This window comes from Sinohyriopsis cumingii, chromosome 10 (assembly GCF_028554795.1).
Source record: "Sinohyriopsis cumingii isolate HCF-2022 chromosome 10, ASM2855479v2, whole genome shotgun sequence".
NCBI lineage: Eukaryota > Metazoa > Mollusca > Bivalvia > Unionida > Unionidae > Sinohyriopsis > Sinohyriopsis cumingii.
The window spans coordinates 66866848-67011026 of record NC_142970.1 but is presented as its reverse complement, the minus strand read 5'-3'; the positions used below and the strand labels follow the sequence as shown (position 1 = coordinate 67011026).

Here is a 144179-nt window from a genome sequence, read left to right as displayed (position 1 = left end):
GTGGTATGGACTGGTGTCATATTTTTTTCCATCTATCCCACTGTTCTGCAGGTGAAATGTAGGATAAACGGAGAAAGAGGTTTGAAATAAGTTCTTACGTATTAGTTATATATTCGAACTATTTGAATAACGTTCTGTCACGCACGAGGAAGGTCAAAGGACTCTATTTTAAACAAGAAAAAAAAAAGAAAATAAATTATAAAATTTTCAGTCAGTGTTAAGCAGACGCCCCAACTTTTTAGTGATATGTGCGAGGTAGAGAGATATATGCTTACCTGTGTCAATAAATCTACAATTTCTTGTTCTCAACAACCAAATTTTAATATAAGCATTCGGTAGTCATCAAAGAAACACTTTTAATGCCTTCGGTTCAGCTGGTGTTAAACAGTTTAAATCGTTGTGAGGGAAATATTTTAACTTACTAAATACGTTCTTAAGAAACATAATAACTATCTCCGAATATCTAAAGAACAATTGTTCTTCAAAACACGACACCCAGTATGAACGTCCATTAATAAGACACTTGTACTTGTTGATACTGCACACTCAGCTACGAAGACCCGGATGTGTCATTTTCAAATGCGTCAGCAGATTAAGCTCTGCACTGTGAGAATTTATAGCTTTTGTTAAAGAGCACAACGCAGATTTTCATCTGCCGAAGCTTTATGTAACAGCAAATCCAGTAGACGTTGTACTATTTAGATGTTATCCTGACTGACTTCCAAATATAGTAATGCTTTTCACACTAACAGTTACTGGCCAGAAAGACATTATTAAAACACAATATTGGCATTTTTCTAGAATAATTTATTAAACAAAAAGCCAGTTTTCATTTGGAGATTTTATAACCACAGAACTGGCTTTTTTCTAGAATAATTTATTAAACATAAAGCTAGTTGTCATTTGGGGTTTTTATACCACAGAATAGATTTATAATAATATACACTGAGTACAAACTATGTATCTTACAGCACCAACAATTTCGCGCTGTTCGGAAGAGTAACTCTGTTGTGCGAAAATGTTTCTAAGTCTCTACTGTTCCGTTGAAAGTAACACATTTAAATGAGTAACAGCCTCTGTCTGCGAAAAATAAATGGTATATATATATATGGATAAAATGTACACTGTATCAATGATTTACCACGAAACCAGGCTGGTTGAAATTCCTTTTAATGAAAACTTTCTAAAACGAGTGGTGTATTATTTATACATCGCACATATTTTACATTCATTTTATTTATATCACATATAAATACAAATATTTGTCCTTTGAACGGAGTTAAGATCTACTACAGGCATGTGAGTATTGACCGAGTGAATGAATTCCTCGCACCCCTACTGAGTCTGCTACAAAATGTAGTTATGTGCCCTTTTATAACTATTCACCTTTGCATATTGATAGATTGATTGTTTTCTGCTTTTACGCTCTTTTCTTGTTCACATTGATTCAATCAATATAATACACACATATGATTTAAACATGAAAGATGGTTTTGATGATGACAGTAGACCACTACAAACACTTGGTTAGCTACGCCATTCACATGAACGCTTAACCATTCGAGTACCGGCGCATGGAAATGAATGTGGAATAGAAACTAAGCGAAATACCAAGCTAAAAGAGGTAATTAAAATATTTTAATATATTTACAATTGATCTAGGTCATTATTCTACTGTAGTAACATTACCACCGACCATAAAACTAAATCTCTCTCTCTCTCTCTCATCATTTGATCGGTTTGACTTAACTTTTACCATTATTCTTAAGTCTAGAGACATAGTGGGATGACACAAACGAAAATGTCCTACGCTCGTCATTTCATAGCTGTTAACCCTTATCTTGCAAGGATGGTCCAGAGAGAGAGAGAGAGAGAGAGAGAGAGAGAGAGAGAGAGAGACAGTTAGACAGAGAGAGAGAGAGAGACAGAGAGAGATCTTTGGATACTTTCATATTTGATTATCAATAATAGAATTTTAGAACATTATAATATGTTTAAGAAAAAAGAAACAACAGAACATTAATTACATCACAGTATGTGCACCACGTAACCGAGAAATTTACCGTATAATGTCGGCATAATTCGCAAACTTGCATCATTGATAAACAGGGTAGATAAATCCCAAGGAAACTTCTCACATATCGTTACGGAACCATATTCTTGGAAGTTTTAATTCAGCCCAAATTCCTTTTCTCTCTAACTCTACATTTCAGGGTAGTTGGTCAGTTAAGCGGGGGGGGGGGGGGGGGGGGGGCAGAAAGCAGAAAGGATTGCTATGAAAATATATACCATAGTAAATTCATTTAGAAAACGGGGATTATTAATACATTTTATAGTTTTTTTTATACGTCACTAATGATTAGTGCGTGGAAATTCATCATTGATCTAAATTCAACTGCACACGATCGCGATAATATTTGTATATACGTATTATTGTGGCATGGGTGGGTCACAGTATATCAAATTGGTTTATACCAACACTTTAAAATCCATTTTTATTAAATGTATGTGGCATATATATATATATATATATATATATATATATATATATATATATATATATATATATATATATATATATAGAAAGAAAGATAGATAGATATATGATCATTGGAGGGCTTCCCGACATATCTTAAGTCTGAAGTCCTTCCACTAGTTTCATACAGGTCTGAGTATACAATCTTAAGTCTGAAGTCCTTCACTAGTTTCATACAAGTGTGAGTATAAAATTTTAAGTCTGAAATCCTTCCACTAGTTTCATACAGGTCTGAGTATAAAATTTTAAGTCTGAAATCCTTCCACTAGTTTCATACAGGTCTGAGTATAAAAGCTTAAGTCTGAAATCCTTCCACTAGTTTCATACAAGTCTGAGTATAAAATCTTACGTCGTAAGCTCTACCTATGAAACATATAAAAAGTCTCTACAGGCCTGAGGTGGTTCTGCTAGTCATTTTGTTAGCATATTAAGACACCGTCGATTTGGATAATCATTGGTATTTCATTTTTATCGTTGTCGATAACTTTAATATTTATGCCCATCTATTGCTATCTGCTGTCACAGGCAAGAATAATTCCGATTGGGGGAATACAGACGAAGAATTCCAGTTTGGGGTAATGCAGACCTTATATACGATAGCATCGAGTCAATTGTGATTTATAGCGCTAGAAAAAGTATGTTGATGCGCTTTTTTGGGTACTCGTATCAAGAACACGATATATATATATATATATATATATATATATATATATATATATATATATATATATATATATATTTATATATATATATATATATATATATATATATATATATATATATATATATGTGTATATATATATATATATATATATATATATATATATATATATATATATATATATATATATATATATATATATATGTCCGTAAGGTCGTAATCGAAATGCGTATGCAATAATGTCCTAACGTATAACTGGTCGGTTGTAAAATCTAAGACGTTGTCATCTTCGTAGCGACTTACTGACTACATTTTAGCGAGAGTTCATCATTGTTTTATTCCTGATGCTGATAACACCATCTGTTCGAAAAAATTGACCATTATTATAGGTCGAAGAACGTCATCTTGAATATCCTCCACAAAACCATCATTGCTTTTTCACTCAGCAATTCCAAATACGCCACTCTTCCCCAAAACAACCGCCAGAGAAATGGTGAGAAGAATCGACTCTAGGAATTCAAAAATGATATCAGCAATAACTGACAAGTGATATAGTATTCAAATTTCTTTCCAAACAGCATGCCAACTTTTCAAGAAAGATATGTAGCGAAAACATTTCATCATGTGCAAATTGTCCATTGGTCCCAATGTTTACCAAAATTTCTCTGTTGGTTTATTGATATGAGATCCCATCATTTGATTAAATTCATATCGGTGGACATAGATCAATCTCTTAACAGAGTAATGGACATCCACTGGTTCAAGTGCAATGTCATGTTAGCAGGTGATCTTGTGTGGGATATATAGATTGCTACAGTTGTATGATAGCATCTTTCAGTGTATAATAACATAGCATTATCTTACCTCACACGTAACCGTTATCCTATCTTTTAGACTAATTTTGACCTTCTATTACGAACGAAATGCACCAATTGTAACGTCCCCAGTTCCATTATCACTTTAACATTCCGCCACATTAATCAAGATAAACATTAACTGCAACACATTTGCGTACAAGATGGATGAATGGTTGAGGTAAGTGTCCAGAAAACAGTCTGTTTTGGCACTTATCGGTCTAAGCCCATAAATCAGCCTCACACCTATTATTATATTGGCGGAGGATTTAGGAGTTGATATTGTCTATTCCTTTAAACCTTCAAAACTCTGCACACACTCTTTTCTTCATACATAGGTGCACATTATATACACTTACCGATAATTTTTGGCGTTTTTGAGCTACCGTCGGCAGAAGGGTTTGTTTGGCGATGTGTACATACTATTTCAGAATAAAATCCCATGTTTGGCGACTTGTAAATTAATGTGGAAAAATCCCTTGTCATGCGGTTATATTTAGTTTTATGCTACATATGGTTGTTACAAAATACCGGTAAGTATATAAACTGTTCACATGTGTTTTTTCGGAAAGATCTGCATGCATCATAATTGCCCATTTTAATAAACAGGTAACAACAGACCCATATATCGTCTAAAATGCGTTAAACGTCATTCAGATTTTACATGGAAGTTTGCATACTTTCCAGAATCGAAATTTTGAGTTCGACATTAAGGTAGAATTTTCCCATCATACACCGGTGCATCTTAAAGACTGTATGCATCTCACAAGGCTTTCTCGTGTCAGGAAAATATATTTCATATACTTAAGGAAGGAGAGAAAATAGTGTCTCTGATTTTGCAACTTTTCAGTTAGAAGAGAGCTCTAGAATTTTTTTTGTGTGTCTTATGGCTTTAAATGAGAGCAACTATGCATTGAATTTATTCCAGCCGCTAACTAGGAAAACAGTTTTTAAAACATTTGAACAAACGATTTAGTTTTCGTAATTATCTAAAGTTTCATAAAAAATGAGAAAATCAAAAGTTGCATTCAGTTTTAAAAACACCTCTTAAACAATTTCTTGCATTTAGTAACTAAAGATTTTTGTTATCCCCACAATGTAGTATGTAACTGGGATTTGAATTTATTTTTAATCTCATTAATGCTGATCCATAAGTTAGTCAGTTATTTAAATTATGAATAAGTTTTATTTATTTAATAACGTCATTTTAATTTTAATACAGTATATAAGGAGAGGGGATTGTTTCCTATAATTTGTAATATCTGACTACTGCCATTCCAGATGTTAAGTTAATATCCTATTCTTTTCAAGTGGTTGATGCCATCACACACCCGTCTTGCGAACGTTTTAATCAATGACGTCTAAATTTTAATTTGTGCCTAGTGTGAAGGAAAAAGAATAGACAAAATGATTTTGTTGTACAATTCTTACCTGCACCATTGGCTGTCTTAAAGGAGAGAAAGAAGAAATAACAGGTAAGATAAACCACATTCATCGTACTAGAAATATACTATATAGGCTGGTGCGTTATTTCCGACCATCAGTCCCACTGTTACATCAGTCGAATGCCGTTTTGTAGTAATTTTACATGAATTTGATGCCTCCGGGAACTAACTGAAATAACCACCGTCTTTGATGAGAACGTAGAGAGATCTCGAAATCTCCACAAAATATAACAACTAAAACTGATTAAAGATATTTTCAGCATTCGCATGATAAATGCCAAACTGCATTGATGTTTGTGTAGTTCGGTAAATAATAATCATTTACCGAAGACTTTTTATTATCAATAATCTAACAAATAGTATCGATTCATTGAAAAGGCACGATAAAAGTTCTTAGTTTTTCAACTCAGTTGACTTGTAAGTGGCCCAAAGTTTACTAGGTTACAAAGAGGATAATTATAGGCGCATCTTCACAGTCAATACCCTTCCAAACTCGACAATCGATATAGACGCCAATTAAAAAGGCGTACTGCACTGACTTTCTGATATTATGCACTCGCTTATTTGCTTTGTAGATTTTCTTTATAGAGAACAGCTAGCTGAAGAGTGGATATAAAAATGTCTAACCCAGCTATTTCACTCTACACCAGCTACCTAAAGAGTGGATATAAAAATGTCTAACCCAGCTATTTCACTCTACACCAGCTACCTGAAGAGTGTATATAGCCATGTCAAACCCAGCTATTTCACTCTACACCAGCTACCTAAAGAGTGGATATAAAAATGTCAAACCCAGCTATTTCACTCTACACCAGCTACCTAAAGAGTGGATATAAAAATGTCAAACCCAGCTATTTCACTCTACACCAGCCAGCTGAAGAGTTTGTATAGCTATGTCAAACCCAACTATTTCACTCTACACCAGCTACCTGAAAAGTTTATATAGCTATGTCAAACCCAGCTATTTCACTCTACACCAGCTAGCTGAAGAGTTTATATAGTAATGTCAAACTCAGCTATTTCACTCTACACCAGCGGCTATAATAGCTGACATGAACGATTAATATGGAAAGTGCTGGGTTAAAGCTACAGATGTCTTGAGGTGAACGTGTGTATATATATATATATATATATATATATATATATATATATATATATATATATATATATATATATATATATAATACATGGATAGTATGTTCACTGTATCGATGATATACCAAGAAATCAGGCTGGCTGAGTTTTCTTCTAATGAAAGCTTTATATTGGTATATCATTTATACAGATCACATACTTTACATTTCTTTTATTTATATCGCATATAGATGCATATATTTGTTCTCTGAACGGAGATAAGATTTACTACATGCATGCGTGTCATGACCGAGTGAATGAATTCCTCACATGCCCGAGCGAGTCTGCTACAAATGTAGTTTTGTGCCTTTGTTTGGCTATTAACAAACACCTTCGCGTATTGATACATTGATTGTTTTCTGTTTTTAGTTTCTTTATTTCTTCACATTGATTCAATCGATATAATACACGCTTTCGATTTAAATATGAATGATGGTTTTGATGATGAAAGTAGAGCACTACAAACACTTGGTTAGTTTTGCCAATCACATGAACGCTGATCCGGCGCGTGGAAATTAATGTGGAATAGAAACTAAGCGAAATACCAAGCCAATAAGAGGTAATTAAAATATTTTAATATAGTTACAATTGATCTAGGTCATTATATTGCTTTAGCAATAGTACCACCGAAGTAGTGAAAGGGGTGAGATTAGCGACAATGGGAATTAGCATTACAGACCCCCCCTGGGTAAGATTAGCGACAATGGAAATTTAACATTAAACACCCTGGGTAAGATTAGCGACAATGGAAATTTAACATGGGCAAAAAGTCCTGGGTAAGATTAGCGACAATGGAATTTCACATTGGAGAAAGGGAAAAAAAGGAAATATCCATTCTAGGGACAAAGGCATTCGAACAATGGAAACAAAAATATCGATTCTAGGGACAAAGGCAATTGAACATCGGGAATAGAGTTTGGGCCTGTATAGGGACAAGGGGAATTGAACATGGAATTTTTTTTAAAAAAAAAATTTTTAAAAAGGGGTAGGCAATGGAAAGTCAATCTCTTTTCGAGAAATGTGGGTGGCCCTGAAAAGGGCCTTTGGTTTCATCATCATCTTCTTCTTTTATTTCCTCCACTTCTGTAGCCATCTTCTAACTTTTGCCATCATTCCTTTCTTCTTCTTTTCTGTTTCCGGTATCCAGTCCGGGTGACCCATGGCTCGGAACTTCCGTTGGATTTTTATCCAGTTAGCGTTCAGTTTCTCTAGTTCTTCCTTTTTCTTTCTATTTTCTTCTTCTTTTCTATCTTTTGCCCACCTGTCCTTTATTTTCTCTACTTCTTCATCTATCACCTTTCTCATCTTTTCTTCCCCTTTTTTCAATCTTTCAACACTCCTTTTGACAAAGGGCCACTCTGACCTTTTTTCTATCTATTCCAAAAACCTTCTTACTTCTTCTACCTTCTCCAGGGCCTCTTTTAATGTTCCCACTCTGACATAAAGGGGATTTATTAGCCCTCTCAGTCTCTTCACTTCTTCTTCAATTAATCCTTCTATCGTCTCCCTGGCTAATTTTAGTTCGTTCACATAGTGCACACTGGTTCTTAACCTCCAATATCTTTCCATCCTTTCAACTCCATATTCACCATCCACGATCCAAAAATAAACATGCCTTAAATCATTGAACAGTTGGGACACTTCCATCTTCTTTTTTATTCTTTGTAGAATGGTTTGAACATCAAACCTTATGGGTTCTTATAGTGAAAGCGCGGACGTGAAGGAAAACATCCCCTACTTTTCTCATTTCATATAATATACTATCCACATAAGTGAAGCAACATTTAACAAACCCCAAATCTACTATTTACACACGCAAATCATTAAAACTAAATCTATAATCTACTCTCCACACAATCGTACGTGAGCGGTTACAAAACCCAAACTATACTCTCCACATACGCTAAGAAACAATAAACAAATCCATAATCTACTATCCACACAATCGTACGTGAGCGGTTACAAACACAAACAGAAACACACAAACACATACACTTACACTATGAAAAAAGAGTCAGTGTTTATATTCACACTACTCTACATACACACATTGGCAAATCGATTGTTATTTCTTTTCTAGAGTATTGGGTAGACCTGAAAAGGGCTGTTGGTTTTTAACTCCAGATGCACCTATCTAATGCTGGCACCTTCCTGACCTGGCGCCACACACACATCTTCTTTCCCAGTCTCTTTTCACTCTTTTTTGGGGGAGAGCAGAGGCGGGATATGTGGCTTCAGAATCCCAATTTTCTGTCTCTGGGATTCTGAAATTTCTTCTCTCCTTTTCCTCCTCTTCTTTTTTTCTTCTTTCCTCCTCCTCTCTCATCCTTCCCTCCTCGACAACGGCCTCCGCGGCCAGTTCGTTCAACAGGCGCCTGGCATATTCCAGGTGCATCTGGAGTTCTAGAAGCTTTACAATTCTGGTATTACTTCTCTTCATCAATCAACAAGGGTAGCTAGACTGCCCAGCGAGTTTCAATTTATACTGAAAGCGCGGACGTGATGGAAAACATCTCCCTAAAAACATAAAATTGATCTTACCTAGATCATGACCAAAACAACGCGCGGACCTAAAAGAAACACTCACTTTTTTGTACTACCCATCACTATTCTAAAAAAATTTCATTAATCACTTCAATATACTATCCACATACTCAAAGCAACCCAATCAAACCCCCAAATCTACTCTCCCCACACCTCAAACAGCCAAAAACATAATCTTAATCTACTATCCACACCAACGTACGTGAGCACTTACAAACACACAATCCTATACACAAACACACACCCTCTCACTATAAAAAAAGAGTTAGTGTTTATATTCACACTACTCTACATACACACATTGGCAAATCGATTATTATTTCTTTTCTAGAGTATTGGGGTAGCCCTGAAAAGGGCTGTTTTTGTGGGTTTTTTTTTTTTTGTTTGCTATGGCAATCTTTTAGTTTCTAAGAATGCGACGTCCTCTGAGGATAGACTTTCTGACGATAGGTCTGCTTCTTCGGAAAGAGAAGAAGAACTCTTTGGTGTCGATACGACAATCGACAAAGCCTCTCTCAGGTTCAGGTTCCTGCTGCTGCTGCTGCTGTTGTTGTTGCTGTTGCTGCTGTCTCTGAAGTCTGTACTTCTCTGTCCATTCTTCTTTCTCCCTGTTCACTTCTTCTCTGAAGAGCTCTTCTATCAGGTCTTCAGTGACTTTTAGCATTCTCACATTCTCTATCTCTTCTGGCTTCGGTATCAGACTGTGTCTGACCCTATGCAAATTCACGTAGGCTTCGTTGAGCTTAGCTAGTTTGGAGCACATCTTCGTAGGAGGATGAGTCGACAATGGATGGTTAGACTGGAAACTACCCCGGTTCTTAAAGTCAAAGCGCGGACGTGAAGGAAAACATCCCTCTACGGTTTTCGAGCCGCAACGTTCAATGAGTGTCATGAGAGGGATAGTCAAGAAGTCAAAGAGAATGAATCAACATTCTTATAGCCAAACAAAAGACAAAGGCATTTTTTTTTCAAAACACAACATTTTTTATTCAAAATCACTTAACACTAACCAACAACTCTAACATTTTTAACAATAATCCAACAATATAACATCAAACATTTTTTTTCAAATCACAAACATTTTTTTCAATTCACACTCTACTTTAAACAGGGTTGACAACGTTGTGAATGAAATTGTGATTTCCACTATTGGAAGTCATTAGGTCATTGATGGACACTACGTTTCCTAGCTTGAGAAAAAGATAAGCATAATGGTCACAAAACCATTGATCTACTTTCACATCGTTTCTTGAAGAAGAACGAGGATCAAAATGAGTCACTAAATGTTCTAAGGAATAGCCCAGGCTGCGATAATGCAGAAAATACACACAGTACTGTCCACACTCCAAGGAATCTGTGCCTTGTAATTTTACATTATTGAATCGGGTGGTCTGAGCATTTCTTCTCATAAAGTCAATGATATCGTCTTCCAAAGAGGGCAATCCATACGAATCGAAATATTCCACACATCCTTCTTGAGGAAAGTAGACGGCTACCCAGTGGGTTCCTGGGAGATGACTGTCGTCCATGTTGATGACATAAGCTAGATGGTCTTGAGGTTTGCGATGAGGGAGTTCATCTTTAGCACAGACGACAGGATTCCAAGAAGCCGTGTACGAACTGTGGTTCAAAAGGTAATAAAGTTCCCAGGTATCCATGTTTTTTTTTCTTCTTCACATGTAATAATAAGTCATCAATTTCATCCTGACATTTTGCTTGAAAATGTCTGACAAATAACCGTTTCTTCGTTTCGTCTCCCCACTCTGATTCAGGATAGCTTCGATACGATGAATCTCTTGAGTGGTTAATGGTGGACAAGAATGTTCACGCAAGTCTTTATACCACTGATGCAACACGACTTCGTCCGAGATGAGACTCCAAGCTTCGTCCAGATACTCATCCAATTTTTCTTCTTGACTCAGCATCAGGCATTTATCGTGTTGAATTTGACTGGGATGATCGTTTTGACATCCATAGCACTCTTTCTTGATCAATTCCGTCATTCTTTCGACCAAGTGTTTGGCAAAACAGGAGACTAAATGGGCTTCTTGTTCTGGCCATCTTGACTTCATCAAAACTTCATCGTCTTTGTCTTGGGATTCTCCTTCCACGGTCTCCTCACATTCCATCTCCAAAGTTTCTCCACTAGGTAAAGAGGGATAACAGTCTTCCATGGCTTCTAATAGTCTAGAATGACTTCTCTCAAACTGTTGATTTCAATAGTATTGTCGAATTCGGCATACAGGAGGACGTTCACCGTCTCTGTTAGATTTGCAGTAAACTGAATTTCCACACGAATCTGGCCAGATTTTATAGGGTAGAAATGTCCCTCGTCGCTGCCTTGGTCTGGAGTGAAATCAAAAGCCCACAAAGCGTAGCCTCCTGCGTAATCCTCGTACGTAATGTCGTGACTGGTGTTGGTTCCTAACTGACCAGTGACTTCGTACAGGGACAAGTACGACCTCAAGTAATTCTTCTTGTCAAAGTTAGGTTCGAAAGGTCGGGTACACAAGGTCTTGCCATCGCGACTGACTTCGATCTTGGACACGTCAAAGTGTTTAAAGTGGAAAGGATTTTTAGCCAAAGCTCCGTTGAAGGCTGCATTCTCGACGATACCATGGATCAAACATTTGGGTAACTGTCCTTGGAACAGATGATCTTCGATCATGGATCGCAGCCCCGTAGGAATGGTGAAGGTTTTCACTTCCACGCGTCGTATGGGATACTTGGCGGTCGTTCTGCTCAACGTCTGACTGATGTCGTTACCCACTTTAGGTAACACTTCCACGCGTCGTACGTAGAGCCTGGCTTCCTGGATGACCGTTTTGCAAGCACTAGTACCTATCAAATGGAAAGCGGCACTACTACGATTCAGTCTCAGGCGGAGATTCACTCCGTTCAGCAAATACTTTTCTTGTAACCACATGTCCAAATGCAAACGATCCATCAGTTCTAAACTATCTCCACTTTTGGTTTTGTGTCTTCTTTCTACACATCCCGCATTGTGTTCTTTGGTTGTATTAATTTCGAATTCTTCAAACTGGCCTGCATCGTCAGCTTCCCATACCACACAGGCATTGAGATGAGTGTTCTTGGCGTCTATTCCGTACGTCAAGAGATTTTCCAGGTACGCTCGATAAGGGTAAGTATCCATGCTGCTACTGACTAGTTTGTTATTCAAGTACAAGTCCACTCCACTGAACAAGGAATGCATGAAATTGTTGACGGGAGCTATTACCTCATCACCATCTAGGGGCGTATTATCCTCATCGACAACTTTGACTTTCAGGTACAAGTAACTACTATTCAGATCGATGTAATCTTCGGGCTGTCTTTTGATTTCAAACTCGATGGGAGCTGAGGCTGTCAAAGTGGAGACGGGGTGAAATTCCACCCACTGGGATTCTTGCATCGTCATCATGGTGGGGGGCATAGCAAACAGATTCAGTTCCGACTTGGAACAAGCGCAAGATTCTCGGTGCATCATTTTGTTCTTTCTCATTAATCGAAAACGTCTAAGTTTCGAACGGTTCTTCTTTTCTTTATCTTTCTAGCTTTAGACGTGTGAAGTCTGGTGAAAGGGTGTTTTCTTCGTCGTCTCTTTCTGCCTTGTCCTTGCTGAATGCCTGACGCGGTAGCGTCAGGGCATTTATAGGTGTTTCTCGTCGGCCCAAAAGGTCTTTGCCCGTTTGCAGCAAGACATTTTTGCCTGCCCTCATGAAGGCTTCTTTAGGGTTTTGTTTGTCGATGATGACATTTTGGAGAAATTCTTTGCCTTGTGTCAGTGCCGCATCTTTCAAGGCGTGCAATCCGCGTGTCACCATCGGTTTCAAGACTGGGGACACCGAACGAAAGGCCGATTTCAGCATATCTCCTAAACCGTGTCCTCGCTGTCGAGCAACCCCTCGGTACACTGGATACATGACTTACGAGTCATGAGAGAACCGTTTTCGAAAATGGAGTTTCGCCGTGATTTTTCCTTTGGTGAATGAAATATTTTGTCCCAGATCTCCTTTTATAGCAATGTTGACCGTGTCCAAATAAGGCTTACTGACAGGCAAATAGTGAGGATGGACAAATTCGCGGTGAACGTGGTAAGTGTTTCTACCTTCCTCGTCAGCGTTCGTGGCAGAATCCACTTTGAAAGGAATGACACGCAGTGACTGTACGGAGGTGTGTCTCACCACGTTGTACTCCACCACATCGGAGTACACAAACATCAAATTCAGTCCTTGGTTCAGTTCTACCGGGGCACGAAATAACTTGCTAAAAGACTCGTTGTCGTAAACGATTGGTAATTCGTTTTTCTTGATCATGGCCATTCTCATGTCCGTGTCCCCGCCCAACACGTCAAACAATTCAGGACAAAATAAAATGGACAGGATTTTACTCCCGTCAAATTTCATCAAGAAGCGACGAGCTGTTTTGTGGTATTCCATGGTGACACTTTTTTGACACTTTCCAAAGCTTTCAGAAACACGACATTAAACCTGGAGGTAATCGTGCTCACCAAATGTTGACCACTAAAATAATAGCCTGGGGGAATGAACAAGTGATAGGTGGTGTACTTTTGATTTCTTGTGCCAGGGGTTTTCTTGTCATATTTGCCATGGGTATCCAAGTACTGTTGCATTTGCTCTTCATAAACTTCCACATCAAAAAAGTTTTGATTGGGAAGGACATTGAGGACTTGGGTCGGGTGAATGATTTCCACTAAAGCCACTTCCCAATGGGCCTCGTAATCTCATGGGATGGCCTGAGGTAATTTGGCCGTGTAACAGCACAACGTGTTGTTCGGAAACACCTCCATGGAACTGTCACTGGGTAAGGTTAAGTAAAACTGGTTTTGGTGACTCATAATTCCAGAGTTCTGTGGCTGTCCGAGGGGTTACTGGACGTCAGAGGTGTGTCTCCGCCCAAAATGGGGTTCTGATTGTGGTTGTTATTGGAGTGGTGACTGCCACTGGCACTGGACACAAGGTTCCCGTGGTTCCCGTTCGAGGAGAATTTCAGGGAGGGATTGGGAAGCAGGTAACTGATGCAACTGCTCAATAAAATGGTCCACAATTGTTTGTCTCCTTGTTGCAAACTCAAATTGGTGATGGCTGCCCCGATGACACAATACACCACGAAGATTTGGCAGAAAAAGACGATTTGCGTTTTAGGCACACGTTCTCCACACCACATCCACAAGGGTTGTTTTTGTAAATCTTGCAGAGAAGAACTGGGTGAAGGAGTGGTCGACGTAGCTGCGTCTGTGTGAAAGGGCATGATGGTCACTTCTTTTTATAGTCGATGACTTGCGAAGCGTCGATCCAAGAATCAAAACTGGGTGGATATCCTTTCCAACGTACTTTGACTTCTTTGACACGTCGTTTGCCCACTTTACGGGTTCTGCGTTCGAGAATGCTTTCGATGTCGTACACGTCGTCTTCTTTTTTGGTGACACGTTGTAACTCGGGCAAATAAAACGTTCCTTTGAGCACTTCTCCGTTCATGTCTTCCAATTTATAGACGGCAGGATGACGGCCATGCACTCGTTCAGTGACACGAAACAATTCGGTCGTCCAGTTAGGTAAGTAACCTTTGTCGAAAGTGCGTTTGGTTTTGCCAATGCGCACCCAATCTCCTACGGTCAACTCTCCACTTTTCTTGGGGACAGCCCTCGTCGGGGACGTACCAAACAGCGCTCAAACACCAACACTTCGTTCTCGGGAGTCACCTCTTGCGGGGCACGTCCGATGCTTCGATGGTAAGATTGGTTGTACGCTTGCACCAGGTGGGGTAAAATGTCGATGTACTTCAGAGTGTGGTGATGCGTAAAATATTTCCACATGCGTTCTTTCAAAGTGCGTTGAAAACGTTCCACGATGCTGGCTTTGGTTTCAGGATTCTCGGTGGTAAAAATATGAATGTCACGTTTCTTTAATTCTTTTTGGAAAGCTTGGTTCAGAAATTCGGTGCCTTTGTCCGTTTGCCATCGAAGAGGGTGACGACCACTTTGTTTCAACACTCGTTGGAAAACTTGCGTCGAATGGGTTTGTGTAAAGTGTAGGATACTTGTTCTTGTAACCATCGTTGAAGTTGAGGTAAACGGAGACTTTTCAGTCGAGTTTTGGCAGCACGATACAATTTTTGAACTCCTGCGTAACCTGCAGGATGGGAGGGATCGTAGTAAATGCTGGCTAAGACTTTTTCCATTTTTTTGTGTTTGTATGTTAATAAGACACCCACTCTTGGAGGATGCTACTCTTTCTCTCGTGGGGTACTTTCTTGGATTGCAATGCTTTGCGTGTGCGACCGGCAATAGGTGTTGAAGAGGAGGATGTCTGAGCGGGGGATATCGGTTCTTGTTTCACTTCTGTCTTCACTTCTGTCTTCACTTTCTTTTTCTCTTGTGATGAAGAAGGGGTGGCCATCATCTTTTTAATCCATCCAATTCTGGAGGTAGGTGGTGTTGTTAGCTTGCGTACTTTTTCTGGTGGAGTTTAAAACCCTTCCTCTTCTTCTTCTCCTCTTTCTGTCTTGGTCACTGGTAGTGGTGGTACTGGTACTGGTGATGGTGCTGGACTTTTCATCAAGGTCTTAAAATCTTTCAGAGTGGGAAGAGCTGTTTCGTCTAAAGCTTTCTGGTGAAAGAGTTGCAGTCGTTGCAAGAGTTGACCGTACTTTTGCGATTTTTCTGTTTTGGACAAATCTTGGCGATCCATCAAGGACTGCAATTCGTGTTGTAACTGGGACATCTCGCTCAAATGGGGATTGGGAGGTAAATGCGGGGTGCGTTGTTCTTGCCAACGATGGTATTCTATCCATCGTTTGTAAGGCACTAAAGCTAGTTTTCGTCCTTCCATGGGGTTGTCAAGGGTCGATTCTGAGATCTTGGGACTTCCGAGGGCCTTTTTATCTTGCTCCCACCAGTCCTCCCAACATGGTTCCCAAGACTCTTTTCAGTAAGGGACCTAACAAGAGGGGTAAAATGCCTCCACGTTGGACCAACATCTTCTTCTTTTGACGAAGGGGAATTTTCTTCTGAACCATTTGGCGAAGAACGTACGATGTTTGCCTAAGAATTGTTTCTGGTGTTTGGACAAAGGGATCGTGCCTTTCAAAACGTTCAAACAACATTCGCACACGGTATCGATGACATCTTTGGAGGCTGATTGAATGAGTTTTTTAGCGTAGATGTGGAGAAGCTTTGGACAGGACAGATAACATGTCCCCATGTTTGACTAAACGTGGAGGTAATCCTTTTCTTTTCTTTCCTTGGGGCTGTTTAGAAGAGGGATGTTTTCTGGAGGGTGACATCTTTGAGTCTTCAGGAGCACCAAAAAGCACTGATACCCCGACTTGGTCACAGGCCTTTTTTATACTGGAACGCGTCGCCACTGATTGTCTTTACGTCGTATCAGTTTGAGGACAGGCATGACACGTTGTGCAGGGGTACGTAACGGACTAAATCGAGCCAGTTCTTGCTTGGACAAATCCAGTAAACTTTGTAACATGCCCGATCTTTCTTGAACTTTGATTTGATTGAATGTTGACCCCTCCTAGAGTACCGCTCCCTCCAGGTTTCAAAATGATTTGTTTCTTGGTTTGAGTGTCGATGCGGGGATCGGCCAGTTGGGTCAAAGCGACTTTGTTTCGATCAAAAAAGCGTTTGGTTTGATGAGGAATCTGAATGATTCCTTGGAGTAATTGACGTGCCGTCACCGTGAACCATCGTAAGACTTCTTTGAGACTAGCTTCTAAGACACGAGCTCGTGATTGTGGATTTTCTTCTCGACTGATGACATACAAGGCACGAATCAATTTGACGGGAAGATGCGACTGAAGGGACGTCATGTTCAAAATGTGTGTGAGACAGACGAAAAGGGTCTGAGGTTTTTATAGATTTTTTTGTGGAATGAAGTTAAGTCGAGGACGGAGACATGTACAGGACAGGCCCTCCGTCTTGGTCCCAGTGGTGAAACAAGTTTGTACGAAATCGCAAATCCTCGGGGGTCGTAGGTTTCAAATCGACGAGTAAATAGGCGTGTGGAGTTTGAGTGGCATCGCCGTACGCCTGAGTCAGCCAAGGTGTCCCTAACTGTTTGGCTAAGACTTGCACTTGCGATTTATCTCGAGGGCTTTTAAACAAGACCACGTAATGCGCATTGAGACTAATGGTGCGAAGGGCTTTGCTTTGTTGAAACAAATTTTGGGTGATGCAAACGACACTGGCATTATTGTGATGCCCTTTGCGCGTGAACCACAGTTTAATTTCTTCTTCGTCTTCTCCTAACATGTCGTCAAAAATGACCAAATGGGTTTGACAGGAGTCAGAGACAATGCCGTCGTCTTCTTTAGGAATGCCTTCCACAAACACGATGGAATCGCCTTGACTTTCTCGCAAGAGGCTGTACGCCGATTGCCACTCTTTGTAACACCACACGATCCGTTGAGGTGGTCGATCGATCAAATGATGTTTATGTTCGATCAAACGTTTGACGAATTCGGTTTTGCCTGAACCGCTAGGTCCGGCAATGAGCATGTTAAAGGGATGACGAAGATACAAAGCCTTCCAACTGGTACGATCTAAGTGTTCTTCGATGACTTTGACAGTGGAGGAAGAGGGAGCAGAGACAGCAGAGGTAGCCATAGTGTGAGGACTGTCATTTGTGACACAAAAACAAACAAGACGAGAGTTTATATACTTTTTTTCAGAACACGTTTATTGAATGTTTTAAACATGAATACGAAAGGCAAAAAATACATAAAAACCAAAGGCTTAAGTACAATGATAAAAGGCACATGATAACCATCAACGTGGAATAAACACAAGTGTCTGTACAACATGTTTTGGGTAATGTTCTGACCAGTTCTATAGGGGGTAAGGTCACACAAGTGTCCTCCCGAAAGGGTCTTTCAGGGATGTCCACGACAGTCCTGTCCTGGGTGACGGGTTCTTCTGGTACTGTCACTAACACAGGTTGAAAAGTCGCAATCGCATTCCACTTCAGAAGCCCCACACTTGAATTGTTCCTTTCTAAACTTGTTTTATGTTTCTCTGAAAGTATTCATCTTGTTCACTTGGTCTTGGTAGTCACAATGAACTATCGATCTTGCCTAGGGTTCCTTTTTATATACAGACCAATACCGACGTGTCCATACGGTAAGGTGAAATGATTGGGAAGTCGCACTCGCTTCTGGTACACGATTTGATAGACTTTTTCCAAGGGTCGACTGACGATGTGGTGAGTGGGTAAACGTACAATCTTGTTCGGTTGATAGGTGGTCACTTTAAAGTGTTCATCCTCTCCCGATTGCAAGGCTTCTTTCAATACCCCAAAGTTGACCACACGACTGGTACGATAATTCAGAGTCAATCCTTTCCTTTTGCACGTCGTGTGCACTTCTCCTTGTGGGTCCCGGTATTCGTAGCCGTAATTTTTTGGACCACAACTGACGAAACTTAGAATCTTGTCGTCGGGATGCTCGTCTGTCCAGGCTCCTAAACGATCTCCTTCGATGTCAGGGTGCTGTTGACTCGGGTGATGGATGTAAATGCAACTGTCCGTGTCAAAGTACAGGACACGTTCCTCTAACAGTTCTAAAGCTTCGTACAATTTTAAGCGAGCATGAGCTGTCACGTAAGCCGCAATTATGACATTTCCAAAGGGGTCGTCTTGTACAAAGTCTTGTACAAAGTCCAGATCTTCTTCATAATTGACCAAGATCAAATCCTCGCGAACGACGTCCACGTGTTTCATGTATTTGGTTTTGTCGTGAATCATCTGAAAGTAGCGGGAAGGTTCTGTCAAATATTCCGTCTTGGGTAAACACGGTCGTTGTGCCATTTTACCCCACAAGCAATTTAACATCACTTTGGCAAACGATCGCCTGCCTTCGTTTTTCTCGATGTGGTCTAAAGACATGCCTTCTTGTTCATAGTATTTCTCTTTGAATGTCTTTTCGTCTTCGAAAGTGTGACACCAGGACGGATAGCCACTGGCTTCTTGTTTCAGTTTCAAAAAGGCATCCACGTAGTCGGCGAAAATGCCTTTCTGACTGGGGTCACCCTTGTGGTATTGTTGTGTCTTGGGAAAGTGGCAAATTTCGTACACTTCTAACAGTTGGCATCCCATGTCCAGAGCTTTGAACAATTCCACGCTAACCCACGTCCCCGTCAAGGCCCGTTCGTCCTGGGTGTGCTGACAAGGTTGGTCTTGGTTGCACGTTTCGGCACAAGTACGGCACAAAGGAAACATCAGTTTGCCTTGGCAATGGTGAGGTAGCACGGGATGGTATAGGTTCGTGGGAGGCTAAACTTTACACTAGATCAAGCCTTCGTATTGTCGAATGTTTTTCAGGTCGATGTGTTTCGTCAGCAATTGCGGGTGCCCTGCAGGAAAGCGACAATATTTGCACACGTAGGGATACAGCGAACACACGTCCAAGTATTTGATTTCTTCTCCTTTCTCTTCGTCGGCTTGGTACAGCAAACAGGTGGCATTGGTCCTTCCTCCGTACAAACTATCCCTCGGGTTCAGGGGGTCCATCAGCTTGTAACTTTCCACGACACGTTTAAACTCGGGATCGGTTTTCATACGGTGATTGTACTCGTGTTCCCACATTTCCACCACTTGGTATCCTTCCTGTTCTAACTTTAGGCGTTGCTGACAAGTGTCCTGGTACAAGTCTTCCATGGTTCGTTGTAAAAACTGATTTTTAGTGCCACGGTCAGGGTAACAGACGGGACATCCGTGAAATAAGCAACCGTTAAACTCGTACACGATCTTGGGGTTTTCTAAGTCCCAGCCATCGACCGAATACGTTCCGATGGTCTTTTCACCCCCTCCGTTGCGGGCATGCTGAATCCATTTGTCTTCCTTGTCGCACAAGTAATGTAACCAACGTAGGGCTTTGACCGAGTACTGACGTTTGACATAGTGGGTCGTTTGAGGGCTGATGACAGCCACGGTGTTTTCAGGCATGAATCGTTGTCGATACACTAAGGAACACGCTTTGGCAATGGTGCAAGCTTCTTTCAAAGGATCGACCCCTCCGTGTTCCATGAACAGTTCTTGAAATTTTCCACAGCAACGTCGTAAAATGTCCACGTCGGAACGACAATACTTTAGCATTTCGTCCTGAAAGTCGAAAGGGTCCGAGGCGTGAGCCTGGTACCAAGCGTAGAAAGCTTCTCGTTGTTCGGTACGCATGTTGTCAGGGTCGTAATAGTGAGCCTCAGGCAAATGGGGTAGAACGGCGTGTTGATTGGCTTCCGTATTGAAAAAGTGTGGAAAATAACCTTTAGCCATTTCTGTCATTCCAAACGTTTTAGGCATTCGGCTCAAAGGCATGGCCAAATAGCTCATTGAATCTTTAAACTGCACTTGTCCCACTTGCATGAAAATGATTTTGGCTCCGTTCAAAGTGACTTTAGGACGTTCGGTGCCTTGTTCCGTATAGTATCTCAAAAGAAACTGTCCATCGTATCCGGAGAAATTGTGAGCCATCACTGTGGCATGACGATGACAATCTCCGTAACGTTCGATGTCCTCTTGGCTCCACGTCTTGTCGATGGGGTCTAAGACCCATTGGGCAAAATCGGCTAACGTGTTCGGTCCTCGAAAGATTTTTTCCCGTCCTCCGGGAATCTTGCTGCAGTGAGGGCAATGACTGAAGATAGGTTCCTGAATGCACTTCTCGCACGCTCGATGAGCCACGCAGAAATTAGGAATGTGAATGCCGGTCTTTTGCATGCATTCGAAATCGAAAAAGATGAAATTGCCTTTCTTCTTGTGACCTTCCTCTTTCTTTGGTGGGGGTTGGTATTTTTGCACGTAGCATTCGTGTTCCAAGTCCACCATGTGGTGACAAATGTGACATTTTTTCTTTCCTGAACATACGTGTGCCTTGGCATTATTGGTACGTAGGCCTTGTCCACACGTAGGGCACAATCGCAGCAGTTGACAAGCACATTTCTGCTGTGAACCTTGCGTCTTCAGATGTTGTTGGTAACAGGCAGGGCTGACAAACGTGCGCAGACAAGCAGGACAATGTACTCTTTCTTGTCCTTCGCTCAGACAGGGTGGAGAGGCCAAACATCCTGAGCATTTCCATCCGCAATGTTTGTGTTGCTCTCGATTGTTATAGCCATAGTCACATTTCTCACAGTAATATTTGTATCCCAGGAATCCAGTGATAGTGGTAATGGTATCGAAATGGTCATCGTGATAATAGACATTAATGTATTTTCCGTCCTTAAAGTCTTTCCCTCGAAACAACAGAGGTCCGCGCATTTCTTGAGGGTGCACTTTCAATGTGTAGAATGGAGCTAGGACATCTTGCAATTTTTGCATCTCAGGAATGCCACAGGGTGTGTCTTTGGAAAGTCCGGCTTGATGTAACAGGAGTTCTGCTTCGTTTCGTTGTTTGGCTCGGTCGGATCATTGAATAGTTTTCCAGGCTCTTTTCCATTCTACCGTGTCGTTCTTGTTGGCATAGGTTCGTCCCACAACGATGGCTCGGGCTAAACACATCTGGTCTTGAGAATTGTGAATTTGGACGAGACCCTTTTTGGTGTTGCGAAGGTCGTTCACGAATAACACCTTACTGCGTTGTCCGGTCCCTTGAGGAGGAGAGACGTGGGCCATTTTCAGTGTGGCTTTTCCATCGGTGATGTCAAACTGGTCATTAGATTGTTGTACGTGTTGAATCTTGTCCATGACATTGGAAGGGGTTAGTTCTGCGGGTCTGCTAAACTCGATCCAAACAGGGGATTTCAAACCGTCGTGATCTATGGATAGTTTCAAGCGTTCGTCTTCTTTGGGTTGACATTGTCGCTTGAGTGCGGTGAGCAAAGAATCCCACATCTCGGTGATAAACCCTTCTGCTTTCTCCAATGGTACGTCGGACTTGAAATCTTTAAACTTCACTGTGTAGGTGTAAGCCGTGGTTCTAAATTTTCTAGAGGAGCGCTTTTCCGTCTCTCGAATGGAATAGTACTTTTCAGGGTTGACTAAGGGTGGTGAACTTTGTTTAGAGGGTTCGGATTCTGGTTCACTCAAGTCCTCTTCAAAATCACTGGCATGAATTTGTGCCAAGACTTCAGCTCTGGTACGAGGCGATAGATCACGTTTCTGCCTCTTACTTTCTTCTTCTTTCTTCTCGAATGAATAGGATCGTTTCATCTTGAGTGCAGAACGTCAAATGACTCAAGTTTAAACACCATAGACTAATTTATAGTCATGGCAAACCAGCGTATATAAAAGGGTGTGTCTTGTCCTTTCACTATTCATTTCACTCTCAAACCGAGCACAACGATGGAAGAGACTACCCAGATGGAACGTTTCATAAGAGCTTTGCGAGGGGTCATTAGAAAATTCTCTTCAGACCAGCCCACGGACTACTCTCCTTCCTTTCGAGATAAAAGTGAAGATACTTGCTATATCTGTCAGAAGAAAGGGCATTGGTCTTCAGAGTGTCCAGACCGTAAAAAAAGAAAAAAAAAACAGGGGCTAGAAAAGACAAAAGTCAAGATACCTGTTATTATTGTCAAGAAAAAGGACATTGGTCTCCAGATTGAACAAAAAAGAAACAAGAGGAGTCAGAAGAAAAGAGGGATTCTTCAGAAGAAGAGAAAGAGGAAGAAAGCAGCCAGGTGAAGAAAAAGAAACAGGAAAAGAAAAGAAGAAGGGAAGAAAGTGAGGAGGAAAAGACTGTGACGGTGAAGAAATTAAAAAAAAAGAGAGAGTAAAAAAAAAAGAAACAGAAGAAGTGTATGAACTTTATAAAGTGTTCTGTTGTGAATTGTGAATTGGATTGTAACTATGGAGAAAAGAATACATTAATTATATAAGGTAATTGTCTTTGAGTTTTGATTTTAAATAAGAAGCTACACTCACGCACTCATACACAGACACGTACTATAAGGGTAAAATGGGTTTTTTTTGTTGATTTTTGAGTTATTGGCAAATTGAAATTGTATTTCTTTTCAAGAGAAGTGGGTAGCCCTGAAAAGGGCCTTTGGTTTTTTTTTGGTGTAGGGGGTGAGTTTAAGCAATCAACTTTAACTGCCTTAAGCCTTTGCCACGGCCGAGGCCTACTTCTGATGATGATGATTGGGTTGAAATCACTAAGGGTGGTACGATAGGCTTAGTCACAGGGTTGGCGTGTTTAGCTCGGGAAGGTCGTATTCTCTTCGGTCGTGATAAAGAAGTCTGATAGATTTGTTTCAGACTTCTTAACTCCGCTAAAATGTCCAACAGTACCGTAGCCGTTTGATTTTCACCCTCTTGTTTCTTTGTTGCTACTTCTTCTTGCTGTTGTTGCTGTTGTTTTTTCTTACCTCTTCTTGTTGCTGTTGCTGTTGCTGTAGGAGAAAAGCTTGTTCCGCTTCCTTTTGTCGTTGCATACATTTCTACAATTCTTCTTTCTGTCTCTGTCTAAAATTCTCCACTTGCGGTAATGAAGAATGAGGCGAAGGTTCCGGAACAAATTCTTGCGAGGTAAGAAAATCCACAAAATCCCAATGTACCTCTTCTGAAAGTAAGTCCGGGTTCCCTTGGGCGGTCTCCACTGCTGGTGCACCCCAGTGAATCGTTTTCTGAGTTTCCGTCATGTTAAATCACTGTCTCGCATCGATTGACTGCACACAGGCGCTAGCGAATCTATATAGACCACGTGACGTCACAGACTGCTCTCTTCGGATTGGATGCGGACTGACTGAATTTTGTCACGCGTGTTTGGATTGGTCAGTGAACTCAATCCGTTTCAATCCTTCCTCTCAGTTCAGCGCAATCACTCACCTGTCCTCGGAGCCTCAAGATGTGGACCGACGTTCAATCTTCCACCCTTGTGTCAACAATGATGTTCAGGACGGACATACCCATGTATGTCCGATCCAAGTGGACTGTTGTCGATAGGACAGATACTAGTCTATGGATGAGAAGAGTTTACATAGAAAGACAAGGATGCCTCAAGAGGGTACTTGTGTATGGACCTGCAGTTAGAAGGAGTTTAAGAAGAAGATGTGACAGATGCCGTCTATGTTAATATTAACATAAAACCAAAGGCCCTTTTCAGGGCCACTCCTATTTCTCGAAAAGAGACTGACTTTCCATTGCCTACCCCTTTTTTAAAAAATTTTTTTTTTAAAAAATCCCATGTTCAATTCCCCTTGTCCCTATACAGGCCCAAACTCTATTCCCCATGTTCAATTCCCCTTGTCCCTAGACAGACCCAAACTCTATTCCCCATGTTCAATTGCCTTTGTCCCTAGAATCGATATTTTTGTTTCCATTGTTCGAATGCCTTTGTCCCTAGAATGGATATTTCCTTTTTTTCCTTTCTCCAATATTAAATTCCATTGTCGCTAATCTTACCCAGGGTTTTTTGCCCATGTTAAATTTCCATTGTCGCTAATCTTACCCAGGGTGGTTAATGTTAAATTTCCATTGTCGCTAATCTTACCCAGGGGGGGTCTGTAATGCTAATTCCCATTGTCGCTAATCTCACCCCTTTCACTACTCACCGACCATAAAACTTAATCTATCTCTCTCTCCTCTCCTCTCTCTCTCTCTCTCTCTCTCTCTCTCTCTCTCTCTCTCTCATCCTTTGGTCGGTTTGACTTAACTTTTACCATCATTCATAAGTCCTGATACATAGTGGGATGACACAAACGAACATCCTCTTGTCTCCTCATGTTATTGATGTTAACCCTTATCTTGCTAGGATGGTCGAGAGAGAGAGAGAGAGAGAGAGAGAGAGAGAGAGAGAGAGAGAGAGAGAGAGAGTGGGGGATGGGGTGCGGCTTTTGATAATGTAATATTTAATTAATAATAATCGAAGTTTATAACAGTATGCTATGTTACAGAAACAACAATGACAGCAAAACATTAAATACATCACAGTATACCGTTAAATGTACTTTATAATGTCGGCATGATTAGCAAACCTTGTATCATTGATAAACAGTGTAGAAAAATCCCAAGGAAAGTGCTCATCTATCGTTACGACGAACCATACTCTCGTAGGTTTTAATCCAGTCCAAATTCCTTTTCTCTCTAACTCTACCTATCTGGGTTGTTGGTCCGTTAAGCATGCGGGGTGGGGGTGGGCGGCAGAAATCAGAAAGGATTTCGATGAAAATATGTACCATATTAAATTCATTATTCGTTATTTTTATACGTCACTCATTACTAATGTGTGGAAATTCATCACTGGTCTAAATTCAACTGCACACGATCGCGATAATGTTTGTATATTATATACGTATTTTTGCGCCACGGGCGGATCACAGTTTGATATAGCAATAGTATTGGTATATCAAATTGCTGTATAACATCCTTTTAAAATCCATTTTATTTAATACATATATATATATATATATATATATATATATATATATATATATATATATATATATATATATATATGAATGATCCTTGGAGGTCTTTCTGACATTTTAGTTCTCTTTTGCTTCTTAGACATTAGACTTCTTACTTGGATATCTGACTTGTAATAAACCCCAGGTGACTTGAGATGGAAGAGTTTAAATATGTAACTTGAGACTTTCGACCTCCAACTTTAGACTTGTAAGTCCAAAATATATTTTATATGTCGCAGTCTTATGCCTAAGTCAAGAACATGAAATTTAAAATCTAGTACGTTTGCACAAACCGGAAGTCTAATGTCCTTTCACTACAGGTCTGGTTTTACAATCATAAGTCTGAAGTCGTTCCATAGTTTCATACAAATCTGAGTATAAAATCTTAAGTCTAAGTCCTTCCACTAGTTTCATACAGGTCTGGGTATAAAATCTTAAGTCTGAAGTCCTTCCATAGTTTCATAAAGATCTGAGTATAAAATCTTAAGTACGCTAATTCGCTACTCTTCCCCAAACAATCGCCGGAGAAATGGTGTGAAGAAGCTACTCTAGGAATTCAAAAATGATATCAGCAATACCTGTAGGATCATCAAATCTCCATCAGAAACATTTTCAGAAGTTTAGAATTTGGCAAAAGACTGCGGTATCAAGCACGCTCTCTTTGAAATCTCTGACAAGTGATATACTATTCAAATTTATTTCCAAAGAGCATGCCAACTTTTCACGAAGCGTATTTAGCGAAATCATATGCAAATCGTCAATTGGACCCAACGTTTACCAAAATTTCCATATTAGTTTATTGATCTGAGATCCCATCATTTGATAAAATTCATGTCGGTGGACATACATCAATCTCTTAACAGAGTAATGGACATCCACTGGTTCAAAAGCAATGTCATGTTAGCAAGTGATCTTGTGTTGGATGTATACATTCATACATTTGCATGATAGCATTTTTCAGTGTATAATGACAGCTCTATCTTACCTCACGCGTAACCGTTATCCTAACTTTAGACTAATTTTGACCTTCTATTACGAACGTAATGCACAAATTGTAACGTCCCCAGTTCCATTATCACTCTAACATTCCGCCGCAATAATCAAGATAAACATTAAATGCAACACATTTGCGTACAAGATGGATGAATGGTTTTAGATACGTGTCCCGAAAACAGTCCGTTTGACACTTATCAATCTATTCCCATAAATCAGCCCCACACCTATAATTACATTAGCGGAGGATTATGGGGCTGATATCGTCTGTTACTAATTACATTGGCGGAGGATTTAGGAGCTGATATCGTATAACCCTTTAACCCTTCAAAACTCTGCACACACTCTTTTCTTCATATATAGGTGCACATTTTATTCACTTACCAATAATATTTGCGGATATTAAGCTACCGGCGGCAGAAGGGTTTGTTTGGCGATATGTACATACTATTTCATTTTAAAATCCTATGTTTGGCGACTTGTAAATCAATGTGGAACGACCAACTATCTTGTGGTCGTTTTCAATTTCAAAGCTAGATATGGTTGCTATCAAATATTGGTAAGTATCTGTTCACAGGTAGTTTTTTTTTTTTTTTTTTTTTTTGCAAGATCTGCATGCATCAGAATTGCACATTTTAATAGACAAGTAAAACAGACCCACATATCGCCTATCAGTATTAACAAATATTTGAGGGTTTGAATTATCGGATTACTATCAAACATGGAAATTGTAGAACTTCGATTTCAATTCGAGAAAACTGTTTCTGTAATTATTATTTTTCTGTTTAAGTTCATATTCTCATTTTCCTGTTTCAAAGCTGAATCTGAGAATATTTCATTATTTTTATGTATCTGGATTAACCTTGTGGCTAAAATCAGGCTATAATGTTTACCTGTTCAAAAACTGATGCAATTACTTTATCTTCCTGCAGTACATATTTCGGGTCCTTGAGTATTTGCTTTCAACCTTTTGAAGGCTAAAATGCGTCATTCAGAGTTTACATGGAAGTTTGCATACTTTCCAGAATCAATTTTTTTAGTTCGACATTAAGGTGGAATTTTCCCATCATACACCAGTGCATATTAAAGACTGTATGCATCTCACAAGGCTTTCTAGTGTGAGAAAACTTTATTTATGCATAGGGAAGGAATGAAAATAGTGTCTCTGATTTTGCAACTTTTCAGTTAGAAGAGAGCTCTAGAATTTTTTTTTTTGGTGTCTTATGACTTTAAATGAAAGCAACTATGCATTGAATTTATTCCAGCCGCTAACTAGGAAAACAGTTTTTAAAACATTTGAACAAACGATTTAGTTTTCGTAATTATCTAAAGTTTCATAAAAAAATGAGAAACCCAAAAGTTGCATTCAGTTTTAAAAACACCTCTTAAACAATTTCTTGTATTTAGTTACTAAAGATATTTGTTATCCCCACTATGTAACTGGGATTTGAATTTATTTTTAATCTCATTAATGCTGATCCAAGAGTTAGTCAGTTATTTAAATTATGAATAAGTTTTATTTATTTAGTAAAGTCATTTTAATTTTAATACAATATATAAGGAAAGGGGATTGTTTCCTAAAATTTGTAATATTTTACTACTGCTATTGCAGATGTTAAGTTTAATATCCAATTCTTTTCAAGTGGTTGATGTCATCACACACCCGTATTTCAAACTTTTTAATCAATGACGTCTAAAATTTAAATTTGTGTCTAGTGTGAAGGAAAAAGAATAAACAAAATGATATTGTTGTACAATTCTTACCTGCCCCATTGGCTGTCTTAAAGGAGAAAATGAAGAAAGAACAGGTAAGATAAACCACATTCATCATACTAGAAATATACGATATAGGCTGGTGCGTTGTTTCCGACCATCAGTCCCACTGTTACATCAGTCGAATGCCGTTTTGTAGTAATTTTACATGAATTTGATGCCTCCGGGAACTAACTGAAATAACCACCGTCTTTGATGAGAACGTAGAGAGATCTCGAAATCTCCAGAAAATATAACAACTAAAACTGATTAAAGATATTTTCAGCATTCGCATGATAAATGCCAAACTGCATTGATGTTTGTGTAGTTCGGTAAATAATAATCATTTACCGAAGACATTTTATTATCAATAATCTAACAAATAGTATCGATTCATTGAAAAGGCACGAAACAAGTTCTTAGTTTTTCAACTCAGTTGACTTATAAGTGGCCCAAAGTTTACTAGGTTACAAAGAGGATAATTATAGGCGAATCTTCACAGGCAATACCTTTCCAAACGCGAGAATTGATATAGACGCCCATTAAAAAGGCGTACTGCAATGACTTTCTGATATTATGCACTAGCTTACTTGTTGTGTAGATTTAACTTATAAAGAACAGCTAGCTGAAGAGTCTATATAGCCATGTCAGACCCATCTGTTTCGCTCTACACCAACCACTATAATAACTGACATCAAAGATTTAATATGGAAAGTGCTGGGTTAAAGCTATAGATGTCTTGAGGTGAACGCGCATATATATATATATATATATATATATATATATATATATATATATATATATATATATATATATATATATATATATATATAAATGCCTTTAAAAGTGTTGGTATTAAGCAATTTGATATACCAATACTATTGGTATATCAAATTGTTATCCGTGATCCGTGAGTAGCGCAATATTACCCATATATAAACATTCTTGAAATGGCACTCTTGCAACCGTGTGCTGTCCACTCATTAACCATTAGTGATGTATGTAAATAACGACACAAAGTGTTAATAAGCCCCGTTTTCTAAATGATATTTAATATGGTACACAATTTCATCGCAATCGTTTGTTATTTCCAATCCCCTCCCAGTCTCATGCATAAGGGTTAAGATACGCAGAAATCTGATATGAGAGAAAAAGAGAATTTGAGGTAGATGAAAACCTTGAAATTGAATTTGTACCATGTATCCTACAAGGAAATGGTTCATCGTAACGGTATTTGCGCACTTTCCTTGGGATTTATCTACAGTGTTTATATAATCAATGATACATGGTTACAAATCCTGTCGACATCATACATTGAATTTATCGATTACGTGGTGCACATACTGTGATGCGTTTATTGTTTTGTTGCTGTTGTTGTTGTTTCTTAAACCTATTATAATGTTCTAAAATTCGAATATTATTAACTAAACATAAAAATGTCCAAAGCTCCCCCCCCCCTTCTCTCTCTCTCTCTCTCTCTCTCTCTCTCTCTCTCTCTCTCTCTGGACCATCGAAGCATGATGGGGGCGAAAATACATGAAAAGACGAGCGTAGAGGAATTTTGCTTGCCATCCCACGATGTCTCTGGACTTATGAATGATGGTAAAAGTTAAGTCAAATCGACCGTTAAGAGAGAGAGAGAGAGAGAGAGAGAGAGAGAGAGAGAGAGGGAGGTATGGTCGGTGGTGCTGTTATTAAAGCAGAATAATGACAGATCAACTTTAAATATATTAAAATATTTTAATTTCCTCTTGTTGGGTCGTTATTTTGCTTAGTATCAATTCCACACTAATGTCCATGCGCCGGTATGCCAATGGCTGAGCGTTCATGTGAATGACGTTGCTAATCATGTGTTTGTAGTGCTCTACTTTCTTCATTAAAACCATCTTTCTTGTTTGAATCATAAGTGTCTTATATCAATTTAATCAATGTGAATAAAAATAGAAACTCTAAAAAGAAAACAATAAATTTACCAATATGCAAAGCTGATTATAAATAGCAACAAAAGGCACAGAACTATATTTTGTAGTGGACACACTCGGGATGTGGGGAGTTCATTCACTCAGTCAGTGATATACTACAAGATGTGTAAATGTTTTATTAAAAGGAAACGAGGCTTGCTGAGTTTTCTTTGAATGAAAACTTTGTATAAAGAGTGGTATATCATTGATAAAGCATACATACAATACAAATATCTTATTTAGATCACATGCAAATGCACAAATTGCCCTTGGAATAGAGTTAGGGTTGACTACTGGAAACTTTGTATTGACCAAGTGAATGAACTCCTCACATACCTCTGAATGTGTCCGCTGCAAAATGTAGTTCTATGCCTCTTGTTGCTATTTACAATAATCTTTACATATTGATAAGTTGATTCTTTTCTTTTCTGAGTTTCTGTTTTTCTTCAAATTGATTCAATTGATATAAGACACACTTTTGATTTTCACAATCACCTTTGCAAATTGATAAATTTATTGTTTGCTTCTTTGAGTTTCTTTTTTTTTTGTTCACATTTATTAAATCAACATTAGACTCACTTATGAATTAAACACGAATGATGGTTTTAAATAAGAAAGTAGGCACACCAAAACACAAGCTTAGCTTCATGAACACTAAACGTTCAGTCATTCATGTACGTGCGCCTGGAAGTAAGAGTGAAATAAAAAGTAAGCGAAATGACAAACCACCAAGAATACATTAAGACATCAAAACATTTTAATGTATTTAGAATTGATCTAAGTCATTATGCTGCTTTAATTAACATTACTACCGACCATAAAATGATCTCTCTCTCTCTCTTTCTCTCTCTCTCTCCTCTTTTCATTTGGTATATTTGACATAATTTTTACCATCATTCAGAGTCCAGAAAGTTTGTCGTTTATGAAAACAGTCACAAAGGCGAAAATCCCCTACGCTCGTCTTTTCAGAGATTTTTACCCGTATGTTACGATGAGAGTGAGAGAGAAATATATATATATATATATATATATATATATATATATATATATATATATAGAGAGAGAGAGAGAGAGAGAGAGAGAGAGACTTTGACATTTTCATATTTAATTAATGATAATAATCGATGTATATAGCATAATAATGGTATTACGAAACCACACCACAAGAACAACAACAAAGTATTAAATACATTACTGTATGTGTGCCTCGTAACCAGTAAATTTACCGTAGTGTCGACAGGCTATAGTAACATTGTATCATTGTTTATACAAACACTGAAAATAAATCCCAAGGAAAGTATACACAAGCCATTACGACGAACCATATTCTAGTAGGTTACTTGGTGTCAATTCAGTTACAAGGTGTTCATCCAGTCCAAATTCGTTTTCTTTCTCATTCCAGAATTTTGCGTATTTTGTCCCTTAAGTAAAATTATATATATATATATATATATATATATATATATATATATATATATATATATATATATATATATATATATATTGCAACTGCTATATAAATTAAGAGGCCTTTTACATTTCGAAATAATGTTCTTCAGATATATATTGTCTAAGCTGGAATACTTCACTGGGCAGTTTTTCACGTAAAAAAAAGACACAATAAGCAATCAAACAAATGAAAAGAATGAAAACTGAATTGTACCTGTTTTCAAATTTGATCCTTCAAAATGTTCTATAACATTATGTGTAACATTACATGCCTGAGGATTTAGTTAGCACTGATCATATCTATATAAATGTGGATTGACGTAATCGGATCTTTTCCGATTTGAGAGGTTTCAAATCTCACGGCATGTAATTTACACGTTAGATTGCTAAAGGATCACGTGTCTGTATAAATCGGCAAATATGCTTTTTCCATGATGAAGGGTACTTTTTTGGCGGTCTAACCCAATCTATTTTCTTTATTACCTGCCTAAATAGTTTAGTCCCACCTAACGGAAACTACATTGTCAGACATTTGTTTTATTGTGTAGTCTTTACTTCAACTCATATTTTAAATAGAAAATGTTTTACTTACATTATTCAGGTATCCAATGACAATAATATGGTCGATAGGTAATAACGCATTTCAGAACAACAAATCTTCCAGAGCCCTACATAATTCTAGAGGAACAAGAAAAACGAACACCTGTATTGTGACTCATTTTATTAAAACCCTCTACAAAGGCTGCTGTTAACCATATATATTCCCCAAGGACACAGTAAAGCAATATATTAGTATTTATCAAAAATAATTTATAAGAAAAAGTGTCTTCTTTTGTAGTGTTCAATACAAAGTAGAACGCTACAAATATTCACTGAGCACAAAATATAGCCATCACTTTAGCACAGTTCTATCGGTCGAATGACGGATCAAGAATATATGGGCTTGACATAATTTTCTTTGAATTTGTTATCGCTTTGATTTCACTGAATAACTCTCTGTCTTTTATGAACAAGTACAAAGGTCTCCAAATCACCTTAAAACGCACAACTAAAATTGATTATAGATCTTTTCAAATTTCGTGTGACAATTGCCAAACTACTATTATTTTTGTTTACTTACGTTAATAATAGTCAAGCTAACATTTTAGTACCAAAAATCTGTAAATAGTTATCTATGTCTTGACGAGACACGAGAAAGAGTTCTTATTTTTTAAAATTTAATTATATTGTAAATAGCGCAAGGCTTGTACGTTCTTATAAAATGTGAGCATTATCTCCAAATAATAAAAGGCCAAGAAACTTTCAAAACACGAAACACGACACCCATAAATAATAAGTACTGCTCTGAATTGCTGATAATATCTACTCACATGTAACGTTATTTGACTTTCAGATTTTATTTAAAGAGAACATCACATATGTTTATCTCTCTAATATTCTTTTGGTTTGTAGGGCAAGTCATACACATTACTGGCAATAATTGCGAACTAGGAACGTCTCCAATGGATACAAAGAGGTAGCCGCCTCAAATTGATATGGGCGGGTATTGAACCCGCGACCCTTGGATGACGAATCCGACGCTCTGCTAACTAAGCTGCTGCGCTAAGTTATGTATATATATATATATATATATATATATATATATATATATATATATATATATATATATAACATACATACATACATACATACATAGAAAGAAGGACAGATTCATTTGTGAGGAAGGGGTAAACAAAAGAAAAAGAATAAATACAGTTTTCATTTTTCTGATATTATTCATCACCATTATAACGTAATTTTGGGCATAATTACTTACCCGGTTGATTTGCATGAATATGCAACGTAAAGGGCAAATCAAACACAATTATTGCAATTTCCAAACAGAGGAATACTTATACTTCTGCGTGTTATCAAGTAGGCTTTGATTAACTTCCGCCTCGGATGCGGTATATCGCAGATTCGAACCCCGATCGAGTCATACCAAAGATTTATTAAAATGGTACAAAATAGTTGCCTCGCTAGGCGCTCAACATTAAGAGGTTAGTGTTAGGACTGGTCGGCCTGGTGTCAGGATAATGTGACTGGGTGGGACATCATGCAACATGTCTGTGGCATGATGCCCCGATGCTAGGCATCACTATAAACTGCCATACTGCAGACATCGCAGCGATATGACTGAAAATTTTTTAAAGCTACATTAAAAAGAGAAATCACACACACTGACTAGTTGGATATTGTTGTCGTCAACGACTTAAGAATGTAGACAGCGATGTTAAAAATTATTGTGCGCTCTGCTGAGAAGACAGCTGATTAATATGGAGAGAGCTTGTTAGAAATATAACTGTCTTGAAAGTAGGCAATAAGATTTTTAATTCATATTTTGTACAAACAAACCACTGACTAGTGGAATATAATGGAACAAAATTATAAAACAGACGTGAATGCGAATGGAGTATTTCTTTGGTCTGAAGGGCACGTTATACACATTGCTGGCTAATGTTGCGAACTAGGAACCTTTCCTACGGACACGTAGAGATAACTGACTCTGACTGATATGGGCGGGTACTGAACCCGCGACCCTTGGATGACGAGTCCGACGCTCTAGCAACTAAGTTACTGCGCCAACAATATAAAAATATACACATACAAAGGAAGACAGATACATTATAAAGATGGGGTAAACGAAATATTAGAGTAAAAAATAGAATTCAATATGACAGGAACAAAAAGACTTTTCGCCATACACAGTTGTCATTTTTATGAAATTATTCATCATCATTATAACGTAATTTTGGGCATAATTACTTACCCGGTTGATTTACATGAATATACAACGTAAAGGGCAAATCAAACACAATTACTGTAATTTCCAAACACAAGAATACTTACACTTCTGCATGTTATCAAATAGGCTTTCATTAACTTCCCAATTTGTCTGGATAATTTAAGACTTCGTGTAATAAATTTCGAGCAAAAAAGTAAAGACATTTTTTTCCTGCTGGAACACCTCATCGGACAGCTTTCCTGTGGAAAGATCATACTTTATCAATAAAAGACACAATAAACAGTCAAACGACGAAAGAATGAAAAGAAAGTTTATCAGGTATCAGACAGTGAACTGTTTCATGAAAGCAAACTGTTATATAATAAGGTATGTAAGATTAGAGTCCTTGGGATTTAGATGGCACCCATCATATCTAAAGAAATTTGTATTGGCAAAAGCGGCTTTTGCAAACTTGAGAGATTTTAAGTCCCGTTGCATATAATTTTCACATTAAACAGCTCCGATGATTTCTATCCTCACAAACCAGCAAATACATGTATCTCATACCATGGGATGCATTTTGGTGATCTGACCAAAACTATTTTTTTTCATTACCTGCCTAATAAGTATAGTTCCTCCAGACAAAAATTAAATTGTTGTACATTGATTTATTGTACAGCCTTTACTTTTACTCCTGTTTCAAAGGAAAACGTTTTGCTCACATTATTCAATTATCAGATTATCAAATGGCGAGTTTCATATTTGAGTATAAGCATGCTCACGTATCATCCTCGCGCCGACTTCTTAGAGCATCCGCCTTGGATGCGGGAGGTCGCGGGTTCAATCCCCGACCAAGTATCACCAAAGAATTATAAAAATGGTACTAACAGATGCCTCGCTAAGCGCTCAGCATGCAGAGGTCAGTGTTAGGACTGGCCCGCCTGATGTTACTATAATGTGACTGGGTGGGGACATCATGGTACGTGTCTGCGGCATGATGCCCCGGCGCTAGGCATCACTATAAACTGCCAAACTGCAGACAAAGTAGCGATATGACTGAAAAAGTGTTGAAAGCTACATTAAAAATCCAAATCACACACACACACACACACACACACACACACACACACACACACAAATACACACACAAATCGCGCCGACTTCAATTGCGAACGTAAAATGCAAGTTTATGCAATTAAACGGCCAATATATAAAAACGTATGTAATAATAATACATTTTCGAGTTCCCTATTTGATCCTAATGGAACATTATAAGCGGGCACTTGCATTGTTAATCATTTGATTTAAACGCTTTACGCAGACGACTACTGGTCTTATTTATACCTCAAAGATGCAACGCAAGCGCAAATATTAGCTTGTTTGATAATTTATTTAACAAAACGTAGGTTCCTTTGAAGTCTAAAATACAGAATAGGGCCACGAAGATAACATACAATGAACATAAAAGATTTATCTGAATAGCACCTAAAATAGACTGCTATTTTTATCGTTTTGAGACTATTTCGTGTAATTACAGGGCGTGCCTCTCCTTCCACAGTGTAGCGGCAAATTAGCAAAAGTATTGAGCCAGAGTTTATTTTATATACATTTTTCCATGAACAAAACGAACGTGTTTCAAAATGACCACGTGACGAATCAAAATGACCAAGTGACAAATCAAGGCACTCTGTAATCGTCAATAAGAATAATAACCAATGACGAGGTCACCCATTGTAAGTAAGATTAGTAACACATACTAAACTAGTAAACTGATCAACCAAATTAAGAACGCTCACGATATGATGGCGGGGAATGGGCTGAACTTCTTTACCTCTCACTTAGAAATGGTTTATTGACCCTTACGTTTTGTCGGAAATCAAGCATATATGAACTACTGCAGTTAGTCACACTGCAGGTTTGACAACTCTAAAATACCTAAATATATGTATCATGCATTCCAGGTGAGAGGATTTATGTGCACACAGGTTTTCATCGCCATTATTCATTCATTTATGCAACAGTGCATTGTATATGAATTATGTATTATACTGACTTTGTGGGGTTTTTTTTTTTGTTTTTTTGTTGTTTTGTTTTTTTGTTGTTTTTTTTATTTATTTTTTATCGCACACGTTGAATCAAGACAATTTGGTTCTCTTCTTCTCTAAAACGTTGTTAATTGGTACTTATAGAACCGTGCAAAATAGGGTGTATGGGGTGGGGGCCGGAAAGGTGGGATGGGGTACAGAAGGTAAAGAGGAGGTGTTTAATTAAATATTTAAGGCTTCCATTTTGAACAATATTAAACAATAAAAGTACGTTTTGGACTATTATCTACATCGGATACAATTTTCACTAAAACTTCATAGTCTCTAATTAATTGAATGTTCAACATGTAATATAAGTGTTTATGAAATATGTAATAATTACTGACATTAGACTGTTGATTTTACATGGGGGAAAAAATGTTCGAATCATACTCTGAAGTGTCCTTGGCGTATTGCTAAAAGATTTGGAATTACAATTATATTAGGCGGTTCTTGAAACAACAGTGATGCTTTCAATAATTGGCAGTAATTATGTAATTCTCTATAGCAGTTGTTCCGCCATTGACAGACTTCTGATACAGAAAGTGTAAATTGATAAAGGAATTCTCAATCACTTGTTTTTGTTATTTTTTTTAAGACTTATGTTCACACGTATGCAAAAGATTATAATTAATGGATTGTTTCAGTTTTTTCATCCTGGCATCATATAGGTACGTTTGATATGTGTCGCACTGAAATTTCAACAATTCCCTTCTCTTAGCTCATAATCCAAAATAACATACATACATACATGCATGCATACATACATACATACATACATACATATATACATACATACATAGATGCATCCATCCATACATACATACATACATACATACATACATACACACACACACATGCATGCATGCATGCATACATACATACATACACACACACATACATACATACATACATACATACATACATACATACATACATACATACATACATACATAAATACATACATACATACTCCGTTCATAGACTTAATTCAAGCATAATACTTCATATTGTCCCTCCAATTCTAATGGAAGCAATATATAATTGTTCCACCTACATAAATCAATATCATTAGAAGTACATTAATAAATTGTTTGGTTCAGATATTTATGTTTGTTCATATACGTAGCTATGGTTTGCAGATATTTCAAACGTTTTCAACCAGGAGTCGGATAAATTGGTTGAATGCTGTCGGTCCATCCATGTTGCGTTTTACCTTTTAGTACACATTTGTGAACTTTCTTGTGTGATCTTTTTTCCTGGAAATATGTGTGTGCTCATACAGAATTCTAGAATAAAGACATTTCGTAAAACTTTTATTTGGATTTCCAACACCTAAACACGTAAAATAAGATGTCTTAGACCCCAAATCAGGCGCCCATTCACTGTTAATTAATACGACATTGGACAGAATGTACATAATGGGAGACAGGAAATACATTTCAGGTATTAACAATAGATTTTCAGATCAAAGCTAGCAAAATATAATATGATTGTGATTAACATATCAGGACTTAAACATACTTAATTAATTAATTAATTAGTCCAGGTAAATGAGCAAACGGGCTTGAGCCATCGAGATTTCTGTTGCATATTTGCAGTTATCGTGGAACTGCAACACACAAGTTTGGTCTTCATTGTCCGCATCTGCTGCCAAAAATTATAATTAATTAAAATGCTGCAGCAAAAGTAAATACAAAGCCGTCAAGATGTAGGTTTCTCATCTACACACACTTCGTTTCTTCTTAGCCTACTTGAAATGTATATAGGCCTACATGGTAGCATTTGTTTGTTCCATGATAAATATTATTAGTCAGTTCAGCTAGAGTGATAGGCGCCATAGTTCAAACTAATTATATGACCTTCTCTGCCCCTTGTAGAGCATTAGACTCCTTACATAAACACATTTCCTCCATGAATTCAACGCATTGTATGAAAAGTAAACATCTCCTCTCTCACTAAGGCAAGCTGTTTATATTATAGCGGCCCCATCTTGGCATTAGTTTACTACCATGAACATTTGCAACAGGTTTTTATGGAGGTGCCATAAATTGTTTACATCTCTGCAAGCAAAGAAAATTCACATCAACGTAAATTATAACTTGATTTCAGGTATTGGTTAATGTCTGAAATGGAAATATTCTATACAGAATCCATATTGTGATGCTTTGGTACAACTTAATTATTTATTTCAGAATTTGATCCTGAAAGACGAGGTTCGATCCTCTGTTCAGTCATTCTTTATGGCCGCAGTTCGAAAATCAGTTAACCTTGTGATTTTTTCATCTAGTCTGCTAAATAAAGCTATGTTTTTTGTTTTTCTTACACGAACAAGCTATTTCGCAGGCAATCATAATATCGAGATAGAGAAATATATCGGTACTCGTTTTCCTGGCATTCAGGCGAAATAGCCTGCTTCACGATGCTTCTGAACCAAATCATAGGAACACGTTGATCAGATCTCGAGGAGATATAGGGTATATACGTTATTTTGAGTGGATATAAGGAGATATTTCACATGTGAAGTGGAAACATTGCATTGTTATTTGCCACTTGCGACAATACACCGTTTCTACTTCACTAGTGAGATAATTGCTTACCTATTCTCAAAAACATATATTTTATTTTTATGATATATTTAAAGCCAAAAACCTTCCATCTGCATCGATTTGCTTCCCCTTACCGTGCTAACTGCCTCATTAACATCGATAAAGCTCGGAGAGTTTAAAACACTTTTAGAACATGGACTTTTTACAAATTGTATTGTACATACAATGCTTCAAATTGTGTTTTGCGTGAAATTAATGACTATTTTCCTACGAAAATGAGAGATTTTTACTTTCGTTCACACATTTCGTGCGCGGATCGATGCAGTGGGCATTACTGGAGTCGGGGTACAGTACAAGCATGACAGAACGGTCCAACCGATTCCACAGCGTAAATTTAAAAACAAGAGTATAATGTATGTGACGTTATTAGGAGTATGCATTTAGTTACTGTTACATCAAACTCCTAACGGAGTGTCATACAATTATAAAATTTAATTTGTGTATCTTACTTGAGAAATAATAGTCACATAGTCACATTTATCTAAAGCAATTCTTATTAACCTATTTTGTGACTTGTAAATAGGAATGCAGAAGGAATCAAGTTAAGCAACATGAAGAGCTTTAAGCTTATACTTAAGCTTAAGCATTATACTTATTGTTACACTGCTCAAGTTACATACTAAACACATACGTACACATTGTTGTTGTTATTGTCGTTGTTGATAGCTTTAACGCCATTTTCCAGCACACGATAGGCTATGCATGGCGGCCAGTATTAATGGTGGAGGAAGAACACGGGAAAACACCGGAAAGAACCACCGACCCACGAGAAGCTACTGGCAAGCTTTCTCACATACCCACATTAGCCGAATTCTAGACTCGAACCCACGCAGAGGTGAGATGGCAGTGATCCGTAACGGAGAGCGCTTTAGACCACTCGGCCACTCGGGGCCCCCCGTATACCAGTATATATATATATATATATATATATATATATATATATATATATATATATATATATGTGTGTGTGTGTGTGTGTGTGTGTGTGTGTGTGTGTGCGTGTGTGTGTGTGTGTGTTTCTGCCTTTCCTTCTTGCAGTGATAGAGACGTGTTAATTTAGCTCTGTTGTATATTCTGATGTTATGACGATCCTTTATATGTGTTGCGAATTTATGTCATTGTTCACACTAATTGGTTTGTATATTAAAAACTTCAGTACATTACGGAAGTTAAAATATTTCCTGGATCATCACATAGTGCAAGCAGTTGAAAATGTGGAGCTTTTGTAACATTCACACTCTCACTCCATTCACGTGGTATATTATGTACAGTACAAATAGTCCACTGCCACAGTTTTAGGTCAGCTAAGGTCAACTCACACTGTATAGTCAGGCATTTCAGTTTATAAAATGCCTGCTCAGTTGTGATCACTAAAACACTGCGCAAATGTTGTTTTTTTTCAAATGAGGACATTGAATAATTTGACAAACGACTTTCCTTAAAAAGTTGACATAGAATCAATTAAGCAAATATTAGCTCATTGTTTCCGCATTAAATTTGACTCCGTCGTTAATTTGTAAATTTTAATTGGATTCCGTCATGACTACTAACCATACCATCCCAATCCATCGTTACTTCTGTTTCATTTCCTTTGTTTGAATTTTGGGGTTTGTAATACGCGAGTCTTCAAACGTAAACATGCACACGAGAACACATCAACTTTATTTATGGTCTTAGTCATGTTAGACACCTTTCATTATTCGTACCGTAATCATATTTAGACACCTTTCATTATTCGTAACTTTATCATATTTAGACACCTTTCATTATTCGTACCTTAATCATATTTAGACACCTTTCATTATTCGTACCTTGATCATATTTATACACGTCTCATTATTCATGCCTTAGTCATATTTAGATATGTTTCATTATTTATTCCATTAATCCTATTTAGACACGTTTTATTATTCATGCCTCAACCATACTTAAACACATTTCATTATTCGTGCCTTAATCATATTTAGCCACGTTTCATTATTCGTGGCTTAGTTATATTTAGACCCTTTTCATTATTTATGCCCTTAATCATGTGTAAACACGTTTCATTATTCGTGCCTTAAATATATTTAGACACGTTTCATAATTTATGTCCTTAATCATATTTACAACCTCTGTAATCCCGGTAAAAGATGAAGTTTCATTAAACACATGTATTTCAATAAAATCCACTCTTTTCTATAAATCGGCGGATACCTACATTGAAAATTCTGCTCAGCGAGGAAATGTTTTTGCGGGGCTTTGATGATTAGTAAACTTCAAACAGGCTCACTCTTTTATTTATCAAATCCGTTTACAAGGAAAATAAGATCAATCTGTGTATCTATATGTGTGTGCATACTATATATAATTACACTTGTCTGCAGGTGCAATTTTGTTTTCACGCTCTTTTGCGTTCTATGTAGCGGGTGATAATTACTATGAATTACTATCAATCGTCCAAAAACAACATTGCGCAAGGGCAAAATTGAGGTTTTTGTGGGAACCTCTAGTAACCGAATTATATGTAGAAAAGCCAGAAACGCTAAATGAATAGATCGATTTAGATAAAACTTTTGAATAGAAAAGCTAAGAAGAAAACTTAAATTTGTACCTTTTCCAATAAAAAACGAAATATACATGACACAGATGTTAGATCACAGAAATGAGCATTTGCTGATTAAATTAACAGTAGATATTTATAATTTCTGAAAACGAATGAAAATCTAACTAAAATGAAATCTTCTAACAGCGTCCATATTGGGATAACGAAGTTCAGATCTTTATCATATTGAAGATGGTGAACCATCAATAATGATAAGTCGGGTCTGCATTAAACGTGTAAACCAGGAATATAAGGAACGCAATGGCAAAAATATCAATCTTCCAAGTGCATTTGTCATGATGTTTTATATAACTGTCATAAAAATATAATTATCAGTAGCTCTGTCTCTATACTAGCAAATGTGAGACTACAGAATTATTTTATTACTTAGAGTTATGAGGCGCATCGACAGACAGAAGGATTGTAAGTGGGATTAGTACTCTGTTACAACATATACTAGAGTATCCACCAAATAGATCAAATATTCCCTGCCAATAAAAATAGTCATGTACATAAATACCCTAATAGTACTAAGTGCAAGGTTTCTTATGTGAGAACGTAACACGAGCGCCCTATTTAAACGAAAATAAAACACAAATGAAAGGAAGAACCGCAATAGATAAAGGAAGGAAAAGGTCAGAATAATGCATCGAACTAATAGAAAAAAAGAATTAAGTTGGTTTCTGCGCTCTAGCGTATATTACTCATTACACAAAAATATAGACACGTAACGAAGGAGAAAGCCTTAAAGTAACCTGCGCAATTGACATAACTCGATGCACGTTTGAAGAAGCATATTTTGAGAGAAATAAAAAAAAAATTATAGAATGAATGTGTCAAACTATACTTGTTAAGGAAAGTGTTACTTATACGAGTAATGAAATTACAGTGACATAAAACATTCAATGTGCAATTAGAGGGTATAGTCTATATTTCTAATTTTACAAACCTTTTGACAAATAAATTTCTTAAATAAATTAATTGCATATCAATAATAAAATGAATACAACATAAAATTTGAACATCGATTACATACTGCATGAACAATGTAGCAAAGCAAAACAGTACTGATAACTTGTAGGTTTTACTGTGTCACTGTCAATCTACAATAGCGTATATTCTGAGATTTGGCACGTTAAAGGAAGTATTGTGTCAGCTAACACATTCTAATTGTGCACAGGGTGTTCTTGGTAAAAATGATTTTGTCATGCATGAACACGCAGAATACGGGTACGCTACGGAACAGAATGCATCCTAGATAACTGCTTAAAATAAAACAGATGAAGGTGGAACATGCAGAAATATTCCTACACTGAGCCTTGTGAACTTTTTGATGCCGAAGTTTGTAACGTTTTTCCTGATTTTGACTTAGATGCAGTGTTCGATATCAATTCTACAGATCCCTTTCTCCGTTTGTCAAGCAATGTTATTGCTATTGCTGATATCAATCGGAACACTTTCTTTGTACATACGAAGCATAGACAAATGAACACGCCTTGCAAAGTGTTCAGAGAAATGAACACGTACCACAATGCCGGAATCTGCGCCATATTAGAAATGAATGCAAACACCCATGTCAATCCCATGATAAGTGATAGCTTAATGTAAATTAAAAATTTACACTTGCTGTTTTTCTTCTGTACCATTGCCGACTGTTTCCTAGCACGGTAAATATGAACGACTGTTGCTGAAAAGGCAACGATGTCAAACAATTTAAATATCAAAAGTGGCCCCATGAAAAATAGAATCATGGCTTCTCTGTTTCTGATCCAGCACACACCTGCACCGTAGTATGGCTGCCAATGTTGGAAACGAGGGTCAATGTTAGCAAAATTTACAGATACGGCCGCTATCACAATTAAAAGTGGAAGGGTCCAAGCATAAGCAGAGTAGAAGCAAAATCGTTTTGAAGATTTTACGTCGTTGTTAGTTACCGAAAATTGTCTGGAAAATGTCCACCAAAGGTCAAAGTCCATGATATTCATCCAGCAGAACGAGGCAAGAAATAAATAGTGCATGGCTATGGCGACAGCGATGCATAATTCACTCACCATTTCAAATGCTGCCGACATAAGAAAGAGTAAGTTCGCTATAAAAAGCGCGGCTATTAGGCTCATTAGCATCTTTCCAGGAATATTTCTTAATTGATGGAAGCAGGAATAAATTACAAAGTTAACCAGCAAGGAGGATAAAGATAAAATTCCACCAGCCAACGTGATAGTTACCTCTTCATAAGAAAACATGGGCATGTATCCAGTTCCTTGTTTAGATATATCAGCACATACAAAGGTTTGGTTTCCATCAATACGGTACTCTGTTTCCTTATAAATATGTCCGGTAGACAGAATCCTAATGTTCTTCCCCGAGAGAAATTCAAATGTCCCAGATTTCAATGGGACATAGAGGCATGTTTGATTTCCGAAAGGGAAAGTTGTATTGGACTTGATTTCAGGCCAATAATGTACTAAAATGCACTTTCCTGATTTGAAAACAAATGGTTCAAAGCAAAATACATTGCTGCATTTATTTTCAAACGGATCATATATTTCGTCCACAGAACATCTCGATCCATAGTCTACTAGAACACCGTCTTTCTCACCGACTCTGATATTTAAATCGACAAGAAGACGATAGCTGTAGAACTTTCTTAAACCCTTACCTGGCTTGGTAGTAGAAAACGTACGTTTTCTTGGTTTGCATTGTAAAGTACTTTTCTCAGCACCATTACACAAAGCGCAGTGGATGTTTTTGTAAGCATGCATTCCTTCATAAACTAAGGCATACCCTCCATTAGTACACATAGATACCACCGACGTATTGGCAACATTGTCGGCTGCACGACATGAGTCTATGATGTCATTTTGATGACAAGCTCGGTACGTAACGTTTGGGCCGGGTGGAAGAAATCGAAAAGCGCAGTCTTCTCTATTTCTTATACTAATATTGTCTGGATGAAAGTCTTCCTCGCACATCACTTCTGATTTCCAGAATAGATAATCCGTAACAGAATTGCACAAAGCACAATGCGTATTTCTGAAGTGTACACCTGTATAAATATCGGTCACAGAAATTCGTTCCATAAAACTGTATAGTATGGGAGATTCGCACATTTTCCGAACCTGCAAGTCATCCCAGTCCGATGGACATTTGTTCACAATAAGAAACGGAGAACCATACTTTATTTCCGGAATCTCTAGGCAAGAGAAAACATATTTTGGTGGCAAAGGCTGGGATGCAAAAGAGTCGGATTGATGTCGGTTGTCCCAGCAGCAATCTTCAAAATGGCGGCAAATTTCGTCACAAAAGCAGTTTCGGGGTAAAAATGAAACTTCTTTGCACGAATAGGACGAATTACACATTGAGGAACCAACTGCGTAGTCAGAAGTAGTCCTTGCAGTGGTAGAAATATCAAGCAATTTACTTGAAAACGTATATTTATTTCTGCTCCTAGATCCATAAAATGTGTCCGGAACGCAAGTTATTCGGCATATAAAAAGTTGCTCGATAAGCATGATATGCGTAAAAACTATTTGAACAGAGGAGCCTGTCATCGTACTTAGATGTTTTACACGTATTAAAAAAGATCAAAACCTGTCGAGCTCCGATGATACCGAAGTTTCCACGAGTATATAGTTTTTAGAACTATTTGATAAATGTCGCATTTAAGTACTCGATATTTCGCCATCAATCAGCTTCGTATTGATAGAAAAGTCTGTTATTTTCAGTAAAAGTACAATCTACTATTAGTGGTATGGATGTTGTATTCTACGTAAGTTACCAAAGAAATCTTGCACATATTTGTGTAAAGTGCTGAACTAATCCAGTTTCTTCCGGAAAAACATGAGTAGGCAGAAGGAAAATATATTGAAGACAGATTGTTTAAAACAGTTTGCTCTGCTTTAACTGTGGTGCAGGTTGTGCAACAGACTATGTTTTCTGGGAGTGAGAGAGAGTGGGATGTAAAGAGATAAATTTGCGCTTTTATATGAAGTCATCGATCGGAAAGAAAGTAGAAAAACAGAGTATACAACAAGTAATATTATATATTGCAGGTCACAGACGAAAAATGGAGAGGAAAGAGGAGACATAGAAAGGTATATGGCGGTTTATATATATATATATATATATATATATATATATATATATATATATATATATATATATATATATATATATATATGAATACATAACCGATTACGATTTGGCGCATTCTATTTGCAATTTGATATCTTATTTGTATGCGTGTAATCTTATATCATTTCAATTTTAGACTCTCCCTGCCTCCTCTCTCTCTCTCTCTCTCTCTCTCTCAAATGCTTCTCGCGATGAAGGATCTTCGACGATTAAGCATTAATTTGGACGTAAAGGTTTTAGAACATTGAACATTATCGATACATCAGATGATTTTGCTCATTTGATTCAATGACTGGTTTCTTTTCAAGGACACATGTTGTTTGTTTCTATTTTATTTTTATTACACGAACAAACTATTTCGCAGGCAATCATAATGTCGAGATGGAGAAAGATATCGGTACTCGTTTTCCTGGCATTCAGGCGAAATAGCCTGCTGTGGCAGTGGACTATTTGTACTGCTTGAGCATTGATAGAGACGTGTTCATTTAGCTCTGTTGTATATCCTGGTGTTATGACAATCCTTTATATATGTCTTGCGAATTTACGTCATTGTTCACACTAATTGGTTTGTATATTAAAAATTTCAGTACATTACGGAAGTTAAAATATTTCCCGGATCATCACGTAGTGCAAGCAGTAAAAATAGTCCACTGCCAATGTTTTAAGTCAACTAAGGTCATCTCAAACTCAATACTCAGGCATTTTAGTTTAATGAAATGCCTGCTCAGTTGTGATCACTAAAACAACACGCAAATGTTCTTTCAAATGAGGACATTGAATAACTTCATGAACGTCTTTCCTTAAAAAGTAGATATAGAATCAAGTAAGCAAATGTTAGCTCATTGTTTCCGCATTAAATGTGACTCCGTCGTTAATTTATAAATTTTATTTGGAGTCCTTCATGACTACTACCCATACCATCCCCATACATCGTTACTTCTGTTTCATTTCCTTTGTTTGAATGTTGGAGTCTGTATTACACGAGTAAACATGCAGACGAGAATACATCAACTTTATTTATGCTCTTAATCATATTTATACACCTTTCATTATTCGTACCGTAATCATATTTAGACACCTTTCATTATTCGTGCCTTAATCATATTTAGACACCTTTCATTATTCGTAACTTTATCATATTTAGACACCTTTCATTATTCGTACCTTAATCATATTTAGACATGTTGCATATTTATTCCATTAATCCTATTTAGACACGTTTTATTATTCATGCCTTAACCATATTTAGACATATTTCATTATTCGTGCCTTAATCATATTTAGAAACGTTTCGTTATATATGCCCTTAATCATATGTAAACACGTTCCTTGTTCGTGCCTTAAATATACTTAGACACGTTTCCTGATTTATGCCCTGAATCATATTTACAACCTCTGTAATCCTGGTAAAAGATAATGTTTCATCAAACACATGTTTTTCAATAAAATCCACTCTTTTCTATAAATCGCCGGATACCTACATTGAAAATTCTGCTCAGCGAGGAAATGTTTTTGCGGGGCTTTGATGATTAGTAAACCTCAAACAGGCTCACTCTTTTATTTATCACATCCGTTTACAAGGAAAATAAGATCAATCTGTGTATCTGTATGTGTGTGCATGCTATATATAATTACACTTGTCTGCAGGTGCAATTTTGTTTTCACGCTCTTTCGTGTTCTATGTAGCGGGTGATAATTACTATCAATTACTATCAATCGTCCAAAACAACACTGCGCTAGGGCAAAAGTGATGTTTTTGTGGGAACTTCTAGTAACCGAGTTATATTTAGAAAACTAGATGTATGCCAGAAACACTAAATGAATAGATCGATTTTAAAATATTCGATAACCTAATTCAAATCCCTGTTAATTCGTCAACCTTTGTGTCAACTATCCAAGAGATATATCTGCGTATTGCATTATTCAATGTCCAGTCAGTAGGATCACCGGACAAGTGCACAGAAATAGTTATCTTTATCAACGACCAGAATATTGACGTCTTTTTCCTGACAGAAACATGGCTAAAAACATCAGGCGATGAGCCCAAGTGTGCGGATCTAACACCCACCGTTTACTCCATCAAGTTGTTAACCCGTAATTCTCGCCGAGATGGAATTATTGTATTTACAAAGAACTCCATGATGAAACGTCTTAACCACACACCAACATTCAATTTCGACCACACATCGTTTGAACTAGTCCAAACCACACTCACATTGGAGCAAAGGTCAGTACATTATTTCTGCATATACCGCCCTCCTCCTAGTATAATAAACAAGCTGTCTGAATCTCTCTTTTTGGAGCAGTTTCCGAATCTCCTGGAGTATGGAAATTCGATAGGTGGCAACCTGATTATTCTTGGAGATTTCGTCTTTCACTTTGACTGTCCCGGAAACCCAAACACATACAAACTCATATATTCCATTAATCTTTTCAACCTCAAACAGTCAGTTAACCAACCCACCCATAAACATGGTCACGTTTTAGACTGAATTCTTCATAGACCTGATGATAACATTCTACGGTCCTCCCTGGTATCCCATGAACTTGCATCAGATCACCTCTGCATTATATGCCATCTTGACGTATCAGTCCCTAACCCCACACCTTCATCTGCTACTAACAGAAACCTCCGTATGATAAATAGAACCAAACTAATACACGAATTCCAAACTAACCCAACTATTTGCTTACCTCCTACAGCAGAACAAATCGATACCTGCCTGCGTTCATTGCTCGACAAACATGCCCCAGCTACCAAGTGCAGAGTATCAATTCAAAAGTGTTCTCCATGGTATAGCAGTGTTAGGGATCAGCTTGGCACTGCTAAAAGAGACCGCCGTAAAGCTGAGAGGCCTTGGTTTTCCACCAGACTCACTATTCATACGCAAATCTATGAAGCCACTAAGAAGAATATCACAGATATAGTCCATGCAGCAAAATCAGCACACTACATTACTAAGATCATGGAACGTTCCAGCTGCAAAGAGCTCTTCGAGATTACTAACAATCTAATGTCAAGGAACAAATCTACACCACTTCCAAATAACTTCTCTCCAGTCGAACTTCCGGACATGTTTGCAAATTTATTCTGTGACAAAGTACAAACCATTAGAGATAAGCTTTACACCACAGCATTTGAACCTGTCTCTGTCGATTTCTTCCTAATGAAGAGTACAGTAAAGTCATGTGAACTTGATCCAATTCCAACATCACTGCTGCTTGAGTGCTTATATCCAGTATTGCTTTAACTAACTGATGTCATCCGGGGAATTCCCATCATGTTTCAAAACTGCCATTGTAAAACCTCTGCTGAAGAGACCAACACTAGACCATAACGATTTAAAGAACTATCGCCCAGATTCTAATCTCCCATTCATATAAAAAATCTTAGAAAAGGTTGTTATATCTCAGCTTGTATCTCATCTGCATTCAAACAGCCTTTTTAGCAATGTACAATCTGCATATCGCCCTTGCCACAGTACTGAAACTACTCTTCTAAAAGTATTTAATGACATTCTCTCTGCGTTGGATAGCGGAAATATTACAGTCCTCACCCTCCTTGATTTGTCTGCAGCATTTGACACAATAGACCATGATATATTACTTCACCGTCTCCAACATGTATTTGGCATTAATGATACATCCTTACTGTGGTTCAAGTCCTACTTGGTCAACAGGACATTAATTGTATCTGCAAATGGAATACACTCCAGCCCAGTTGATCTATGTTGTGGTGTTCCACAGGGGTCTGTTCTTGGACCTGTTCTCTTCATTCTGTACACTCATTCGCTCTAGAGTGTCATAGATCATCATCCAGTGACTCGTCAATTGTACGCTGATGACATCCAAATCTAATATACAGATCTAGCCACCCAGCTGAAGTTGATGCTACCATCCAAGGTGTAGAGAGGTGCATTTATGATGTGAAATCAAGGATGACATGTAACAAGCTGCAGATGGATTATGATAGAACTAAGACCATTCTGATTACAGCACAAAGACTTTCTCATTCACATCATTTACCTCAAACAATAAATATCAGCAACACCAACATTAAATTCGCACAATCAGAACGAAACCTATGTGTTACTCTGGAGAGTACTCTCACATTGCACCAACATATCATGAACATATGCAAGGCTGCATATCTTGAGCTGAGACGCATCAGCTCCATTCGCAAATATCTTTCAGTTGATGCCACTAAAACACTTGTGTGTTCATGAGTACTTTCAAGACTGGACTATTGTAACTCAATTCTGTCTGGTTCATCTCAATATCTGCTCCAGAAACTTGAAAAAGTTCAAAACACAGCTGCTCGGATCATACTTAGAGTACCACGATCAGAGCACACCTCCCCGCTGCTCTGTACCCTACACTGGCTATCCATTCAATCCACAATCAAATACAAAATGTGTTCTCTGTGCTACGTTTCACTGTCGGACTCTAGTCCAACATACCTATCCGACCTCACCCATGTGCACACATCAGCAAGATACTTACGCTCCTCTTCTGACAATCGTATACTAATTATTCCCACTATGAAAACAAAGTAATATGGACAGCGTTCTTTTGCATACCAGGGCCCAGCAACGTGGAATGAATTGCCCACTGAACGTAGACACAAAGACACAGTGATCCCATTCAAGAGTGCTCTCAAAACTCACTTATTTCGACTGCAAGAACAAACGTAAAGACTTAATAATGTTTCCTTCCTACCTTAAATATTATCAGCATGGTGTTTTATGTTTTCTAATTTCATGCTGTTTATTTTTGTAATCATATCATTATATGTTTCTTTTTACCTATAGGTGTTGTCTAATGTTGTAAAGCGCTTAGAGCTTCTAAAGATTATACGCTATACAAAGTCCTCATTATTATTATTATTTAGATAAAACCTTAGAATAGAAAAGCTAAGAAGAAAACTTAAATATTTACCGTTTCCAATAAAAAACGAAATATACATGACACAGATGTTAGATCACAAAAATGAGCTGATTAAATTAACAGTATATATTTATAATTTCTGAAAACGAATGATAATCTGACTCAAATGAAATCTTCTAACAGCGTCCATATTGGGATAACGAATTTCAGATCTTTATCATATTGAAGATGGTGAACCATCAATAATTTTGTTGTTGTTGAGTTTAATTATAATGACGTGCGCATAATTGTGCATGTGCCACTTTTTTCTGACTGCACCGCAGCCTGTTAGTTGTCGACAGTTGGTCGGTACTGTTTGTAGCAGAATTTCATCCCGTGCTAAAATGATTGGACCGTAAAATATAACTATCAGTATTTGAAAATTTGAAAATAGCATTTGGGAAAGTAGCATGTTATTTGGTTCAACTTATAAAAATGTCAAATTTCAAACGTTGAGCTTCAACTGGGGTGAGACGCTGACTTTTGATACAAAACGAATAAAGTGTTCAAACTGTCTGTAGAATAGAACTGACTTGATAAAAGAGTTCTATATTTGAACTAGACTGCTAACAACGTTCTAGAATAGGTGTGTCGTGCTCAATACGTTCTAGAACAGGTGTGTCTTTCTCAGAACGTTCTAGAACTAGAGTGCTAACAACGTTCTAGAATAGGTGTGTCGTGCTCAATACGTTCTACAACAGGTGTGTATTTCTCAGAACGTTCTAGAATAAGAGTGCCGTGCTCAGAAAGCTAAAGATAAGCAGTGTCGTGCTCAAAATGTTCTAGAATAAGAGTCTCGTGCTCAAAACGTTCTAGAATAGGAGTGTTGTGCTCAAAAAGTGGAATATCAGGACAGTGTTGAGTACGGAAATGAGGTGCCAAGATGTTTATAGAATCGGAATTACGTAGTCAGAATATTTCTAGGACAGGAGTGTTCTGCTCCCAATATTTTTTGGATAGACATTTCGTGCTCACAATGCTTTTAGAATAGGAGGATCGTGCTCAAAATGTTTCTTCAAACGGGAGCATCGTGTTAATTGTCGTTTTCGGAATCTTTCCAGAATAGGAAGATCGTGCTACATTTGATTTTAGGACTGGAGTGTCGACCTCAAAACATTTATATGATATGGGCCAGGCCATTCATACTCAATCTTGAAAGTTGACATGTTAGACACTTTATAACTTTAATTACAATCAACCTAGAATTTCAAAACATTCCGGATGTTTGCTAATTTTGGTCTGCAACTGACATCCCTAATTTTTCTATGACAAACATGCTATCTGATTTGTTGTGGCTTTTTGGCTTAAGTATGAATTTCTGACTCGAAACATTTCCAGAAAAGATGACAGAGCAAGGAATCTTATTCAGACATGATTTCTGCGTTAGAGATAGCGAAGACATATGTGAAACCGTCTTAATATAAGCAACGTTACACTCTTACATTCCTACAAAAACGTGCTGGAAAAAAGTACCTCTCTGTCAAAGAGACACATTGACACACAACAATGTTCAAGAGTCTGCATCAAATGCTTTTGAACCTCCTAGAAGTATCCACACATTTCCAGATTCAGTATCCTGAGGGTCAGTTACAATATATTTAAGATCAAACATTGGGTTACTGTAACCTGAAATTAACTCAGACCCTTTCCCCAGTACGGAGTACGATATATACGTGCTGGCAACAGTAATTTTTCCTGAGTACTGAAAATTATATAATGGGGTCCGGGAGAGAAACGGGGTGAGGGGAGGGGGTTCGGGTGAGAAGACGGGGTTGTTGGCTTGAATTTGGCCCCATCCCAGCATGTACGGCTGGTTAGAGCATAGAAATGACACCCTGTTTTTCTAAAAGTGTATTTGGTGTGAGTTTTATTATCCCATGAAGTTAAAAGATGTACTTTCTTCCCTTTGTCCTCGCTGACAGTGGGCCTGATTTCCACCAGTTACTTCTCATTGGGGTTGTATTATTAACCCAAAGGTTAGTTACGGCTCTGGGTTAATTTCCTTCCCTTTTTAAAGTTATCTTGATTATTTGAAGTGACTTTGCCAGACTCTTTCTGTCCGTATTGTGTTATTTGTAATACATTTTTTTATGTATGTATGTATGTATGTATAATATTTTGTATGCTAAATGACCGGACAGGTTATCTAGTCCAAGCCTATAAGTTTTCTTCCTATCTACTATACCCACAAAAATAATAACAGTCTGAGATGTATTATTGTTGTGTATGCATGTAGTGTGTCTGTTATAGGAATATATGCCATAGCATATAGGGGTAGGGGTTTTAGGTATTGTTTCTTTGATTTCAATACAAGGGTTTCCCACACATGGTCTTGGGGGTCATTCATTTGCTTTAAGATTTTTTAGTTGTGCCATAGCACAAAAATTTCATTATCAATTGGAGATAGATGAATTCCTCCATACACTGTGTGTTGGGAGAATTTTCTGTTATTTTAAGTTTAAATTGAATGTACCGTCGCACATAATTGTTGTGTTTAAAGCTGAAGTTTCTATTGTGAGGATGTAATGAGGCGCATCGACAGACAAACGGACTGTAAGTGGGATTAGTACTCTGTTACAACATATACTAAAGTACCCACCAAATAGATAAAATATTCCCTGCCAATAAAAATAGGCATGTACATAAATATCCTAATAGTACGAAGTGCTAGGTTTCTTATGTGGGAACGTAACACGAGAGCCCTATTTAAACGAAAATAAAACACAAATTAAAGGAAGAACTGCGAATAGAAAAGGAAAGAAAAGGTCAGAATAACTCATCGAACTAACAGAAGAAAAAAAAAAGAATTACGTTGGTTTCTGCGCCCTAGCGTATATTACTCATTACACAAAAATAGACACATAACGAAGGAGAAAGCTTAAAGTAACCTGCGCAATTTACATAATTCGATGCACGTTTGAAGTAGAATATTTTGGGAGAAATAACAAAATGATAGGACGAATGTGGCAAACTATACTTGTTAAGGTAATTGTTACTTATACGAATAATGAAATTACAGTGACATATTCAATATGCAATTAGAGAGTATAGTCTGTATTTCTAATTTTACTAATCGTTTGACAAATAAATTTCTTAAATAAATTAATTGCATATCAATAATAAAATGAATACAACAAGTCATGAAATTTGAACATCGATTACACACTGCATGAACAATGTAGCAAATCAAAAGAGTATTGATAACTTGTAGGTTTTACTGTGTCACTGTCAATTTACAATAGCGTATATGTCTGCGATTTGGCACGTTAAAGGAAGTATTGTGTCAGCTAACACATTCTAATTGTGCACAGGGTGTTCTTGGTAAAAATGATGTTGGCATACATGAACGCGTAAAATACGGGTGTGCTACGGAACAGAAAGCAGCCTAGATAACTGCTTTAAATCAAACAGATGAAGGTGGAACATGTAGAAATATTTCTACACTGAGTCTTGTGAACTTTTTAATGCCGAAGTTTGTAGCGTTTTTCCTGATTTTGATTTAGATGCAGTGTTCGATATCAATTCTACAGATCCCTTTCTTCGTTTGTCAAGCAATGTTATTGCTATTGCTGATATCAATCGGAACACTTTCTTTGTACATACGAAGCATAGGCAAATGAACACGCCTTGCAAAGTGTTCAGAGAAATGAACACGTACCACAATGCCGGAATTTGCGCCATATTAAAAATGAATGCAAACACCCATGTCAATCCCATAATAAGTGATAGCTTAATGTAAATTAAAAATTTACACTTGCTGTTTTTCTTCTGTACCATTGCCGACTGTTTCCTAGCACGGTAAATATGAACGACCGTTGCAGAAAAGGCAACGATGTCAAACAATTTAAATATCAAAAGTGGCCCCATGAAAAACAGAATCATGGCTTCTCTGTTTCTGATCCAGCACACACCTGCACCGTAGTATGGCTGCCAACGTTGAAAATGAGGGTCAATATCAGCAAAATTTACAGATACAGCCGCTACCACAATTAAAAGTGGAAGGGTCCAAGCATAAGCAGAGTAGAAGCAAAATCGTTTTGAAGATTTTACGTCGTTGTTAGTTACCGAAAATTGTCTGGAAAATGTCCACCAAAGGTCAAAGTCCATGATATTCATCCAACAAAACGAGGCAAGAAAAAAATAGTGCATTGCTATGGCAACAGCGATGCACAATTCACTCACAATTTCGAATACTGCCGATAGAAGAAAGAGTAAGTTCGCTACAAAAATCGCGGCTATTAGGCTCATTAGCATCTTTCCAGGAATGTTTCGTAATTGATGGAAGCAGGAATAAATTACAAAGTTAACCAGCAAGGCAGATAAAGATAAAATTCCACCAACCAATGTGATAGATACCTCTTCATAAGAAAACATGGGCATGTATCCAGTTCCTTGTTTAGATATATCAGCACATATAAAGGTTTGGTTTCCATCGATACGGTATTCTGTTTCCTTATAAATTTGTCCGGTAGACAGAATCCTAATGTTCTTACCCAAGAAAATTTCAAATGCCCCAGATTTCAATGGGACATAGAGGCATGTTTGATTTCCGAAAGGGAAAGTTGTATTGGACTTGATTTCAGGCCAATAATGTACTAAAATGCACTTTCCTGATTTGAAAACAAATGGTTCAAAGCAAAATACATTGCTGCATTTATTTTCAAACGGAGTCGGATTGATGTCGGTTGTCCCAGCAGCAATCTTCAAAATGGCGGCAAATTTCGTCACAAAAGCAGTTTCGGGGTAAAAATGAAACTTCTTTGCACGAATAGGACGAATTACACATTGAGGAATCAATTGCGTAGTCAGAAGTAGTCTTTGCAGTGGTAGAAATATCAAGCAATTTACTTGAAAACGTATATTTATTTCTGCTCCTAGATCCATAAAATGTGTCCGGAACGCAAGTTATTCGGCATATAAAAAGTTGCTCGATAAGCGTGATATGCGTAAAAACTATTTGAACAGAAGAGCCTGTCATCGTACTTAGATGTTTTACACGTATTATAAAAGATCAAAACCTGTCGAGCTCCGATGATACCGAAGTTTCCACGAGTATATAGATTTTAGAACTATTTGATAAATGTCGCATTTAAGTACTCGATATTTCGCAATCAATCAGCTTCGTATTGATAGAAAAGTCTGTTATTTTCAGTAAAAGTACAATCTACTATTAGCGGTATGGATGTTGTAATCTACGTAAGTTACCAAAGAAATCTTGCACATATTTGTGTAAGGTGCTGAACTAATCCAGTTTATTCCGGTAAAACATGAGTAGGCAGAAGGAAAATATATTGAAGACAGATGGCTTAAAACAGTTTGCTCTGCTTTAACTGTAGTGCAGGTTGTGCAACAGACTATGTTTTCTGGGAGTGAGAGAGAGTGGGATGTAAAGAGATAAATTTGCGCTTTTATATGAAGTCATCGATCGGAAAGAAAGTAGAAAAACAGAGTATACAATAAGTAATATTATATATTGCAGGTCACAGACGAAAAATGGAGAGGAAAGAGGAGACATAGAAAGGTATATGGCGGTTTTTATATATATATATATATATATATATATATATATATATATATATATATATATATATATATATATATATATATTTATATATATATGAATACATAACCGATCACGATTTGGCGCATTCTATTTGCAGTTTAATATCTTATTTGTATGCGTGTAATCTTATATCATTTCAATTTTAGACTCTCCATCCCTCCCCACTCTCTCTCTCTCTCTCTCTCTCTCTCAAATGGTATAACGGTACCAATTGCGCAAGTCCAGGTGGGCGGAGCTTAAGGTGTATGGAACATTGTATTCAGAATTAAAGAACAAAACTAGCTGTGATTGGTGCATTATGTAAGACTTGTACTTTCTGTTTGGCTTAAAAAAAAGTTGAGCCTCTTGGCAACATGTGAGTTTGTGTTAATTTCTATCTAGATCATATTTTGTATTTTTTATGATTTTTTTAAAATATGGTACACATGACTGAAAATGTGCTTGTTGTGACTAGATAACTCTTACCCCTGTCTAGTTCCAGTAGAGTTATCTCTCTTAAATGCAATGGAGTACCTGGTTATGTCATTGTCAAATTGACAATCTAGCATTGTTCTATATGACAGCGTGTGACATGCATGCCCAAGTAGGACAGAAAGTATATTTATTTCACAAAACATTAGCATTGAGGTATATGGAAAAACAATTGGTACCGTGATACCTAAAGGAAAGAATAGCCTCACAGTGTTTCCATAGAAACGCATACATGTGGGCGGCATTTATGAACTATACTAGTTTGATGTAGGAAAACAAATGTATGCTGAACACTTTTGGTCAAATTTTGAAAGTTCTTTAAGAATAAAATGTATGAAATCTTTAGAAAATAGCACAAGATGGCTTTGGATGGGGACTTTTGATAACTATAGCTATGATAGATATAGACTTGTGTTACCTGATGCCTTTATGTATGTGCTGTTACCTCCTAGATTGGAATGCATGCAACAAAATAAGTTATGTAAACATAATATAGTTGATTTTGGCCAAATATTGGCTATTGTACCTGCAAAAGATGAAAAATCATGTGTACAAAAACAACTATCTTGTTCTTGTAAGGCATGCCATAAACCAGGATAGAGAACATTCTAAGTACACTTGTAGATAGATCACTTGTACCATGTGGGATGTTCTGGCATGAGTAATTTTTAGGTAATTTATTAAGGATTTGGTATTCCTTCCCATTTTGATTTGAATTGTCCTGCTCTAATTGTCCCTTTTTTTTTTACACTCTCCTGCTTTGAAATTGTTCATGTAGTTAGTTCAATTCTCTTGCATTCCCTTTTGTTGAAGTAGCAGTGAATACCAACAAACAAGAACAGTTTCCTTAAGTCAGCATTTCCCATTGGCACTTGTATAAGCCCAATTATAATCTACTACTGACTTTCAATTAATCCTATTTCTTTCTGTCAAGCTGCTCTTGTGGAATTTCCATGTTTGGTCCAACATTACAGAATGATAACCATTTTAGTCACACAGTGCGTATTCATTCCATTCAAATCCACACTGTTCTTGAAACTTTGCATCCCATCGCAAGAATCCAAATTGGCATGAGATGATATCTGCATGGTTATGGAAGGCTGCACTCTACATGCCGGCATTGTAGAAAATATGAACTATGTGATATGAAAGAGCTGCGTCATCTTAGAAATTAAAATTACATGACTCTTGAGGTCTCCACTAAACATAGGAGTCTAAATGTTAGGTTCTCACTTTGTCAGTAATGTATTTTGAGATAATTTAATTGCAATGAAGTTAATACAGGTTGTTGATGAACTCATCTATATTACATGGATAATGTATTCAAGGTTACCACACCTTATGTATATCATTCAGTTATCTCCCTTACACCAGTCATAACATTTCAAGGAAATAAAATCTCACATTTTCAGTGACTGATTATGAAAATAAAGAGAAGATTTGTGAAGTATTATATTAGCCCTCAATCTTGATGCAAATGTAAGTAGAAGCAATTTGATAATTTCTCACAGTAAAGTTTACAAGTTAAAAAACTGATAAGGTATGTTCTGCTTGGCTCTGAGATAAGTTTCTCTCTATCTTATACCAATTATTATTAAATTCTTATGTAGAAGAAATATACTTTATATGTATCTATATTATCTAAATTATTCACCCTTTTATATTAGATGGAAATGAACACAACTTCACTTGAAATTTGGGTCCTGTAAGGGATGTTATAGCACAGTTGCCTTTGGGCTGTCCTTGGACCTGTTGGGCCCTGCCCCATATATTTGTCCAAGGTAAGGTCATCAAACTTTCACTTCTCATTTTTCGCATTGCTGATTTTGCCACCTTTAATTCCTTTATCATAAGCTACCTCTCCCTTTTAGATAAACACTTTCCTCCTGTTTTTAACTCCATTTGATGTGCTATACTTAGTGTTTATATTTGGCATTTTTCTGTATTTTATTCCCCTAATTTCACCTCCCAATCCAAACATAACCACTTAGAAGCTGCGATTTACTATATTTGGTGACTGACTGGCTTATTGAAACAATTTTATTCACATTACAAAGGAGGAAAGCTTACTATTTGTGTTACAAAGAGGATGGGTAGGTGGACCTTTGTGTGAGGACTGGTGGTTAGTGACCTCTTGTATCTGTAGATAGTGTAAAGTGGTCAAAGCTTATACTTTATAATAAGATTGGGTCATGTCCACCTGTCTCTGATGTTAAGTTCTGCACCTACCAAACAAATATAAATTCCTTTCTTTTAGGTGAATTGTACATTTTGAAGTAGGACAGGTGCATGCTATTTGGTACATTGACCTTTGACCTAGTTATTACATAATATGATATAATGTGATTTATCCCATATCACCTATGTGAAGTTCAATAATTGCTGATATGAATAAGATACAACTCATAGTTGAAAGAATTCATTTTATTTCAAAAGATGATTTTGATGGTGAAGCAAAAGTATGAAAACAATAGCTCAAACAGCTCAATGACATTTCTATACACATTCATATAAGACATAGGTTAGTACCTCATCAAATTGTTTTTCACAAGTGAGACTAAGTATATTTGTTACTTATACAGTCCTGAACTATTTCACAGATTATTGGAAAAATTAAGGTTTGCTATAGGTATAACGGTACCAATTGCGCAAGTCCAGGTGGGCGGAGCTTAAGGTGTATGGAACATTGTATTCAGAATTAAAGAACAAAACTAGCTGTGATTGGTGCATTATGTAAGACTTGTACTTTCTGTTTGGCTTAAAAAAAAGTTGAGCCTCTTGGCAACATGTGAGTTTGTGTTAATTTCTATCTAGATCATATTTTGTATTTTTTATGATTTTTTTAAAATATGGTACACATGACTGAAAATGTGCTTGTTGTGACTAGATAACTCTTACCCCTGTCTAGTTCCAGTAGAGTTATCTCTCTTAAATGCAATGGAGTACCTGGTTATGTCATTGTCAAATTGACAATCTAGCATTGTTCTATATGACAGCGTGTGACATGCATGCCCAAGTAGGACAGAAAGTATATTTATTTCACAAAACATTAGCATTGAGGTATATGGAAAAACAATTGGTACCGTGATACCAAATGCTTCTCGCGATGAAGGATCTTCGACGATTAAGCATTAATTTGGACGTAAAGGTTTTAGAACATTGAACATTATCGATACATCAGATGATTTTGCTCATTTGATTCAATGACTGGTTTCTTTTCAAGGACACATGTTGTTTGTTTCTATTTTATTTTTATTACACGAACAAACTATTTCGCAGGCAATCATAATGTCGAGATGGAGAAAGATATCGGTACTCGTTTTCCTGGCATTCAGGCGAAATAGCCTGCTGTGGCAGTGGACTATTTGTACTGCTTGAGCATTGATAGAGACGTGTTCATTTAGCTCTGTTGTATATCCTGGTGTTATGACAATCCTTTATATATGTCTTGCGAATTTACGTCATTGTTCACACTAATTGGTTTGTATATTAAAAATTTCAGTACATTACGGAAGTTAAAATATTTCCCGGATCATCACGTAGTGCAAGCAGTAAAAATAGTCCACTGCCAATGTTTTAAGTCAACTAAGGTCATCTCAAACTCAATACTCAGGCATTTTAGTTTAATGAAATGCCTGCTCAGTTGTGATCACTAAAACAACACGCAAATGTTCTTTCAAATGAGGACATTGAATAACTTCATGAACGTCTTTCCTTAAAAAGTAGATATAGAATCAAGTAAGCAAATGTTAGCTCATTGTTTCCGCATTAAATGTGACTCCGTCGTTAATTTATAAATTTTATTTGGAGTCCTTCATGACTACTACCCATACCATCCCCATACATCGTTACTTCTGTTTCATTTCCTTTGTTTGAATGTTGGAGTCTGTATTACACGAGTAAACATGCAGACGAGAATACATCAACTTTATTTATGCTCTTAATCATATTTATACACCTTTCATTATTCGTACCGTAATCATATTTAGACACCTTTCATTATTCGTGCCTTAATCATATTTAGACACCTTTCATTATTCGTAACTTTATCATATTTAGACACCTTTCATTATTCGTACCTTAATCATATTTAGACATGTTGCATATTTATTCCATTAATCCTATTTAGACACGTTTTATTATTCATGCCTTAACCATATTTAGACATATTTCATTATTCGTGCCTTAATCATATTTAGAAACGTTTCGTTATATATGCCCTTAATCATATGTAAACACGTTCCTTGTTCGTGCCTTAAATATACTTAGACACGTTTCCTGATTTATGCCCTGAATCATATTTACAACCTCTGTAATCCTGGTAAAAGATAATGTTTCATCAAACACATGTTTTTCAATAAAATCCACTCTTTTCTATAAATCGCCGGATACCTACATTGAAAATTCTGCTCAGCGAGGAAATGTTTTTGCGGGGCTTTGATGATTAGTAAACCTCAAACAGGCTCACTCTTTTATTTATCACATCCGTTTACAAGGAAAATAAGATCAATCTGTGTATCTGTATGTGTGTGCATGCTATATATAATTACACTTGTCTGCAGGTGCAATTTTGTTTTCACGCTCTTTCGTGTTCTATGTAGCGGGTGATAATTACTATCAATTACTATCAATCGTCCAAAACAACACTGCGCTAGGGCAAAAGTGATGTTTTTGTGGGAACTTCTAGTAACCGAGTTATATTTAGAAAACTAGATGTATGCCAGAAACACTAAATGAATAGATCGATTTTAAAATATTCGATAACCTAATTCAAATCCCTGTTAATTCGTCAACCTTTGTGTCAACTATCCAAGAGATATATCTGCGTATTGCATTATTCAATGTCCAGTCAGTAGGATCACCGGACAAGTGCACAGAAATAGTTATCTTTATCAACGACCAGAATATTGACGTCTTTTTCCTGACAGAAACATGGCTAAAAACATCAGGCGATGAGCCCAAGTGTGCGGATCTAACACCCACCGTTTACTCCATCAAGTTGTTAACCCGTAATTCTCGCCGAGATGGAATTATTGTATTTACAAAGAACTCCATGATGAAACGTCTTAACCACACACCAACATTCAATTTCGACCACACATCGTTTGAACTAGTCCAAACCACACTCACACTGGAGCAAAGGTCAGTACATTATTTCTGCATATACCGCCCTCCTCCTAGTATAATAAACAAGCTGTCTGAATCTCTCTTTTTGGAGCAGTTTCCGAATCTCCTGGAGTATGGAAATTCGATAGGTGGCAACCTGATTATTCTTGGAGATTTCGTCTTTCACTTTGACTGTCCCGGAAACCCAAACACATACAAACTCATATATTCCATTAATCTTTTCAACCTCAAACAGTCAGTTAACCAACCCACCCATAAACATGGTCACGTTTTAGACTGAATTCTTCATAGACCTGATGATAACATTCTACGGTCCTCCCTGGTATCCCATGAACTTGCATCAGATCACCTCTGCATTATATGCCATCTTGACGTATCAGTCCCTAACCCCACACCTTCATCTGCTACTAACAGAAACCTCCGTATGATAAATAGAACCAAACTAATACACGAATTCCAAACTAACCCAACTATTTGCTTACCTCCTACAGCAGAACAAATCGATACCTGCCTGCGTTCATTGCTCGACAAACATGCCCCAGCTACCAAGTGCAGAGTATCAATTCAAAAGTGTTCTCCATGGTATAGCAGTGTTAGGGATCAGCTTGGCACTGCTAAAAGAGACCGCCGTAAAGCTGAGAGGCCTTGGTTTTCCACCAGACTCACTATTCATACGCAAATCTATGAAGCCACTGAGAAGAATATCACAGATATAGTCCATGCAGCAAAATCAGCACACTACATTACTAAGATCATGGAACGTTCCAGCTGCAAAGAGCTCTTCGAGATTACTAACAATCTAATGTCAAGGAACAAATCTACACCACTTCCAACTAACTTATCTCCAGTCGAACTTCCGGACATGTTTGCAAATTTATTCTGTGACAAAGTACAAACCATTAGAGATAAGCTTTACACCACAGCATTTGAACCTGTCTCTGTCGATTTCGTACGTACAATCCTAATGAAGAGTACACCAAAGTCATGTGAACTTGATCCAATTGCAACATCACTGCTGCTTTAGTGCTTATATCCAGCATTGCCTTAACTAACTGATGTCATCCGGGGAATTCCCATCATGTTTCAAAACTGCCATTGTAAAACCTCTGCTGAAGAGACCAACACTAGACCATAACGATTTAAAGAACTACCGCCCAGTTTCTAATCTCCCATTCATATGAAAAATCTTAGAAAAGGTTGTTATATCTCAGCTTGTATCTCATTTGAATTCAAACAGCCTTTTTAGCAATGTACAATCTGCATATCGCCCTTGCCACAGTACTGAAACTACTCTTCTAAAAGTATTTAATGACATTCTCTCTGCGTTGGATAGCGGAAATATTACAGTCCTCACCCTCCATGATTTGTCTGCAGCATTTGACACAATAGACCAAGATATATTACTTCACCGTCTCCAACATGTATTTGGCATTAATGATACATCCTTACTGTGGTTCAAGTCGAACTTGGTCAACAGGACACTAATTGTATCTGCAAATGGAATACACTCCAACCTAGTTGATCTATGTTGTGGTGTTCCACAGGGGTCTGTTCTTGGACCTGTTCTCTTCATTCTGTACACTCATTCGCTCTAGAGTGTCATAGATCATCATCCAGTGACTCGCCAATTGTACGCTGATGACACCCAAATCTAATATACAGATCTAGCCACCCAGCTGAAGTTGATGCTACCATCCAAGGTGTAGAGAGGTGCATTTATGATGTGAAATCAAGGATGACATGTAACAAGCTGCAGATGGATTATGATAGAACTAAGACCATTCTGATTACAGCACAAAGACTTTCTCATTCACATCATTTACCTCAAACAATAAATATCAGCAACACCAACATTAAATTCGCACAATCAGAACGAAACCTATGTGTTACTCTGGAGAGTACTCTCACATTGCACCAACATATCATGAACATATGCAAGGCTGCATATCTTGAGCTGAGACGCATCAGCTCCATTCGCAAATATCTTTCAGTTGATGCCACTAAAACACTTGTGTGTTCATGAGTACTTTCAAGACTGGACTATTGTAACTCAATTCTGTCTGGTTCATCTCAATATCTGCTCCAGAAACTTGAAAAAGTTCAAAACACAGCTGCTCGGATCATACTTAGAGTACCACGATCAGAGCACACCTCCCCGCTGCTCTGTACCCTACACTGGCTATCCATTCAATCCACAATCAAATACAAAATGTGTTCTCTGTGCTACGTTTCACTGTCGGACTCTAGTCCAACATACCTATCCGACCTCACCCATGTGCACACATCAGCAAGATACTTACGCTCCTCTTCTGACAATCGTATACTAATTATTCCCACTATGAAAACAAAGTAATATGGACAGCGTTCTTTTGCATACCAGGGCCCAGCAACGTGGAATGAATTGCCCACTGAACGTAGACACAAAGACACAGTGATCCCATTCAAGAGTGCTCTCAAAACTCACTTATTTCGACTGCAAGAACAAACGTAAAGACTTAATAATGTTTCCTTCCTACCTTAAATATTATCAGCATGGTGTTTTATGTTTTCTAATCTCATGCTGTTTATTTTTGTAATCATATCATTATATGTTTTTTTTTTTACCTATAGGTGTTGTCTAATGTTGTAAAGCGCTTAGAGCTTCTAAAGATTATACGCTATACAAAGTCCTCATTATTATTATTATTTACATAAAACCTTTGAATAGAAAAGCTAAGAAGAAAACTTAAATAATTACCTTTTCCAATAAAAAACGAAATATACATGACACAGATGTTAGATCACAAAAATGAGCTGATTAAATTAACAGTATATATTTATAATTTCTGAAAACGAATGATAATCTAACTCAAATGAAATCTTCTAACAGCGTCCATATTGGTATAACGAAGTTCAGATCTTTATCATATTGAAGATGGTGAACCATCAATAATTTTGTTGTTGTTGAGTTTAATTATAGTGACGTGCGCATAATTGTGCATGTGCCACTTTTTTCTGACTGCACCGCAGCCTGTTAGTTGTCGACAGTTGGTCGGTACTGTTTGTAGCAGAATTTCACCCCGTGCTAAAATGATTGGACCGTAGAATATAACTATCAGTATTTGAAAATTTGAAAATAGCATTTGGAAAAGTAGCATGTTATTTGGTTCAACTTATAAAAATGTCAAATTTCAAACGTTGAGCTTCAACTGGGGTGAGACGCTGACTTTTTCTACAAAACGAATAAAGTGCTCAAACTGTCTGTAGAATAGAACTGACTTGATAAAAGAGTTCTATATTTGAACTAGGCTGCTAACAACGTTCTAGAATAGGTGTGTCGTGCTCAATACGTTCTAGAACAGATGTGTCTTTCTCAGAACGTTCTAGAACTAGAGTGCTAACAACGTTCTAGAATAGGTGTGTCGTGCTCAATACGTTCTACAACAGGTGTGTATTTCTCAGAACGTTCTAGAATAAGAGTGCCGTGCTCAGAAAGCTAAAGATAAGCAGTGTCGTGCTCAAAATGTTCTAGAATAAGAGTCTCGTGCTCAAAACGTTCTAGAATAGGAGTGTTGTGCTCAAAAAGTGGAATATCAGGGCCGTGTTGAGTACGGAAATGAGGTGCCAAGATGTTTATAGAATCGGAATTACGTAGAATATTTCTAGGACAGGAGTGTTCTGCTCCCAATGTTTTTTGGATAGACATTTCGTGCTCACAATGCTTTTAGAATAGGAGGATCGTGCTCAAAATGTTTCTTCAAACGGGAGCATCGTGTTAATTGTCGTTTTCGGAATCTTTCCAGAATAGGAAGATCGTACTACATTTGTTTTTAGGACTGGAGTGTCGAGCTCAAAACATTTATATGATATGGGCCAGGCCATTCATACTCAATCTTGAAAGTTGACATGTTAGACACTTTATAACTTTAATTACAATCAACCTAGAATTTCAAAACATTCCGGATGTTTGCTAATTTCGGTCTGCAACTGACATCCCTAATTTTTCTATGACAAACATGCTATCTGATTTGTTGTGGCTTTTTGGCTTAAGTATGAATTTCTGACTCGAAACATTTCCAGAAAAGATGACAGAGCAAGGAATCTTATTCAGACATGATTTCTGCGTTAGAGATAGCGAAGACATATGTGAAACCGTCTTAATATAAGCAACGTTACACTCTTACATTCCTACAAAAACGTGCTGGAAAAAAGTACCTCTCTGTCAAAGAGACACATTGACACACAACAATGTTCAAGAGTCTGCATCAAATGCTTTTGAACCTCCTAGAAGTATCCACACATTTCCAGATTCAGTATCCTGAGGGTCAGTTACAATATATTTAAGATCAAACATTGGGTTACTGTAACCTGAAATTAACTCAGACCCTTTCCCCAGTACGGAGTAAGATATATACGTGCTGGCAACAGTATTTTTTCCTGAGTACTGAAAATTATATAATGGGGTGAGGGGAGAGGGTTCGGGTGAGAAGACGGGGTTGTTGGCTTGAATTTGGCCCCATCCCAGTATGTATGGCTGGTTAGAGCATAGAAACGACACCCTGTTTTTCTAAAAGTGTATTTGGTGTGAGTTTTATTATCGCATGAAGTTAAAAGATGTACTTTCTTCACTTTGTCCTCGCTGACAGTGGGCCTGATTTCCACCAGTTACTTCTCATTGGGGTTGTATTATTAACCCAAAGTTTAGTTACGGCTCTGGGTTAATTTCCTTCCCTTTTTAAAGTTATCTTGATTATTTGAAGTGACTTTGCCAGACTCTTTCTGTCCGTCTTGTGTTATTTGTAATACGTTTTTTGTATGTATGTATGTATGTATGTATGTATGTATGTATGTATGTATGTATAATATTTTGTATGCTAAATGACCGGACAGCTTATCTAGTCCAAGTCTATAAGTTTTCTTCCTATCTACTATACCCACAAAAATAATAACAGTCTGAGATGTATTATTGTTGTGTATGCATGTAGTGTGTCTGTTATAGGAATATATGCCATAGCATATAGGGGTAGGGGTTTTAGGTATTGTTTCTTTGATTTCAATACAAGGGTTTCCCACACATGGTCTTGGGGGTCATTCATTTGCTTTAAGATTTTTTAGTTGTGCCATAGCACAAAAATTTCATTATCAATTGGAGATAGATGAATTCCTCCATACACTGTGTGTTGGGAGAATTTTCTGTTATTTTAAGTTTAAATTGAATGTACCGTCGCACATAATTGTTGTGTTTAAAGCTGAAGTTTCTATTGTGAGGATGTAATGAGGCGCATCGACAGACAAACGGACTGTAAGTGGGATTAGTACTCTGTTACAACATATACTAAAGTACCCACCAAATAGATAAAATATTCCCTGCCAATAAAAATAGGCATGTACATAAATATCCTAATAGTACGAAGTGCTAGGTTTCTTATGTGGGAACGTAACACGAGAGCCCTATTTAAACGAAAATAAAACACAAATTAAAGGAAGAACTGCGAATAGAAAAGGAAAGAAAAGGTCAGAATAACTCATCGAACTAACAGAAAAAAAAAAAGAATTACGTTGGTTTCTGCGCCCTAGCGTATATTACTCATTACACAAAAATAGACACATAACGAAGGAGAAAGCTTAAAGTAACCTGCGCAATTTACATAATTCGATGCACGTTTGAAGTAGAATATTTTGGGAGAAATAACAAAATGATAGGACGAATGTGGCAAACTATACTTGTTAATGTAATTGTTACTTATACGAATAATGAAATTACATTGACATATTCAATATGCAATTAGAGAGTATAGTCTGTATTTCTAATTTTACTAATCGTTTGACAAATAAATTTCTTAAATAAATTAATTGCATATCAATAATAAAATGAATACAACAAGTCATGAAATCTGAACATCGATTACACACTGCATGAACAATGTAGCAAATCAAAAGAGTATTGATAACTTGTAGGTTTTACTGTGTCACTGTCAATTTACAATAGCGTATATGTCTGCGATTTGGCACGTTTGGCACGTTAAAGGAAGTATTGTGTCAGCTAACACATTCTAATTGTGCACAGGGTGTTCTTGGTAAAAATGATTTTGGCATACATGAACGCGTAAAATACGGGTGTGCTACGGAACAGAAAGCAGCCTAGATAATTGTTTTAAATCAAAAAGATGAAGGTGGAACTTGTAGAAATATTCCTACACTGAGTCTTGTGAACTTTTTAATGCCGAAGTTTGTAGCGTTTTTCCTGATTAGATTTAGATGCAGTGTTCGATATCAATTCTACAGATCCCTTTCTTCGTTTGTCAAGCAATGTTATTGCTATTGCTGATATCAATCGGAACACTTTCTTTGTACATACGAAGCATAGACAAATGAACACGCCTTGCAAAGTGTTCAGAGAAATGAACACGTACCACAATGCCGGAATTTGCGCCATATTAAAAATGAATGCAAACACCCATGTCAGTCCCATGATAAGTGATAGCTTAATGTAAATTAAAAATTTACACTTGCTGTTTTTCTTCTGTACCATTGCCGACTGTTTCCTAGCACGGTAAATATGAACGACCGTTGCAGAAAAGGCAACGATGTCAAACAATTTAAATATCAAAAGTGGCCCCATGAAAAACAGAATCATGGCTTCTCTGTTTCTGATCCAGCACACACCTGCACCGTAGTATGGCTGCCAACGTTGAAAATGAGGGTCAATATCAGCAAAATTTACAGATACAGCCGCTACCACAATTAAAAGTGGAAGGGTCCAAGCATAAGCAGAGTAGAAGCAAAATCGTTTTGAAGATTTTCCGTCGTTGTTAGTTACCGAAAATTGTCTGGAAAATGTCCACCAAAGGTCAAAGTCCATGATATTCATCCAACAAAACGAGGCAAGAAAACAATAGTGCATTGCTATGGCAACAGCGATGCACAATTTCACTCACAATTTCGAATACTGCCGATAGAAGAAAGAGTAAATTCACTACAAAAAGCGCGGCTATTAGGCTCATTAGCATCTTTCCAGGAATGTTTCGTAATTGATGGAAGCAGGAATAAATTACAAAGTTAACCAGCAAGGAGGATAAAGATAAAATTCCACCAACCAACGTGATAGTTACCTCTTCATAAGAAAACATCGGCATGTATCCAGTTCCTTGTTTAGATATATTAGCACATATAAAGGTTTGGTTTCCATCGATACGGTACTCTGTTTCCTTATAAATTTGTCCGGCAGACAGAATCCTAATGTTCTTACCCAAGAGAATTTCAAATGCCCCAGATTTCAATGAGACATAGAGGCATGTTTGATTTCCGAAAGGGAAAGTTGTATTGGACTTGATTTCAGGCCAACAATGTACTAAAATGCACTTTCCTGATTTGAAAACAAATGGTTCAAAGCAAAACACATTGCTGCATTTATTTTCAAACGGATCATTTATTTTGTCAACAGAACATCTCGATCCATAGTCTACTAGAACACCGTCTTTCTCACCGACTCTGATATTTAAATCGACAAGAAGACGATAGCTGTAGAACTTTCTTAAACTCTTACCTGGCTTGGTAGTAGAAAACGTGTTTTCTTGGTTCGCATTGTAAAGTACTTTTCTCAGCACCATTACACAAAGCGCAGTGGATGTTTTTGTAAGCATGCATTCCTTCATAAACTAAGGCATACCCTCCATTAGTACACATAGATACCACCGACGTATTGGCAACATTGTCGGCTGCACGACATGAGTCTATGATGTCATTTTGATGACAAGCTCGGTACGTGACGTTTGGGCCGGGTGGAAGAAATCGAAAAGCGCAGTCTTCTCTATTTCTTATACTAATATTGTCTGGATGAAAGTCTTCCTCGCACATCACTTCTGATTTCCAGAATAGATAATCCGTAACAGAATTGCACAAAGCACAATGCGTATTTCTGAAGTGTACACCTGTATAAATATCGGTCACAGAAATTCGTTCCACAAAATAGTATAGTCTGGGTGCTTCGCACATTTTCCGAACCTGCAAGTCATCCCAGTTCGATGGAAATTTGTTCACAATAAGAAACGGAGAACTATACTTTATTTCCTGAATCTCTAGGCAAGAGAAAACATATTTTGGTGGCAAAGGCTGTGATGTAAAAGAGTCGGATTGATGTCGGCTGTCCCAGCAGCAATCTTCAAAATGGCGGCAAATTTCGTCACAAAAGCAGTTTCGGGGTAAAAATGAAACTTCTTTGCACGAATTGGACGAATTACACAATGAGGAACGAACTGCGTAGTCAGAAGTAGTCCTTGCAGTGGTAGAAATATCAAGCAATTTACTTGAAAACGTATATTTATTTCTGCTCCTAGATCCATGAAATGTGTCCGGAACGCAAATTATTGGGCATATAAAAAGTTGCTCGATAAGCATGATATGCGTAAAAACTATTTGAACAGAAGAGCCTGTCATCGTACTTAGATGTTTTACACGTATTAAAAAAGATCAAAACCTGTCGAGCTCCGATGATACCGAAGTTTCCACGAGTATATAGTTTTTAAAACTATTTGATAAATGTCGCATTTAAGTACTCGATATTTCGCCATCAATCAGCTTCGTATTGATAGAAAAGTCTGTTATTTTCAGTAAAAGTACAATCTACTATTAGCGGTATGGATGTTGTATTCTACGTAAGTTACCAAAGAAACCTTGCACAGATTTGTGTAAAGTGCTGAACTAATCCAGTTTATTCCGGTAAAACATGAGTAGGCAGAAGGAAAATATATTGAAGACAGATTGTTTAAAACAGTTTGCTCTGCTTTAACTGTGGTGCAGGTTGTGCAACAGACTATGTTTTCTGGGAGTGAGAGAGAGGGAGGAGGTAAATAGATAAATTTGTGCTTTTGTATGAAGTCACCGATCGGAAAGAAAGTAGAAAAACAGAGTACACGATAAGTAATATATATTGAAGGTCACAGACGAAAAATGGAGAGGAAAGAGGAGACATAGAAAGGTATATGGCGGTTTACACACACACACACACATACACACACACACACACACACACACACACACACACACACACATATATATATATATATATATATATATATATATATATATATATATATATATATATGATTACATAACCGATTATCGATTTGGCGCATTCTATCTGAAATTTAATATCTTATTTGTATGCGTGTAATCTTATATCATTTCAATTTTAGACTCTCCATCACTCCCCACTCTCTCTCTCTCTCTCTCTCTCTCTCAAATGTTTCTCGCGATGAAGGATCTTCGACGATTTAGCATTAATTTGGACGTAAAGGTTTTAGAACATTGAACATTATCGATACATCAGATGATTTTGCTCATTTGATTCAATGACTGGGTTGTCTTCAAGGACGCATGAACAAGTCATAGGATATAACCTTTCGAGTCAATTATAATAAGCTACCTCATCCACATGAACATCGCAGTGCCCAAACTGGATTCGAACCCGCATCTTAATGGTCTCCATCGGTGCTGGCATTATCAGATTAATTAACAATTTGGTTACGTCTTTAATTTTCGTCGTGTGTGTGTGTGTGTGTGTGGCTTTAACAATTTTTCAGTAATATCTCTCCAACGTCTGCAGTGTAACAAATTATAGTGATGTCAATAATAATGTCCCACCCAGTTACATTATCCGGACAACAGGTCGACAAGACCTAACAGTAGTCCTAACACTAACCTCTTATTGCTGAGCTGTTTGTTTGTACCATTTATAAGTCTTTGGTATGACTCGGCCGGGTTTCGAAGCCTCGACCTTCCGCACTTGAGGAGACGGTGTAACCACTAGGCCGTCGGAGTGGTTGTTTCAAGATGAACTATCATAGATATGTGTCATACAGGCGCAATATTTCTATAAAATATTAACGAAACCAGTCAAATATCAGATTTGTCTTACATCTTCTTGATGTCTAGCATATGTAAATTAGGTTACAATCCACTAAGTCCACAATATATTGATAGAATACAGAATTCATGATACACTGACATATTTCAAAGTCATGCTTTCAGCGAGTACCACAAGCAGTCAATTCATCAAAATAAAAAATAGGTGAAAATCAAATACAGTTTGCGTTTGTTAATATTAAGCCGAGTATCACTTCGCTTAAATCCATAATGAGCTTCGAGTAATATTAAAATGCAAGGCCATACGAGACACGTGTACATACTCTGATAACACATTCGGATGTGAGCAGCTCCTCCGCTGATATGCGATGAAATAATGTCTTGATATATCTGCCTTAAAATAATGCCTTGACATATCTGCCATGAAATAATGCCTTGATATATCTGCCATGAAATAATGCCTTGGCATTGACATATCTGCCATGAATTAATGCCTTCATATTGACATATCTGCCATTAAAATGCAAGGCCATACGAGACGTGTGGACATACTTTGATAACACATCCCGATGTGAGCAGCTCCTCCGCTGATTTGCGATGAAATAATACCTTGATATATCTGCCTTAAAATAATGCCTTGACATATCTGCCATGAAATAATGCCTTGATATTGACATATCTGCCATGAATTAATAACTTGACATGGACATATCTGCCATGAATTAATGCCTTGACATACCTGCCATGAATTAATGCCTTGACATATCTGCCATGAAATAATACCTTGACATATCTGCCATGAGATAATGCCTTGACATATTTGCCATGAAATAATTGCTTAGCGTATCTGCCATGAGATAATGCCTTGACATATTTGCCATGAAATAATTGCTTAGCGTATCTGCCATGATGTAACGCCTAGGCAGATCTGATTTTACTCATTTTTCTCTCCCAAAATTCCAAGAGAACAGCATATACCGTTTTATCATCGACCCAGATGGATACTCGTCTGCCAATCGATGCACTAATTAACATCAAATACAGGTAAATTCTTTGCCGGAAGTATGACTATGTCCGTGAATACAAATACTGCATACAAATCATTGCTAAATATAAACGGTCATCTTGAAAAAATTAAACACTCTTTCTTTACCGAGATTTTAATGGTTTACCCAACATTAGAACTCGAACTTGTTTCTTGACAGATACAGACGTAAGAATGGCATTCACAGTGGTAAGTAATATATCAATTTGGAGTTCTTTTTCTTGGACGTAATTCCAGAGGCAGCGTACGATCGATATCCGAATTCATATGAAGGTTGACACATTAGATTATTTAGAACAAGAATATTCCGAGATCGGTATATACCATCGTATTATGCGGTATACCATAGCTGATCGTGATATATCCATCCGCATCTAAAGGTGATATATTAGTTCCATGTAGCTTGCCTATTCCTGCCATTTTGTTTTTCAGTATATTAGCTGATTAGCTACTGTATATGACGGTACATATGTATATGTCCGTGTTTTAGTGTCAAAACCTCAGAGTGCAACGTGTTATTACTAGATGATGATAAACAGTTCCATATCTCGATAACTATGCGTATCCAGAATGATTCTCTAAATCATTAAGCATCTGCAAGAATCTAACAAAGTTCAACACTATCTAACAGTTGAAGTGATATTTATTCAGCCCGTGAATACAGCCTTATGTGTTTTCATGTCTTGTTGGTACATAACTCAGGCTCGGACAAATGCGCTAAATTATGCGTTACTTAACAAATTTGGAAAAAGCGCTCTTTAGAGTAACCATTAGTAGCTTTTGATAGTTTTAAGTTTGAGCATTGTTTAATTTTAAGATTGTACTATTTTGAAGTAGAAATATAAGTAAATGGTAACGATTTCCGCGATGGTTTGTTTTCTTTAATTCGTTATGTTTATTGCATAAAAGTGAAGTTTTAACAATATTTTGTATTCGAGGGACGGGTAGGAATGGAGTTTGAATTTAGCATGGATAAACGTGGTGATAGTTCTCTCTTGCACGATGCATGATTTTAAAAGTACATCTTCAAATATAATTTAGAATGTCTGTCTTTGTCTTGGAAGGCATGCATTCCTCTAGCCACTTTATTTGTATACAAGATATGCATTTCTCTCGCCACTTTATATGTATTTATTAGGACAGCATTTTTTTAGTAAAAGTTATCAGATTGAAATGTTCTCTAAATTGAATTAAAAGTAAATTTTCATTAAATTATATTGAAAGCAAATTTCTCACTAAAATATATTGAGATTAATATTTTTTATTTCTGTATACCATGTATAAATCGCCGGTGAGAATTCTTCTTGCAGTAACACCCGAAATTCCCGACATGTCGAATGCATAATATACCTAGTCCAGCTCGAATATGAGCTACCTACAACCCAGGCTGAAATATATATATATATATATATATATATATATATATATATATATATATATATATATATATATATATATATATATATATATATATATATCCATGCTATAAACAGAGATGTCCATGTTGGACCAACAGCCAGGCCCCAAGTCAACGACAGCTGCCTTTCCAGTGATAGTCACTTGAACTTTTACGATTTGAACTCATTCTATATTACGGTCAATACGTGTATTGTTTACTATTTATTTAATATACAAATTTTTTCATAGGAATAATATTTCTGGACTGTGGTAATTCTCACATTTGCGTGTGTTTTACTATATGTTATTTTGTTTCTTGAAATACAAAATTACAGGTTTAGTGCATTTTGAATCGAACTATTTCCAAACACTGATCTTTCTATGCTGTATTAAATTTTTTATTTAGTAACAATAACTTTTTATATACCTACTGCAGCAACATTCATCGCGCTTGCTAAGGTTTCTACCATAGAGAGTGTGAATAAACCTACTGACTTTAACTTGCATTCCAATGACTAAGCTTTTACATCAAACCTGTTCGTACTGAAATTTGAAACCAGTGTACACATGTTTCGCTACCAATATATTTAACAATGTCTTACCGTAGTTACCTATCTTAAGGGAAATTGTAATTTCCGCCGAGCCGTCTCGAACCTATTGATGTAGATGTTCTTCATTTGTCAGCATGATGGGTTTTTCTCTGACATTTTCATATGAATCGTATGAATGTGCACCTCATGGTATTGTGTATGGAACGCCAGAGCTGTCTTAAGATGACATTTGCACTTATATGATGTGCAAACTTCTTTATATGATGCGCTTTTGTACTTATATGATGTGCAAACTTTTATATATGCTGTGCATTTGTACTTATATGATCTGCAAACTTTTTATATGCTGTGCATTTGTACTTACATGATGTGCAAACTTTTATATATGCTGTGCATTTGTACTTATATGATGTGCAAACTTTTATATATGCTGTGCTTTTGTACTTATATGATGTGCAAACTTCTTTGTATGCTGTGCTTTTGTATTTATATGATGTGCAAACTTTTATATATGCTGTGCTTTTGTACTTATATGATGTGCAAACTTTTTATATGCTGTGCTTTTGTACTTATATGATGTGTAAACCTTTTATACGCTGTGCTTTTGTACTTATATGATGTGCAAACTTTTTATATGCTGTGCATTTGTACTTACATGATGTGCAAACTTTTATATATGCTGTGCATTTGTACTTATATGATGTGCAAACTTTTATATATGCTGTGCTTTTGTACTTATATGATGTGCAAACTTCTTTGTATGCTGTGCTTTTGTATTTATATGATGTGCAAACTTTTATATATGCTGTGCTTTTGTACTTATATGATGTGCAAACTTTTTATATGCTGTGCTTTTGTACTTATATGATGTGTAAACCTTTTATACGCTGTGCTTTTGTACTTATATGATGTGCAAACTTTTTATATGCTGTGCTTTTGTACTTATATGATGTGTAACCTTTTTTATATGCTGTGCTTTTGTACTTATATAATGTGTAAACTATTTTATATGCTGTGCTTTTGTACTGATGTGATGTGCAAACTTTTTATATGCTGTGCTTTTGTACTTATATGATGTGTAAACTTTTTTATATGATGTGCTTTCGTACTTATATAATGTGTAAACTTTTTTATATGCTGTGCATTTGTACTTATATGATGTGCAAACGTCCTTATATGATGAGCAAACTTCTTTATATGCTGTGCGATTGTACTTTTATGATGTGCAAACGTCTTTATATACTGTACTTTTGTCTTAATATAATGTGCAAACTTCTTTGTATTCTGTGCATGTGTCATTATATGATGTCCAAACGTCAGTAGTATATAGGGGCGCTTTACGGACAATGGGAATTAGCATTAAAAACACCCTTGGGTCACTTTACGGACAATGGAAATTTAACATGGAGAAAAATCGTGGGTCACTTTACGGACAAGGGGAATTTAACATGGCAATAAATCGTGGGTCACTCTACGGACAAGGGGAATTTAACATGGGATTTTTTTTTTAAAAATTTAAAAAAAATTTTTTTTTAAAAAGGGGTAGGCAATGGAAAGGCTATCTCTTTTCGAGAAATATGGCTGGCCCTGAAAAGGGCCTTTGGGTTTTCTTCTTCTTCTTCTAATTTCTTCTTTTCCTCCACCAACTTCTTATTTTATCTCCAACACTCTTTCTCTTCTTTTTTTTCTCCTTCTCTTCTTTCTTCTCTTCCTCCTCTTCTTCTTTCTTCCTCTTCTCATTTTCCTCTTCTTTTTCAATTTTTTCGTTCCATGTTCTTATTCTTATCTTTTCCTCTTCATCCTCCTTCTCCTCCTTTATTTCCTTCATTACACCACTAATCTTGTCCTTTGCTTTTCTTAAATTGTTAATTTCCATCTTTACACGATGGGGACTATAGGAATAATGGTCTTCAACCAGTCTTATTAGCATCTGTTCCATTATTCCTAAGTTGTCTAAAACGTCTTGCAAGGTTTGCATCTTGTCCATTTGGTTTGACGCCATCTTCTTTTTATTCTTTGCAGAATGGTTTGAACGATGAATACTGTGGGTTCTTATACGAAAAGCGCGTACGTGAAGGAAAACATCCCCCTAAAACATAAAATGGATCTTACCTAGATCATGACCAAACATCGCGCGTACGTGAAGGAAAACATCCCCCTACTTTCTCATTTCATATAATATAACCCTAACTATACTCTCCACATTTTGCTAAGAAACCCATAATCTACTATTCACACAAACATACCTGAGCTCTTACAAACACACAAACACATACACTTCCACTATTAATAAAGAGTTAGTGTTTATTTTCACACTACTCTACCTACACACATTGGCAAATTAATAGTTATTTCTTTTCTAGACTATTGGGTAGCCCTGAAAAGGGCTGTTTTTTGAACTCCTGATGCACCTATCTAATGGCTGCACCTTCCTGGCCTGGCGCCGCACACGCATCTTCTTCCCCAGTCTTCTTTCACCTTTCTTTTGGGGAGCGCAGAGGGAGGATGATTCGCTTCAACACCCCAATCCTCTGTCTCGGGAATATTGAACGACATCCTCTCTTTTCTTTTCTTTTCCTCTTCTTCCCTCTCTCTTCTCTCCTTCTCTTCCTTCTTTACTCTTGCTTCTTCTACTATAGCCTCTGCTGATAGTTCGTTTACTATCCGCCTGGCATATTCCAGGTGCATCTGGAGTTCTAACAGTTTCACTATTCTACTAGTCATTCTTCTGGCTGTGTTGATCAATCAACAAGGGTAGCTGGACTGCCGAACGAGTTTCAATTTATACTGAAAGCGCGGACGTGAAGGAAAACATCCCCCTAAAAACATAAAATTCATCTTACCTAGATCATGACCAAAAAAACATCAACAACGCGCGGACCTAAAAGAAACACTCACTCACTTTTTATTCTACCCATCACTATTGTAAAATTTTTATAAATCACTTCAATAGACTATCCACATACGCAAAGCAATCCAATCTAACCCCAAATATACACCTCAAGCAGCCCAAAAAAAACAAACATCATTTTAATCTACTATCCACACCAACCTACTTTATCACTTACAAACACAATCACACAAACACATACCCTCACATTTTTTAAGAAAGAGTTAGTGTTTATTTTCACACTACTCTACCTACACACATTGGCAAATTAATAGTTATTTCTTTTCTAGAGTATTGGGTAGCCCTGAAAAGGGCTGTTTTTTTGTTTTGCTATGGCATTCTTTTTTAGTTTCTAAGAATGCGATGTCCTCTGAGGATAGACTTTCTGGCGATAGGTCTGCTTCTTCGGAAAGAGAAGAAGAATTCTTTGGTGTCGATACGACATTCGACAAAGCCTCTGTCAGCTTCAGGTTGCTGCTGCTGTTGCTGCTGTTGCTGCTGTCTCTGAAGTCTGTACTTCTCTGTCCATTCTTCTTTTTCCCTGTTCATTTCTTCTCGGAAGAGCTCTTCTATCAGGTCTTCAGTGATTTTTAACATTCTCACATTCTCTATTTCTTCTGGTTTCGGTATCAGACTGTGTCTGACCCTATGCAGATTCACGTAGGCTTCGTTGAGCTTAGCTAGTTTGGAGCACATCTTCTTAGGAGGATGAGTCGACAATGGATGGCTAGACTGGGAACAACCCGGTTCTTAAAGTTAAAGCGCGGACGTGAAGGAAAACATCCCCCACACGGTTTTCGAGCCGCAACGTTCATGAGAGGGATAGTAAGAAATGAAAGAGCATCAATCCAACATTCTTATAGCTAAACAAAAGACAAAGGCATTTTTTTCTAAACACAACATTTTTATTCAAAAATCACTTAACACTAAACAACAACATTTTTAACAATAATCCAACATGATAACATCAAACAATTTTTTCAAATAACAAACATTTTTTTCTTCAATTACTAACTACTTTTGAACAGGGCTGACAACGTTGTGAATGAAATTGTGATTTCCACTGTTGGAAATCATTAGGCCATTGATGGACACTACGTTTCCTAGCTTGAGACAAAAGATAAGCATAATGGTCACAAAACCATCGATCTACTTTCACATCGTTTCTAGCAGAAGAACGAGGATCAAAATGAGTCACTAAATGTTCTAAGGAATAGCCCAGGCTGCGATGATGCAGAAAATACACACAATATTGTCCACACACCAAGGAATCTGTGCCTTGTAATTTCACATTATTGAATCGGGTGGTCTGAGCATTTCTTCTCATAAAGTCGATGATATCGTCTTCCAAAGGGGGCAATCCGTACGAATCGAAATATTCCACACATCCTTCTTGAGGAAAGTAAACGGCTACCCAGTGGGTTCCTGGGAGATGACTATCGTCCGTGTTGATCACGTAAGCTTGATGGTCTTTAGGTTTGCGATGAGGGAGTTCATCTTTAGCACAGACGACAGGATTCCAAGAAGCAGTGTACGAACTGTGGTTCAAAAGGTAATAAAGTTCCCAGGTATCCATTGTTTTGTGTTTGTTTTTTCTTCTTCACAGGTAATAATACGTTGTCAATTCGATCCTGACTTTTTGCTTGAAAATGTCTGACGAATAAACGGTTATTCGTTCTGTTTCCTCACTCTGATTCAGGAGAGCTTCGATACGATGGATCTCTTGAGTGGTTAATGGTGGACAAGAATGTTCACGCAAGTCTTTATACCACTGGTGCAACACGTCTTTGTTCGAGATGAGGCTCCAAGCTTCGTCCAGATACTCGTCCAATTTTTCTTCTTGACTCAACATCAGGCATTTATCGTGTTGAATTTGACTGGGATGATCGTTTTGACATCCATAACAATTTTTCTTGATCAATTCCGTCATTTTATCGACCAAGTGTTTGGCAAAACAGCAGACTAAATGGGCTTCTTGTTCTGGCCATCTCGACTTCATTATGATATCTTCTTCGTCTTTGTCTTGAGATTCTTCTTTTTCCACGGTCTCCTCACATTTCATGTCCAAAGTTTCTCCACTAGGTAAAGAGGGATAACAGTCTTCCATGGCTTTCTAATAATCTAGAATGACTTCTCTCAAACTGTTGATTTCTATGGTATTATCGAATTCGGTATACAGGATGACGTTCACTGTTGCTGGCAGAGGATTTGCAAACTGAAGTTCCACACGAATCTGGCCAGATTTTATAGGGTGGAAATGTCCCTCGTCGCTGCCTTGGTCCGGAGTGAAATCGAAAGCCCACAAAGCATAGCCTCCTGCGTAATCGTCGTAGGTAATGCCGTGACTGGTGTTGGTTCCTAACTGGCCAGTGGCTTCGTACAAGGACAAGTACGATCTCAAGTAATTCATCTTTGCGGGATCAAAGCTAGGTTCGAAAGGTCGGGTACACAAGGTCTTGCCATCGCGACTGACTTCGATTTTCTTCACGTTGAAGTGTTGAAAGTTGAAAGGATTTTGATGGAAGGCTCCGTTGAAGGCTGAATTCAGGACCATACCAAGGATTAAACGCTTGGGTAACTGTCCTTGAAACAGATGATCTTCGATCATAGAATGCTGTCCAGTGGGAATGGTGAACGTTTTCACTTCTACGCGTCGTATGGGATACTTGGCGGTCGTTCTGCTCAACGTCTGACTGATGTCGTTACCTACTTTAGGTAACACTTCCACGCGTCGTACGTAGAGTCTGGCCTCCTCGATTTTGCTTTTAGGATTGCCAGTCTTAGTAGCATCAGCATCAGCCAACAAATGGAAAGCGGCACTGCTGCGATTCAGTCTCAAGCGGATATTGACCCCGTTCAGCAAATATTTCTCTTGCAACCACATGTCCAAATGCAAACGATCCATCAGTTCTAAACTCTTTTCTTTTAGGATTTTCTTTTGTCTTTCCTCAAAGCCGTCATTGTCTTTATCTAGTTCGTCAAACTTGGTCGCTTCGTCAGGTTCCCATAGCACACAAGCATTGAGATGAGTATCCTTGGCATCTGTTCCGTACGTCAAGAGATTTTCCAGGTAGGCACGGTAAGGGTAAGTATCCATGCTGCTGCTGACCAGTTTGTTATTTAAGTACAAGTCCACTCCACTAAACAAGGAATGCATGAAATTGTTGACGGGAGCTATATTCTCAGTGTCTGTTATTTCACCACTATCCTTATCTAGAACTTTGACTTTCAAGTACAAGTAACTGCTATTCAGATCGATGTAATCTTCGGGCTGTCCTTTGATTTCAAACTCGATGGGAGCGGAATCGGTCAATGAGGAGACGGGGTGAAATTCCACCCATTGGGATTCTTGCATCGTCATCATCGTGGGGGGCATGGCAAACAGATCCAGTTCCGTCTTGGAACAAGCGCAAGACTCTCGGTGCATCATTTTTTTCTGTGTTTCAATAATCGAAAACGTCTAAGTCTCGAACGGTTCTTCTTTTCTTGGCCTTTCTCGCTTGAAGTCTAGTGAAAGGGTGTTTTCTTCTTCTTCCTCGTCTCTTTCTGCCTTGTCCTTGCTGAATGTCTGACTCGGTAGCGTGCAGGGCATTTATAGGTGTGTCTCGTCGACCCAAAATGTCTTTGCCCGTTTGCAACAAGACATTTTTGCCTGCCCTCATGAAGGCTTCTTTAGGGTTTTGTTTGTCGATGATGACATTTTGGAGAAATTCTTTGCCTTGTGTCAGTGCCGCATCTTTCAAGGCGTGCAATCCTCGTGTCACCATCGGTTTCAACACCGGGGCCACCGAACGAAAGGCCGATTTTAACATGTCTCCTAAACCGTGTCCTCGCTGTCGAGCCACCCCTTGGTACACTGGATACATGACTTACTTACGAATCGTGAGAGAACCGTTTTCGAAAATGGAGTTTCACCGTGACTTTTCCTTTGGTGAATGGAATATTTTGTCCCAAATCTCCTTTTATAGTAATGTTGACCGTGTCCAAATACGACTTGCTGACGGACAAATAGTGAGGATGGACAAATTCGCGGTGGACGTGGTAAGTGTTTCCACCTTCCTCGTCAGCGTTCGTGGCAGAATCCACTTTGAAAGGAATGACACGCAGTAACGGTACGGAGGTGTGGCCCACCACGTTGTATTCCACTACATCGGAGTACACAAAGATCAAATTCAGTCCTTGGTTCAGTTCTACCGGGCTATTAAAATACTGGCCAAAAGTCACGTTGTCGTAAATGATGGGTAATTCGTTTTTTTCTTCTTTTAATTTCTTCCTCAGCTCCATGTTACCGCCCAACATGTCAAACAATTCAGGACAAAATTCAATGCCCACGATTTTACTCCGCTCAAATTTCATCAAGAAGCGACGAGCTACTTTGTGGTACTCCAGGGTGACACTTTTGTTCTTGACAATGTCAAAAGCTTTCCCAAACACGCCATTAAACCTGGAGGCTATGGCGCTGACCAAATGATGACCACTGAAATAATAGCCTGGGAGAATGGACAAGTGGTAGGTGGTCGTTTTAGTGATTTGATCATAGGTTTTAATGTCAGATATGGTTCTCTTATCCAACTCCTGTTGCAATTGCTCGTCATAAACTTCCACCTTAAACCAATTTTGCTGGGCAATGACATTGTGGACTTGGGTCGGGTGAATCATTTCTACCAAAGCCACTTCCCAATGGGCTTCGTGATCTAACTGGATGGCTTGAGGTAATTTGGCCGTGTAACAGCACAACGTGTTATTGGGAAACACCTCCATGGAACTGTCACTGGGTAAGGTTAAGTAAAATTGGTTTTGGTGACTCATAATTCCAGAGTTCTGTGGCTGTCCGAGGGGTTAGTGGATGTCAGAGGCGTGTCTCCGCCCAAAATGGGGTTCTGGTTGTGGTTGTTGGAGTGGTGACTGGCACTGGCACTGGACACAACGTTCCCGTTCGAGGAGAATTTCAGGGAGGGATTGGGAAGCAGGTAACCGATGCAACTGCTCAATAAAATGGTCCACAATTGTTTGTCTCCTTGTTGCAAACTCAAATTGGCGATGGCTGCCCCGATGACACAATACACCACGAAGATTTGGCAGAAAAAGACGATTTGCGTTTTAGGCACACGTTCTCCACACCACACCCACAAGGGTTGTTTTTGTAAATCTTGCACAGAAGAACTAGGGGAAGAAGGAGTGGTCGACGTAGCTGCGTCTGATGTGTGAAAGGGCATGATGGTCACTTCTTCTTTTTATAGTCGATGACTTGCGAAGCGTCGATCCAAGAATCGAAACTGGGTGGATATCCTTTCCAACGTACTTTGACTTCTTTGACACGTCGTTTGCCCACTTTACGGGTTCTGCGTTCGAGAATGCTTTCGATGTCGTACACGTCGTCTTCTTTTTTGGTGACACGTTGTAACTCGGGCAAATAAAACGTTCCTTTGAGTACTTCTCCGTTCATGTCTTCCAATTTATAGACGGCAGGATGACGGCCATGCACTCGTCCAGTGACGCGAAACAATTCGGTCGTCCAGTTAGGTAAGTAACCTTTGTCGAAAGTGCGTTTGGTTTTGCCAATGCGCACCCAATCTCCTACGGTCAACTCTCCACTTTTCTTGGGGACAGCCCTCGTCGGGGACGTACCGAACAGACGCTCAAACACCAGCACTTCGTTGTCGGGAGTCACGTCTTGCGGGGCACGTCCGATGCTTCGATGGTAAGATTGGTTGTACGCTTGCACCAGGTGCGGTAAGATGTCGATGTACTTCAGAGTGTGGTGATGCGTAAAATATTTCCACATGCGTTCTTTCAAAGTGCGTTGAAAACGTTCCACGATGCTGGCTTTGGTTTCGGGATTCTCGGTGGTAAAAAAATGAATGTCACGTTTCTTTAATTCTTTTTGGAAAGCTTGGTTCAGAAATTCGGTGCCTTTGTCCGTTTGCCATCGAAGAGGGTGACGACCGCTTTGTTTCAACACTCGTTGCAGGGCTCGCACTAACTCGCTGCTCGATTTGGAAGTCAAAGGCACGACCCAGGCAAATTTGGAAAAGACGTCGATGACACAAAACAAATATTTGTAACCACGATTGTAGCTGGCCAAATGAGAGACATCGGCTAGATCGGCTTGCCATTGATGATCGATGCCTTCCACTCGGGTGCGACTTCTGGCAAACTTGCGTCGAATGGGTTTGTGTAAAGTGTAGGTAGCTTGTTCTTGTAACCATCGTTGCACTTGAGGTAAACGGAGACTTTTCAGTCGAGTTTTGGCAGCACGATACAATTTTTGAACTCCTGCGTAACCTGCAGGATGGGAGGGATCGTAGTAAATGCTAGCTAAGACTTTTTCCATTTTTTGTGTTGATTGGTGTCTTAATAAGGCACCCACTCTTGGAAGAGGCTACTCTTTTTCTCTTGGGGTATTTTCTTGGATTGCAATGCTTTGCGTGTGCGGCCAGCAATAGGTGTCGAAGAGGAGGAGGATGTCTGAGCAGGGGATATCGGTTCTTGTTTCACTTCTGTCTTCACTTCTGTCTTCACTTTCTTTTTCTCTTGTGAGGAAGAAGGGGTGGCCATCATCTTTTTAATCCATCCAATTCTGGAGGTAGGTGGTGTTGTTAACTTGCGTACTTTTTCTGGTGGAGTTTGAAACCCTTCCTCTTCTTCTCCTTTTTCTGTCTTGGTCACGGGTACTGGTGGTACTGGTACTGGTACTGGTGATGGTGCTGGACTTTTCATCAAGGTCTTAAAATCTTTTAGAGTGGGTAAAGCTGTTTCGTCTAAAGCTTTCTGGTGAAAGAGTTGCAATCGTTGCAAGAGTTGACCGTACTTTTGCGATTTTTCTGTTTCGGACAAATCTTGGCGATCCATCAAGGATTGCAATTCGTGTTGTAACTGGGACATTTCGCTCAAATTGGGATTGGGAGGTAAATGCGGGGTGCGTTATTCTTGCCACCGATGGTATTCCATCCATCGTTTGTAAGGCACTAAAGCTAGTTTTCGTCCTTCCATGGGGTTGTCAGGGGTGAATTCTGAGATCTTGGGACTTCCGAAGGCCTTTTTATCTTGCTCCCATCAGTCCTCCCAACATGGTTCCCATGACTCCTTTCAGTATGGGGCCTAACAAGAGAGGTAAAATGCCTCCACGTTGGACCAACATCTTCTTTTTCTGACGAATGGGAATTTTCTTTTGAACCATTTTCCGAAGAACGTGACGATGTTTGCCTAAGCATTGTTTCTGGTGTTTGGACAAAGGGATCGTGCCTTTCAAAACGTTCAAACAACATTCGCACACGGTATCGATGACCTCTTTGGAGGCCGTTTGAATGAGTTTTTTTCGTAGGGGTGGAGAAGCTTTGGACAGGACAGATAACAGGTCCCCATGTTTGGCTAAACGTGGTGGTAGTCCTTTCCTTTTCTTTCCTTGGGGTTTTCTGGAGGGTGACATCTTTGAGTCTTTAGGAGCACCTAAAAACACTGATACCCTACTCGGTCACAGGCCTTTTTTATACTGGAACGCGTCGCCACTGATTGTCTTTACGTTTTATCAGTTTGAGGACAGGCATGACACGTCGTGCAGGGGTACGTAACGGACTAAATCGAGCCAGTTCTTGCTTGGACAAATCCAGTAAACTTTGTAACATGCCCGATCTTTCATGGACTTTGATTTTGGGAGAAGGTACTTTGTGAGCAGCAGCCACTGCCGCTAAATTGGAAGGTCCTGCCACTGGGGAAGTTCTTTTGGGGGTCATCAACGGAGAAGTTCTTGGTGTGATCAACGTCTCCAAGTACTCTTCAGTTCCTGGTGACATCAACGGAGAAGTGGACAAACGTGAGGCTGCCGGAGACGCTGTGGCAGGTCGTGGCTTGCGAGTGTAAGGTTGCGTCCTGGCCGAAGTGCCTCTCTTGCGACTAGTTTTCTTCTTCTGTGGACTTTTCTTTTTCTGAGGACTTTTTCTCTGTTTCTTTTTCTGGGGGCTTCTTTTCTTTTTCCGGGGTGATGGTGGTGGTGTCTGGTAAGAGGAGGGTCCCGCCACTGGAGAAGTTATTCTTCTTGGGGACCTGGTCTTTTTCTTTTTCTTCTTGGGGCTTCGTTGAACTTTTGTCTTGGGGATAACTTTGGGGGCATTAGGATCCCATCTTAAGAGTGAACGAATGATGACCCCTCCTAGAGTACCGCTCCCTCCAGGTTTCAAAATGATTTGTTTTTTGGTTTGAGTGTCGATGCGGGGATCGGCCAGTTGGACCAAAGCGACTTTGTTTCGATCGAAAAAGCGTTGGGTTTGATGAGGAATCTGAATGATTCCTTGGAGTAATTGACGTGCTGTCACCGTGAACCATCGTAAGACTTCTTTGAGACTAGCTTCTAAGACACGGGCTCGTGTTTGTGGATCTTTTTCTCGACTGATGCCATACAAGGCACGAATCAATTTGACGGGAAGATGCGACTGAAGGGACGTCATGTTCACACTGTGTGAGACAGACGAAAAAGGGTCTGAGGTTTTTATAGATTTTTTTCATGGGGAGTGAAATGAAGTCGAGGACGGAGACGTGTACAGGACAGGCCCTCCGTCTTGGCACCAGTGGTGAAACAAGTGGGTACGAAATCGCAAATCCTCGGGGGTCGTAGGTTTCAAATCGACGAGTAAATAGGCGTGTGGCGTTTGAGTGGCATCGTCGTACGCCTGAGTCAGCCAAGGCGTTCCTAACTGTTTGGCTAAGACTTGCACTTGCGATTTATCTCGAGGGCTTTTAAACAAGACCACGTAATGCGCATTGAGACTGATGGTGCGATGGGCTTTACTTTGTTGAAACAAATTTTGGGTGATGTAAACGACACTGGCATTACGGTGATGCCCTTTGCGCGTAAACCACAATTTAATTTCTTCTTCGTCTTCTCCTAACATGTCGTCGAAAATGACCAAATGGGTTAGACGGGAGTCAGAGACGATGCCATCGTCTTCTTTAGGAATGCCTTCCACAAACACGATGGAATCGCCTTGACTTTCTCGCAAGAGGCTGTACGCCGATTGCCACTCTTTGTAACACCACACGATCCGTTGAGGGGGCCGATCGATCAAATGATGTTTATGTTCGATCAAACGTTTGACGAATTCGGTTTTGCCTGAACCGCTAGGTCCAGCAATGAGCATGTTAAAGGGATGGCGAAGATACAAAGCCTCCCAACTGGCACGATCTAAGTGTTCGTCGATGACTTTGACAGTGGAGGAAGAGGGAGCAGAGACAGCAGAGGTAGCCATGGTATGAGAAATGTCACTTGTGACACGAAAAACAAACAAGACAAGAGTTTATATACTTTTTCAGAACACGTTTATTGAATGTTTCAAATATGAACACGAAAGAGAAAAATACATACAACCCAAATAGTGATGTACAGGAATAAAAAACACATCATAACAATCAAAGTGAAATATAAACAAGTGTCTGTACAACATGTTTTGGGTAACCAAGATGTCCTAGGGACAGTGTGTAATGTTCTTACAGTCTCTACATGAGGTATTGTCACACAAGTGTCCTCCCGGAATGACCTTTCAGGCATGTCCATGACAGTCCTGTCCTGAAGCGAGTGGTTGTTCTCGGTGACAGGTTCTTCTGGCACCGTCACTAACACAGGTTGAAAAGTAACTTTTTTCCTTGAACAACTCTTGTGCATACTGGGCCACTTCTTGGGTCCAAGCTTCAAAACCCCCTTTTTTCCAATCACGAACATCTGTCCAATGGGGATGTAAGTCACAAGCTACACACACATCGTCATACACGTCTTGGGTAGCTAAAAGTTGACGAATCTTTTTTTCCTGTTGAGGTCGAGAAGTATCCAAATGAAAACGCAAGGCTTTGAGCAAAAGGAGTTTTTCGTGACCATTTAAGGCCATGGAGGTGGTAAGTACTGATCGTAAAGAGTCCACAAAGAATCGGCTGGTAAACGAAATCCCAAAAAACAAGTCACTAAGACACACACCACTTGTCGTCCCAAATTGAATGGATACAGTTCTTGTAATAATCGATGGTAATGATCCACGGTTTGAATATGATCATTGAGTTCCTTCCACGGAATCTGTTGGATGACATGTGACATAAGTCGTGGCATGGCAGCCTGTTTTTATAGTCTCTTTGTTTCGGAAACAATACACGTACTTTCTAGCCAGAGATCTTCGTTCTCCAGTAGGGAATCTAAATCTTGCATACTGTAACCGAAACTTCAGAGTTCGTTTAGAAGTTTCCTCTTCCTCTAAGTAGATTCCACGTAAAATATGTTGATAATCCTTTAACTTGTCTTCCTCAATGTATTGCTGTAGGTGAATCTCGAAGTAACCAAAATAATGAACATTTCGATCATTCACTAACTCAAAGTGTTGAACAAGGTCTGACCACTGAAACAATTTCTGACGAATCAGTTCTCTTATACCATTCAGGTACCAGTGGTTAAAGATCTGGTGACGTAACGGATGCAATTGTTCTTTACGTTTGACTTGTATTTTCACCAGCTCTCGGTAAATGCGTTCTCTCAACTCCACAGGCAAAGCACGAATGTTCTCTAGCAAAGTATCCATGAATAGGTCATACTAAATCCTCTTTGGTCTGACACAAGAAATGTACTCTTTGCACAAACATGGTTTCACTTCAGTGTCAAATTTAAATCGTTGAGTCACTAATCTACACATTACAATTCGTTCAGAAGTTTCCTCTTTCACTAAGTTGACATTGCGTTCAAGATGTTGGTAATTCGTTAACTCTTCCTCTGGAATTCGATGCAGTACGTTTACAATGATGTAACTACAATCGTCCATACCAAACCAATCCTTTTTAAAACTAGAGGATCGTTGATCAATGTCTGTCCAATGGAACACTTTCAATTGAATCAGTCCTTGTATAGCCTTCAGGTACCAATGGTTCAAAAACCGGTGACGTAACGGATGCAATTGTTCTTTACGTTTCACTTGTATTTTGACCAGCTCTCGATAAATGCGTTCTCTCAACTCCACAGGCAAAGCACGAATGTTCCCTTGTAAAGTATCCATGAACAGATTATTATGGTAAAAAAAGTTACTTCAATGTCTCGGTCCCACTAAAGGTAAGTAATGACAATTCGGTGACCATCGAGCATGTTCAACGTAGGCCGAATCTTGCGGTTCCCAGTGGTGAAGTGACACACCACAACTGAAGCACTTGACTTTATCTCCTTCGCCCAAGTAGAAAAATCCGGCTCTGGCTAATTCTTCGGGGGTCGGTCCTCCCAGATACTTTGGCCATTTTCCTTTGAACGATTGAAGACGATTTTCAAAGTCGCAGTATTCCGACAAACGCACAGGGAACGAATATTCGTTTTTCACAGGTTCGTTTCGATGAGGGTTGGGTGACAGGAACAGGAGTTTGCTCAGGGCTGGATGACATCCGTAGGGGGGTAGACGTGAAGGTGAACATTCCCCTTTAAACCCGGTAAAATGTCTAAAAGGACGAGCGGCATCGCTTTCGCATCCCTCAGGTTTGACACGCACAGCATCACTTTCCATGACAGGGGCAGTGAGAACAAAGTTCCCATGATGCTTTACGGCATCGCTCAGGTCACAAGGTACAGCATCGTATCCATCGCAAGGCTCACAATCGCACTCATCTGCAAACTCCGTTACGCAATTACAATGGTAACCACATGGACAATCGCAGTTTCCTTCCGGACATTTTCCGTCGCAATGCATGGGTCTTATCCATCCAGTATTAGTCACACTAGAGGAAGATACAACTTTTTTACAATCCCCAAACTGGAACGATGTCTCTTTCAAAGTATTCATCTTGTTCGCTCGGTCTTGGTAGTCACAATGAACTATCGATCTTGCCTAGGGTTCCTTTTTTATATACAGACCAATACCGACGTGACCGTACGGTAAGGTGAAATGATTGGGAAGTCTCACTCGCTTCTGGTACACGATTTGATAGACTTTTTCCAAGGGTCGACTGACGATGTGGTGAGTGGGTAAACGTACAATCTTGTTAGGTTGGTGAGTGGTCACTTTAAAGTTTCCATCCTCTCCCGATTGCAAGGCTTCTTTCAATACCCCAAAGTTGACCACACGACTGGTACGATAATTCAGAGTCAGTCCTTTCACTTTGCACGTCGTGTGCACTTCTCCTTGTTTGTCCCGGTATTCGTAGCCGTAATTTTTGGGACCGCCACTGACGAAACTTAGAATCTTGTCGTCGGGATGCTCGTCTGTCCAGGCTCCTAAACGGTCTCCTTCGATGTTAGGGTGATGTTGAATCGGGTGATGGATGTAAATGCAACTGTCCGTGTCAAAGTACAGGACGCGTTCTTCTAACAGTTCTAAAGCTTCGTACAATTTTAAGCGAGCATGGGCTGTCACGTAAGCCGCAATGATGACATTTCCAAAAGGGTCGTCTTGTACAAAGTCCAGATCTTCTTCGTAATTGACCAAGATCAAATTCTCTCGAACGACGTCCACGTGTTTCATGTATTTGGTTTTGTCGTGAATCATCTGGAAGTAGCGGGAAGGTTCTGTCAAATATTCCGTCTTGGGTAAACACGGTCGTTGTGCCATTTTACCCCACAAGCAATTTAACATCACTTTGGCAAACGATCGCCTGCCTTCGTTTTTTTCGATGTGGTCTAAAGTGATGCCTTCTTGTTCGTAGTATTTCTCTTTGAATTGTATTTGGTCTTCGGGAGTGTGACACCAGGAAGGATAGCCGCTGGCTTCTTGTTTCAGTTTCAAAAAGGCATCCACGTAGTCGGCGAAAATGCCTTTCTGCCTGGGATCACCCTTGTGGTATTGTTGTGTCTTGGGAAAGTGGCAAATTTCGTACACTTCTAACAGTTGGTATCCCATGTCCAGAGCTTTGAACAATTCTACGCTGACCCAGGTTCCCGTCAAGGCCCGTTCTTCCTGGCTGTGCTGACAAGGTTGGTCTTGGTTGCACGTTTCGGCACAAGTACGACACAAGGGAAACATCAGTTTGCCTTGACAATGGTGAGGTAAGACGGGATGGTATAGGTTCGTGGGAGGCAAAACTTTGTACTTGATCAAGCCTTCGTATTGTCGAATGTTTTTCAGGTCGATGTGTTCCGTGAACAATTGTGGGTGCCCTACAGGAAAGCGACAATATTTGCACACGTAGGGATACAGCGAACACACGTCCAAGTATTTGATTTCTTCTCCTTTCTTTTCGTCGGCTTGGTACAGCAAACAGGTGGCATTGGTCCTTCCTCCGTACAAACTATCCCTCGGGTTCAGCGGGTCCATGAACTGGTAACTTTCCACGAGGCGTTTAAACTCGGGATCGGTTTTCATACGGTGATCGTACTCGTGTTCCCACATTTCCACCACTTGGTATCCTTGCTGTTCTAACTTTAGGCGTCGCTGACAAGTGTCCTGGTACAAGTCTTCCATGGTTCGTTGCAAAAACTGATTTTTAGTGTCACGGTCAGGGTAGCAGACGGGACATCCGTGAAATAAGCAACCGTTAAACTCGTACACGATCTTGGGGTTTTCTAAGTCCCAACCATCGACCGAATACGTTCCGATGGTCTTTTCGCCCCCTCCGTTGCGGGCATGCTGAATCCACTTGTCTTCCTTGTCGCACAAGTAATGTAACCAACGTAGGGCTTTGACCGAGTATTGACGTTTGACAAAGTGGGTCGTTTGAGGGCTGATGACAGCCACGGTGTTTTCAGGCATGAATCGTTGTCGATACACTAAGGAACACGCTTTGGCAATGGTGCAAGCTTCTTTCAAAGGATCGACCCCTCCGTGTTCCATGAACAGTTCTCGAAATTTTCCACAGCAACGCCGTAAAATGTCCACGTCGGAACGACAATACTTTAGCATTTCTTCCTGAAAGTCGAAAGGGTCCGAGGCGTGAATCTGGTACCAAGCGTAGAAAGCTTCTCGTTGTTCGGTACGCATGTTGTCGGGGTCGTAATAGTGAGCCTCAGGTAAATGGGGTAGAACGGCGTGTTGATTGGCTTCCGTATTGAAAAAGTGTGGAAAGTACCCTTTAGCCATTTCTGTCATTCCAAACGTTTTAGGCATTCGACTCAAAGGCATGGCCAAATAGCTCATCGAATCTTTAAACTGTACTTGTCCCACTTGCATGAAAATGATTTTGGCTCCGTTCAAAGTGACTTTAGGACGCTCGGTGCCTTGTTCCGTATAGTATCTGAGAAGAAACTGTCCATCGTATCCAGAGAAATTGTGAGCCATCACCGTGGCATGACGATGACAATCTCCGTAACGTTCGATGTCCTCTTGGCTCCACGTCTTGTCGATGGGGTCTAAGACCCATCGAGCGAAATCGGCTAACGTGTTCGGTCCCCGAAAGATTTTTTCACGCCCTCCAGGAATCTTGCTGCAGTGAGGGCAATGACTGAAGATAGGTTGTTGAATGCACTTCTCGCACGCTCGATGAGCCACGCAGAAATTAGGAATGTGAATGCCGGTCTCTTGCATGCATTCGAAATCGAAAAAGATGAAATTGCCTTTATTCTTGTGACCGTCCTCTTTCTCTGGTGGGGGTTGGTATTTTTGCACGTAACATTGGTGTTCCAAGTCCACGATGTGGTGACAAATGTGACATTTTTTTTTTCCTCGACATACGTGTGCCTTGGCAGCATTGGTACATATGACTTGTTCACACGTAGGGCACAATCTCAGGAGTTGACAAGCACATTTCTTCTGTGAACCTTGCGTTTTCAGATGTTGTTGGTAACAGGTAGGGCTGACAAACGTGCGCAGACAAGTGGAACAAGGTACTGGTTCTTCGCTCAGACAGGGTGAAGAGGCCAAACATCCTGAGCATTTCGATCCGCAATGCTTGTGTTGCTCTCGATTGTTATAACCATGGTCACATTTCTCACAATAATAAACATATCTCAGGAATCCAGTGATACTGGTAATGGTATCGAAATGTTCATCGTGATGATAAAGGTGAATGTATTTTCCGTCCTTAAAATCTTGCCCTCGAAACAATAGAGGTCCGCGCACTTCTTGAGGGTGCACTTTCAAGGTGTATCGTGGAGCTAGGGCATCTTGCAATTTTTGCATCTCAGGAATGCCACAGGGTGTGTCTTTGGACAGGCCAGCTTGTTGTAACAGGAGTTCTGCTTCGTTTCGTTGTTTGGCTCGGTCGGAACGTTGAATAGTGTCCCAGGTTCTTTTCCATTCTACCGTGTCGTTCTTGTTGGCATAGGTTCGTCCCACCACGATGGCACGGGCTAAACACATCTGGTCATGAGGGTTGTTAATTCGGACGAGACTCGTTTTGGTGTTGCGAAGGTCGTCCACCAATAACATCTTTTTGCGTCCTGTCCCTTGAGGAGGAGAGACGTGGGTCATGTCCATTGTGGCTTTTCCATCGGTGATGTCAAACTGGTCATTGGATTGTTGTACGTGTTGAATCTTGTCCATGACTTTGGAAGCAGTCAATTCTGCAGGGGTGCTAAACTCGATCCAAACAGGGGATTTCAAACCGTCGTGTTGTATGGAAAGTCTCAAGCGATCGTCTTCTTTGGGTTGACATTGTCGCTTGAGTGCAGTGAGCAAAGAATCCCACACCTCAGTGATGAACACTTCTGCTTTCTCTAACGGCACTTCAGCCTTGAAATCTTTAAACTTCACCGTGTATTTGTAAGCCGTGGTTCTAAATTTTCTAGAGGAGCGCTTTTCCGTCTCTCGAATGGAATAGTACTTTTCAGGGTTGACTAAGGGTGATGAACTTGGTTTAGAGGGTTCGGATTCTGGTTCACTCATGTCCTCTTCAAAATCACTGGCATGAATTTGTGCCAAGATTTCAGCCCTGGTACGAGGCGATAAATCACGTTTCTGCCTCTTACTTTCTTCTTCTTTCTTCTCGAATGAATGGGATCGTTTCATCTTGAAAGCAAAAAGTCAAATGACTCAAGTTCAAACACCATAAACTACTTTATAGTCATAGCAGACCAGCGTATATAAAAGGGTGTGTGTCTTGTCCTTTCACTATTCATTTCACTCTCAAGCCGAGCACAACGATGGAAGAGACTACCCAGATGGAACGTTTCGTCAGAGCTTTGCGAGGGGTCATTAGAAAATTCTCTTCAGACCAGCCTACGGACTACTCTCCTTCCTTTAGAGATAAAAGTCAAGATACTTGCTATATCTGTCAGAAGAAAGGGCATTGGTCTTCAGAGTGTCCAGACCGTCAAAAAAGAAAAAAAACAGGGGATAAAAAAGACAAAAGTCAAGATACCTGTTATTATTGTAAAGAAAAAGGACATTGGTCTCCAGATTGCCCAAAAAAGAAACAAGAGGAGTCAGAAGAAAAGAGGAATTCTTCAGAAGAAGAGAGGGATTCTTCAGAGGAAGAAGAGGAAGAAAAAAGACAATTCTATTTAAATGAGGCAAAGAAACACGAGAAGAAAAGAAGAAGGGAAGAAAGCGAGGAGAAAGAAGAAGAGGAAAAGAGTGTGACGGTGAAGAAATTCAAAAAACAGAGAGACTAAACAAGGAGAAAAGAAGAAATCAATGAACTTTTTATTAAAGTGTTGTGTTGTGAATTGTGAATTGGATTGTAAAAAATGGAGAAAAGAATAAATGAATGATATAAGGTAAGAGTCTTTGAGTTATGATTTTAAAATAAGAAGCTACACTCACGCACTCATACACAGACACGTACTATAATGGTAACATAGGTGAGTTGTTTTTTTTTTGAGTTATTGGCAAATTGAAATTGTATTTCTTTTCGAGAAATGTGGGTGGCCCTGAAAAGGGCCTTTTTTCTTCATGGTGTAGGGGTGAGTTTAAGCAATCAATTTTAACTGCCTTAAGCCTTTGCCACGGCCAAGGCCTACTTCTGGACTGCGTAATGTTGATGATGATTGGGTTGAAATCACTAAGGGTGGTACGGTAGGCTTAGTCACAGGGTTGACATGTTTGGCTCGGGAAGGTCGTATTCTCTTCGGTCGTGATAAAGAAGTCTGATACATTTGTTTCAGACTTCTTAACTCCGCTAAAATGTCCAACAGTACCGTGACCGTTTGATTTTCACCCTCTTGTTTCTTTGCTGCTACTTCTTCTTGCTGTTGTTTTTTTCTTACCTCTTCTTCTTGTTGCTGTTGCTGTAGGAGAAAAGCCTGTTCCGCTTCCTTTTGTCGTTGTATAAATTTCTCCAATTCTTCTTTCTGTCTCTGTCTAAAATTCTCCACTTGCGGTAATGAAGAAGGTAACGAAGGTTCCGGAACAAATTCTTGCGAGGAGAGAAAATCCACAAAATCCCAATTCACCTCTTCTGAAAGTAAGTCCGGGTTCCCTTGGGCGGTCTCCCCTGCTGGTGCACCCCACTGGATCGTTTTCTGAGTTTCCGTCATGTTGAATCACTTCGCATAGATTGACTGCACACAAGCGCTAGCGAATCTATATTGACTACGTGACGTCACAGACTACTCTCTTCGGATTGGATGCGGGCTGACTGAATTCTGTAACGCGTGTTCGGATTGGTGAATGAACTCAATCCGTTTCAATCCTTTCTGTCCCTATAAATAAGCGCAGTTCACTGCATTGATTCACCTATTCTCGGAGCCTCAACATGTGGACCGACGTTGAATCTTCAACCCTTGTGTCAACAATGATGTTCAGGACGGACATGCTCATGTATGTCCGATCCAAGTGGACAGTTGTCCACAGGACCAACAGCAGCCTGTGGATAAGAAGAGTCTATATAGAGAGACAAGGTTGCCTCAAGAGGACTCTGATGTATGGCCCTGCTGTAAGACGAAGTTTGAGGAAAAGAAGATGTCGCAAATGCCCTTTATGTTAAGGGCATATTAACATAAACCAAAGGCCCTTTTCAGGGCCAGCCATATTTCTCGAAAAGAGATAGCCTTTCCATTGCCTACCCCTTTTTAAAAAAAATTTTTTTTTAAATTTTTAAAAAAAAAATCCCATGTTAAATTCCCCTTGTCCGTAGAGTGACCCACGATTTATTGCCATGTTAAATTCCCCTTGTCCGTAAAGTGACCCACGATTTTTCTCCATGTTAAATTCCCCTTGTCCGTAGAGTGACCCACGATTTATTGCCATGTTAAATTCCCCTTGTCCGTAAAGTGACCCACGATTTTTCTCCATGTTAAATTTCCATTGTCCGTAAAGTGACCCAAGGGTGTTTTTAATGCTAATTCCCATTGTCCGTAAAGCGCCCCTATATACTACTAACGTCTTTATATGCTGTGCTTTTGTCTTTATACAATGTGCAAACTTCTTTTTATGCTGTAATTTCGTCCTTATATTTTGTCTAAACTTCTTTATATGCTGTGCTTTCGTCTTTATATGATGTGCAAACTTCTTTATATGCTGTGCTTTCGTCTTTATATGATGTGCAAACTTCTTTATATGCGGTGCTTTCGTCCTTACATAATGTGCCAATGTCTTTGTATGCTGTGCTTTCGTCCTTATATGATGTGCAAACTTCTTTATATGCTGTGCATTTGTCCTTGTATGATTTGCAAACACCTTTATATGCCGCATTTGTCCTTATACGATGTGCAAACTTCTTTATATGCTGTGCTTTCGTCTTTATATGATGTGCAAACTCCTTTATATGCTATGCTTTCGTTATGAAATGATGTCCAAACTTCTTTTTATGCGGTGCTTTCGTCCTTATATGATGTGCAAACGTCTTTATTTGCTGTGCTTTTGTCCTTATATGATGTGCAAACTTCTTTATATGCTGTGCTTTCGTCCTTATATGATGTCCAAACTTCTTTATATGCGGTGCTGTTGTCCTTATATGATGTGCAAACGTCTTTATATGCTGTGTTTTCGTCCTTATATGATGTGTAAAGTTCTTTATATGCTGTGGTTTCGTCTTTATATGATGTCCAAACTTCTTTATATGAAACTTCTTTATGAGAAGCAAAAACGGAACTTTTTCCCAGGAGCGCGAATGGGCCAACCAGTCCTTTTACTAAAGTAATTTGATCGACTCTGTTATCATTACCCTGTCAAACATATTACATACTACTTCTAATGTATTCGGTGATCGCTACCAGATTGTGTAACAAGATATCTACACACATGATTAAAGAAAGCCTATATGCAATCATTCTAGTACGAGAGAGAGAGAGAGAGAGAGAGAGAGAGAGAGAGAGATTATAATGACGATGGTATCTTGGTACTGATAATATTAATGCAAAATATATTCTTAATAAATAACATTTAATTACATAGCAACCTTACCGACATTGTAAATATTTGACTCAGGGAGATATGATTTTTGTGTGAAGATCCCTTAAATATGACTAAAACATATTTCTTTCAGTGCCCTATGTACTAGCCATAATATTGTTGAACGTATAACCATATCAGTATGTGAAGATTTTATATGAAGTATTCCGTCTGTGTATATCTTCTTCGGCTTGAATATACTTTGTTTTCTGTGACACCAACAAGTTTTATGTGGTGATATATAGCATCCCCTTGTCAAGCTGGATACACAGTTCTGCGAATCATGACATTTTTCTGCATTGGTAGTGTAACCAGATTCCTCCCCACCAGGGGCGCCCGCAGAAATATTTTCGGAAGGGGTAGGGGCATACATGTAGTGGTCAGCCATAACGTTTTACGCATGTAGACCAAATCATGTTTAGAGGTGACATCAGGGGGTGGGACATGTGCCCCACATGAAGATAAAATGTCTGTTTATTAATAATTTTCAAAGCATTCAAAGTAGAGAGGAAGCTAAAGGGCATTGCTGATTAAATTAGATGGTGTTCATCGATCTATTGACACAATTCCATATATTTTGTCAACTTAAAACTTACACTGGATAAATATCATTAATTCGCTCTTTAATTTCGATTTATGTTAAGCTCTTGCATCACCCATTTGGTGTTAAATGTTCATTCTTTAATGTGCCACTAGTCCCACACCTTTTTCCATCCATGTGGAGTTAACTGTTCATTCTTGTATGTGCCACTAGTCCCACACCTTTTCCATCCATGTGGTGTTAAATGTTCATTATTTAATGTTCCACTAGTCCCACACCTTTTTCCATCCATGTGGTGTTAAATGTTCATTCTTGTATGTGCCACTAGTCCCACACCTTTTTCCATCCATGTGGAGTTAAATGTTCATTCTAGTATGTGCCACTAGTCCCACACCTTTTCCATACATGTGGAGTTAAATGTTCATTCTTGTATGTGCCACTAGTCCCACACCTTTTTCCATCCATGTGGAGTTAAATGTTCATTCTTGTATGTGCCACTAGTCCCACACCTTTTTCCATCCATGTGGTGTTAAATGTTCATTCTTTAATGTTCCACTAGTCCCACACCTTTGTCCATCCATGTGGTGTTAAATGTTCAGTCTTTAATGTTCCACTAGTCCCACACCTTTTTCCATCCATGTGGTGTTAAATGTTCATTCTTTAATGTTCCACTAGTCCCACACTTTTTTCCATCCATGTGGTGTTAAATGTTCATTCTTTAATATTCCACTAGTCCCACACCTTTTTCCATCTATGTGGTGTACAATTTTCATTCTTGTATGTGCAAACTAATCCCATATCATGTTATCACCCATTTGGCGACGTGCAACTAGTCTCACAGCTTTTTATCACCTTTAAGTGCTAAATGTTGATTCTTGTATGTCCAAGTAGTCCAGTCTTTTATCACCTACTGTTCTTTATTTATAACATAAATGTTCAGAAATTTCTTACTTACATAGCACAAATGCTAACGTACAAAATTATTGGATTATATATATATATATATATATATATATATATATATATATATATATATATATATATATATAAAAGCACAAAACTTATTTTGAGATCGTTATGTTCTCATGTAAACTTCTAATAGTTGTGCCGACAGCCGTTTCATCTCATTTTGTCTTGCATGGCCAAATTATTGATGAGAATATCTCTCTATATTTCCCATATCCATCCGCATTACCAACATCATGTATATGCTCCATACCAAGTCCAGTCCCACCTATACCAAAGTCAACTGCCACCTTGATCGAACTCATAACTGTGTAGTTTATGCAAAGGTGTGCATTCGTTAAATCCTGAATCTCTTTTGAGAGAGAGAGAGAGAGAGAGAGAGAGAGAGACTATCGCCGGATTCTTGTTTTTCTCCACATACGAGCCATATGGATGATTTTGTTTATAACAAAATAAAATCTCACTAAAGTGGTGAACGTATATAACATAAGATTTATAACAACTCTTCCATCTTTTTATATTTTCTTCGGTTTGAATATATTCTACTTTTTTATCTGTTATGATGACTATCATCCTCTTGTCAAATAGTTTACACGGTTCGGCGAATCTAAACATTTTTCTTCATTAGTACTGTAACCACATCTGGATAAAATGTCTCTATAATAATTTTCAGGCGTTCATAACAGAGAGATAGACAAAAAGCATTTATAAAGACGGCTGTATTGTCGTCCTCAAAATAACTGTTGCAAAAATTATTATTTTAATATTAAGTTGTCGTTGTTGTTGTTGTTGTAGGGTTTAACGATATATTTCAGCACATGATAGGCTATACATGGCGGCCAGTATTAATGGTAGAGGAAGAACCCGGTAAATCCCCGGAAAGAACCACCGACCCTCGAGAAGCTACTGGTAAGCTTTCTCACATACCCACGAATCCGAGACTCGAACCCACGCACACAGAGGTGAGATGGCAGTGATCCGTAACGGAGAGCGCTTTAGACCACTCGGCCACTCTTGCCCCCAAATTGATTCGATTGTTTAATCATGTCAGATCAAGGGGAAAATACTTTGCTAATTAACTGTTGCTCATCGATGTATGGGCAGATTTCAAAGATACATGATAGTATAAACTTTGAAGTGGGGGTGGAATAAAATAACCTAGAAAGACGATTTAATTTTCTTGTACAGAGAAATCAGTAGTATACGAGTGCTGTATAGCGAAAAAGGTCGTGTGCACGTATGGTGATAAGGTTTTTACATACCTCCTGGGGGCGTATAGCGACAAGGGGAATTTAACATGGGGAATATTGGGCCTGTATAGTGGGGTTGTTGTATAGGGACGATAGGAATGGAACAGGTGAGGTGACGTCACGGTACTGAAGTTTGCCAACAATGTAACAAGGAGCTGACCTCAATCGGACCAAACATCGGAATAATACTTAGAACTCTTGGCGAGACATAGACATATATAACACACACAACATACAGACACAGACATAGATTGTTCAATCAATCATACGTTAACTATAAAATTGACTAAAACATTAAATGGGTAAGACAGCAACTCTTTTCGAGGCATATGAGTGGCCCTGAAAAGGGTCTTTGGTTTTTATGTTAACATCATTCCGTTAACATAGAGGGCATCGCATAGGTCTTCTTCTCTTTCTTAAACTTTTTCTGATTTATGGAACGTAGATGAAGACTCTCTTCAAACAGCCTTGTCTGTCCACAGAAATCCTTCTTTTCCAAACGCTCGCATCGGTGATCTGAATGATTGGCCATTATTATTTCACATACATGGGTAAGACCGTACGTAACAGCATCGACGATACTAGAGTTGATGATTCAACATTAGTCCATATCTTGTGACGAGAACAGATGAAGGGAGTGAAATGAACTGCGGTTATTTATAGTGGAAGAGCGGATCGAAACGGATTGAATTTTTTCGCCAATCCTAACACGCGGTACAAAATTCCGTCACAGTGTGGAGTCTGTCTTCCAATCCGAAGAGAGCTGATTGTGACTTCACATTCCCTATATATATATATATATATATATATATATATATATATATATATATATATATATATATATATATATATATATATATATATATATATATATATATATATATATTTATATATATATATGCCATAGCGTAGGAGCGCAGTGAATCCATGCGACAAAGTTTTCAAGTATAACGGAAACTTAGAAGACAATGAAATGGGGTGCACCGGCATTGGAGACGAGAAGCGATGGTTTATCAACGGCTTCCAAAGTCAACGCAGTTTTACTTCCAGAAGAGACCAATTTTAATTGGGATTTAGTCGATTTTCTTACTTCTTTGCAAGAATTTGTTCCGGTACCAGTATTTGCGCCATCTTCTCCTTATTTCCCACACGTCGATGATTTTAAACCGAGACAGAAAGAAGAACTGGATACATTTTTACAACAGCAGAAAGAAGCAGAACAAGCTTTTCTCCTTCAACAGCACCAGCGAGAAAAGAAGAGGCAAGAAGGAAACGACAGGAAGAGCAGCAGAGAAGAAACAAGGTCTAAGAGAGAAGGCGGACAGTGTAAGTCAAGTGGTGATGGTATTTGTAGATATTTTGGCAGAGTTAAGGAGTCTGAAACAAATGTATCAGACTTCTTTATTACGACCCAAGAGAAAAAGACATTCCCGAGCCAAATAGCCTAACCCTGTTGGTACCCCTGAGATGCTACATTCAAATACACCATCCCAAACATCAAGAGGAAGACGATGACCAGAAGAAAGGCGATTTCATCTTTTTCGATTTCAAATGCATGCAAGAGACCGGTACTCACATTCCTAATTTTTGTGTAGCTCATCGAGAAGTGCATCCAAGAGCATATCGTTAGTCATTGCTCTAACTGCAGCAAGATTCCTGGAGGACGTGAAAAACTCTTTCAGGGACTGAACACGCTAGCCGATTTTTCCCAATGGATCTTAGACCACATCGATGATTTGTGGATCCAAGAGGACATCGAACGTTACGGAGATTGGCATCATCATGCCACGGTGATGGCTCACAGTTTCTCGGGATAAGATGGGCAATTTCTTTTTAGATAATATACGGAACAAAGTACCAAACGTCCGAAGATGACTTTTAACGGATCCAAAATGGTCATGCCTTTGAGTAAAATGCCTAAAACGTTTGTAATGCCAGAAATGTCCAAAGGCTATTTGCCGCAATTTTTCAATACCGAAGCAAATCAACACGCCATTCTATCCCATTTGCCTGAGGCTCACTACTACGACAACGATAACATGCGTACCTAACAACGAAAAGCTTTCTACGCTTGGTACCAGACTCACGCCTCGGACCCCCTCGACTTTCAGGAAGAAATGTGAAAGTATTGTCGTTACGAAGTGGACATTTTATGCCGTTGCTGTGTAAAAGTTCGAGAGCAGTTCATGGAACACGGAGGGATCAATCCTTTGAAAGAAGCCTGTACCATTGCCGAAGTGTTTCCTTAGTGTACCGCCAACGATGCATGCCCGAAAACACCCTGGCTGTCATCAGCCCTCAAACGGAAAACTTTCTCAAAGGTCGTTACTCGGTCAAAGCCCTACACTGGCTATAATACTCATGTCACCCCTGAAAAACTAATATTCTTTCCCTGTGTTTTGCCTGAATACTGCGACTTTGATAGTCGATTTCAAAAGTTCCAAGGAAAATGGCCTAAATATCTGGGAGGACCTACCCCCGGAAGAATTAGCCAGAGCTGGATTTATCTAGTTGGGCGAAGGTAATAAAATCAAGTGCTTCAGTTTTGTTGTTTCACTTCACGAGTGGAAGCAGAAAGATTCGCCTTACATGGAACATGTTCGTTTGTCTCCGGATTGTCACTACTACCTTTAGTGGGACGACCTCGGTAATCTCTGGATGGAAACTTTACAAGAGAACATTTATGGTTTGCCTGTGGCGTTGGGAGAGCTCATTTACCGAGCGTTTGTCAAAATACAGGTGAAACGCAAACTCAGAATCATTTCTCCATTTTTAAACTATGCTCTTTTCCAAGTAAACGAAGACTTATTATGGGATGACAGTATTTCAGTCACAAATATAAACAAAGCTATTGGCCACGACCTAGTGATTTTTTATTCTTGGAGGACAGTGAACAGACATTTTACATTCGTGGTTTGCCTGCTCAGTTGAGAGAACGCATTTACCGATAGCTGGTCAAAATTCAAGTGAAACGTAAAGAGCAATTGGATCCGTCACGTCAACGATGTTTACACCACTGGTAGCTCGATGCTATAAGAGGACTGATTCAAATGAAACTGTTCCAGTGATCAGATGTGGGCGAGAAAAATTTGTTTTTAGTGCCTGCTTCTTTTTGCTACAAGGTGTACTTACTGAAACGAATTCCAGAGGAAGAATTAGATGATTATCAAAATATTTTACACAATGTAAACCTGGATCAAGAGGAAACTTCTGAAATTTGTATTGTGATGTGAAAATTAGTGACTAAACCACTTAGATTAACCAATGGAGTACGATCATCTTTGTGCAGAAAGTACACTTATTGCCTGTGACAAAACAAAACGACATACCGTTTGAATGCTATCATTTATTTCGTTCCACGGAATATGTGGCATCTGTGGGTTCGGTACGATCTGTACTGTATCAAACAAAAATCTTAATGCTGTTTCCTTTAAAAGAGCACGAGAAACTCGTTCTATTAAACGCTTTGCGCTTTCATTTGCAAAATTGTTGACCTCAATTTGAAGAAAGGTTTCTTTGTTAAATTTTAGCCACTCCAGATGCTGACGAAGATGTGTGTATTGTTTGCGACTTACACTCTCATTAAAAAGATGTACGTGACTGGAAAAGTTGGGGGGGTTTGAGGCTTTGAAAAAAGAAGCGGCTTACATTTCCCTAGTTTTGTGTTATGCATTCAGAGGAAAAATTGAACTTAAAGTGTATAGGGGAAAAAGTAACTTTTAAACCTTTGTTAACTGCAGTGCCAGAAGAACCCGTCATCGAGGAAAACCACTACCTTTAGGACAGGACTGTCATGGACATTCCCGAATGGTCATTCCGGGAGGACACCTGTGTGACTGTACCCAATGTAGAGACAATAATAACATTACACACTGACCTAGGACACCGTTGTTACCAAAACATGATAAACAGTGACTTGTTTATATTCCACTTTGATCTTTTTGGTGTGTATTTTATCACTGTACTTAACCATTTGCCTTTATTTTTTTTTTCGTGTTCTTCACTTTTTAAAAATCGAAACGTGTCCTGCAAAAAATATAAAAACTCTTGTCTTGTTTTTCTTCGTGTCAAAAGTGACATTCCCTGCACTATGATTACCTCTACTGACTCTGCTTACTTGTCCTCCACTTGCAAAGTCATCGACGAACACTTATATCGTACTAGTTGGGAGGCCTTGTATCTTCACAATCCCTTTAACATATTAATTGCCTGACCTAGCGGTTCTTTTGATCGATAGTCCACCACAACAGGTTGTGTGGTGTTACAAAGGGTGGCAATCAGCGTACAGTCTCTTGCGATAACTTCAAGGCAATTCCATCGTGTTTGTGGAAGGCATTCCTGGAGAAGACGACGGGATCGAGTCTGACCCCAGTCAAACCCATCTGGTCATCTTCGACGACATGTTAGGAGAAGACGAAGAAGATATTAAACTGTGGTTTACGCGCAAAGGGCATCATAGTAATGATAGTGTCATCTGCATCATCCAAAATTCGTTTCAACAAAGTAAAGGTCATCGCACCTTTAGTTTCAGTGCTCATTACGTAGTCTTGTTTAAAGGCCCTACAGATAAGTCGCAAGTGCAAGTCTAAACCAAACAGTTAGGAACGCCTTAGCTGACTCATTCATACGACGATGCGACTCAAACCCCACACTCCTATTTGCTCGTTGATTTAAAACCCACCCACCCCGATTATTTGCGATTTTGAACCAATCTGTTTCACCACTTGCGCCAAGACGGAGGGCCTGTCGTGTACACATCCCCTTCTTCGACTTAACAACAACAGCAACAAAAGAATCTATAAAAACCTAGGACACTGGGTCTGTCTCAACATGACGTCCCTTTAGTCTCATCGTTCCGTCAAATTTATTCGTTCCTTGTAAAGCATCAGTTGCGAAGAAAATCCACAAATACGTGCTCGTGTCTTAGGGGCCAGTCTCAAAGATGTCTTACGATGGTTTACGGTGACAGCACGCCATTTACTGAAAGGCATCATTCACGTTCCTTATCAAACAAAATGCTTTTTGAGAGAAAGAAAGTAATCCTAACGTAACAGTCCGGTCCCCGCATAGACATTCAAACGATAAAGCAAATCTGGAGGTAGCGGATCTCTAGGACGTGTTATCATTCGCTCTCTCTTAAAATGGGATCCCAATGCCCACAAAATTCTCCCCAAGAACAAAGCCACTCCTAAAAAAGCCAGAAAAACCCTAAAGAAGAAAAAGAGCAACGGTGTCAAGACCAGGTCACAGCCCCAGAAAAAGAAAAGTCCACAGAAAACAGCTTCTACCCGCAAGAGAGACACTTTGGCCAGGACGAAACCTTACATACACGCAAACCACGACCTGCAACGACGGTGACCGTATCCCCAGTAGCCTCAGGTTCATCTACTTCTCGGTTGCTGGTGATGCCTGCCAAACCCAATTTGATACCCGTTCTTCATCGTTTGATGAAACAATGGAAACCAAATATTTCTCCTCGAACGGTGACGCCCCTCTCCTCTGTAGCTGAAGTGGCAGCTGCTCACAAAGTACCTACCCACAAAATCAAAGTCCAAAAAGAGATATCGGGCATGTTACAGAATTTACTGGATTTGTCCAAGTATGAACTGTCCCGGTTTAGTCCGTCGCGAACCTCTCTACGACGTGCCGACGAATTCCAGTATAAACAAGACCCGAGGCAAGCGAATGGAATCAGTGCTTTTGTGCTCCCGAACATACAAAGATGTCCCCTCAAAGAAGTGCACACCGTATATGACAGCTATTTCGGCAGGGAGTGGTGAGTGGTCTTCAACAGATTTTGTAAAACACTCCCTAGTAGCTGCGCCATCTGTCTGTCCTCTTAACATAAACATTCCACGACATCTCTGGATCACACTGAACCATTTCCGGAGAGGACAGGATTGTTGTGCAACCAATTTTTTCCGATGGTGCCAGGTCACTGACTCTTCCTGTAGCTGTGGAGCTGTACAGACCAAGTCACACACTGCGAATAACTTTCCACTGACAAAGTTCCCCGGTGGACTACGGGCTCTGCACTGTTAACTGTTTCAATCTCAGAAGAGATTGATGAAATCAAACTCCAGATCTTTATCATGTGAAACCCTCCAGTAAAGTTTTAAATCCGCGTCAATCTTGAAATAATTAAAGTTCTCAAAGGAGTATTTTATTGTAAGCTATTATTACAATAGTCTAACTATTTACTATTAGGTTAATTCCAATCAAACGATAGCTCTAGAATGAAAACTCTGCATGATTTTATTTTTCTTCCAATGATTTAAGGTCTACCTCCACATTTTGTTTGTCATTACACAGTATATTTTGGTGATATGAGTTCAAGCAAGCACAACAACAGCACTACATTGTAATCAATTCTAATTTCTAGTAAAATCTATGCACATTGCTACTAGATGCAAATATTGAATAAACTCCCACGAGAACAAACCATTTTACTTTGTAAATCTTCACCACAAAACAAATTAATACCAGAACAAGCAGATTTGTTTTAAGTGCACCTGTGAAACAGCAGAACTATTCAGATGAAAACAATTTCTTTTTAATTTACTATTTTAAAATACAATCGTCTCTATGAAAGTTTGCTCAGAACACTAATGTTCTAAAATATCAAGTTGTAAAGAAACATTCTATCAATTAACCTTGTATTATTATTATTATTATTATTATTCCAGAGAATATAAGTGGAACCACAGATGTTCGACGTCACAGTGGACTGAGTGCCGGACTCGCAGTCATTGGGTTGTGCGTTCGTATACTGCCCGGATACAATGAAGTTTACTGTCGTGATGTGGTTCTCGACAAGACACGTTACTCATTGTACTGAAGCACAAGTCTTTTATGCACCAATGTGCCGTCAAACATAACTTTGTTATTCAATCAGTCAGTTAAATCAGGTTTATTCTTAATAATTTTAGAAGCAAACTGTTATGTACTCCTTACAAATTTGATACAGTTTTCTCCATCATCCATGTAACTTATTTCTTTCCACTGAAAAGTGTTATTTTTTTATGTCTTATTTAGATGCTGAAAGTTGTTTATATTTTTTGAAAGGTTATTTAAATTTGCATACAGTAAACTAGCAGCTGAATATGTGTTTTATTTCTTCTTCTTCTTCTTCTTCTTCTATAAATGTGTATTATTTGACTCTGCATGTTGAAATTGTGGCATTTAATCTGTGTTTGCTGCCACGTGGTTGTTTGCAGCACAAGCCCCTCGTGCGAACTTAATTATCAATGACGTTGTTTAAATTTCGAATTTATGAACGAATCAAAATAACAGGTGTAACTATCACATTTGTTTTTCTTTCTTTGCTTTCTGCACCGCCACCTGTCTTAAATCAAGGAATAAAAAAGAACATGTAAGATAATTAGCATTCATTTATCTTGTCAAATGGCCGATCAACGGAGAGACATGTTTGTACCAATTTCCTGTGAATTTGTTATCTATTTGAACTATTCATAAACGTACTCAAACTAACCCTCAGGCATGCTTGAAGAAGACCAAAGGTCCCCGAAGTGTGCCACAAGAAGAATACATCAAAAACATTATATATAGTTTCAATAGGTGTTGAAAAGACATCCTGAATTGCTTGTGACATGCGCTACCTGTAAAGAAGTTTACTTACTTATGTCAATAAGAATTAGTGTCAAGAATTTAAGGTTAATATTGAGGAGTCACACAAACATCTATATATATTCAATTTAACTAGTTTCTAAATGATGATTATGACGGTCATAGGGTCTACTCTGAGAGGGATCGAGAGGTGTGGTGTCAGCAGGTAAACTCGCGACAGAATATGAGATCATCAGATATAACTAATTCTCGAATGTGATACTGAACTACAGATCTGAAGCGCACGATTAGGGTATAAATAAAATGCTTAGAAAGACAGACGAACCAACAATATGCTGATAATGAATAGGCAGATCAACAAAATGATTATCGCATCACGTTGAAGATAGCGGAACAAAATATATACAATGGCAGAAATACACACCGGCCTGTCTGCGAAGTTACAAAGACAGATACAAATAACAACAGGTTACGTAAGATAATACGGTAATTTAAGACCTGCCGCTGGAGGAAATTTTCAGACTAAAGAATTTCGACTAAGGTCGTCACTTTAAAGTATGATTGCTCTAAAGTGTACGCACTAATTATTTCTGCCCAATCGTAGGCACGGTCCATAATCTTTCCCAAAGAAATAATTCCTTTCATCAGGTTTAGACAGTTCGGAATATGTGAACGACAGCGAATGACAATATGCCTTTGAAAAAATGATAAGTGGACATAGGACAATACCAAGCGGTTAGGGTTGGAAGGTCAAATGTTTACTTTCTAAGGACCGTGTTAAGACACCCCGGTCAATTTCACTGTCAGGATGCTGTCCCTTTGAAACTTACACTGACATGGGGGAGAGAATGAACGAAAAAATGTCGAAGTGACCCTCCACAAAGACTTTTCTGGCTTAAATGCGATATAATTTTAATGCTCAATGCATTCAACCTTAACATTTTCAGTAATTCAAAATTCGACACTTCACAAAAATTAAGTGCATGTTTTCTTTCCATTTTCTAATCATTTAAGGTATATGTCTTTCTTTCTTATATATACCATGTAGTCTGTCACTGGGATGTTTTTCAAGTAATAAGGATTATGTTACAGTCTTTTTTGTATTAATGCCGAGCTAATAAATTAGTCAGTTGTTTAAATAATGAGAATGGTTTATATTTCTTTACAAATATTAATTTAAGAACTTGGTCTTGCTATGGATGTTTATTTTTTAATACTATATTGTTATTCAAATTGTTAATTATACTGTTGTCAAGTAGTTATTATCAATGATGCTGAAAGTCTAAATTTATGTATGGACTGAAGGAACTAATGTATTTAACACAATAATTCTCTTTTTCAAGTTCCTACCTGGAGCTAGCTTAAATGAGAGTATTAAGAAAGAACAGGTGAGACAAATCATATTCATCGTACTAAAATTACATTACGTATAATAGAGCGTTATTTTCATTCATCTATCCCACTGTGATATGGGTCAAATTTCGGATCAAGGTTTTACGGCTTGTACGAATTTTCTATGAATGCGTCTTCTCTTGTATAACTAACTGAATAACTCAATGTATTTTATGAGCAAGAACAAGCTCTGCAAATCGTCACAAAAATAGCAACACAAATTGATTATATATAGATTTTCAATTTAGTGTGGCTAATGCCAAACAACAATTATATGTGGTTACTTAAGTCAATAATCACCAGTCTACATTGCATATTCTTATCAATAATCTTTATAACCAAACTAATATCTCTAAACACTGTAAAGGCATGAAAAAGGTTCTATAGAGTTAGTTTCTACACAGTGCGAAGCTTTGTAGACGAATATATTATAAATACAATCTTAAGAATGCGATATCTCTGAATATTCAGAGGACAAAAGCTTTCAGAACGCAAGACCTAATACGTATGCCAATTAAAAAGACATACTTAAATTACTTCCTGATATGATGCATTCAACTGATTAATTGCTTTTTAGATTATTTTTAAACGAGCAACACAGACCTTTATCTCTCAATGTTTCGTGCAACGGCCAATCTGTGTTCATTCACCAAGTTTGCTTTGTTTCAGAATGTTTCCTTTGTAAATATTCGGCTATTATCGTCCTCGCTGACTTACGAGTGTATACAACCATATTAAAGCTATCTTTTGCGCTCCAATCACGATGCTTAGTTAGCTGTCATCAGTGATTAACATTGAAAGAGCTGGGTTACAATGATATCTGTCTAGCAGTGGATGACGACGTTATGTTTATCATTTATATCATATTTTGCACCCTCATAAAATAGGTCAGTACTAGAAAATTTCTCTCATCTCTTTTGCTGATAGATTTGCTGCTTTTCCACACAACATTACTTGCTTTACATTCTGTCTCAGATTGGACAGTAATGGCAAATTAAAGAAAAATAAAGACCATCCCCAGACATATCAAACTATAATACACGGTACAGCATTGCATCTGTAACACAGATAAAATAGAGGTCGTCGGGTATGACCTATTTGCGTCCATCAGCAACCTATTTTGACATGCATGAGGGCACATAGGGCTTATTCAGAGAGAGAGGTGGAGAGGGTGCGGGGCAGCCGCCTCAGTTAAACTTCTGACAATATTCGATCCTCACGTATACCTAACTTTCGAAAGTATTGTTGAACTTCAGATCTGAATAACTATTATTAGGTTATCAGGAAAATAAAGAAACGACTGACTGGATATCAGATTAGTTGCAGATAGAATAATAAAATGTATGAAACAAATGGTAGAAAACAGACGGATGGAGTATTATACAGACAGAATTGTTGTGGTTTTTGTCGCTCTCAACGGCACTTTTACGCACTCTTGGCTATATCATGCCGTGAAAATGGGAACTAAGAACTTTTCCCCAATGATTCACGGAAGCAGCCGACCCAGACTGGCGTGGTTCGGTTTTGAACCTGTGACCATTGGATTACGAGTCTGACGGTTTACTAAAAAATCTACTGTGGCTACTTATGGATAGATACAAAGCTAGACAGATCTACTTTAAGGATGCAGTTAAAGAACGAAAACAAGAATAAAATTGATTTAAGACGACGAAAAGAGTGTGAATTATAACCATATACCGTTATCATTCTTCTGAACTTAATCATCATTATGTTAATTGATTACTGGGGCCAATTACTTAAATTTCCACAAAAGTTGTTCAGATATTATTTCTGTGCTGGAATACCCCATCGGACAGCTTTCCTGAGAAAAGGTCGTTTCTTTATCAATTAAAGACAAAATAAGCAATCTGACAATGAAAGAATGAAATAGAAGCTGTACCGATCTTAAATATTGAACTTTCTCATGTAAGTAACCTGTACTTGAACGAAGCATATCATATTAAAGGTCTCTGGATTTCGTCGGTATGGATATTATCATTAGATATTTGTATTGGCAGAATTAGTTTTATTTTCGAACTGGAGAGATTTTAAACCCCTTGGTTTTTAATGTACAGGTAAGATAGCTTAGACTGCCATCAGTTCTCACTAAAAAGCAAATGTGAGGTTATTATGTTATGGGGTGCGTTCTGGCAGTCTAACCAACTCCGTTTTCATCATTATCTTCCAAGGTAGGTTAGTTAAACCGGATAACCTAAATTGTAATACATTTGTATAGTCTTTATTTATACTACTATTTTAAAGGAGAATGTTAAACGCGCGTTATTTAACTACTCAATAGCGTGTTTCCATTTTGGAGTAAGCTTGCTCGCATATCCACCATTGTGCCAACGTTCATAATAAGCGTACGAAATATGATTTATCATGTGTATAAGAAACAGCCAATATGTTAACGAGCAATTCATAACAGCAAGTACTCGAGAGACCTATATGACACTGACGGAACATGACAAGTGGGAACCCGCCTCGGATGTTGGAGGTAGCTGGTTCGAACCACAGCCGAGTCATACCAAAGTCTTCTAAAAATGACAATATCAGCTGCCTCGCTTGGCGCTCAGCATTATAGGTTAGTGTTAGGACCGGTCGGCCTGATGTCAGGATAATGTAACTGGATGGGACATGATGCCATATGCTGCGTCGTGCTAGACATCACACAAAATATGACACACTGCAGACATCGTAGCGATACAACTGAAAATGTTTTAAAGCTACCTTAAAAGTCGTAATTACACACACACACACACACATACAAATGTGAACCTATATTGTGAATCATTCTATTGAAACCGATTACTCATACTGAGACTAGCCATATTTGTCCCTCAAATACGTGATGCAAGAACAATATTAGCGTTTGTCAAAGATACTTTTTTAAAACAAAACGGCAGTCTTCATTTGACACTAAAATACAAGGAGGACGAAGACAAAAAACACCGAAAACAAAAGGTATGTCTTAAAGCGCCTAAAATAGCTTTCAATTATACCGTTTGAGAAAACAATCTCTTTCATATGTAATTAAGGGGCGTGTTTGAAAGTCTCTACTTTTGCAGGGAACGCAGAAAATAAACAAACATATTGAATTTGAATATTGGAATCAAGCCAACGAATAGGACAGAACAACACACAATAGCACACTGCTTGGAATTCGTGTATGCCAGGGTATACCAGTTTGAGTGATTTGAGAAACATTAATGTGTGTCGATACTTTAATTAATGGATCCAGAAATGAATTCTACTGTTTGCACTGAAGGATATGTCAAATTGCTTTTTACGTTCGTGTTTCGTATCAGCCACGAATGTAAGGATGCATGTAGGTTCAATATTTGAAAACTGTGATATGTATACGAGGCTCGGTAAATTTGTCTGCGTTCGTAACACGTGTGAAGAAATGTAATCTGATTATTTCATTAGACGTGTACGTCGTATTGTTGTTGTTATTTAGTTTAATTATAGTGGCGTGCGCACAATTGTGCAGCCTGCTAGTTGCGCAGGGGAAGGGTATGGTGCCACCTCCCCCAGGCTTTTATGGATTCAAGGAACCCTGATAGTTTGGCCTCAATCTGTGGGTCCATAAAGGTCCCTACAGTTGAATGGTTGGCTGTCATTAGTGGGAAGGAGAGCTCGGGAACGGTCCTGCTTGGTTTACATCGCTGGTTTCTTATTGCATTTGCCTGCTGTTTCTTTGTTTGTTTTTTTTTTTTTGTTTGTTCGTTTTTTTTTTTCTTCGATTTTTTAAATATTCTTTTCTTCTTCAAAATGTTCTAAAAGGAGGGGGGCATGTTCTATGCTGTTTATAGAGGTTCTTAGTAAATATCATGTATGAAGAGAGATTTTCAAGGTTATTATGGTATTACTAGTCGAGGTGTTTAGGATGTGTTTCCTACATTATGTTATTTATAAGTGTTTAGATATTACCTCTTTACGTTATTTATTAATTGATGTTTTTAGAGATTGAATGTTATTTATACTTTATTTAACAAGAGACCGGAATCCTAGCTGATTACTCGGTTCGTTAAGGACATCTAGGACATCCGATTTTGCGGTTTCCTTAGCTTTTTATAGGTGCTTCGTAAGTGAATTATTTATTAATACTTTTATAATATTGAATGATATGTTATGGGTTTTTATGTGGTGGCTTCTAAATGTATTTAGCTAGTTACTGGGTCTTTTGGTTTTGTGGGGATAGTAATTATATTTTGTTCCTAAGTCTTGCTGAGTCTATGAATTGATTTATATTTTTATATGCTGATTGTTTATTTTTATTAGAGTCCATAAGTAACTCTGGGTATGTGTGTGGTGATCCAATCTCTTTTTGGGTTTTGATAAATATTTTCCGAGCGGGTTGATATTTTGGGCATATATTGAATACGTGGTGTAGATCTTCGGTGGTGTGGCAGTTAAAGCAGTTAATGGTTGCTGGTTTGGGTCTATAAACCTTCCAAAACTGCTTGCTAGTTTAGTTTTTCCAGCTATTATCCTGTTTATGGTTTTCTGTTCTAAATAGGTACCCTTAGGTAGCTGTATGTTCCTATCTACGCTTTTGGGGGTTTCATGGTGCTTTTTACCGTTTGTGGAGGAGTTCCAAAAATCTTGCCATGTTTGGTCTATATATGTTTGTGCGAAGCTTATTGCTTCTGTAGAGCTATAGTTAAGCTTGATAGAGTTTTGATCTCCTAGTTTGGTTTTTGCAACTTTGTCTGCTGTTTCGTTGCCAGAGATTCCAATGTGCGACGGTATCCACATGAGCTCGACTAATTGATGTGCTGTGGTGATATCGTCGATTAATTGGCATGCTCTGTCGAGGAATTGTTCCCTAGAGTGTGTATTGCGATTTTGGATCGATTTGATAACGCTTAGGGAATCGCTTATAATGACTGCTTTAGGTATTTGGTTGTCTTTGATCCATTGTAGTGATTCAAGTATAGCCCAGAATTCAGTGGTGTAAATGGAGCAATAGTCAGGTAATCTGGATCCCGTTTGTATATTGAATTCAGGGATGACTATTGCTGCTGCTGTTCTTGGTGGGTTGTTTGTGTTTGATCCATCGGTATATATTTTAACATAGTCCTGGTATTTTTGGTTGATTTCGTTTACCAGTACAGGTTTTAGTAAGTTTTCTTATCCTTCTTTATTGCCTAATTTGGTAGCTTCCGTGTTAATCCTTGGTCGTTTTTGTAACCATGGTGATTTGTTCTGGTCTGTATTGTTTGTTACCTGTTTTTTTTAGTAGAGGTATCTTTTCTCTTAGTTCAAGAATTACTTTGCCATTTGGTGTGATAGGTATGATTTTGGGTTTGAAGACAACTTTACACTTATTTATAGCTATTCTGGTGGGATGGTTGTCTGGGTGGGTATCTAATCGAATGGAGTATCGGAGGAGCAGTTCTTGCCTACGTAATTTTAAGGGTAGTTATCCTGTTAGTGTTTGTAGTTCTTCTAATGATGTTGAGGGGAGTGTTCCTGTGCATAATAGTAAGGCTTTTCTCTGGATAGTGTCAAGTTTTTGTAGTACAGGCTGCTTAGCCGAGTTATATGCTTGGCAACCGTAATCCAGTTTTGATCTAATTAGGCTTTTATATATCGTGAGAAGGATTTCCTGGTTGGATCCCCAGTCAGTCCCTATGATGTTCCTGAGTAAATGAGATCTTTGTTACAATTCTGGGTGAGTTGTTCAATGTGCTGTTTCCATGTGAGGTGGTTGTCAAAGAACATTCCTAGGAATTTTACTACTGTTACGTATTTGATTAATTGATTTTGTATATAGACGTTTGGATAGACTAGGTTGTTATTTCGTTTGGGGGTGAATATGACTGCCACAGTTTTTTCATGAGATATTTTGAAACACCATTTGTCCGCCCATCTCCCTATGTTGTCTAGGCTCTGCTGGATTTCTTTAACTACTGTGTTATTGGCAGGATTTCCATTCCTCCATATGCCACTATCATCTGCAAATTGTGACAAGTTTGCTGCATTGAGGTCAAGGTCGTTTACCATTAGATTAAATAGTAAGGGACCTATCACACTGCCTTGCGGTGTTCCATTTTCAAGTGAAAATTCTTCGAATGGGTGTTGTCTATTCTTGTGGTAATTTTCCGGCCTGTAAGGAAATCGCCAATCCAGTTGAACAAGCGTCCAGTTATTCCAAATTGGTTTAATTTGGCCATTAGTGCATTGGTCCATACTAGGTCGAATGCTTTTTATAGGTCTAAAAAAACCGCTATGAGGTTGCGATCGGTTTTCCTATGTGCGTTAAAAGCGAGTTTGATGTCTGTTTCCAATCTGAGAAGTTGGTCGGTGGTGGACCGTTTGTTCCGAAAGCCACATTGATTTATGGAAAGTAGGTTACTGGTTTCTAGGTGGTGTTTTAACCTATTTGCGATTATTGTCTCCATTATTTTGCAAATATTGTTTGTAAGGGAGATGGGTCGGTACGAATTTATGTTGTTGGGATCTTTACCTAGCTTGGGGATTGGTATTAATATGGCCTGTTTCCATTTGGTGGGTAGTTGGCCTTTATCCCATATCCTATTAAAGAGTTTGATTATGGCTATTGTTATATTGATAGGTAGTTTTTTATAAATAATGTAACCTAACTGATCCTTACCAGAGGATGTTTCGTTTATGGATCGTAGGGCTATCTTCCATTCATGTACTGTGATGTCGCTATTTAGGTGAGATTCTTTTTTTCCTTGGTGTTGAAACATTTGAGGTTGGGTTCCCTCCATTAGTTTTTTGTGTTCTTGAAAGTTTCTGGTGTGATTATTGTTGCTACCTATGTTCGAAAAATGCTTCGCTAGGAGGTCTGCCTTATCTTTATTAGTTATGGCATTTTTAATTTTTGGGGCTGAGGTAGTTGCTTTCCCTTTGATGGCTTTTATCTTGTCCCATATTTGTTTTGAGTTTGATTTTAGACTCAGTTTAGAGCAAAAGGTTTGCCATAGATTAATTTTAGCAGTTTTTATAGTTTGTTTTAGTGCTTTTTCTTTATCTTTATATTGCTGGAAGTAGAAAGAATTTTTGGTGCGTTTATATTTATTTAAGGCCCTGTTTTTGTCTTTATGTGCTATAGTGCACTATTTAGTCCACCATGGTACATGGTGTTTATTTTGGATATTAGTTGTCTTTGGTATGCATCGGTTAGCTGCTTCTATAATTGTGTCTGTTATGTTATCATAATACATGTCAATACTTGAGCTTTCTAAGTTATCTGATTTACTCTAGCTAGTAATAATTGGAATTGGTCCCAGTCTGCCTGTTGGTACCTCCATTTAGGTGGGGTTTCGTCTGGAATGTGTTGAGTTTTTGTTTGAATATTGATTGTGATGGGAAAATGGTCACTTCCTAACGTATCTTCCTGATCCACCCACCAAATTGTGATTTGAGCCAATTTTGGGGTAGTGATGGTTAGGTCTTTGGCTGAGAGTGCCATCCTCAGGGTTTAATCTAGTGTTTAGCCCCTCATTTAAGATGACCAGATTGTTCTCAGTTATCCATTTTTCAACCATTTTTCCTCTTTGATCTTTCGTTTTACCTCCCCATAATTCACTGTGTGCGTTGAAGTCGCCACAGATCATTAGATTGTTGTTGTTGTTATTAGTGATTGCCTTTAGTGAGATTAGGTTGGTATGGCAGAAGGTACCCCCTGGGTCGTATGCATTTATTATTTGAATGTTTGTGGTTCCTATATTTATCATTACTGACATTATTTCGATGCTATTATTGATGTTTAGTTTAGGGGGTACTTCTGTTATTTCATAGTAGATTAGTGTATCTATTAAAAAAATTGCTAGTCCACCCCCTTTCTGCCCCATGGGTCTGTTTTTAAAGATTCCCTGGGTATAGCCTTGTAGTTTGGGCAGGCGTCTGTGTTCTTGTGTTATGAGGGTTTCCTGTAGGCAGATTACGTCTGGTTTTACGGCCGTATTATTCAGTTTGTTCTGCAGTTCTGATAGGTTTTAAAGATTCCTCTCCAGTTCCATTGCCAGATGGTGATTTTATTATTTTTTGTACTATTCATTTTTGACGTTGTCTTTATCTGTTAGTCTTGTGGTCCAATCAGTTAGTATGGTGAAAATGGTTTTGAGGGTTCTGATTATGCTACTGAGATCTTGCATTAGGGTTCCTGTTGTTAGGTTCATTACTTCCTGTATTAATTCTGTGTTGGGGTGTGTGTTAGGTTTCGGGATGTTTGGGGTGACAGTTTTGTTTGTATCTGGAGTGTTATCAGGGTGGTCATGGTTTGTTACAATTTGGGTTGTAGTTTTTGGTTCTTTTGTTTCCTGATTCGAGTGTATGTTTTGTGGTGCAATGTTTTCCCTTCTGATTCTGCGTGGAGAGTTTTGGTGCTCATTGATTGTTTCAGAGGTAGATTTTGGTGTGTTGGGGTTGTTTTTACAAATAATGTTTTTGTCAGAATTGTAGGTGAGGTGTTTTTTGTTCATTAAGTCCACTATTTGTTTCTCTTTTATTGCAAATCTGCATTCTGCCGATCTAGGATAATGGTTTTCTTTACAGTTAGCACATTTTTGTTTAATTGTGTGGCATTCTCCTTTGTGTTGACCTCCGCAGTACTTACATCTTAGTTTGAATCTACATCTGAGGGCATAGTGTCCCCAGTGCAAGCATTTGGTGCAAAATCTTGGCCTATTTATGTAGTTTTCCAGCTTATGGCACACTCCTGACCGTCCTAGTTTTATTATTGAGGGTATTGGCTCGGTAGCCTCTATAACTGCTTTGTTTGTTCCTTGTCCCTTGTGATTTTTAAGACGATATACTTTGGTCGTCTGTGTTCCATTTGCTGTGAGTTTATGAAGTAGGAGTTTATTGCTTATATCCTTGTTGTATCCGTTTAGTGCTATTACTTTTTTAAAGATAGTGGTTTTAGTGGGTTCAGCCAGATTAGTTGTGGTTTCACTGTGTTTGGAGTTCGAAGTGACTCGTGTTTTCCTCTGAGTGCTATGGTGTCTCTCTACTTTGATCTTTATTGGGCCTATAGTTTCAATTTGGATGAATTTTTCCACCTGTTGAATTGTACTGCATTGGACAATCAGGTAGTTTCGCCTTGGTCTTATCAGTTTGAATTGTCCAGTATGAATTATGGCCAGTGCTGTCATAATATTATTGGTACTTAGACCAGTAATTATGTTGCACCTGCTGCTTATGTATATGGTGTGTTCGATGGAATGATAATTGTAAATTTTGTTTTGGGGGTTATGTTGTTGTTTTATTTCCTGTTTTGAGTTAACCTTACTTGTGGGCTTTTTTTTTGGTTGTTTTGGGGTTTTAGCGGGCCCTTGCCATTACCTAGGTATGTGTTTTGGGTTGTTTGGGGTCTTTGGGTTGCCATATTAGTGATGCTGCTGGGTAGTTTTGTAGTGTCTAATTCACTGGATTTGTTCCCATAGGTTGGTGGTTCCCTTGCTGTTATTATCCCAGATGGTCCAGGAGTTTGGCTTGAGTGTATAGTTTCTTTCCTAACGTTTTGATTTATTGTTGTTTGCTTGATTTCCTGTTGTTGGTTTGTTTGCATGTTTCTAGAATTGGTTATTTCATTTTCGGTGAATTTATGGGTGCTGTTTATGGTTATATGGTCTAATTGTGGGGAGTTTAAGGTATGTAGGTTACTGTCAAATTCATTTGTTAGGTTTGGAATAGTGGTGTCTATATCTTCATTTGTGTTTGGTTTTTCCGCTTCCTTGAAGAGGATTGGCGATAGTATTGGCATTGTATTTATATTGTTCCCTGGAGTGTAGTTTTGTATTTCAAGTAGTTTCTGTTGGTGGGGTGGGGGGGGGTGTTAATTATGTCTGCTGGTTTGTGGTTTGTTTGGTCTGTGTTTGAGACCAGGATTTGGGGTCCCAGTGTGATTTTGGTTGAATTCGAGTTTGCTGTGGTTGGTACTACTTGCGTTAATCTTGCTTGTTTTACATGCTTTATTGGTGCTGTTTGGAGTTGTGATACATCCAATATTTATACTGATTTATTGATAGGGTTGTTTGGTGGTTTGTGTGTTTGCGTGTTCGGATTGAATAGAGCCATTTGTTTGGACCTAGTTTGCATTCTTCTACTTAAATTGCGTATAGCATTGAATGATGACTTATCTTTTGTTTTTGTCCTAACCCAGTCTGCTCCTCCGCTAGAAGTCTCTCCTTTGTTTTCTGTTATGTGTTCCTATCGTTCCTTTGTTTGATAGTTCCTTTGTTCTGTTCAATTCCTTTGTTCACGGCTTGACGGTTTGCTAATCGTTTCCTCTTCTTGGTATTATTTCTTTGCTCTTGTTTTCCTGTTCCTTTATTCTATTTTAATTGGTGATGGTGGTGGCCGCACTCAGTAGAACTTTTAAAATTATACACCAAGCCGGTTTTACACAGTAAACAAATTAAGCAAATTGACATCGTATTAGGCGACACATATTTCATGAATCTGTAAATACGTTTGCACAGAACCCTAGACAGATTTCTGACCTTTTAATTACATACGATTTTAGAACTCTTAAGTGGGACATCAGACTTGCAAGACGTCCCTGATGGACGTATGACCACTGATTGATGGCTGGAGATCTGAGACCCCTTGGGCTTCATTTTGAGCAAATGATGGTAGAAAGTATTAAGACTATGCTAAGTTGTATGCTCATTTATCTCAGTATCTTTATGCAATGTGTGTTCTCTGCAGACAAACTTGACCAAAGGTCAGTACGAAACGTTTTGGAAGTTTGGGGTGGGGGGTCCTTTATAATTCTCGTCCACTGGCTGGAATAATTTCTGAACTTTATATTCTTAGGGTCTTATTGAATCCTCGCGACTCGCTACAAGATGGAAAATATATGTTCCTGTTCTCTTACACATAATATAAGCATTAACGCACCTGTCTCAGTGGTTATGTAAGAACAAGTTACTAATATTTCATGCCGACTGTCTGTTATCATTTCGCATGCAGTTGACGTCCCAGAGAAGAGGTAAATGTTTCGTAAATTACAAATATTACACCAATTTTCTACTATTGATAATCGAAGACTACACAACTTTTCAAATCATATTAAAATTACTTGGGAGTATAATTACATTAAATGGTTGTTGAAATGATAAAACAAATATTAATTCAGGACAATATTTGAGCATAAAACAAACACCTCTCTGCTAAGCCTTGAAAGCTATTCCAAAAGCTGACAAATTATATGAAGCAATTAATGACATGTAGGTATTAAATAAACTTCATATATATATATATATATATATATATATATCATGAACTGAATGTCCATCGACTTGACATAATTATGTAATTTTCTATGACAGTTATTCCACTATTGACCTAAATCATATACAAATACAACCTGTGTTAAATGAAAGAGGAAATCTCGATCCCTTAATTTCATTCAGGATTTTAAAACTAATATTCATAAGTATTCAATACATTCAATAAATAAATTGTTTCAATTGTTTCGCCTCTGAATAACAAAGGCGTGATTTCTCTGGCTCATACTGAAATTTCAACAATGCCTTTAAATATGGCCAAATAAATAAAAAAGATGACAAATATTCCTTCTTTAGGACAAAAATTCCACGAAACAATGTCTCACGCGAGAACAGTATGTCTCGCAAGAGTACAGTGCTGTGATGACTAATATATCATTTTTAAACGTAAAACACAAATTTGTATTATTACTGTCGCATACACTTCAAAAATTTTACACATGTATAGCTATCTACTGATGCAGGCAATATACAAACAAATGGCCAAATGAAAGAATAACAAAGGTATACACGATTATATATAATCTTTTGTTGAATTGATATTTTCTAGTAGATGCCATCCATTATCCTACAGATTTCATTAAGGCCTGCTTCAACTTGTTTTCAAACTTGAGCGAGTACTCTCGAACTTTCTCATACTCTTCCTTACTGCCTGCTTGAATGAACCAGTTTCCCCTCGGCAGCTGAAGACAAGTTTTGTTACTATTCGGATCAACGAAGCGATAGGTGTGCCTTTCATTAAGATCGTAATCGTCTGTGCGAACAAGAACGAATCGCGTCTGCACGAAGGTCCGACCATACGACCTGAGATAGGTCGTTTGCAATATCTGATCCATCAGCATCTTCATGATAACGTAGTGGCCGCATCTCAGCGCGAAATCCAGCGGTGTCCATCCCTGTTTGTTCCTGGAAATGAGAATGGATAGCATCTCCTCTGGATATTTATCCAGAAGTATCTTCATCATTGAAGATCTCCCGCTGGCGGCGCAGAGATGGAGAACAGTGTTATCTTGGGCATCCTTCACCAAGACGTCGGTAGTTCTTGTTCGCAGCAATTCGAAGGGTGCTTCTCTTCCCCAACCGACCGCCACGAGGAATGGTGTGAGACCTCGATTGTCTGGGATGTTGACGTCAGCTTTTTTCTTCATCAGAAGTTTAATGGTTTCTAAATTGTTGTAGTCAAGTGCCAAATGAAGAGGCGTCTGTGAATTTGCGTCCTTATTTTCAACGTTTGCACCTTCTCCTAAAAGAAGCTGAGCAGTTTTTGACTTTGAAAGTTTGGCAGCTTCACACAAAGGCGTGGTTCCGCATGCAAGACAGTTGACTGATGCTCCATTTTCCAGAAGTATACTTATGATATCCATGGACTGAGCTCTAGTCCCTCGAGAAGCTTTCACCAGAGCGATGTTTTTCTGTTCTGTTGTCCATTCTCGTCTTTTTAGGAGATCTTTTACAATATCTGCGGACACAAGGTATTGCTCGTCAGAAAGAAGTACGTCTGGAAGAGTAAACCCACTGTTCGCCATAATTTCATAGATTTCAAAGCTTCCCCTCTTCACAGCAACATCAAGCGCAGACTTCTTTTCCTCCTGTCCCCACGTTCCAGCATCAGGGTCCTCCAGGACACCGGTTTTCAAAATAGCTGCCACCAATTCTTTATTAGGGACCTCCTGGTCAACACTACTCAGTAGGAGACCAACTTTTCGAGGTTTTGCATCCGATTCTATGGCGGTATTGTCCTGTTTCAGGACAGCCATCTTCTGCTTGCCTTCCTTTAGCAGATACTCGAAAAAGAAATCAAGGAACTCCAGATCTTTCAATGATCGGTGCTGAGCGATTCTTTTTACCTCTCCCTGTAGTAGGTAATGTGCAATTATTTTCGCCAAGATCTCGAAATTAGCATTGTTTACTCGCATGATGAAGACTTCTCCTTCATCGCTCGAATGAGGTGTTCCGACGAAATCCGTAAGAAAAGAAAGACTACAACCTTCCAAGATTTGTTCTGGGTGCTTTTCCCCAAAACATGCCATCATGGCCTCCATAACAGATTCATGGGAAAATGTGTAGCAATCCCTGTCCTCGTAGTAATTCACAAATATTCCCACCAATGATGGCAAAGCCTGTAGCACGTCAGCGAATACAGTTTCGGTGGCTGGAATTTGGCACAGAACTGCTAGATCAAGCACCCTGTCCTTGAAATCTTTGCTAGGGACGTCTGGCTGGAATTTCTTTGCAAAGAGGATACCGTCTTTCTCAAACATCATTACAACCATGGCGAAAAAATTCATCTTGTCCAGATCATACATTGCTCCCAAAGTGTACCTTAAGCTCTCTATAGGTTTCTCAAAGAATTGAGATCCCATCATTAGGATCGTCTCCTTTGCGGACAACAGCGCACAGCATTGTGGGTAACCAAGCTTTGACTGGTGTACTTTTGAACTCTTGTCAATGTCGGACTTAGTCATAGTCCTTCCAACGCTTATGAGATGTCTGCTCAGCATGGTACGCTTCTCACGATATGAGAATTCAGAAGAAGATACATCGATTATTTTATCCTTACGGAATAGGGGATGTGTTGAGAGGCGACTGTAACACTGGTCAAGTATATGGTTTCTGACGCATACAATTATCTGAACGTTTGGCGCGTCTGGTCTTTCCGTAGAATAGTCCAACACCTGTTAAATTAAAAGAGACATTAAACTCCTGTATTTTCGTGTGTACGTACGCTTGCATCCTACAATATGTGTGCATATGTTTGCAAAGGCAGCGATTACTGCTTTCATTACTTGTCGATGATAAGAATTATCCAGACAACCTATAAATGGAATGGAATGTACGCGTCATCTTTGATCGGTTAATTCGCTGATATGAACTCTTTTTCTATGCTTCTACTCCATTCAGTACTTATAGTAATATTCCCATCCAAACTAATGGATTATACCTGTCGTTAAATCTCTCTTTGCCACTTCCTAATCAGTTTAATGGATTTATATGTTCGCAGATATATCCATGGGACACTATCCTGAACTGAGGTAAAAACCCATATGCAATGATACCTCTTCCTGTCAGAATGTCTGTTCCTGATGCTCTTTTTAGAGCTCATCCCATTCCATTAGAGCTACAAATAAATGTCAGAATCCCACACCTCAATTTATAAAAAAAAGTTTTATTTATGCAATCGAAGAGACATAAAGCGGCCATGCGGGCAACCAAATAAAAATTGCCTTATTAAGCAGTTGATGTTATACGGTGTGAAACATGCAATTATTTACTGGTATATGTACATATGGGGTTTTGAAACTTGGTTTGTATGTACCGGTATGGATATTCATATGAGCGGATGGTTAACACAGCGGTTGACTGCTAGTTGATTCTCTCTCTCTCTCTCTCTCTCTCTCTCACGAATGCACACCTTTGCATAAACTACACATTTATGAGTTCGATCAAGGTGGCAGTTGACATTGGTATAGATGGGACTGGACTTGGTATGGAGCATAGACATGATGTTGGTAATGCGTATAGACATGGGAAAGATCTCTCTCTCTCTCTCTCTCTCTCTCTCTCTCTCTCTCTCTCTCGATCCCTCGAGGTAGAGCAAGAAATAGAGACAGAGAAATAGAGAGAGTCAATATGGAGAATATTTTCAATTAGCAAATTTGTGTTGCTTTTGTGGAACTAAATGTGTAAATTTTAGGTTTGTTGTCTCAATGTAATTTACTTCTCGTCGAAAAGTTAACGTCCATAATTACCGACAGAAATTTCTCCAATGACTAAGACTAGGTTTGGTGACACGCATGATGTCCTTCCGGAAGTACGGACACATATATTATTGTATAAGGCTATTGATGGACCAGTAATTCTTTCATGTGATAATATCAGTTTTTGTGGTCACATTCTGTGGTGTAAATTTGAAAAGGTGCAATGGCTTTCTTTTAAATAGTTTCTTGAGGAACAAGCACTCGCAATATATTGATTGAGCAATTTACAAAGTGTGTCCAACCTAGATTGATCATTAAGATATAGCGAATACGGCATGTTCTGTATTACATTTCATGCTGATTTTAAATGATGAAGCTGTCTCCGATCATTCAAAAACAAACAAAACACACAATGGAGCGGGGAGGGGCTGAGGGGCAAACCTTATTCACCATCATATTCACCATCTTAGTTAACTAGAGCGTATTATTAAATACTTACTGCAAGATGATTTTGGCCCACTAATTTAGTCGTAAAGCTGCGTAATTCAATCTGATCAGAGTCAACATTTCTAACAGAACGGAAATCTGACGGACACTGGGATTTTATAATGTTCATTTAACTTTTCCATTCACCTATCCATACGCGCACATGTTAGCAGAGGTAATTGCATGTTTAAGCATCATTGATGGTTACACCTTTTTGGCGCAATATTGCTCTTACAATGCAGTATACCCTTCACAACAACAAAGTCTGAGGTTTTGCAGGTATAAGACTTGTAAATTAAGTATAAACAGAAACCTTGACATTTGACCTTGAAGATCAAAGAATACTATTCTTATTGCACCTTTAAAGTTTTACAGTGTTTCACCTCGGTGGTATTCGTGTTCAATTCATCGGGTCAACTCGAAATGCTTTCCAAAAATATGTAACCTAGAAATGACAAGTCTCACCTTGTCGAATTTCTTGTACCATTGCTCCAGCAGATTTTCGTCTAGTGAACCGCTACCAAAAATATCATCGATCAATATGGCGTTGACCGCACGTGGCTCAACGTACTCCCACTGATCAGGGGAGGTAATCAAGAGACATTCATCTTCATCATACTTTGCTACCATGAGACAAATGGCTGTTGTGGTCTTGCCGTCACCAGTGTTACCTTGGAAATAAATGTAGATATATTGTCAACATTTTGGACATGTTCTGCGAATACATTTGAATTTTAGTAAGATTCCAGTGTTTCATAAACATGTCAGATACTATGGTAAAAACATTTAAGTCATGAAATGGAACTGGTAGCAAGTCATCAGATGTGCGATAGCCGAAGGTTTAAAAAGTGTTTGATGCAAGTCATCAGATGTGAGATATGCGATCGGTTTAAAAAGCGTTGGAAGAAAGTCATCAGATGGGCTAGAACCGACCAGTTTAAGCCATGTTAGTAGCAAGTCATCAGATGTGCGATTGATTTAAACGGTATTTATTTCAAATAAAATCATCAGCCAAAGTACATAAAATATCACACATCAAGAGATACGGAGGACAAAGCACAAAATTATTTTGAGTGTCTCCTCAATGCAACAGTTTAGATGGTCTGGTTGACGTACGATATGAAAGAAATAAAACGAAAAAGTGCAGAATTCGATGCAAGAAAATGATATACATAAAAGAAATGTACATACAATATTGTAATACTATTGGATAGTAGATAACTAAACGTGTTTTCATACCAACAGACAAGATACCAACAAACGTGGTAATGAAGACTCTCTGGTACTAAATGTAAATGGTCCCTATAGGAAAATCCAAAATGGGCACAAAATCGAGTTATCGCTTCTTCTCTTAAACTGATTATATTGGGTCTTAGCCAACAAGAACTCTTGTTGTGTCTGGTTAATCTAAGATTAAAATGGTGCAAATGTGACATACATCATGGCTGGTATGGAGACACTCTTGAATATCTTTGAAAGTTATTTTGGAAATACAGAAGTCTAAAAATGAAAAATTGCTTGGCATAATGATAGACAATATATTGTGCTGGAAAATACAAGTTGATAAGGTCATCGCTGTTTTACCTCTTGAACAGAATAAACTCTTATCTCCCTCAAAAGGAGAGAAATATATTCTACAATGTATACGTCACACCACATATGTTTTGTTCTATCTGGGGTAGTTGTGATGCAGAACATCAAGATTACTAAAGTTTCAGAGCAAAAAGATCAGCTAGAGTTATTATTGATGTTTATTTAGATATACCATCAACAAATCCTTTTGAAACCCTAAAGTGACTTCCATTTCAGTAGAGAACTCGGTTTCAAAAGAGTTTATTAGTCTATAATTCCTTACATGGATTGGCTCCTGATTGTCTTAAATGCAATATTAAATTTGTTGAAAATGTATATATGATTATCAACTAAAATCCATCTCAAATAATAGTTTATATTTACCTAACCAAATTCAGAGTTTTATTAAATCAGTTTTGCTTTTCTGGATCAAAAGTATGGAATTCCATAATTGAGTCAATCCTATAAAACTCATCCTAGTCAACATTTACAGAAACAATTATTTGCATGACTTGATTTAAATTTAGTACTACTACTCTTTACTGTATTATAATGTCTTACACGTGTTTACTACTACTCTTTACAACATTATTCTATGTACTCAGATACAATGTCTTACACGTGTTTACTACTGCTCTTTATAAAATTATTCCTTTTACTCACCTATAATGTGTTACACGTGTTTACTGCTGCTCTTTACAACAGTATTCCATGTACTCAGTTATAATGTCTTACACGTGCTTACTACTACTCTTTACAACAGTATTATATGTACTCAGTTATAATGTCTTACACGTGTTTACGACTACTCTTCATAAAATAATTCTTTCTACTCAGATACAATGTCTTACACGTGTTTACTACTACTCTTTAAAACTTTATTACATGTACTAAGCTAAAATATCTTACACGTGTTTACTACTACTCTTTACAACATTATTCTATGTACTCAGATACAATGTCTTACACGTGTTTACTACTACTCTTTATAAAATTATTCCTTTTACTCACCTATAATGTGTTACACGTGTTTACTACTACATTTTACAACATTATTCCATGTACTCAGCTAGAATGTCTTACACGTTTACTACTACTCTTTACAACAGTATTATATTTACTCAGCTATAATGTCTTACACGTGTTTACGACTACTACTCTTTATAACATAATTCTTTGTACTCAGATACAATGTCTTACACGTGTTTACTACTATTCTTTACAACATTATTCTATGTTCTCAGATACAATGTTTTACACGTGTTTACTACTACTCTTTATAAAATTATTCCATTTACTCACCTATAATGTGTTACACGTGTTTACTACTACATTTTACAACATTATTCCATGTACTCACCTATAATGTCTTACACGTGTTTACTCCTACACTTTACAACATTATTCCATGTACTCAGCTAGAATGTCTTACACATGTTTACTACTACACTTTATAACATTATTCCATGTACTCACCTATAATGTCTTACACGTGTTTACTCCTACACTTTATAACATTATTCCATGTACTCAGCTAGAATGTCTTACACATGTTTACTACTACACTTTATAACATTATTCCATTTACTCACCTATAATGTCTTACACGTGTTTACTCCTACACTTTATAACATTATTCCATGTACTCAGCTAGAATGTCTTACACATGTTTACTACTACACTTTATAACATTATTCCATGTACTCACCTATAATGTCTTACACGTGTTTACTACTACACTTTATAACATTATTCCATTTACTCACCTATAATGTCTTACACGTGTTTACTACTACACTTTATAACATTATTCCATTTACTCACCTATAATGTCTTACACGTGTTTACTACTACACTTTATAACATTATTCCATTTACTCACCTATAATGTCTTACACGTGTTTACTACTACTCTTTATAAAATTATTCCATTTACTCACCTATAATGTGTTACACGTGTTTACTACTACATTTTACAACATTATTCCATGTACTCAGCTAGAATGTCTTACACGTGTTTACTACTACACTTTATAACATTATTCCATGTACTCACCTATAATGTCTTACACGTGTTTACTCCTACACTTTATAACATTATTCCATGTACTCACCTATAATGTCTTACACGTGTTTACTCCTACACTTTATAACATTATTCCATGTACTCAGCTAGAATGTCTTACACGTGTTTACTACTACACTTTATAACATTATTCCATGTACTCAGCTAGAATGTCTTACACGTGTTTACTACTACTCTTTATAAAATTATTCCATGTACTCACCTATAATGTCTTACACGTGTTTACTCCTACACTTTACAACATTATTCCATGTACTCAGCTAGAATGTCTTACACGTGTTTACTACTACACTTTATAACATTATTCCATGTACTCACCTATAATGTCTTACACGTGTTTACTCCTACACTTTACAACATTATTCCATGTACTCAGCTAGAATGTCTTACACGTGTTTACTACTACACTTTATAACATTATTCCATGTACTCACCTATAATGTCTTACACGTGTTTACTCCTACACTTTATAACATTATTCCATGTACTCAGCTAGAATGTCTTACACGTGTTTACTACTACTCTTTATAAAATTATTCCATGTACTCACCTATAATGTCTTACACGTGTTTACTCCTACACTTTATAACATTATTCCATGTACTCAGCTAGAATGTCTTACACATGTTTACTACTACTCTTTATAAAATTATTCCTTTTACTCACCTATAATGTGTTACACGTGTTTACTACTACATTTTACAACATTATTCTATGTACCCAGCTAGAATGTCTTACACGTGTTTACTCCTACACTTTATAACATTATTCCATGTACTCAGCTAGAATGTCTTACACATGTTTACTACTACTCTTTATAAAATTATTCCATGTATCACCTATAATGTCTTACACGTGTTTACTACTACACTTTATAACATTATTCCATGTACTCACCTATAATGTCTTACACGTGTTTACTCCTACACTTTATAACATTATTCCATGTACTCAGCTAGAATGTCTTACACGTGTTTACTACTACTCTTTATAAAACTATTCCATGTACTCACCTATAATGTCTTACACGTGTTTACTCCTACACTTTATAACATTATTCCATGTACTCAGCTAGAATGTCTTACACATGTTTACTACTACTCTTTATAAAATTATTCCATTTACTCACCTATAATGTGTTACACGTGTTTACTACTACATTTTACAACATTATTCTATGTACCCAGCTAGAATGTCTTACACGTGTTTACTACTACACTTTGTAACATTATTCCATGTACTCAGCTAGAATGTCTTACACGTGTTTACTACTACTCTTTACAACATTATTCCATTTACTCAGCTATAATGTCTTGCACGTGTTTACTACTACTTTTTATAAAATTATTCCATTTACTCAGTTATAATGTCTTGCACGTGTTAACTACTACTCTTTACAACAGTATTCAATGTACTGAGTTATAATGTCTTACACGTGTGTACTACTACTCCTTATAACATTATTCCATGTACTAAGCTATAACGTCTTACACGCTTACTACAACTCTTTTTATCAATCCTGTATGTACTCATCTTTATAGTCTTGCGCAATGTTATCTTAGCAGTAGATTCATTTTCTAGTTTTTAATATAAGTTATTGTCTAAAGACGTTTGGCAATAATTGGGAGCTGCGGTAGCTCAGTCGATAGAGTGTCGAACTCGTAGTTCATGGATCGCGGGTTTGATAACTGCCCATTCCTATGTGTGTTCATGGGTCATCACTTAGTTCCCATTTCTTTGCCATTATATAGCCAATAATGTGCTATAAGTGTCATTGTTACCAACAAAAACAAACGACAACTATACTGGAAATATTTCATTGGATACTCACATTTAGGAGAGCTAAAAATCTAACACATATTAGAAAAATATGTATCAAGATAGAAAGCTACATATATAATATGCAGCTAGATAGGTAAGTTCGTCAATATATTTATAATGTTAGTGTGCGTGTGGGGCGCTGGTGGTGCTGGTGGTGTGTGTGTATGTGTGTGGGTGGGTGTGTGGGAGAGAGAAAGAGAGAATCATGTTGATCATGGGAGGCAAACTTCTTTTATTTTCAATGTCTTCCAGACGGGTTATATCCCTTACCTTAGGCTATATAATTTAAACCGTTTGGACGATATTTGCGGTCAATACGTTATATTACATTATTCCAAAGATAAGGCAGAACCATTTTTCCTTTTTCTAAGGGATATGCCTACGACCATGTCACCTACCTCGTAAGATAATAGATCCTTCCTTGTCAAGCTTAGCTCTCGCCTTCTCGTAAACTTTTGTCTTCACAAACGTATTGGGGTTCCTGTATTTCTCAAGAAATCGCCGTGTGAGTTCTTCAATGACAGAATATATGGGGACAATTATTAATATACATCTATAAGGGACATATTTAACCCTTATACCAAAACATCTTTAAATCTTTATGGGGACATAGTTGACCACTCTAAGGGAATGATGGAACCCAATAAATGACTAAAGTCATAAAAATTTAACAAACACAGAAACATAAAATGCTTCGCCTTTGATGATATATATATATATATATATATATATATATATATATATATATATATATATATATATATATATATATATATATATATCGAGTAAACAAAATGTTTCTTGTCTCAGATATATAATAGGTAAGAGGTACTGTATGTCTCTTCGTTGCGAAAATTCAGATTGTTAAATAAATAATATTTTACCGTCAAAATTCACAAGACACTGCAAACATTTTATGAAGGTGATTTCATATCATATTTTTTTTTTGTTTTATGGAGTTGCCAATACAGCGAAATATGTGTGACTCCTTGGTCATCGTATATACATCAGAATATAACTTTTTTTAAATTTAATATACAGCATGATATTTTACAAGCATAACATCAAAAGTAGTGGTTTATGCATGGTATTGGTGAATTTCAGGGAGAAAAAATAACATCAGTTTTCTTTCCTTTTTTGGAAAAAAAAATTAAAGAATATAAATAGTATTGAGTCGTACCTTTTCTTGCTTTAAGTTCATTATTTCCGGAGCTGTACGGTGCTGAAATATTTGTAATACACGAATGAGATACAATACAACTAAAATCCGAATGTGTTTCTAATAAGTACTTGGTCCAATTAACCGTATTGCAAAGGCACTGTACTTGTTTAAATTTTTTATTTTGTTTATTTGGAACGCATTTAATAGATTTCTGGGGACATTTATTAGAAATATGGCCAGTGTAATTTACAAAAGCATATCGAACACATCTGAAGAATCCAAATCACGAAGAAAGCTGCCTAACCTTTAGTTTCCAACAAATAATAATAATAATAATAATAATAACAATAATAAATTAATATGTATTTATACATAACCGCATCACTCAGAACAGCATACAATGATAGAGTAAGGTCTAGACGAGTAAAGTAAAAATGACTTCTTTAATACAAGTTATTGGGTATTATGAAAGTTTGCCGCCTGATGTGTTACTACTTTTCATCCGCATGCTAATACTGAGACACATACTAACAAATTAAAGTAGGATAATTGAATTTAGTTTCAAGATCGCCTATCGGACGTAAATACATACATACATATATATATATATATATATATATATATATATATATATATATATATATATATATATATATATATATATATATATATATATATATGTTGCATGTTAATTTTGCGACATGGCTGAAAGTATTCCCGTATACCTATATCTCTGTCGTCCGTTTCCTCCGCCCATCTCTGCAGAATATCTAAATACTGATCTCTCTCGTGGAATTTAACAGTTTCGTGGGACAGCTCTTCCACGCGGGCCAAGAATTTAGGTCCACCGAGCCTCTCAGCCACCTGTAAGAAAGAAATATTGAGTAAAATATAGATTTCAATACAAATATGATTTATCCAAACACCACGATGTGCTATGAATTATGGGGCAGGATTGTTGCCCCTTCTCAATAGGACAATATTCATTGAGAGAAGGATACGTGTTACCGTTTCGAATATCAAATTAATTTTGTGCTTAAATGTTGCGAAAAAAGCATTATATATATTTATTATTACGTCAAGTTACGGTACTTTTTTGAAGTCGTGTATATGGGTTTTTCCTATTCTTCAGAGAAGAGAGGTAAGAACCGTGTCAAAGAGCCAGAATAAAATACCTTCTTTATCCGTGTTGGCAATAAATTTAAGGGTTGGCAATACATTTTAGTGTTACTAATACGTTTAAGTTTAAAATCCGAGTGTAAAGATGCTTACAATGTTAACAGTCCTAACCCTTTTTTCTTTTTGTTTTGTTGTTAATTAGGTTAATTCCGTGAGTTCAGTTTTATTTTTTGGGCATTACTTTTTGGTGGGAATACATAACTGTTGCAAGCAACTACTTTAAGGACACTAAATGTTCCTCTATTAAAACAAGGGGCGTATTCCCATATCAACGAATTTAAGTATAGATGAAAATACATGTTTTGGGGTTCTTTAAATAATAAACCATGAAAATATATTCCCGATGGAGATAATAAAAACTCATTCAGAGTAATCAATTACCGGCGACGCGAAGAAGCACATAGGAATGTTATGCACTTCATATTTTGCATGCATTATTATATATTTCATTTTTGCTTCTCTCCTTTCTTCTGTAATGAGAAGAACAGTCATCTCATTAAGATGGTTTCATTGAACAGTATAGGATATAAATATTTGCTGCAACAGAAGTCCGCACACACCTCTTTAAAATCTTCCAATTTTCTCTCATATTCGTCATCATACACGGCGGGTACGGACAGGTTGATGATAAAGTTTCTGTGGTCACGTATCCTCACGACGTCCGCCGCTTCACTCACATCATCTGGTGAAGGTTTCCGACGCCAGATAAAGTCATTCGATCTCTGGATGTTACAGATATACCTTAGCAACCAGAAAATAAGGGCAGCATCAAACGTCTCAATGGTAGCATTCTTCTCTTCATTCAGTGGATAGAGAAGATCCCATCTAAAAATAAACAAGCAAAAACAATGTAAACTAACTTCTTTAAAAATTCTTCGAGACATAAAACGCTTGGAGGAAAAAAAACCGTTGGCACATGTTTTAACAGTTTATGACCAGAATCGCAATTTTGTAAAACAGTACATCTCTTCTACAACAAAACCCCCCAAGAATTCCACAAACGGCAATGATATGCCACTAGCATAAGCCTAGTTATTTGTATGCAGTACGTGCAAAATGCGCATGAAAACACATGCACAGGCATGGTTCCAAAAGTACTGCTATGTTTAAAGAAATGACATGCCAAGGTACTCTAATCAAAACTTGATCATTAGAACAACGACATTTATTTTTGCAAGTACCTTAAAAAAGACACTAATTGAACTTGACTAACTTAGAGATTTGAAGAGCTAATGTCCACTCAAACCTCTGGTAGACAAACTGCTGAAGTTGTCATCCTTTACACAACTAACATTTATTTTGTATTTGCGTACGTTCATGAATATAAATACATCTATCTATTCAGCCATTACCAGATATGTACATTCATTATTTGATCGAATTCATGAAAAATAACCAAGATTTAAATTTAAAAAATACTGGCCTTTTCCATAACAGATGGTAGGCGCCCGTGCTGTGACTCTTCAACCGCCGTTTGTTTTTGTTGAGAAACTCGTGCAAATGTTTTGGTGGGTGTTGTCTCTCAAGGTAATTGTTAAGGGCCACTTTCAGAAGGTCGGTCCCTACGGTGGTGATCATTTTGGCGTGGCGGACAAAGTTTGCCTCGCTCTTTGACAGCTGATTCAAATACCAAACAGAATGAGATAAGCAACAGAGCGCAGTGTCTCTATGACGAATATATAATTGTGACACTGTAACACAGATTCTCTGCTTATTCTGGGACCGATGAGGTCAAAGGTTAACTCGAGCTAAATATAGCATGTACACAATGTCATAGTTATCTTTGTTTAGTAATTGTTGTTGCACTCAAGGTCATGCATTATATTAAACAAACGTACATGAACCTTTTTAGATCACACAATCAGTAGTGTACAGGAAGCTGACAGAAAGGTAATTTTAAACAGTGACTGATGGATTGAGGGAAGCAAAAACACAATTACAAATATAAAACTAATTTCCTCCCTGTCGTATTGCACAACAAAAGCATCATAGCGTGTCTCAAAAGAGAATTGAAAACCAACTAATATTCATTGAAAAATGTTGAAGTATCGCAATTAAACTTACGCGGATCTATGCATTACAGAGGTCTGAACATGAACATGGTTTCTATTTTATCACGAATTTATATATGAACATACTGATTGTGAATGCTTACCAACGGCTAAACAAAGCATACCAAGAAGTAAAATGTTGGGCATGTGAAAATAGATGAAGAATTGTGGCCCGAGGGTAACATCGTGATTTCTTTCTTTGGTCTGAAGACACGCAATAATACAAACAATATTTTTTATACTATATATCGGTTTGAAACTATTTCATAAAACGCATAACGTCATATAATACCTTAATTTTTGGCTTTTTGGCCGTCTGTACCCATTGCTTTGTGGTAGGGTCCATGTGTTTTACAGTTCTCTGCACAAAACGGTGCATGGAGTATAACATCTTGTCCTTGCGTGTGCTCCACGGGACGTTCTCGTCATGCGGTCGTGTTCTCTCAGAGGAAACTGGCGGTAGCATGACTCCTGCCGTCCGAAACTCATGCTTAAGAGTCCCTCGTGGGGAAACCTTTATATAAAGAACCATACTTATATCAGAAAGTGCAAAGTAGTTCGGGGATTCGTGTCAGAGGCCGTTAGTAGAACACACAGTTCCAAATATAAACAATTTTATCCGGAAAAATGAGTAACCGATTATTCTGTTTTGGCCGTAAATTGATGGACCCATGACCAGTCCCAATCATTTTTATATAAACCTCTGGGCTACAATGCATAAGAAATGAATGGTATATGATCTGGAAAGTGGGTGTCAAATTAGTTTAAATACAGCTCCTAACACAAAACATGTCTAAGTTAGCAAATTAGCAAGTGTATCTAGATTGTTATATCAGAAATGATTACGTAAATTTTAACATAAAATAACTAAATATTGATGAATTAGCATGGGTGAAAATGAAAGCGAAACAGTCACAAAGTTGATGGATAAAATTGTGTAACTTCCATAACTGGTATACGACTGCGTATGGCAAACCCCAAACAAGGCTATTAAAGGTATGTAAAAAAAATCAGTTGTGTGAGAAACATATATGATATTCATGTGAGAATCACAAGAATAAAGTGTAATGGACAAGCATTCTGAATTTGAAAATGTATATATTGTATGCACGTGATCAATAACTAAATTACAAGTATCGGTAACAGACGATCGAGAGAGAGAGAGAGAGAGAGATAGGTAAGTAGACAGTCAGATATATATATATATATATATATATATATATATATATATATATATATATATATATATATATATATATATAAAGATAGGTAAGTAGACAATCAGACGGATAGAGATAAATAGATAGATAGATATATAGACAGGTATAAAAATAGGTAAGTAGACAGTCAGACGGATAGAGATAGATAGATAGATAGATTCATAGACTGATACGATTTCATGCAGAGTAGTTTGGTAGTTTGAGGAAAACCTTGTTTAGTGGGGCATCAAATACTTTGGATTGCTGTTTGGAACCAGCCACCCGGCCGTTTGGAAGAACTAAGATGTTAGAGAATGGTTGTGATTGCTTAGGGAAGGTCTTGTTAGAACTAGCGTCGCCATTTCTTGATTCTTTTTTATTTTCTTCTAAAGGCGATTTCTTTGCGCCCTGTAAAAGAAGAATTAACCGGAATTTTCTTAAAATTAAGACAAATATTCACATGCAAGCCATTTTCATATGCGAATTTTTGTAATGTTGTACAAATTTAGTTATATTTGCCCACCTGCGGCAGAAAACATTGTTTGTTACTTCAAAAATGAAATATAAATGTTGTCTTCAATATGACATTATGCAGTGTTTTCTTGTGCTTTTCTTTATTTTTTAATGTTTGGTTATTTTCTAAAATAAGTTGACGAGTCTCATTCTGCCAGTTTGGACGTTTTACACTTTATCACTCTGCGTGTAAACTTTCGTTAGGACGTATACAAAACATAATAATAAAAAGTTGTATTTTAATAGACTGATCAGCAAGCGATGTGGCTCCTTCTCTTGGGGCTGAATTAGTTTATAATATACATTATGTGGAATGTCCTTATATCCAATGTTTACACAGTTACAATACAGAATATTCTTACATGTTTTGTTTACACTGTTGCGATCATATAATATTATATCATTACCAGAAGAAATCCTCATGTCTTCACCATTTATGAATCGCATTGAATTGCCATTTTGTGGTAGGCTTTCTAGGCTGATAAATCGGCCCCACACCTATGATATTGACTGGCGGTTTAGGGCTTGATATCGCCTATTCATTAACACCTGCAAACATCTGCAGTCAATCTTGTCTGAACACATCTGTATACGTTTACTTACTTACCGGTATTTCTCGCCACAGTTGAGCTACCGTCATTTGAATGGTTCTTTAACGATATGCACATCGACAATGGAATAGCACAACCCACTGTCCTGTGGCCATTTTGAATTTCGCGCAGATATCACTGTTACCAAATATCGGTCAGTGACTAACCAGTACACAGGTGTGTTCCGGAAAGATTTGCATCCAGCAAGATTGCACATTTTAATGAACCGGTGACATCAGATCCACATAACGTCTATCAATATCAAAACAGAATTGAGGGTTTGATTTTTTGGACATTAGGTTTTCAAAATATGATTGCTTATGGAATTGTTCCCACTGTCCAGTCCTAAATTATCTCATTGATTGACATACATTTATACGACATTTAAAGAGATCAAACATCTGGCAATACGTCAGTATTCCACTTTGGCCTCGGCATGTTTATTTCAATAAAAACAAACCAAAATACAATCAAATCAGGTAAGATGAACAGTTAAATATGAAATATAAGGCAAACTAATTTACTAGAATCACAAGTACTTTTTATAGTTATGTAGATAAAGAAAGTGACCATTAATTATTCAGGCGATTTCATACAGAAAAACACATAACATATATTTTACAGCAATATTTGAAAATTACATGAAAAACGGACATGAAAATATACAGAGTAACGAAGGCCGGAATTGGTGTGGCTTCATTTAAATCTTATTACTCTTTTCTTACCAATGAAGTTCTGCTTTGACTTTTCTTGGATTCTTTATTCTGGGTACTGATGTCCTTTTCTTGTTTTCCTACATGGAAATTTTAATACTTAGGTGCATGTAATTGATTTGTCTTCGTCTTTGATTTGTCTTCGTCTTTGATTTGAGATAGAACAGATACACCAAAAAGACAAAGGCTCGATCGTTTCGATTGTCTGACTAGTTCGATTACACGCACAGACACACACGTACACACACTCTCTCTCTCTCTCTCTCTCTCTCTCTCTCTCTCTCTCTCTCTCTCTGCCAGTTCGACATTCAATTTAACAATAGATGCACACGTTCTGTGATATTTCATCTTTCTGAGCCTTTAATTACGTTTCCCTTTAATATTTATGCAGAATATACTGTAGTCCATTTTCCATGCTATGTTACAATTATCCATTCGTTCTTCTTACATTTCCCTTTTGTCCTCTTTCTGTGATATTTCATCTTTCTGAGTTTTTATTTACGTTTCCCCTTATTATGTATGCAGGATATATTGTTGTCCATTTCCCATACTATGTTACAATTATCCATTGCGTTCCCTTTACATTTCCCTTTTGTCCTCGTTTCTTTGAAATTGTCTAAATAGTTTTTACAAGAAATGGTCAAAAGAATCAAAGTGTATTGCGTCATCGAACTTGTTCGCTTTGTTTCATTCAGAAAATAATAATATTACAAAACAATTGAAATTCGAATGTTTCAGTTTCAAAACAAGCACCAATTATTACGGTATTTCTCACGTATACTTTCTTGTTAAGCAGTAAAAGACATCGTGACATTATGACGTGATAGTATGACGTGATATTATTACGTGATAGTATGACGTGATAGAACGTTTTATATCATGACAATATTCAAGTACTAGTACTATTAGTAGCAGTATGTGTAGTAGTAGTTGCATAATAGTATCATTAGCAGTAGTAGTAGCAGCAATAGTAGTAGTAGTAGTAGCAATAGCAGTATTAGTAGGAGTAATAGTAGTAGAGCAGTCTGAAGAAGAGGAGGAGGTTGGAGGGCGAGGTGGAAGTGTCTTACCATTTGTCTTCAACTCACTCTTCTTGTTCTCACTGTCCATTTTTGGCGTTTTGGTCCCTTCGGATACTTTCGATCCATTAGACTTACTTGGTGATTGTTTCCCTACAAAGATAATCATGAATTTGTCACTCGAGTATCCAAAACCTTGTGGATAGCCCCGGAAATCTTAAAATATGATAAGTTTGTCAAGGTCTCATACAGTTGTTGAAATCGGGTAAAAACCAGTTATGGAATGAGTGGGAAAATCATAGAAATGACTATCTCTGAAATATACTAAACTCTGTTATTTTATTTGGTATTTCAATGAAGATTCCATTCTTTTACATCAGAATGACATTCGACTCGCTCGATATACTCATGTGTGCCAAGACAAAATTTGAGAATGGGTAATACTTGTATATTCTTAAATAGAGAAATGCCAAATGATTTGATGAATGATAGTGATTGATATATATATATATATATATATATATATATATATATATATATATATATATATATATATATATATATATATATATATATATATAGATAGATAGATAGATAGATAGATAGATAGATAGATAGATATAACGTAAACATGCTACTGTATCTATGTTGGAATTCCCAGATGGACTTGTTGTTCTTGCAACGCCCACTTGCAAACTCATTGGCCACAAGCCAAAGCAACTAGTCCATACGAGATCTCAGATAGCACGCAACCAATAACTTATCAAGCCAGAATGGTCCGTTTACCTCGCAAGCCTCTCACAGTGCCCCAGAAAAAAACTGCTCCATATAAATTCTCTGAAGCAGCAGCAGCAGTAGTGTTAGTATGATGATGATGATGGTGATGATGAGGAGGAGGAGAAGGAGCAGCAGGAGGGGGAGAAAAAAGTGTCTTACCATTCTGCTTCAGGTCATTCTTTTTATTCTCACTCCCAATTTTTGGCGTTTTGATTTCTTCGGCTACATTCGGACCAGCAGACTTGCTTGACGATTGTTTCCCTTCAAATATATGCATGAACTTGTCACTATAACATTCCCAAACCAATCCCTGAAATCTTAGATATAGGAAACGTCCAAAACTTATGGGAAAATCTCTGAAATCTTATATGTAGGAAAAGACCCACCCTTATGGGAATATAGCTAAAATCTTGGATTTAGGAAAAGTCCAAAGCCTATGGGAAAATCTTTGAAATCCTAGATGGATGCAAAGTCCAAAACTTCTGGGAAAATGCCTGAAATCTTATATGTATGAAAAGTGTAAAACCTATGGAAAAATCGCAGAAATCTTAGATGCATGAAAATATGAAAAGCTTTTCAAGGTGTCAGATAGTTGGTGAAATCGGAAGAGTTTTGGAACATCAAGGGAAAATCATAGAATTAGTATACTATGAAGTACATACAAGTCTAGATCTTCTTGTATTTACTTTTAACCCAGAAACAGAGTGCAGGGTCCCTTTTACCAGCTTTCGTTCTAGGTATCCAAAAGAAATAGACTACAGGGTCCCTTTACCACCCTCTAGTATCGATACCCCAAAGAAATAGAGTACAACGTCTCTCTACCAGAGTCAGTAGGAAAGGAAAAATGGCTGCCAGTGGGACAAAACTTCTTAACGGAGTCAAAATGCAAGTGACACAAGTACGGAACTCTCAGCGATATTCGTACTCCAGACTATCAACAGGAATTTAAAAATAAATAGGTCATATAATTAAAACATTGCTCAGCTAGTATGAATAAATACAGTTTTGTGGATAGATTTCTATACACGTTGTCAATACAGTCAAAACACATATGTAAATATGATTTGTTTCCTTTAAAGGTCATTTTGATTTGGCTAGACAGGATTTAATGCATCAAATGTTCACAAACAAACTACACCAAAATTTGCAATTAATTACAGCAATATATCGTGAGATTCCAAATTACTTTTAACACGTATACTTTTTATGCGAAATCAAAATATTCCAAAATTAAATCCAAAAATTTTCTAACAATTTTGAAACCGATGAGTGACTTTTAAGGTGGCGTTCTACAGTTTCGTATTTTGCATAGGGTTAGAATTTTAAAGAAAAAGAATTTCCCCGGCTTTTCTCACTGGTTATACTGTGTCTTTAAAAAAAAGATCTTGTACATCTTAGGTAGAGTTCAAAGAACCTTTAATTCACGTTATTTTGGTGTATGATTCATGGGTCTAATGTGGTTTATGGAGTATACAGCGTAGCTTTACTCCAGATATACGCCTTTCAAAAAAGTGCTGGCTCCACTTTTTCGTTTTCACTTCCTGAACTTCAGTGGTAAATTGCATAAAAAGAGCCGATAACTTTCTTTACATTTTATATATTTGGTAACTCGTTCATTGAACTTTCAGAAGCTGGTAGTGTCTAGTCTGGAAAAATTCATTTTCCCTATTTTAATAGCTGCTACATATAGTGTATTTTAGACTAATTCAGGCTGATTTTTTTAGCACATGGGAACAATCATTTTAGTTGTAGTGTGTTTAGGTCATGTAAAATTTCCAAAAGTACAATATACAAAGAAATGTCAGCCACATTACATTAAAGTAGGATAGAGGTATGCCAACATTCTCTCCACTGTGCATGTTTTCAATGCAAATAACTTCAGATTACATACGACACTCTCTCTCCAAAGTACATAATAACTGGTGAGCGCCCCCTAACCAACTGTCATCTTGTCGCATAATTGGATTGAAAGTCACGTGAATTGACATTTAATGCTTTCAGGTGCAAAGAGGTGACAGGGAAGTCGACCATCACGGTCATCGGTAGTGTCGTCGATTGCAGACAAGAAACGAAAAACTATCCTTAAGAAAACTGCTAAGACATCGAAGTTTCTAAACGTTTTTAATCGGTGTGTTATAAGTGGTTCGTTGTCCGCTAATTACAGTTTGTATTATTGACATTTTATGCATCGATGCCATATGATTATAATTGATTTTACATAAATTCAGGGGGCCCCGAGTGGCCGAGTGGTCTAAAGCCCTCTCCGTTACGGATCACTGCCATCTCACCTCTGTCTGCGTAGGTTCGAGTCTAGGATTCGTCCAATGTGGGTATGTGAGAAAGCTTGCCAGTAGCTTCTCGTGGGTCGGTGGTTCTTCCCGGGGGTTTTCTGGATTCTTCCTCCACCATTAATACTGGCTGCCATGCATAGCCTATCGTGTGCTCAAAATTGGCGTTAAATCCCACAACAACAACATAAATTCAGGTTTAACGTGACACACGAGTAAATTAATACATTTACCATATGAAATACATGTAAGTTCTTGATACATTTACCATATGAAATACATGTATAATCCTTGATACATTTACCATATGAAATACATGTATAGTTCTTGATAAATGTACCATATGAATCACGTGTGTTGACTTGATACGTGTGTAGTCATTGATACATTTACCATATGAATTACGTGTGTAGTCCTTGATACGTGTGTAGTCATTGATACATTTACCATATGAATCACGTGTGTAGTCCTTGATACGTGTGTAGTCATTGATACATTTACCATATGAATCATGTGTGTAGTCCTTGACACGTGTGCATTCATTGATACATTTACCATATGAATCACGTGTGTAGTCCTTGATACATTTACCATACTTTTAGTCCTTGATACATTTACCATACTTTTAGTCCTTGAAATATTTTCAGCATCTTAAGATTTTTGACGTTTCGGGGTTTAGAAAAATACTCCTGCCACTAATTTGAGTTGCATTAAAATCTTCTCTTTTTGTCCTTAAAAATATCTTACGGATTCTGTATGGAATTTTAAGTTAGCTCTGAAATTTTTATCAGAATTGGACAAAAAAAAAATGTTATGGTAATAAAGATGTTGTATATGATTTATCGTGCCGTGACCTCGTTAAAAATAAAGGAACATGTTTTACCAGAGTTCAGTCTGACATCGGGGAATTCTGCTCCTAATGGATTATGACTGACCTGTGGGCTCGAAAATTACCTGACTTTGTTTTGGCAGGTAAGGTTTGACGCTTAAGTGATACGTTTTCAATATCAGTTTGCTGTAAAGGGTGCTTGCAACTCCCAGACGAGCAATATACGTTATAGTTTTCAAGATGTTTGATGTTTGTTACACCATACTGACCAATCAAATCTCATACATAACATATGCTCCATTCACTTTCTAGCCTCACCGGTCGGTTTAGAAACTTTGCGTTTAAGAGGTCATTTTATTGCGTATGCTTTTTATGATCACACCTTTCTTAGCGTCCTTAACTTTCGTATCTTCTGCCTTCTTTGTTGCAGATGACATTGTTCCAGTTCCTGACTTGGTACGTCTACTTTAATTCCTCAGTGCCATCCACCATGGTGTCCTTACATGCGGTTTGTAGGCCTGAAGTAATGCGAAACAAAGAAAAATTAATAAAAGATCACCAAAAGTGTTGTAATAATACGTGTGATGTTTTGATTGTCTTTCAACTCATTAAAGCAAGACGTATCGACCGGAAATTATCTACATAGATCTTAATTAAAAAATTTAGAACATCGGTGGTAGGCTCTATTTAATTTTTATGTAGTAACTGTTTTTGCGACTGTCAGAGATGAGTGATTCAGTGAGTGAGCTGATGACTTCGCATACATGCCACATCTGTATCCCCATTTACGTGTTCAAACATACGCGCATATTGTAATGAAGGAGTGAACTATGTATGTATGTATGTATGTATGTATACTTAAACGTTTTAAATAAGTAAACATTGTCCAATACCTTTTGTAAAATCATTCCAATTTCATCGCCCACTATTTTATGCTCATCTCAGTGAAAGTTTTAATTTTCCTTGCACGATTACACACAACACAGTAATTAATGCATTCCTATGCAATACTTTATATACATAAAACGTTTGCATATATTTCCATGGATACAACCCAACATAGCTATATACACCCGTCAATTAGATTTCTACCAACAATCTTAAGGAGAGATTCACCTATATGTATGTGTTTATTGCAATAACCTTTATGGCACTTCAGAATGCTTGAAATGTTTGGCAAACCACTTTTCCTACCATAAAACCAACATGATTTCAACAAGTGTGTCGATTTTCCAAAGTCACTACGGTTTTAGTGGGAACATTTGTTCGCTGAATTTTAAGTAGCGCTGTCCATTGAATACTCTTTGAAAATAATTAATTTTAGTGTCCTAACTAGACTAACAAAATGTTTATACCACCAAGTATGTTATCCATGCGCCTAAATCAGTGGCTATTGAGGTACAACTGTATGGAAAGATTATATATGTTAATAATTTACATGCTTTTTAAACTAATTTCTGATCCTTTTTAAATATATATAAATAAAATAATGTATTGATTCAAAAGCCTTCTTGAGTAAAGTTTTGCGTACGGAAATTATTTTTTCATGTCTTTAATCTCTTTGTTCGTATAATTTCTATTGTTTATGACAATAATAGATGTGTAATTCTATATTTTACCATGAAAGTACTGGTATCGTTATCATAATCAGTATGCAGACTAGTCTATCTCATCTCATTTCTGCTTCTATATTTTGTTTTAGACATTTCAGTATTCATTCTGCCTCGTTCAATATACTATCTCACCTCAACTTGAACATACCAGTCAGAAGTCGTTTTCTTTGGGTGTATTCATGTAGTTTGTACTTATTTTGTCAACAATATTATGGTAAATTCTTTATCTCAGTATTTTCCGATTTAGTTGAAACAGGGATGTGTTTGCAAAACGCACATTTTCTCGATGATTATCTACCCACCCACACACACGCCCATTCCTTCCACCAAAATCAGTGCCCTTTGGGTCAAACCTCCGCGGGTTAGAATAAATCCAGGGACCATCGTCATATGCATATCGAAATTCATCATTTCTTACGCGATAAGTAGATAAGTATATATCGCTACAATGTGTAGATCACAATAGTTTTTAAATTGTGACTAAGGGCCACAAATCACGGTACGTTTCGTGGATCATCACGGGTTTCACTTAAACCCCATATGTACATGTATTTACATTCGGGGCATCATCACGCGGTAATTTTCAAACTCCGTTCTCAATATTTGGAGATACATTAAATATAGCAAAATAATCTGTATCCCACAGCTGCCACTCCAGAGTGTGATTCAAATTATTTAA

The 144179-nt window shown here is 37.8% G+C and overlaps 1 protein-coding gene and 1 long non-coding RNA gene across 2 annotated transcripts; one reads left to right on the top strand and one right to left on the bottom strand.

Moving 5' to 3' along the window:
- Positions 1–45787: 45787 nt before the first annotated feature.
- LOC149790312 (uncharacterized) lies at positions 45788–106908 on the top strand. The gene is made up of 5 exons (XR_016424043.1): positions 45788–45836; positions 56282–56323; positions 70878–70919; positions 73012–73040; positions 106342–106908. It is a non-coding gene; the product is annotated as an uncharacterized LOC149790312 (long non-coding RNA).
- A 13142-nt stretch (positions 106909–120050) lies between these two features.
- Positions 120051–142399, bottom strand: LOC149790311 (uncharacterized). The gene is made up of 13 exons (XM_089973196.1): positions 142270–142399; positions 138930–139031; positions 138045–138146; positions 136987–137054; positions 135390–135566; positions 134252–134473; positions 133332–133525; positions 132469–132733; positions 131455–131593; positions 130748–130789; positions 129966–130079; positions 124554–124759; positions 120051–122579 (listed from the first exon to the last, which is right to left on the bottom strand). The coding sequence occupies exons 1-13, from the start codon at positions 142322–142324 to the stop codon at positions 120468–120470; spliced, it is 3798 nt and encodes a 1265-aa protein (XP_089829322.1). The 5' UTR covers positions 142325–142399; the 3' UTR covers positions 120051–120467.
- Between the last annotated feature and the right edge of the window lie 1780 nt (positions 142400–144179).

What these genes read in the sequence shown, in the direction of transcription:
- LOC149790311 (XM_089973196.1), bottom strand. Translation starts at nt 142,324, where the DNA reads ATGTCATCTGCAACAAAGAAGGCAGAAGATACGAAAGTTAAGGACGCT. An exon ending in GTCAAAGCAGAACTTCATTG is followed by an intron (nt 135,567 to 136,986) that starts GTAAGAAAAGAG and finishes CTTCTTTTACAG; the next exon opens with GGCGCAAAGAAATCGCCTTT. An exon ending in GGTACAAGAAATTCGACAAG is followed by an intron (nt 122,580 to 124,553) that starts GTGAGACTTGTC and finishes TTAATTTAACAG; the next exon opens with GTGTTGGACTATTCTACGGA.